General features: G+C 44.3%; 12 protein-coding genes across 24 annotated transcripts; 8 read left to right on the top strand and 4 right to left on the bottom strand.

The window, feature by feature from the left end:
• Positions 1-5,130: 5,130 nt before the first annotated feature.
• LOC133885048 (ELF3-like protein 2) lies at positions 5,131-9,652 on the bottom strand. The gene is made up of 4 exons (XM_062324678.1): positions 8,950-9,652; positions 6,941-7,881; positions 6,415-6,466; positions 5,131-6,293 (listed from the first exon to the last, which is right to left on the bottom strand). Exons 1-4 carry the CDS (start codon positions 9,193-9,195, stop codon positions 5,292-5,294), a joined length of 2,241 nt encoding a protein of 746 aa, XP_062180662.1. The 5' UTR covers positions 9,196-9,652; the 3' UTR covers positions 5,131-5,291.
• Positions 9,653-12,799: 3,147 nt separating this feature from the next.
• LOC133885050 (casein kinase 1-like protein 2) lies at positions 12,800-20,410 on the top strand. 3 transcript variants are annotated; one of them, XM_062324682.1, is made up of 14 exons: positions 12,800-13,154; positions 13,271-13,311; positions 15,840-15,909; positions 16,004-16,152; positions 16,308-16,403; positions 16,487-16,557; positions 17,810-17,871; positions 18,021-18,084; positions 18,171-18,255; positions 18,336-18,462; positions 18,578-18,660; positions 18,745-18,805; positions 19,322-19,464; positions 19,589-19,782. In XM_062324682.1, the coding sequence occupies exons 1-14, from the start codon at positions 13,079-13,081 to the stop codon at positions 19,640-19,642; spliced, it is 1,182 nt and encodes a 393-aa protein (XP_062180666.1). In that variant the 5' UTR covers positions 12,800-13,078; the 3' UTR covers positions 19,643-19,782. The 3 variants fall into 3 exon arrangements, with proteins under 3 accessions (XP_062180666.1, XP_062180664.1, XP_062180665.1); XM_062324680.1 differs by having other exon boundaries at positions 12,808-13,154; positions 19,581-20,410; XM_062324681.1 differs by lacking the exon at positions 12,800-13,154 and adding an exon at positions 13,413-13,478 and having other exon boundaries at positions 19,581-20,410.
• Positions 20,411-21,106: 696 nt separating this feature from the next.
• On the bottom strand, positions 21,107-24,260 carry LOC133885049 (IQ domain-containing protein IQM1-like). The gene is made up of 8 exons (XM_062324679.1): positions 23,828-24,260; positions 22,912-23,693; positions 22,750-22,838; positions 22,554-22,641; positions 22,311-22,448; positions 22,104-22,196; positions 21,900-22,001; positions 21,107-21,790 (listed from the first exon to the last, which is right to left on the bottom strand). The coding sequence occupies exons 2-8, from the start codon at positions 23,632-23,634 to the stop codon at positions 21,311-21,313; spliced, it is 1,713 nt and encodes a 570-aa protein (XP_062180663.1). The 5' UTR covers positions 23,635-23,693; positions 23,828-24,260; the 3' UTR covers positions 21,107-21,310.
• An 8,461-nt stretch (positions 24,261-32,721) lies between these two features.
• Positions 32,722-47,299, top strand: LOC133885035 (TATA-binding protein-associated factor BTAF1-like). Of its 4 annotated transcripts, none has more exons than XM_062324658.1 (29): positions 32,722-32,912; positions 33,420-33,595; positions 33,919-34,013; positions 34,942-35,162; positions 35,278-35,335; positions 35,969-36,050; positions 37,182-37,528; positions 37,953-38,061; positions 38,156-38,711; positions 38,811-38,943; positions 39,048-39,116; positions 39,398-39,609; positions 39,864-40,104; positions 40,311-40,484; positions 40,586-41,011; positions 41,091-41,528; positions 41,708-41,827; positions 41,908-42,396; positions 42,604-43,142; positions 43,370-43,859; positions 44,031-44,099; positions 44,323-44,427; positions 44,511-44,729; positions 44,821-45,075; positions 45,207-45,256; positions 45,469-45,578; positions 45,659-45,741; positions 46,531-46,743; positions 46,833-47,299. In XM_062324658.1, the coding sequence occupies exons 2-29, from the start codon at positions 33,547-33,549 to the stop codon at positions 47,001-47,003; spliced, it is 6,123 nt and encodes a 2,040-aa protein (XP_062180642.1). In that variant the 5' UTR covers positions 32,722-32,912; positions 33,420-33,546; the 3' UTR covers positions 47,004-47,299. The 4 variants fall into 4 exon arrangements, with proteins under 4 accessions (XP_062180642.1, XP_062180641.1, XP_062180644.1 ...); XM_062324657.1 differs by having other exon boundaries at positions 33,415-33,595; XM_062324660.1 differs by lacking the exon at positions 32,722-32,912 and adding an exon at positions 32,951-33,124.
• Positions 47,300-47,836: 537 nt separating this feature from the next.
• LOC133885036 (chromatin modification-related protein EAF1 B-like) lies at positions 47,837-68,802 on the top strand. 6 transcript variants are annotated; one of them, XM_062324662.1, is made up of 25 exons: positions 47,837-48,096; positions 48,547-48,752; positions 48,824-48,878; positions 48,954-49,051; positions 49,141-50,533; positions 50,612-50,731; positions 50,880-51,137; positions 51,411-51,596; positions 51,782-51,862; positions 52,300-52,360; positions 52,445-53,019; positions 53,095-53,154; positions 53,268-53,325; positions 53,418-53,590; positions 53,690-53,728; positions 53,807-53,887; positions 54,182-54,319; positions 54,549-54,665; positions 55,350-55,450; positions 55,587-55,805; positions 55,895-56,285; positions 56,936-58,366; positions 60,327-60,411; positions 60,921-61,145; positions 68,667-68,802. In XM_062324662.1, the coding sequence occupies exons 2-22, from the start codon at positions 48,646-48,648 to the stop codon at positions 58,295-58,297; spliced, it is 5,673 nt and encodes a 1,890-aa protein (XP_062180646.1). In that variant the 5' UTR covers positions 47,837-48,096; positions 48,547-48,645; the 3' UTR covers positions 58,298-58,366; positions 60,327-60,411; positions 60,921-61,145; positions 68,667-68,802. The 6 variants fall into 6 exon arrangements, with proteins under 6 accessions (XP_062180646.1, XP_062180647.1, XP_062180650.1 ...); XM_062324663.1 differs by lacking the exon at positions 60,327-60,411; XM_062324666.1 differs by lacking the exons at positions 60,921-61,145; positions 68,667-68,802 and having other exon boundaries at positions 53,101-53,154; positions 53,268-53,322; positions 60,327-60,780.
• Positions 68,803-68,979: 177 nt separating this feature from the next.
• On the top strand, positions 68,980-72,534 carry LOC133885038 (uncharacterized). Of its 2 annotated transcripts, none has more exons than XM_062324668.1 (10): positions 68,980-69,654; positions 69,786-69,824; positions 69,917-69,971; positions 70,171-70,244; positions 70,322-70,452; positions 70,569-70,635; positions 71,077-71,375; positions 71,504-72,022; positions 72,126-72,206; positions 72,317-72,534. In XM_062324668.1, the coding sequence occupies exons 1-10, from the start codon at positions 69,630-69,632 to the stop codon at positions 72,374-72,376; spliced, it is 1,350 nt and encodes a 449-aa protein (XP_062180652.1). In that variant the 5' UTR covers positions 68,980-69,629; the 3' UTR covers positions 72,377-72,534. The 2 variants fall into 2 exon arrangements, with proteins under 2 accessions (XP_062180652.1, XP_062180651.1); XM_062324667.1 differs by having other exon boundaries at positions 72,123-72,206.
• Positions 72,535-76,815: 4,281 nt separating this feature from the next.
• Positions 76,816-81,349, top strand: LOC133885034 (V-type proton ATPase subunit C-like). The gene is made up of 11 exons (XM_062324656.1): positions 76,816-77,054; positions 77,130-77,198; positions 77,296-77,423; positions 77,498-77,597; positions 78,287-78,354; positions 78,500-78,641; positions 78,842-78,958; positions 79,135-79,260; positions 80,546-80,629; positions 80,720-80,799; positions 80,886-81,349. Exons 1-11 carry the CDS (start codon positions 76,932-76,934, stop codon positions 80,980-80,982), a joined length of 1,134 nt encoding a protein of 377 aa, XP_062180640.1. The 5' UTR covers positions 76,816-76,931; the 3' UTR covers positions 80,983-81,349.
• A 411-nt stretch (positions 81,350-81,760) lies between these two features.
• LOC133885032 (protein ALP1-like) lies at positions 81,761-87,622 on the top strand. The gene is made up of 2 exons (XM_062324655.1): positions 81,761-83,338; positions 87,545-87,622. The coding sequence occupies exon 1, from the start codon at positions 82,033-82,035 to the stop codon at positions 83,326-83,328; it is 1,296 nt and encodes a 431-aa protein (XP_062180639.1). The 5' UTR covers positions 81,761-82,032; the 3' UTR covers positions 83,329-83,338; positions 87,545-87,622.
• A 12-nt stretch (positions 87,623-87,634) lies between these two features.
• LOC133885031 (protein phosphatase 2C 53-like) lies at positions 87,635-91,225 on the top strand. Its single transcript, XM_062324654.1, has 4 exons — positions 87,635-88,510; positions 88,649-88,975; positions 89,087-89,192; positions 90,529-91,225. The coding sequence occupies exons 1-4, from the start codon at positions 87,953-87,955 to the stop codon at positions 90,870-90,872; spliced, it is 1,335 nt and encodes a 444-aa protein (XP_062180638.1). The 5' UTR covers positions 87,635-87,952; the 3' UTR covers positions 90,873-91,225.
• A 4,892-nt stretch (positions 91,226-96,117) lies between these two features.
• On the top strand, positions 96,118-102,159 carry LOC133885030 (eukaryotic translation initiation factor 5B-like). Its single transcript, XM_062324653.1, has 11 exons — positions 96,118-98,767; positions 98,863-98,970; positions 99,064-99,164; positions 99,263-99,353; positions 99,434-99,544; positions 99,634-99,699; positions 100,340-100,399; positions 100,463-101,020; positions 101,378-101,497; positions 101,582-101,701; positions 101,778-102,159. The coding sequence occupies exons 1-11, from the start codon at positions 96,266-96,268 to the stop codon at positions 101,841-101,843; spliced, it is 3,903 nt and encodes a 1,300-aa protein (XP_062180637.1). The 5' UTR covers positions 96,118-96,265; the 3' UTR covers positions 101,844-102,159.
• Positions 102,160-102,944: 785 nt separating this feature from the next.
• On the bottom strand, positions 102,945-110,458 carry LOC133885027 (uncharacterized). 2 transcript variants are annotated; one of them, XM_062324651.1, is made up of 19 exons: positions 110,266-110,458; positions 109,304-109,407; positions 108,405-108,491; positions 108,238-108,313; positions 108,057-108,131; positions 107,828-107,881; positions 107,250-107,309; positions 107,061-107,177; positions 106,751-106,845; positions 106,421-106,623; positions 106,139-106,236; positions 105,665-105,768; positions 105,418-105,583; positions 105,202-105,324; positions 105,011-105,093; positions 104,733-104,874; positions 104,436-104,465; positions 104,152-104,222; positions 102,945-104,075 (listed from the first exon to the last, which is right to left on the bottom strand). In XM_062324651.1, exons 1-19 carry the CDS (start codon positions 110,302-110,304, stop codon positions 103,490-103,492), a joined length of 2,313 nt encoding a protein of 770 aa, XP_062180635.1. In that variant the 5' UTR covers positions 110,305-110,458; the 3' UTR covers positions 102,945-103,489. The 2 variants fall into 2 exon arrangements, with proteins under 2 accessions (XP_062180635.1, XP_062180636.1); XM_062324652.1 differs by having other exon boundaries at positions 102,945-104,072.
• Positions 110,459-113,271: 2,813 nt separating this feature from the next.
• Positions 113,272-121,596, bottom strand: LOC133885026 (DNA damage-binding protein 1). The gene is made up of 19 exons (XM_062324650.1): positions 121,381-121,596; positions 120,626-120,674; positions 120,471-120,530; positions 120,286-120,377; positions 120,124-120,175; positions 119,855-119,917; positions 119,636-119,685; positions 119,000-119,075; positions 118,637-118,849; positions 118,429-118,535; positions 118,233-118,341; positions 117,909-118,109; positions 117,613-117,828; positions 117,216-117,326; positions 115,979-116,254; positions 115,631-115,905; positions 114,654-115,005; positions 114,214-114,498; positions 113,272-114,116 (listed from the first exon to the last, which is right to left on the bottom strand). Exons 1-19 carry the CDS (start codon positions 121,482-121,484, stop codon positions 113,535-113,537), a joined length of 3,273 nt encoding a protein of 1,090 aa, XP_062180634.1. The 5' UTR covers positions 121,485-121,596; the 3' UTR covers positions 113,272-113,534.
• Between the last annotated feature and the right edge of the window lie 483 nt (positions 121,597-122,079).

The following is a 122,079-nucleotide window of genomic DNA, read 5'->3' as shown; positions in this document are numbered from 1 at the left end:
CCTTCCACAGCATGTGCTCGTCTAATGCCCGTGAAGAACCCGTTCAGGCACAGTTGCGAGAGGCACCTTCGGCTGTGTAGTATCATGTGTCACGTTCCGGTGCTGTCGGAGGATGAACTCCTCAAGCGGGGATCCTGAGGGACCCTCTTTGAGATTCGGCCGGGGGGTGATTCTGAATCTACCTCATACGTGAATTTAATGCGAGTATATGAGATGTAGGTGGGACGGATGATCGGATGCTAGTGGGAGTAAATGCTCAGGGGATTTTAGACAGGTTCGGGCCGCGCGGAGCGTAATACCCTACTCCTGTGTGTATGCTATTATTGCTCTGGAAATACCTTTCTCTGGATCTCTTGTGTTATAAGGATTTTTGTCTAAGTCAAGAGCTTCGGTCTTCAAGCGCTGATCTCTCTAAGCTTCTACTCGACTTGGTGCTTCGTATGCCGTGACCTTGTTGCCTGTCTGAGCCTCTCAAGCCTTCTATCTTGTCAACTTGTTTTTCTCCGGGGTTCACCCCCCTCTTATACTGTTGGGGAGGCTTGGCGTGCCCAGAAAGGAGGGCACGAGTTCCCATGAACCATAAATAGAAAGCAACCATCATGTTGCTGCAGCTTGATGTTACAGGGGTGAAAAAGTGGGTCCCCGGCCAGTCCCGTCGCACATTACGCACAGCTTTAGTAGTTGCAGGAGGGGGGCCCACCGGGCAGCCGCCGAACCACCCCGCATGCCCGCTCGGTCGGCGCGAGTCTGATATAGCAGGGGGGCAGGCGATAAGCCTCGAGCCCAGGGACGACATCCCCCAGCCGCGCAGGGTGACGTGCGATGGGACCCGCCATATTAAATGCCCCCACGCCTCCCTGCCAGGAGGTGGTAGGGACTGACAACAGGCGTGGGGGGAGTGATTGGAAGTGACAGGCTACGCTCCCTCTTAAATGCAGCATCAGGCCTCTCACTAATTGACACCTCACCGCTGAGCCCTTGTGAGGTCCACCAGCAAGGGGCTTTTTAGGTCCTCGGGGAACTCTGGGTGCTCGGGGACTACTGTTCATAATCCCAAGCGCCCTCTCCCGGATATGTCTTTTCTCGATCCTCGGGGAATTCCGGGTACTCAGGGGACCACTAACTCTTGGTACTCGGGGGACCACTGTTCATGGCCCCGAGCACCCCTCCCGGAACTGGCTCTCCTCGGGTCCTCAGGGAACTCCGGGTACTCGGGGACCACTGTTCATGGCCCCGAGCGCCCTCTCCCGGAACTGTGTCTTCTCGGGTACTCGAGGACCACTATCTATGGCCTCGAGCGTCATCTCCCGGAACCCTGCCTTCTCGGATCCTTGGGGAACACGGGTACTCGGGGACCACTGTTCATGGCATCGAGCGCCCTCTCCCAGAACTGTGTCTTCTAAGGCCTCGGGGAGATAGTCCTCGAGGGAAGGCGCCACGTGGCATTCTGCTGTCCTGGCCTCGGGACTCAGGGACCCCTGGTTCCCATGTCACCGACAGGTGCTAAAGCTGAGGAGTGCACTCCTGAGTTCAAGCAGTATGCACTGGGTTCGCAGCTCCCGCAATGGATACAGCCTCCTTAGACTACAATGACACATTCACTTGTAATATCAACTCCTCACGAGGACGTCATTGACTCCACGCAGTAGACGTCTAACTAGAGAGGCCCATATGATTTTGACTGGATTCCTGCAATGCAGCCTGATAACTTTGCCAATCTTCTAAGCGACCAGTACCCCCAATATCCTGATGTACCTAGGGGTTCACAATGGTATCAGCCGGTGAGACTTCGGCTCACCGAACTCTATCGAAGCACGTACTACATGTGTCCACATTTTCGCATGAAGATACTTCGTCATGATACATGCAGGTCCGAGTTAACAGGTCTAGATACACGTTCGGTGGGGGTCTAACAGGGTAGGACGATGGCGATGAAGAGTAAGGGTACACATGGCAGGGGCCAGCGCATGCGGCTGGGATGAGGGCCACACTCCCACCAGACGCTTACACTCATGGGGATTGCGTGCGGGTCGTTGTCGTTGAGTACATAGTGCACTTTTATTTGTTCATGACTGTCGGTGTATCAGGAACCGGGGGTCCCTGAGTCCCGAGGCCCGGCCAGCCATCCGCCACATGGCGCCATTCCACGAGGTCCCTTCTAAGGGATGAGAAAAGCTCAAGTCCCGGGAGAAGGTGCTCGGGGTCACAGTCAGTGGTTCCCGAGCACCCCAGTTCCCCGATGATCCACGGAGTCTAAGTACCAGGAAGAAAGTGCTCGGGGAGGTGTCTGGTCACCCCCGAGCACCCCAGTTCCCCGATGATCCACGGAGTCTAAGTTCCGGGAAGAAAGTGCTCGGGGAGGTGTCTGTTCGCCCCCGAGCACCCTAGTCCCCCGATGATCCGAAGAATTGAGTTCCGGGAGAGAGTGCTCGGGGCTGCGAGCGGCGGCCCCCGAGCACTTGGTTCCCCGATGATCCATACAAAGAGTGCTCGGAAGAGAGTGCTCGGGGCTGCACGTGGCAGCCTCCGATCACTCGGTTCCCCGAAGGTCTATATAAGAGTGCTCGGGAAAGAGTGCTCGGGGAGGTGAACAGTACCCCCGAGCACCCGGCACCCCGAAGACAAAGCTGGGCATTCTCGAGAGAGAGTGCTCGGGGATGTGAACAGTACCCCCGAGCACTCGGTACCCCGACGACTCAGAGAGGCCCCCGAGGGGCCTGTCGATGAGGTGACCACCTGTCAGAGGTCCGAGGTCGCATTTAATGAGCGCGCGTGGCCTGGCACATCCAACTGCTCCTGCCGCAGCGTCCTGCCATGTTTTGGCAGAGAGGCGTGGGGTCATTAATTGCACGGGTCTCGTCCCGTATCATCCGGCCTGTCTCGGGATAACATCGCGAGGATCAAGGCGTTCCGTCTGCCGCCCTGCTGTGGCAGAGGAACAAGACAGGGCGGGCATGCCGGGCTGTTCTGAGGCTACCCGGTGGGCCCTCTCCACGGCGCCCGTTGCCAGGACGTTTATGATGACAGGTGACCGTGCGTGCGGCGTTTTTTCCACCCTCGGTCACTTCACCCAGAAGAAATGATGACGCCTTTCCCAGTCACAACGTCTTGGAACTTGTGCCCCCTCCTTCCCGTTCGGGGCATGACTCGGCCGGCAGGTACTTAAAAGAGCCGGCGGCACAGAAGAGAAAGAACGGCCCCAAGCAATCGAATAGGCGAACAAGAGATCGCAAGCACACAAGAACCAAGAACCGACACAAGGCATAAGGCACAGTCCCTGCCGAAGAACAAGGAGCCTCAAGCTCTTAGTTAGGCCAGTGTTCTTGTAATCAGCAACATCCTTGAGGGACTTCCTCATGACAGTTATTACATCCATACATGAGTAGGGTATTACGCCCCCGTGCGGCCCGAACCTGTCTAAATTCCGGTGCATTTACTTCTTCTTGCACTAGGTCGTCATCCCCCTCCACCGGCCGTTGCATTTACATTCACTTCCATTTATTTCTCCGACGAACTTATTCAAGATCATCCCCCCGGCCGAATCTCTAAAAAGGGGTCTCTCGGGATCCCTGCAATAGGAGTTAATCCTCCGACAATGACATATGTATTATTCACTTTATTTTCGTTGTTATCTCTATTATATTTTATTCACTGTATCGTTAATGTAATTAATTTTACTTTATTTAATATTTGTCAAATAATTATGACACATAATTTTATTTATTAAGCATCGTTACATATTAATTATGATATTTAATAATTATTTAATGTTCCTTAAATAACGAGGGATTTATGCTTAGGTGCATAGCCAGAAAGTTGTAGTTAAGGAGCAATACATCTATGACGGGAACTTCTAATACATGGTTTTATGGACACCTATAACGATTGATATAGCATTAAAGGCATGATTACAGGTTGTGTGTGGAGGGAAGTATGATCCCTTTAAGGAGAACAAACTAATCCAAACCGTATCTAAATTACATACAAGACTCTTCTGTTCCGCATTAACCGCTCTGTTTCACCATGTAACCATCAATGACCTTTGGGTCCTCTTGCATGAGCGATGTCAAATGTATCTCAAGGAGTGCAAACTAGCTGACCATTCTCCTGTGTTAGGTTTCTCTATGAGGCAAATAAGGATGATGATGTTGCCCAACCAGTATGCATTCCACATCCAGGTTCCTTATTTTCTATTTAAGCACCCTGCTTATATTTTTTCCATTGATTCGAATGCTCCTGTTTTGCGTTAGGCGTTCACAGAAGATGCTGAGTTGATCAACAAAGAAATCCTAAACTTCTTGGTTACGTATATGCTCTTCAGAGGGGGAGCGATGCCTGGTTCGTGTAGATAACGACGAAGATTAGCGAACCTAAGAGGTATAAGGGCATCCTCTACTATTCGACCAGAAAATAACGAGGCTAATGAGGCCGATGATTTCATGCCACTAATGTCTCGACGTTCTAGCAGTAATACAGGATAATATTCAAAAAATACTGCAAGAGGACGTTCACGCACAACATCAACATGGGCGTACGACCAACAAGGAAATAGGACTGCCCCTACCGTGATAGCTCAATATGACGACGATGACAAAGATTTCATACCACAACGTCCCTCCCTTCGAGGCCTCCATCTCTGAAGGACACTAAGTACCTTGAAGATTATGGTGAATTTGCTCCTATCCATCCTCATAACTACCAATCACCAACTTGACGATGATAATCATCTTTCCCTGATAGCATGGATTGGCATAACTGACATTCTTTCACTAATTTACGTTATCACTTTTCACCGCTATCTTAAGATGATCTAATTAATCAACAGTTATACACTATACATCTTGAGATCAATGACAAAGGGGGAATATTGTCACTACTACATTTTAAATGGTGCATCTTTAAACATAGCTAAGTGTTAAGCTGTTCACAGCCTTTGAGACTACATGGTAAATTATGAATTTTAAAATGTATATATAAATTAGCAAATATTTTCTAATTTTATCGAAAGTTGGTAATTGCTAATATTAATATGCTTAGGCTCAAACCACGATATATTTCTATTTTTTTTTTGGCGGGAGAAGAGAGAACTTTATTGATTACACCGATTGAGCGACAGATACAAGGCCATCATTCTGACAGACACCCGAGTGCGTATATTCACAGTGAACAAAACATCAGTCTGCCAATTTATGGTCAACAATAATACAGAAGCTAGCACCAATTGTCTAAGCTCTCAGCTAAACATGTATAGAACCCTACCAATCAAGTAAGATACAGTACGCAATTGCGACCTATGCGTCATTTTGTTGCCTCTCCATCTGTATTGACTGGAAAATCCGCGCTGCTGATTCTGAAGCAGTACGGGCAGTGTGTGGAACAACCCTAATGACGCTGCCAGTATTGTCCCTGCTCCCAGAGGAGGGTTGAGGTTGCCCAATTCCAGCTGAAGATGCAGGAAAGGGTGGTGCAGGACCCCTCCCTTCACCTTGCTGCCTGTCAAATGGGCTGCTAGCGCTACTGCCTTGCAGCTCACCGTCTCTTTGTGCATGGAATCTCCAGGTGCCAGCTGACAGAGCTTCGCTCCTCAAGTGAGACATGTTACACGAGCTTCGTGAATTCTGTTCTTTGTGTCCATTTGGCTGCGATGCAGCAACATGGCTCACTTGCTCAACTGCAGAGGCTGAGGCTGCAGTGTTCATCACCGGCATGCTAAAAGGTGGGAAGTACATCGGTGGCATGGTTGGAGGACCAGGAACACCCATCTGTTGTTGTTGTTGAAGCATAGGAATACTGTATGCCGAATTCATGAAATCTCCAGCTGCGGATGGGAGGCTTACTGGAGTACAGCTGGCGTAAAATGGCGCCAAGAAGCTTCCAGCCGGAGGGCAGGGCCCGGTATAAGGTTTGTAGACAAGCCCTTCAGACGGAGACATGACAGGAACAAGCCGCTGATTCGGAGGTGGAGGAGTGCACCAACTGTTCTGCTTGTTGTCAGAAGCAGTAAGCATTGTGGGAGGATTACTGCCAACGGCACCATTTGTTGCAGCATGATTCTCATGTTGGACTCCAACTACATCATCTTGAGATGGTGAAGGCTGGCTCCCTTCAGTGTTATCCTTTGAGTACTCTAGCTGCTGCGGCGTTGGTTGTACATCATCTTTGTTTTTAGAAGATGGAAGCTGCTTTTCCACATTTCGTCCAGCCAGCCTTTTCTTGCTAGCCACCAAGGCTTTGCCAAGGCATGGATCTCCTTCAATAAGTAGATGCGGAGATGCCGCGATCAACTTCTGCACCTGTTTGCAAGTCGATTTAAACAATGATTAAATCAAATTTCCAGCACAAAATTGCATCCATAAGTTAAACTGCCCGTAAGGATGGGCCAGAACAAAATTAATTTATTTGCCATTGACTCACTTTGATCAGCCTATGGAGCTCGAATACTTGGACAGCAAAAACCCTTTGTTGGCTGTATGAGTTTAAAGAAAAGCAAGTTTAAAGAAAAGCAAGTGTAAACAACATAATAAGAAATTCATACAGTGATTAAGAAATTAATATTCCAAACACCCATCTGACAAGATGGAAGGGAGAAGCATTCGTCATATGACATTACATAAAGTAGGACAACTGGCATAATCTTTTCTTGTATCCCTTTTTATTGTCTTGGTTCATGAATGTGTGTTGGGAGTGCTTTGAAGTGAAACGGGGTGTAGAAGAAGGGGAGGTCTAATCTGTACAGCTTCATGAGTGGTTGAAAACTATGACAAATTAAGCGATAGTCGCAACTGAAGAGCCTTGAGTAGACGTGATGTACATAAACTATTTGGCCCAGTCAGCAAAACACAAACTGGTATAGGGGTCATCAAGATAGTATGTGCTTACAGAGTAGATATTTCAAGAATACTAAAATGTAAGAACATGGACTCAAGTTTTGTATACTTACTTGACAATAGCTCTTCTGGCTTTCCAAAAATGTTTTGGACCAATAATACTGACAACATCATCTGAAGAAATCTCCATTTCAGGTAGAGATTCCACTGAGGAATTAGACAAATCATCCTTTTGCTCCACATCCTGATGTGACCTTTTCCTCTTCCCACCTGTCTCTCTTAAGCCATGTTCCAACAGATTAGAGTTACTATTCTGTTCCATATCAGTATATGCTTTAGACGATGGCAAAGCTCCATTTTTTGGAGGGTTATGGGTCTTGACAGTATTCTCCTTCCTGCTTCTTGCCTGACAACCCTCAATTTCAGAATGTTGTTTATGAGCAACATTAAAATTGCTCAACCTGTCCCTATATGAAGATACCTTTGGATCTGCTCTCCCCAACTTCTCTTTAGATGTTTGAAATGATGAAGTTCTCTCTTCGATTTCCATACCTCTCATCGTCTCTGTTGGTTCTTTATCCTTAATACTTGGAGACTCCCTTGATTTCGCATCAGAAACATTCATTCCCTCCAAGTCCCTCTTGTCAGTATTAGAACACTTTGTGGATGATTTAGACATTGCAGGCTCACTCTTATATGGACTTGTGGTAGGGAAGGGTGTGAACTTTTCTTGGGTTGTCACTTTTTCTTGAGTGGAATGTGGAGGCATTCCAGAATATAAGACCGAAGGAACTGTAAAATCATCATCATTAGTCAACTTCTTCCCTGAAGAATTCTTATCGTTGTTCTGTCTATGTTGTGAGCTACACTCCGCAGTTGGTCCTGCAACATAGGTATCCTTGCTCTTAAGCTGTGTGGATTGCCTCCCAGATTCTGCTCTTGAAGCGTTGCCAGCCCGCCCATTGGAGTTGGTATTCATATGATCTAGCGAACAAACAGGTTCAGTTGAAGGCACACAAAATGATGGGAAGAGAGGTCTATTGTTCCCGCCAAGCTACAAGCAAAGGTTCATGTCAGCACTTCATAAGATATAGCAGAAAATATGAACCCCCTCAATGCAAGCACCACAAATTATCCAAGAAAGCACTTCAGGCCAAAAAGGGGAAAAGAGGATCATAATACTGTAATAGGTAAGGGGTATCCTATTCCGATCCTACCACCATCTCCAAGTTCTACGTTAAATGCAGGTGTTCGCATGAAGTGAGAGAGTACAAACCACCCTAAAAGAGAAGCTCAGGATAGTAACTGGATTCCTGAAGATGCTTACTTCATTCCATGTTCACTTTTCTGTGGGTAGAAGTTGTTATTCGTTCAAGCCAGCGTGGAAAATAAACAAGAAATTAGCTAAATCGTTACTTTCTATTTATTGATCTAATCATCTTATAAAATAAGTTTTCCACTCACCACTTTCTGTAACTGCTTAAAGCTTGATCCAACTGTGGCCTGTGTCAAATGGTAACCCAGCTACTTACCAAAGAAAAAGGTCTAGTGCCATTACTTGAGGCAGCTGTAACCATAACTACATTTTGCACAAGGAATAACCCTTGATTTTTAGTGTGTAAAGATAAAAATGTCTAATGACTGAAATAACAAGTATCCATCTTCACTTGCCTCTGCTCAAGTCCCACACCCCACACTCTGAAGTTAACAGTATCTAAGCATCTGGCAGCACTTGTAGAAAACCGACGAATGGAGAACATTTTCAGCAATAATTCACTCTAAACATTTCGTTTGTGAAACAGTTCCTGCTTCAACCAGAAGCGGAACATCGAGCCAGTCAATAAAACGATAATCAATCCTACTGGCCATAATAAGAGGTCTTACACTTGCTGTGGCGATTTCCTACAAACTGGAACAGCCCTGGAAAAAGCTGTGCACATCATGGTGTATATGTACAAGATCACCCTCTCCCGGCCAAATTCGTATCCTAAGCATGCTATATTGTACTCCCTAATTCATCATGTTGGTTGGAACCATCTAATCGACCTAACAAACAAGCTAGACTGCTAGAGCCAAGCAACCGCGCATATAGTACAAACCGAAATGAATTCAACGGGCTCACCTGGCTCGCCGACGTGGAGGGCACGGCGTAGGTCAGTCCGCCGGCGGACCACGGCGTCGCTGTCGCGGGCGCCGGCGCGGTGGCGGCGAAGCGGTTGGAGGGGATGCTGAATTGTTCGTAGAGCGCCATCTTGTTCCTGGGCGGCGCGCGGGGGCCGCCCTTGACGGTGTCGTTGACGTGGAGGCGAGGGAAGAGAGGACCCATGACCTTGTCCGGCGCCTCATCCTTGCCGCTTCCCTGCCTCATCTCGTTGTGGCTAGTACTCCCACTCAAGCATCAGCACGGCAGAGCCCATGGGCATGGCCAAGCTTAGAAGACGACGACGGGGGCTGAGGCTCGCGGAGAAGATCCACCACGAATTCCGATGGAGCTCCAAGTTGAAGCCCCTAGCTTCGCGGCAAAAATCCGATCTTTGCGCGAAAACCGGGGCCTGGGGCGAGGCCGACTGCACAGCGAGACAGGAGGGGATTCGAATTGGAAAAGAAAGAAATATCTGAGCGCGGCTGCCTGATTCGGTGAAGAGAAGAGAGGAGGGGGAAAGGAGGCGGAGGAAAGGGAGAGCAGCAGCAGCAGCTGGAGTTGTGGGGAAATCTTGTTGGTTTCTTTTTCTGGGGACCTGGGGTCGCCTGCCACATGGGATCGTCATCCACAAAACAGCAAGAGCAGAGAGCGCCATGAAACGGACCGGGATAGCATTTTCTAAATTAAACTGGATAGGCCGGTAATTGTTTGTGCTGATTTTATTTATATACCAGCAAGAAACGAAACGGAATTGCGTCATTAGTTGCGAACTACTACGTAATTAGACAGTGACATACACCATAGGCGCAAAGAGTAATTTTTACGTGAAGGGAAACACCAAGAATCAACTGCGCTGCTCCCACGATTAAGAAACGGGCAAAGAAAGATACTCCATAATAAGGCTAGCTTTGCATTAACAGATGACGAGGAAGCAGCAGGAAGAAGAAAGCAAATCAGCAAGATCACGTGCTGCAGATGAGATGAAAGGTTTGTATTGATTGTATGGCCAGCGAGTGAGCCACGTACCGATCGAGGTGGCTGTGCAAGGAGAGGACACGAACAAGCTCCAGTCAGTATACAGAATCGGCAACTATACAATATCCTGCCTGTCTTAGCGTCGCAGGATATTTTTATCTCAAATTTAGCAGCCCCGTCGATGTAGATTATTTATTGAGTTGTCACATTTTATCTCAAATGTGCACGCATTCTTCTCTTCGCTCTGACTGGATTGGACTGAATGGCCTTCGCTCGATCTCATGTCCTTAAGTTTCTTGCTGCTTATTCTCATGACACTACACCGGCTTGTTGCTGCTTATCTGTCCATCTTCCAAAGACCGCTCTCCTTTTCCGAGTCTCCATCCATGGTAGCAACACCTATCATCTTGCCGATGCAAGCCCCGTATCACTCACTCTCTGTCTCGCCATAATAAACCCTATTCCTAAACTTACCAAAGAACAAATTGTTATTGTCAGAGAAGAATCCACTGTAAACGGATACATGGGACAACTCAAATGGTGAATAATCTTTAATCTAACCTAAATGTTCAAGCTAATTTCTACTGATATTCATAAAATAACTCAAAACTATATTATCATTTTGTAAAGACCAGTGCAGATCAAACAGTGAAAGTAGGAAGATTTGTGTGACATCAATATTTTAACCATGACTTCTAAACCCTTTCCAGAACAATCAAACTTTCCTATCAGATTATCATATCTATCTTGTCGTCTTTATTATTCCCGAGATTCTCTATACAATAAAGTCCGAGAGATTTTTAGAAGAACATTTAAAGCTACAAATAGTACATAAGTCCGCCATTTAGCACTTAGAGGACAAGTGTATGCTATCTTTGATGTAACGCCACTTGGAGCCTTGCAAAGTATTATGTCTCATATTATTTCTGTAAGTCAGGCTCTATATAGAAACGTGTTGCCCTTTCTTACTCGTGCATGATAAGTCCGTCATTGTCTTAGTTCTTTTGTCACTTTTTTCTATCACCAATAATCCTAATTAGCTACGTGCTAGAACAACGACACTATATATCAAAAGATGTATACCACCTCATTGACAATTATCATAAGTTGTCCATCTCTTCTTCTGTATTCATAACTCTTACATTACTATTGTATTTCACCATTGTCATCCCTATTTATCATGTTTATGTCTACTTATTTTTACCCCTTTGATGTTACCTTAGGTAGCTTTAGCAAACTACTATACGGTACATTTCTCACTCATAGCACCACAATATGTACTATGTCAAGACAGAATTGTTTGATGGTATGGATGGACTTTGAAATATCATAACATATGGACTCAAAAAACTCCTATCAACAATATCCTGCCAGTCTTGGCGTCGCAGGATATTTTTATCTCAAATTTAGCAGCCCGGTCGATGTAGATTATTTATTGAGTTGTCACATTTTATCTCAAATGTGCACATGTTATTCTCTTCGCTCTGACTGGACTAAACTGAACGGCCTCCCGCTCGGTCTCATGTCCTTAAGCTTCTTGCTGCTTATTCTCACGACACTACGCCGGCTTGTTGCTGCTTATCCGTCCATCTTCCAAAGATCGCTCTCATTTCTGAGTCTGCATCCATGATAGCAACACTTTCTATCATCTTGCCAATGCAAGCCCCCTATCACTCATCCTATGTCTCACCATAATTATCCCTATTCCTAGACTCACCAGAGAACAAATCGTCATTATCAGAGAAGAACCCACTATGAACGGATACATTGGACAACTCAAATGGTGAATAATCTTCAATCTAACCTAAAGGTTCAAGCTAATTTCCATTGATATTCCTAAAATAACTTAAAACTACGTAGTCATTTTGCAAAGACCAATGCAGATCAAATAGTGAAAGTAGGAAGATTTGTGTGACATCAATATTTCAACCATGCTTTCTAAACCCTTTCAAGAACAATCAAACTTTCCTACAAGGTTGTTATATTTATCTTGTCGTCTTCATTATTCTTGAGATCCTCTGTACAATAAAGTTGGAGAGATTTTTAGAAGAACATTTAAAGCTACAAATAATACATAAGTCCGTCATTTAGCATGCTAAAGGACAAGTGTATGCTATCTTTGGACATAACGCCACTTGAAGTCTTGCAAAGTATTATATCTCATATTATTCCCATAAGTCAAACTCTGTATAAAAACATGTTGCCCTTACTTACTCGTACATAATAAGTCTGCCATTATCTTGGTTCTCTCGTCACTTTTTTCCACCACCAATAGTCCTAATTGGCTATGTGCCAGAGCAACCAACTTTTGACACTATACATCAAAAGATCGATACCATCTCATCGACAATCATCATAGGTTGTCCATTTCTTCTTCCGTATTCATAACTCTTCTACTACTATTGTATTTAACTATTGTCACCCATAATTATCATGTTTATATCTGTTTGTTTCTACCCCTTTTGATGTTACCTTGGGTAGCTTTGGCGAACTACTATACGATATATTTCTCACTCTTAGCATCACAATATGTGCTATGTTAAGATAGAATTGTTTGATGGTATGGATGGACTTTAGAATATCATAACATATGGACTCAAGAAACTTCTATCAACAAAGTGAGTAGTATGTATAATAGTCTACCGTGTATCTAAAATTCACTTGGTTATTCAAATCGCTTATCACTAAAATAAATCTCCTAATTTAGTAATGCAAACATGAAGAAGAGAGTGCCATGGAAGAAATAAACCAGGTTAGGTCAGGTCAGGTCAGGTTGTCAAGAAGGGAAAAGGAAATGGGAAAACGAGGGGCACCAAACCGCGACGCCATTGCGTTAGCTATCCGCCCCATCTTACTGTCCGACACCTCGATTTGTCAGCAATTTCTCCGTTTAGCCGATCAGCGGGACCGTGCTCCGGAAATAAGAACACCAGCAGCACGAAAAGAGAAAGAGGAGGGGTGAAAAGAGAAAAGAAATCCCTAACCCCCCCCCCCCCCCACTTCGATCCAGTCAAGCCCTAGCCCCGAATCCCCCTCGGAGCAGCAAACTGAATCGATTCGATTCCTGCATGGCAGGTTCTGTCTGCTTCTTGTGATTGCAGGCATCGTCTTGACCTACGCGGTGCGCGCAGCCATGGAGCCGCGCATCGGCAACAAGTTCCGCGTCGGCCGCAAGCTGGGGAGCGGCTCCTTCGGGGAGATCTACCTCGGTTCGTGCGCAATTCTGCTCAAAGGTCTCCTTTTGATTCCAAAGTTCCCATCTTTACGAGCTGCTGATAAGTTTTTCCCCTCCCCTCGGCCCGGGTCTCTCTGTGTGGATGTGCAGGCACCAACGTGCAGACCAACGAGGAGGTCGCGATTAAGCTCGTGAGTTGCTCAGTATTTTTCCTTATTCTGCGATTTAAGTTGTGATTTGTGATGTCCTGGTTGCCTCAACGATTAAGAATCACAAAACTGTCGGGATCTAGGATGTGCAGGCCGAATTATATGTTCGGGATAGGGAATTATGATATTTTACGGATCCGGTAATGCAGGTGATTAAGAACTGGCCCCTCTGGTTTTATTGCTTGTTTCATTTTTGTGGAAATAATTGCTGGGCTTGGGCTTACTGGCAGCTATGCCAGCTTAACTCACTTGTCAATGTATTTCGCTAACATGCTCAGTTTGGTAATATATAACAAAAAAACAGCTTGTGAATGTGTTATGTGGAGGGTATGTTGCTGGAAAAACATTTGTTTAGCTGTTAGAGTTAAATTCTTTCTGCCTAAATATCAGATTTGTTGACAACGTAGAGAAGTACAAGGTGGCGAAGAAGACCGCAAAGCGAGCAGTGAGTGAAACAAGAGGTCGGGCGTATGAGGACCTCTACCAGCGGTTAAACACGAAGGAAGGGGAAAGGGACATCTATAAGATGGCCAAGATCCGTGAGAGGAAGACGAGGGATGTCAACCAAGTCAAATGCATCAAGGATGAGACAGATCGACTTCTGGTGAAGGAAGATGAGATTAAGAATAGATGGCAAGAGTACTTCGACCAGCTGTTCAATGGAGGAGGTGAGAGCTCTTCCATTGAGCTGGACGACTCCTTTGATGATGCCAACAGGCGTTTTGTACGAAGGATTCAGGAGTCTGAGGTCAAGGAGGCTTTAAAAAGGATGAAAGGAGGCAAGGCAATGGGCCCTGATGGTATCCCTATTGAGGTGTGGAGATGCCTTTGAGACATAGCAATTGTATGGCTAACTAAGCTTTTCAACCTCATTTTTTGGGCAAACAAGATGCCCGAAGAATGGAGGCGGAGTATATTAGTACCAATCTTCAAGAATAAGGGGGATATTCAAAGTTGTACTAATTACCGTGGGATTAAGCTGATGAGCCATACGATGAAGCTATGGGAGAGAGTCATTGAACACCGCTTACGAAGAATGACAAGCGTGACCAAAAATCAGTTTGGTTTCATGCCTGGGAGGTCGACCATGGAAGCTATCTTCTTGGTACGACAACTTATGGAGAGATACAGGGAGCAAAAGAAGGATTTGCATATGGTGTTCATTGACCTAGAGAAGGCCTACGATAAGATATCGCTGAATGTTATGTGGTGGGCCTTGGAGAAGCACAAAGTCCCAACAAAGTATATTACCCTTATCAAGGATATGTACGATAATGTTGTGACAAGTGTTCGGACAAGCGATGGTGACACCAATGATTTTCCAATTAGAATAGGACTGCACCAAGGGTCAGCTTTGAGCCCTTATCTTTTTGCTTTGGTGATGGATGAGGTCACAAGGGATATACAAGGTGATATCCCATGGTGTATGCTCTTTGCAGACGATGTGGTGCTAGTCGACGATAGTCGGACGGGGGTAAATGGAAAGTTGGAGCTGTGGAGACAGACCTTAGAGTCGAAGGGTTTTAGGCTTAGTAGAACTAAAACTGAGTACATGAGGTGCGATTTTAGTACTACTAGGCACGAGGAGGATGAGGTTTGCCTTGACGGGCAGGTGATACCTCAGAAGGATACCTTTCGATATTTGGGGTCGATGCTGCAGAAGGATGGTGAAATCGATGAAGATGTGAGCCATCGAATCAAAGCCGGATGGATGAAGTGGCGCCAAGCTTCCGGCGTCCTCTGCGACAAGAGAGTACCACAGAAGCTAAAAGGCAGGTTCTATAGGACGACAATTAGACCTGCGATGTTGTATGGCGCAGAATGTTGGCCAACTAAAAGGCGACATGTCCAACAGTTGAGTGTAGCAGAGATGCGCATGCTGAGATGGATGTGTGGCCACACAAGAAAGGATCGGGTTCGGAATGATGACATACGTGATAGAGTTGGTGTAGCACCAATTGAAGAGAAGCTTGTCCAACATCGTTTGAGATGGTTTGGGCATATACAACGCAGGCCTTCAGAAGCGACTGTACATAGCGGAAGAATAAAGCGTGCGGATAATGTCAAGAGAGGTCGAGGTAGACCAAACTTGACATGGGAGGAGTCTGTAAAGAGAGATCTAAAAGACTGGAATATCACCAAAGAACTAGCCATGGACAGGGGTGCGTGGAAGTTAGCTATCCAAGTGCCAGAGCCATGACTAGACTTGTAAGATCTTATGGGTTTCATCTCTAGCCTACCCCAACTTGTTTGGGACTGAAAGGCTTTGTTGTTGTTGGTGGTGGTGATGAGTTTAGAGACATGGAACATATGATATGAATGGTGTTCAAGATGAAATTTATTGCTTGACTTCTAATTATAACTTGTCAACTGCACTGTGGTTATGAACTTTATGTGACGCGATGCTATGAATTCGTGTTAGGCTCTTTTTGGTATCTTTGCAATTTTTCCATCTGTTGGCTTCATGCGTGGATGGATAACAACTTTGTTGTTTCTATTGCTTCATCCAGGAAAATGTCAAGACAAAGCATCCTCAATTGCTGTATGAGTCAAAATTATACAGAATACTTCAAGGAGGAAGTAATGCACACACTTTGTTATATTTTCCTTGTCACTTTATTCACTCTCTTTGTTTGGACAGAGGCATCGACTCATATTTTCTTTGCTTCTGCAGCTGGAATTCCAAATGTTAAGTGGTTTGGTGTTGAGGGGGATTACAATGTTTTGGTAATGGACTTACTGGGACCAAGCCTTGAAGATCTTTTCAGTTTTTGTAACAGAAAGCTGTCCCTCAAAACTGTTTTGATGCTTGCTGATCAAATGGTATGCTGAATCATTAAGACAGGACTAATTCATTATTCTGTTAGCTTAACTTCCGTATTTATGCGCAAGTTTCCATGAAGCATTATTGCTTTCCAACATAATATCACCTTCTTTCATTTAATTGTGTGTGGTATTAACATCCTCTATTTTCTTAGATCAACCGAGTTGAGTTTGTTCATTCCAAGTCTTTCTTGCATAGAGATATCAAGCCAGACAATTTTCTCATGGGTCTTGGAAAAAGAGCAAATCAGGTTATTAGTTATGTACTCTCAATCTGCTTTTACTCATGGGATTAATAGTAGGTGTGCTTATTAATTTATTTTAATCTCTGTAGGTTTACATTATAGATTTTGGACTCGCAAAGAAGTACAGAGATACATCGACACACCAGCACATTCCATACAGGTTAACGTGCTACAACTGATTTACTATAAGGTGGTGTTTGGTTCATGAATGGTGACGCAAATGTAATTAGAAAGCACTGGTATCATAAACATAGTAATGAAAGACTGGCATTGTTTGGTTCACACGGTGTAATGGAAATGGAAAGCTGGGAGCTGCAGAGAAAGAGGGAGGGAGGGAGAAGAGTGTGGGAGGGAGTGCAGTGATTCGTCATCGGAGGACAGAGGTCGTGTAGCTGGGTGATGGAGCAGCAACAGCAGCGTCCATTGTCTGACACGCCGCCGGAGATGCTGGCCATCATCATTGGTGGCCTCTCATGCGCTGCAGATCACTTCCGCTTCGACGCCTTGCCGGTGGCAAGCTGTCGAATGCAAACGCAGCTCCTGCCGCCCAAGCAGCTACCCTGGCTGGCCCTCCCCATCCTCATGGCTCACGTACCCTTACTGTGCCCCTGTCATCCTACCCGTCGACGCCTGCATCTACGAGCTCCCCTTCCCCCTCCCCTTCTCCGCACCTGGTGGCTGGCTCGTCGTCACGCATCACGAGCCAGAGGACATGCTATACAATCCATTCACCGGCGGTGGCGCCACGCTCCTGCTCCCGCACCATGCCTCCATCCCGGACAATGGCCACCAGATCTGGCTGGTGGCAGCTCTGCGATGGTGGTCAGATCGGGAGGTAAATTCGGTGTAGAACACGTTGGCGGCTGGGAGGGACCCGCGTCAACGACCTGATTTGTGAGGTCTTGTATTGGTAACTAATCCTTGGATGTCTGGGCAATGGATCAGCATCGAGTTCCTGCCGCGGGGTGATGAGCGAAGCGGAGACAACGAATGAATTGTGGCCTCATTAGAAGCGATGGGATCCCATTCCCGTCAACATCGGGTGTAATGGGATTTGTACAGTAATGGGATCCAATTACACGGTATCAGATTACAGAAAGCCCAATCCAAACAGAAATTACCGAAATCGATTTGTAGTGTAATCTGATTACATTACAAAATCCCGAATCAAACCCTACCTAAGTAGCTGTACAGTTTTTTACCTCTTACTGCATTTAAAGAATTGTATTCACCCACAATATTCCCTGAAATATATTTTGCTGCTGTAGTTCTGATGCTACCACACTGGGTCCATGGTTGTTTTATGCTCATGTAGTTATGTTTGAGACTTGCTACATGTAACACTAGAAATCCAAATAACTGGAAATCTTCTCTCCATTTGAAACATATGAACCTTATCTATTTAATTGCAGAGAGAACAAGAACTTGACTGGAACAGCAAGATATGCAAGTGTGAATACCCATCTTGGAATTGGTAAGTTTTATTTTAATGTTTGATGTGGACTCCTTTATTTGGTGGTACCTAGATTCGAGGCATGTGGTTTCTGGATTCCTAGCAAACTTCTGTTACCGTCCTGTTACCTTCTTGTTTCGATATCATAATTGATGTTTTGCTTCTCATAGAACAAAGCCGGAGGGATGACATGGAATCTCTTGGATATGTACTGATGTACTTCTTGAGAGGAAGGTTGTTTAACATAACCTGATTGATAGTTGTTGTATCTCAGACTTTATGGTATTCTGTGGATTGATACATGTTTTTGCTGTGGCCAGCCTTCCGTGGCAGGGTCTAAAAGCTGGGAACAAGAAACAAAAGTATGAGAAAATCAGTGAAAGGAAAATTGCTACTTCAACTGAGGTAACACATAGTTCTCTGATAAGTGATAACTGCATACTACCATTGGCATATTGGTTTTTACTGTGTTTCATCAATTGTAGGCCCTCTGCCGTGGATATCCTACTGAATTTGCTTCTTACTTCCATTACTGCCGCTCACTACGTTTTGAAGATGCACCAGACTATCAGTATCTGAAAAGATTATTCAGAGACCTTTTTATTCGAGAAGGTTAGTTTACCATTTTAATTTTGTTAAAATGCTCGAGATTTGATTTGATGACTAAACAGAGTTTATACTTCTCAGTGTTGCAAAATGCTAACGAGTTATGTTTTCTGCTATGTAGGCTTTCAGTTCGATTATGTTTTCGACTGGACCATTCTAAAGTATCAACAGTCACAGATGACCAGTGCTCCTCCCCGTGCAATTGTCAGTTCAATGAATACTCACCTTTCTTCAACAGCGCTCACATGGTGGTTTTGCCTGACTATTTGCTCATGCCCTCTTATTTAGGCTCCAGCTGTAGGACAAAGCTCTGGGATGGCTCCTGTGGCAAACAATAATAGACATTCAGGTCCGACACTAGAAAATTCTCACTTAGGCAGTCTGTACCGTCCATACGTAGTGCTATACAAGTGTATCCATCTTATGGTGGATGCTATCTTGCTGCATGTTTCTTTTGTGATAAGATGAATCTCAAGCAGCCTTTCAATAATTTATCATTTTTTACGGTAGAAACATTCAGTGAATTAACCTGTAGGCAGATTGAGCATCGTACTGCTTGAGAAAGCTGAGTATGTTTCTTGGTAAAAATAAGAAGTTTTTCAATTTACAAAATTACTGTAATCACAGGAGGTAGAAATATAGCATGTTGCCTGGTCCTTCTTTAATTCCGAGTTACATAACTGCAATACCCTTACGTGTGTAAAACATTTAAGTGGTAATCAAATAAAAAGAAAATACCGGTGGGTGTCCATTCTATTGTATTATCAACCTATGAGATTGTTTGATTCCATGTACTTTTTTCTGCTATCAACTTTCAAGTTGGCCTGGTCACTTTTTTGCCTGTCTATCTGTTGAACTTTCGCAGCGACTGAAGAGGGAAGGAGAAGTGGCTGGTCAGACATGGACCCAATGCGACGTCAGGTTCCACCACCAGCTATCAATGCAGGCAGCCTAGCCAAGCAGAAGTCTCCTGTTCGGCATGAGCAATCCACATCAAAAGATGCTGTGGTGAGTTTTTGAGATTTGTTGTTTGATGTTGCTAATGTGATGACAAGAAGTGGATCCCCGGAGTGTTTCTGTATATACAGTTGCTATGTATTATCTGACCCTTAATTGACATGTAGTTCTCCAGTTCGACTTTTTTGGGACGTTCAAGCGGATCCTCAAGGCGACCTGCTGTCTCTAGCAGCCGAGAACCAAGCACTGAAGCGGACCAAGCGCGTAGTCGTACAACTGATGCAAGCCCAGGGGCATTCCAGAGATCTGGAGCTCCACGGTGGAGCCCACGGATGCCTGACTCCACGGACGGCAGGCGTTCGGCATCTGGCAGGCACCACTCATCTAACGCTAAGAATTATGAATCCACGATCAGGGGCATCCAGAGCCTAAATTTCGACGGTGATGACAGGGTTCACTACTAGCATCTCTCAGAACCTGACAGGGTGTATCATCGGTGTGCGGCCCCCATGATGCTCCCATGTACCACCGCCTGCTGAAGTGGAAGTACGAAAGACTGGCAAATAAAATGTTTGGCTGGGTGAGTCTAAGCTGCCGTGGCTCCTAGGAACCAAGGCGATGGCTATGCTTAGCCCCGTTGTACAGGTTCCCATTTGTTTTATTGCGTGGGCAGAGTCCCTTGAATCATGCTGTATTTAGACAAAAAATTCTGCAGGTTCGCATTGATGTGCTTATTTGGTTCAAATGCCGCTTGGGGAAGTTGGGGATGCTTTAAACATTTGGGAGAGGTTTATGCTGCCTGCTCTCATGTAACTCTAGTTTCCACAACTGTTATGTCGGTTCGTCTCTGAGAAGTTATGCCGCCTGTGACAAATCTGAAAAAATGTGTCCTTGTGATGTTAGCATAGAGGAGTGCAGTGTAATGTGATCATAGTTTTGAACTTTGAATGGCAACCGGCGGGTCTGCTAATAATATTTTCTTTGCTGAATGCGTAAATGACAATGTACATATTTTAGACTGAATCTGTTGTTTTCTTTGAAAATGATATATGTAGCTTTTAGACTGAATCGTAGGTTCATCTTTGACATGGATTACCATGTGCCCGAGATGCATTGTAACCAGGAACTTCCCTGGATTTCCGGAGAGGCATGCTACGTTGGCAATGACCAAGGCCAGCCAACCAACCGATGAAAAGAGTCCGTAAAGAAGGGAGACCAAGTATTTTTAGTTGCAGTGAAAAGTCTGTGCTTAGCTAATGCTTATATTTTGTTTGGCGTCACAGCAAGAAGTCGAGAATTCAAAGATTAGTTACGCACGGCCTGCTTCCAAAAACAACAGGTGTTTGACCGCAGCAGCACGTGCCTTGAGATTTGCCTCCGGGGAGAGAGGATGAAGACCCAGCTGTTCCTTTCACATTCTGATGCGTTGCCGTCTCTAGCTTGGTCAGAGCTGAAATTTTCTCAGGTCGCCTCGCCTTGGTGTACAAAAGGACAGAAATGCAACGCGGTCCAACATGACAGCGCCATCACTCTGCCTCCTGCCTCCCAGAGATCAACAACTTCATTCATTCTGTCAGACTGCGAAGACTGGAGGCGAGGCTTATACTCATTCAGGAAGCATGCTTTGAATTAGACTGTCAGAGAAGATACTCTGCTTTTTCATTGCTTATGAACTGGAACTCGCTCGTCACAATTTAGTCTGTAGAAATCGCACTTTTCACATGTGCATGCATGTTTACATTTGTACACGCAAGTTTACAGGGCAGGCACTTTGAGGTCAAATTAGGAACCAAAAAAAAAAACTTTAAAACAAACAGATCAGTGTAAACGCTAGCTAGGACAAACAAAACTGTTGTTATGCCTCTGTGGTGTAAGAGAAGGACAGTATGAGACAGATTCAGTTGCCCTTGCTGTTGTTGGTGGGCAGCGTGAGGTGCACCGTGGGCGTCCGGATGCCAAGGCACTGCTGCTTGAGCGGCCGCACGCTGGGGCTCGCCACGCCCACGCCCACGCCCATGTACTGCACCCGCGGCGACAGCCTGATCCGCGGGCTCGGCCGTGGCGACGGGATCGGCACCCTGCTCGTCGACGCCGCCACTCTGGGTGACAGGTTCACCTGCTCCAGCGCCCTGCTCTGGAGCTGGGCCGGGTAGTCCCGGACGCAGCCGATGCGCGCGCCGGCGCCGCTCGTCCACTTGAGCGAAGCGCGGCTCACGGTGTCCACCTCGGGAGCCTCAGTTTCTTGTGCCATTGCGTCCGGAGCATCGCCCTGCGCTGCCGCCTCTGTGGCCTTCTCATGAGCTGCTTCTTCTGGCCACGGCTCGTCCGAGGTCTGCTTCTTGAACGACGGGTACTCGTCGTCATCAACCGAGCATCTCTGAGGGATGAAGATACACGAGGCAAAGCATTCGTCTGTCAGACCAATATCCCACGCGAGTTCTCGACGCATATGTGATCATGCGATGAGAAGTAATTAATAAGTTTACTTTGACGTTGGTGAGATCGACGTTGTTCTCCCGCAGGAAGCTGATGAACTCGTTGAAGTTCTCTTCGGTTGGGAGGTAATGGCCACTGTATGGCCAGATGGCCTGACACAAACAGGATACAAGAATCAAGGCGATTGCAAATTTGCAAGACTGAAGCGACATGCTTGCTGTTCAGGCAAGTGCTTGCGATTGCAATGCCTATACCTTCAGAACGCCTTCCTTGGCAACCAGTCTTCCAGCAGCTGATGTTGCTCCACCAGCTAGGAAACTGGAATGCTGGAATCGCCCCTTCTTCTTCTGCTCAATGCAGATGAAAAAAACCAAGTTAGGCGATGAAGAACTAAGCCATCATAGCCAGGTTCATGATACTTGCAAAACTGACGAGCGTTTGGCAACACTGGACATACATACCTGACCCACGTAGAGGGACCTGCTTGTGCTGAGCACAAATATCCACTTGGAGTCGTCAGTGGTGTTCACGAGAGCCCCGCTCTGCATGTACGTTAGCCTCCCGTCTTCCACGATCACTTCGTAGGCAGCCCTCTCGTTCTGCCATCAAAAGCATCACCATTAGATTATAAGAATATAAGATAGATGTACGTCTATCCGATTAATTTTCACAGCTCTGCTCTTCAGACAGAGAGATACGCTCACCATTTCGAGGTACATGATCAATTGTGAGTTCAGCTTGCTTCTTGGACAGTTTGGGTGATGGACCTCCCTTCCGGCTCCAATGTCCAACCTGAAACATCATAGTGATAATTGCTCCCAGTTAAAAAAAGGACATACAGAATGACAGAACCAAATGGTGATAGCTATGGCACATTGCTGAATACGAGCAATCAAGTACCAGTAGAAGAATGGCTCGGTGCTGGAGCTCTGGAACCAGATGTCGTAATACAGGTGCAAGTTGTGGCCGTACCGATGCCGTGGGTCGATCTGAGAAGCTTCAGGATCAATGACACCAACCTTTGAAGCATAGAGATGGAGATGGAGTAGCAGTAAAGCTTACAGCTTCGAGCCAATGTCGGAGAGCGAGCTGCTGTGCCTTGTCGTCCTTGCAGAGGCCCTTGCCGACCTTTGCGATCCGCTTGGCAGCCCTGACCCACCGGGATGCCGCAGTCTCCTGCTTCTCCCCCGTGAAGAAGGAGATGGACTTGCGGTCGAGCAACGCGGAGTCGTAGAGCTTCCACCAGAGCTCCTCGATGACGATGGCGCAGTCGGCCAGGCTCCGCCGCGTGCGGTGGCCCTTGAACACCTTCTGCACCTTGGTGGCCGCCTCGTCCAGGAGAAGCTCGCTGCGGGGCCGTGGCGAGCACGACGAGGATGTCATCTCCATCTCCAGCTCGGAGGGCCTTGGGTTTGGGGCCGCAAGGGGTGCGACGACGTTAGCGGCGGCAGCCATGGTCATGGTCTGCTTGGTGTTGGGGCTATGGAGCGCGAGGCGTCCCGGCCTGGCGCCGTGGATGCGCCGGACGGGCGACGACGGGACGCCGGCGCGAGCATCCGGGGCATGGACACCGCCGCAAGCCGCGTCCGCCTCATAGGTCTTGAAGCTGAGTAGCGCCCTCTCGAGATTGCTCGCCGCTGCAACCTTCTTGGACGAGTTGCTCCTGAGCAACTTGGGCGAGCGCACGGGCATGTCGATGCCGGCGTCCCTCAGGTCCCTGGGGTTTGGGAGCTTCGGCGAGACAGCATTTCGATCGATCCCCCCTGGCGGCGATCGCAGAGTCATAGCTAGGTTCTCTTCTCTTCTCTTTTCTTGGTAGTTGGGATTGGGGTTTGGAGGATTTGCTGCAGTATAAGAAACAAGGAGAAGAGAAGCTGAGACAAATCGAAACCAAAAAAAAAAATCCGAACTTTTTCATCGGGGGCAGAGCAAAAATAAAAGTGCCGGAGGAGGAAGGAGGAGGTGCGATTGCTCGTACCTGAACGCGACGAGAGGAAATTACAGTGTGTGCTTTGTGATTGATGTGGGCAATGGAGAGCTGAATCCTGAATATATTTATATATATGGATTAGGGAGGGAGGGAGCGAGCGAGCAAGGAGGCGGGGAAGATGAGATGGATACGGCGGAGCGGGCGGGCGGAGTCCAAGAAGCACCGCTCGCACGCAGACGCATGCGTCCAGACCCCGAAGTCCATGTGAGTGGTGATGGCAGCTGAGGGAGGGAGGGAGGTCGTTGCGCGCGAGTCGTGGACGGGATCCGACCTTGCCTGTTTTCTTCCCGCTAAAACCGCGTCGCGTCCTCGTACACCTGCCCTCCGCGTACTCCTAGCTGAGAAATTTCAGAAAAGAAGGTGTGTTCATCGGCACCGGCACCGGCACGGCGGCGCTACGACGACGGTGTCCATATCCATTCTCCACGATCCTGGCCTGGGCACGTCAAATAAAATCCTGTGTGTCGGCGTCAGGGCGGCTGCTAGGCTTAGAGGGCGTTCCATCCATTTGCATCTTTACTTTCTGGTACTGATATAATAGCAGGTTGATCCCGATCCCAGCTGGTGTACTCCAATTTGTATCTTGACTTTCTGGTTGCGGCCAGCAGCAGCAGCAGCAGTGTTCCTGTTTCAGGTTCAACGCATGCATCTTGTCAGACCCTACGACTGCTGCACTGCAGGGATCCATTTTTATTCAGAGCCCGGTACATCCACATCACATCAGGGCGGTGTTCTCTGGGCCGGTAGCACTGCAACTGTTCTCTCTGTGCAGGTAGTAGAAATTAATAAAGACGATTTTGTCTTCAGTTGATAATGCGTTTGATGAATTTTTTTTCTTCTTTTGGGTTTTTGCAATTTTTCTCTTTCTTAATCTTCATTCATTCATATTCTTACTAGTAGTACTTGTAACTGCAACCAGAAATAGAAGCAATGAATACGAGCCTTACTGGTCAAAGTAGGTGGAACATGACACCAATATTCATGTGTGCTCATCCATACCTGACCTAGGGCGTCTATTTTTTCTTCTGTTCATAATAACAAAACTATCCGTATTTGTGCAAATTGGCTTGACTTTTTGTTGGAAAAACAACGGCCATTGACCACGCATGCTACTATTTGATGTGACCATCAAGTTTTTATTTAGTTCCACCGATGATGCTCTGAAATGTTTAACTATTCAGATGTGTTCTTTTTCTAGTTTTGAGAAGCAATATAAGGAGGGCCAGAACAAACTAGCTGTTAGGCCTTGGCGTAAGAAAATATTTATAGATGTTAATTTGCGTAAAGACCAGAAGCAAGCCAGAAAGGATCACACGGTTTAGATTGGATATACTAGCATATCAACCTGTGCGATTGCACAGGATAAAAATTTAGCTTCCAGCTGAATTGTAGATATTTATGTTAATAATGGTTGTATGCTAAGATACATCAGCTATTTATATTTAAATATTGGAATATAAAATATAAATATAATTTTTGTTCATAATATTGTAATCATGTTTATTATTTGTGAATAGATCTAATTTATAATTTTCATTTTATGTGTTATGCAAATTGATTTTTATTTGTTTCTTGATTTTTTGAAATTATTATTATTTTTAATGTCGCCACCGTATCTCATATATTTTTTGAAATACATTATAAATTTTTTGATATTATTTTTATGTGATAATCCGTAATATATTTGCGTTTTGTTATTTTAATTTTGTAATGTTTGATTACACGTATATTTAATTGGCATATTTTGATTGATTTGGAAAAGTGTGTTGATTGCTAACGTAACCTCATATTTTGATTGATTTGAAAAAGTGTGTTGATTGCTAAAGTAACTTTGTTGGACAAAGGGTATAAAAAAAGGAAGAAAAAGTAAGGCAAGAAGTAGTGTTGGGACTCTATGATTTATTTTTTAATCTTCTATGTTGTTTCATCTAGTTGTTGATCTATGGTTACAGTTAGTCAATCAATCAATTCGACGATTGTATGCTTTGTTTTTTTATGAGAATTTCTAGGATTATTCTAGGATTAACATGGAGGCACTAAAATGAGCCTCCAATTAGTAAATATAAGATAAGATGGCAGTCCGAATTGCAATCTAAATTATTTATTTTGCTTAATTGGATTAATTGTGTGTTTACTGTTGGATTAATCGTGTATTTACTGTTGAGGGCGTCTCCTCCAGGAACCATAAGATGACGCTCCCATCTTGTGCTCTTGTGAGTTGATTTTACCCTTCAAATCGAGTTGGATTGATTGGTGTTGCATGATCAAGCTGTTGGCGTAACCTCGCTGGCATTCCTTGGAGTGCTTCCTCTCTGGATCGTGGCCGTTCTAGGACCCGGGTCAGGGAGCTTTTACCTTGCTGATTTGCATCTACTTCCCCAAGAATTCGCACAGTATTGTGTTCTGATTTGACTAGCCGGAAGAATCAATCTATTATTTCGATTTGCCGTGTCTTGCTTTTTTTAATGGTGTCTTACTAAATTGCACGGTCTTTAGGAGATAAAAGGGACGTGGGACGAAGATCTCGAGCCCCCGCTCGACTCACTCCGTGCAGTCTTACCAACGTTCTCTATGCACTTTCCTTGCTGTGTCTTGCTTGGTGGAGATATTAATAAGATAACTGTTGTTTTTGCTGTTGCTATATTATTACTCAATATCCTACGTTATTCCAGTTGCTAGATGGAAGAGACCACACTATTTTCTACTGATTTAATTGGCAATTAAGAGAAGAGGTTTGATACTCTCATTTTGCACCGTGAAAAGAGGGAACATCCGGGACATCGTAAGCGTGTGCCCATGACTATTGCTAGCTGCAGGACAAATCACACTTTACGTCCTTGAAGGGCTTTTCAGGTTAAGAAATGAAAAAGAAAAATAGTGATGAGGCTTTAAGCTGAATTCTAAGTGGGTCAGTGCGACGAAATGGACAGCGTACTTTGCGGTTGCCCAAAGCCGCGGGCAATCTGGATTTTCTGGGTCAAAGTTTTGATCAGGCGATCGATGTGAAATTAAGGAATTCTGTTCGTCGAGATGCAGACGATCGATCTTCAGTCAACTCAAGATTTAAGAGTACGACCCTTTTTCTTTACTTTTTAAGGGAATTTATGTGAGGTGACAAGGTGTTGTGGGTGATAAAGTTGGAGTCAAATTAATTAATATTGCTTCCTCCCATGGACCTGGTCGTATTCGTATGGACTTGCGAGCTGGAGTAGTAACAACTGTCTAGTCTAGCTGTGGAATTAGCCGGATCGACCTCTAATTTTGGCCATGCAGAGCAGTCGAAACTGATAACGGATGTCGCAAGCACGCGTACCCCATCCGATCCGTCCATCGGACCGCGTCAAGCACCCAGCACCAGCGGGCAGGGCAGGTCACTCGGTCTAGTCAGTCCTCAACTCGCTGTCCGTCGTCCGACAATAGCGAGCGGCAAGGAGAAACCTGAGGACATGCTGTGTAATTGGTCATCGATGACGTAAACAGTGAGCTACGGCTCTGCGCCTCAGCTACCTTGTCACACCCAGTTTTAAAGGAAACAACCAGATGTATTCCACATGTATGCTAGGATCAAGTTTTACATACATGCAGCGATATCATTAGTGATAACATAAACTGTGTCTTAAATAACGTAAACATTCCTTACAAAAGGACCCGAAGGTCTGGAAGAAGATACTAATAAGTCTTCAAATAACAGCGGAACACCCATCCATCCACAGGCGTTGTCCGGGGGAAACACCAGCCTAGGACATGGTCTTCAATCAACGCCTTCTTCCTTCTAGAAATCAGCGTCCTCGCCTGGGACTTCCTCGAAGACTTCACCTTCTTAGCAGCATCCGAGGGTAGGGAAAAGGCAAGCGTGAGTACATAAAGTACTCATCAAGTGGAGGAAAAATATGACATGCAGGCTATTGACAAGGAAGAGTCAACTTGGGGATTACTGCGACTATGCTCAGCTAAACCAGACTCAAACAACTTAGCAATCCTATTTACTAGATTTTTATTCCAACAATTTAAGAACATAACTCATCGGATTTCATCCGACTACCAGACTCACCAGATATCCCATATCCGGCTACCGACTCATCGGGAGTATCACCACCCGACTACCCAAAACCAACCCTTAAAGTTCCCATCTAATCCTGAAGAAGTCCAAGCCGCTCTTGACCGTGAGCACGACTGATCGATCAGTTTCTTTACTCTGCAGAGTTTGCATACTTTACCCACGAGTCGTGATTCCCTTTTTGCCTTACACTTCCGGGGTGTATGGCCGGGGTCTCACTACAAGGCTGTTACAAAGTATCTCCACATCTATAAGCACCCACTGAGGTTTCACCGCTAACAGGGATCCCATCCACTGCAGAGGCCCCCTCTTGTGCCACTGAAACAACCATTGGTGCGTACAGAATGTGAAGAACACTAATTACTTAGCCAGGCCGTACCCATATAGGCCTCATGGTTGTGCTGATTTGCCAGGTTACAGGCTCCAAGAACCGGTTCTTAGGATCCCACACAAGAGCGTACACAAACCCTGCTGTGTAACTCCACCACATACTAGCCATCCAGTTGGGATCCCTAAATTCAAGTTACTACAAGATTATCAATTCTCCCAAGTATTTGTTTCATAGTTATTAATCAAAGTTCATAATGATTCCAAACCCTGACTGCACTAGCATTACTACCCTTTTACATGACCCAAAATCCCCAAAAGAGGCTACAAGGAATGGTCACACAAATTCTAGTAAACCTTATTAATGGGATTTCAAAATTAGACAAGCATGCAACTAAGGAAAAGTAAACTATAATGATCTATTGTTAAATCAAGGTGATCAAGGACACTTGCCTTCGTAAGTTGGCTGCTCGGAATCTTCGAAAATTTGGTCCTGAATGCTGGCACTCTGCTATCCTCCTAAAGCCGAAGCACACACCGGAAAGAAATAACAAAACAGCTAAATACATCACACTAAACAGAAGAAACTAACTCTAAAAAGGCTATGAACGGAAAGTACACGCTGCTACGATCTCGGGAGCGTGAAAATCACCTAAATCGGAGTTCGTATGGAAAAGTTACACTAATTCTACTCTACAGGGGCTTTTCTGAAAGATTGCATGGACTAAAATGTAAAAACAGAAAGTTCTAGGGGCTTAATTGCAATTATCCTAAAGTCCAGGGGCATAATTGCAATTATCCTAAAGTCCAGGGGCCTAATTGCAATTTTCCAGAACTATCTAAGGGCCTTTATGCAAAAACAGTGAAGCCTAGGGGTCTCCTTGCAAATTTTCCTAATTTCAGAGAATAGGTGGAATTCTTTTTATACTGAAAATCCTAATTAATGCGCAAGGCTGACATCACAGGCTAACTGGGCTGCTGACTGGGCATCCAAGGCTGACTTGGCTCTACCACGCAGGACAGGAACGCCCACGTGGCACGCTGACGTGTCTCGGCTGCTGACTGGGTTAAAGAGGGACACGTGGCGATTTTCTACTGATTTGCGAAAGGGTATTTTGCGATCTAATCAGGAGCGTTCAAAGAAGATCCGACGGTTGAGGTTGATTGGGGGGGGGGGGACAGGCCGGCGGCGATCAGCAATCGGCGGTGCCGCCTCGGACTTCGCCGGAAGATCGCCGGAGACTCGCTAACTAACGTTGCCGGCTGCCAAACTCTTCGGGAAAAGGTGCAACTGAAGGGGGAGGGCACGGGGAAACTCACCGGAGGCTTGTCGACGGTCGAGGAGGTCTTGGCGGCGGTCGGCGATGACAATGGCGGACGGCGGCGCTCGGAACTCGACGGATTCGCGAATACGGCGGCAGAGAGATGAAATCGGCGGGCGCAGGAGCTTCCTGGGTAGCATGCGGTGCCGGAAAAAAGGTTAGTTGGCCGCGGCAACCTTCGGGTGCTGCTAGCGATGGTGTAGGGCGGCGACGCTTACTGGCGAGCTGAGAGGACTCGGTCCGGTGGCGGAGAGGCGTCGGTGAGCAGCAAAATGAGTTCCCCACGGCTTGGCGAAGCTGGTGGCGCGCTCGGTCGCGGAGGAGAAGGCTTGACGCGGCGGATTGCTCGGCGACGGCGGCGGAACTGCTCGGGTGTTCTTGCGCGTGTGCAGGGGGGGAGAAAGGAGTCGCTGCTGGGAATATATAGGCGGAGGCAGGCGCGGGTTGTTGCATAGGCGCGGCGCGAAAGGCGGGCGGGCGGCGGACTCGGATTCGGCGCGGCAGCTTCGGAGATCAGTTCGGATACGGCGCGCGGGCGGAGCGGGCGCGGCGGGGACGAAGGTGCTGACGGGCGGGTCCCACTGGACAGCGGCGCGCGGGCGGGCTGGGCTGGGCCGCGGCAATAAAACGGGCGTCACATACCTCTTCCTCTCCGAACCTTCTTCTTCCTCTCGATTCTTCTGATTTCCACCACCTCTTCTCCGATCAGTCGTCGCAAGGTTTGTAACAACTGGTATCAGAGTCATCCACCACGATTCCGCCATCGATCGTCATCATCCAGCGCCGTGGAAGACCCTTACGTTAGACCACGGTGCCAGTCCCGCCAGCAGCAGAAGAAGACGTAGGCCATGGAAGAGCAGCTTACGACGTTCTTTCAATCTTACCACGAGGATCGCCTGTAGCAGCGCCAGGACAACTGAGCGATACAGGAGGGCATAGAGTCCTTGCTCTGGAGGCGCGGGTGACTGATCTGCACCAGGTGGTCGACACCAAGTGGAGCAGATCGAGAAGCGTCCGGCGATCTCAGATTCGACGAATAATCTCGATTTCGACACCGCCACGAAATCACTTCATGAGTCTCTGCTGGGAGCAATTCTGTTGGAACCGTGCCCCAGGCAAGTTGGCCACAGCGAGTTGTATGATCACCGGGGATCGGTGTACGGGAGTGTGAGCACTCCGACGCCAACCTCGGTAACAGGTACGCCTTACTCTATGCCGGAAAGATTTCCCCATTCCAATTCAGATACGAGCACCCTCACGCAAATGAGTAACCATTTCAAGTTGGATTCCCCCTGCTTCGACGGTGACAACCCGCAATTTTGGAGGCGACAGTGCGAGGATTGCTTCGACGGGTAGCGACGTACCAATTCAACGGGAACGTGCCCATCTGGCTACAAGCTCAGAAACACACCAGCGGTTGGGAGGAGTGATGTTTACGACTCTGCAATTGTTTCGGGCGAGAGTAATGCCAAGAGTTGATCAGACAATTGTTCTACATGAAGCAGTCAGGTTCGGTTAATGACTACATGGGGAAATTTGAGCCTATCATGCACTCGATTTTAGCACACAAGTCGGCACTGGATTCAGTGTTCTGCACCATCAGGTTTGTTGATGGGCTCGGAGAGGATTTCAGATCTATGATTGTTCTTCACCGTCGCAAAGATTTGGATACTGCATATGCATTGGCTTCCTTACAAGAAAGTGTGTGCATGCTAATGAGAACATGAGGAGACCGAAATGGAGATCATCTCTCTGGTGCTCGAGGTAATCTCCGAATGCCTAGGACTATCTGCTCATCTACTCGGGTAGTAGTAGAGAGCGCTGTAGTGAATCGTCAAGGAGTGGACAGTGCTCAGGCCCTAGATAAGCGTCAATCTGATGACAAATTGGTCACTCTTCGATCATATCGCCGAGCGCGTGGTTTATGCTTCAAATGTGGGGAAAAGTGGAGTCAGCAGAACCATTGTGACACCACTGTTCAAATTCATGTAGCAGCGGAGTTGTTGGAGCTATTGCGACATCATGAACCTGCAGAAGTGGATCAACAAGTGCCTGTAATTGGAGAAGATTCAGATGGGTATAGTCTTGTGTACATCTCTCAAATGACTGTAACTAGAGCTAAGTGTGCAAGGACACTAAGATTAGTGGGGATGGTGGACACTCAAGAGGTGTTGATACTGGTGGACTAGGGAAATTCACACAGTTTCATCAACGCCACTGAAGATAGCTCAGAAGAAAGTGGCCATTGAGGAAATGAGAGTAAAGATAACTAATGAAGGATACATGGATTGTGACAGTATGATCCATCAGTGTGAGTGGTGGGTACAAGGGCAATCATTCAACAGTGATTTCAGGGTTTTGCATCTCGGGTGCTATGACATCATTTTAGGAATAGACTGGTTGTCAACCCAAAAGCCCCATGGTGAGTCAATGGGATCTCAAAAGGTTATCCTTCCAATCAAAGGGGAGAATGGTTACTTTACAAGGAATCACACCCAAATTAGACACATGTCGGTCTCTTTCATCACTACAATTGGAATATTTCCTGAAGAATAATTTAGTGCACACTTGGTTTATCTGACAGAAAGTAGTTTCAGAGATACAGAAAGGTGCCACATCGGCTACAGTGCAAGATCTAGTGCATGAGTTCGTAGACATTTTTGAAGAACCAAAGACCCTTCCACCACATAGACATTGGGATCATCACATTGTGCTCATGCCATGAACTAAACCAGTTAGCATCAGGTCTTATCGACACACACCTGAGCAGAAGAGAGAGATCGAGAAACAAGTCCCTGAGATGTTGTCGGCCGATCTAATCAAGCCCCTTGTCATCTTTTTTTTTTTAGAACACGCCAGAACGCATTATTTCGTTAAGAGGGTGGACAGAAAACTTTATAACATACACATAAGAAGAACTGTAGCTGTCTGATAACCGGATCAAACTAAAGAGAGGAGGGATGGCAATGTTTCTGAAGAAGGTCGAGTCCCTTGTCATCTCTGGACTGTGCATGGGAATTAACCTCAGAAATTACATGGGCCACGACAAAAGCCCATTTTCTGTCTGTCTCTAAAAAAAAAGCCGGAAGCCAATGCAGAGATGGAGAAGAGGCCCATAAAAGCCCAACCCAAATGCCTATATAATAAACGAATCCTGACCCGGTCCCTCCCTCCGTCTTTCCTCTCCTCTTCTCTTCTCTGCTCTTGTTACAGAGGAGACCGTGAGCTCGGCTCGGCTCGGCTCGACTCGAGGGGGCGCGCGCGTGAGCGGATTGGGCTCGCCACCCCCCCGACCCGACCCCACGGCGTCTCTCCCCCCTCCCAGCGCGATCCCCTTCGCCGCCGCTCGCCTTTGTGGCTCCACGAGGTCCTCCACACCCCTCCTCCCCCTCCTCCTCCTCCTCCTCCTCTCTCTCTGGATTTGTTTCATTGAGTTCCACTTTGGATAAGATTGGGTTCGGATTATTGGATCGCCGCGCGGGTGGCGAGCACCGAACTGCCGTGCGCTCGCGAGGGTTCAATCGAGGGCTTCTTCTCTCCCCGTCTCTGCTCCGCGGATGTATGGGGTTTCGTGCACGGGTGATTTCATTACTTAGATTTCAAATCCAATTTCAATTTGACTTCCAGTGACATCTTCGAAAACTTTGGGGACTGTAAGATCTCACGGACAAATTAGTTAGTTCTGCCCCGTGCATGCCGGTTCCGCCTGCCATGTTTCATCATTTTTACCTTTCTTTGGGTGGGTGGGTGGGTGTGTGTGTGTGTGGGGGGGGGGGCGATTCATTCATTTGATTATCACCATGCTATTCTGTTAGCGAGTCGGGCTTCGGTGAGTCTAATTTCTGTTATTTTTCGCCGCTCTTTTGCAGAGCAGGTGTATATGACTGCACTCACATTAACAAGTGGAGGATTTTTTCGACCTACTGCTCACTACAAGTGGTGAAGTATATCGTCCCCGAGTGTACTTCCTCGGATGAAACTTCTGCCACTCCGCATCATTTATGGCTCAGAATTCGTCCCGTCTTCACCGTCTTCTAACATTACTAGACAGTATCCTTGCACCTTCTTCTTTTTTCTTTTCCTCTTCAGAGAATCTATTTCGTTTGCGATATTGCTATCTCTCTTAGCAAATATATTTCTTAATACATTACAGTTTTAAAATGAATTATGGTTCTCTTGACTCCTAGTTTATCCTGATTCTCTAAAAAATTGAAAGAAACTACACCTTTGTTTGGTAAAATATGGAACTTAAATATGCTAAAATATACTAACTCGATGCCTATGGTAAGTGATTCAAATGATCGTGGTGGGAAATCATTTAGGTATTCCTCTTGGCTTATCTATCCATGTGTAATTTCTTTAACACCACCCAGCTGGTTCGACACAAGCCACAAGGTTTGCGGCTGCACGCCAAATTGGAGAAATTGCCAAGTCCCATCCCCAGGAGCTAAATGCGTTGCTAAAAAAGGTACACAGGCGGCACCGCTGCTGTTAGTTTTTCAGCTCTTCAAACTTGGAACCTTTAAGTGTTTGCTTGATATGTTGTGGTGTGTAAGATCTGATTTATGGATAGCTGGAATACCTAACTATTTTAGGTGCTTAAACTCATACCTGTATGATAGTGCAAAGATTGCACTGAGTAGTTATGTTCTGCACTTCTGCTACATTTGCAATTATGTACAAGTTGTCAGATTAAATAGCAAAATTTTAGGACTGTTTGGTTCATGCATTTTCTGTTTGAAGTATTGATTGTTTGAAGAATAATTGGGGACTTGTCCACGTCACTGGTTCTTTTTCTTCCTTCCATTTACAAAATGTGGTTCCCAAAGGGCTGAATATACACGAGGGACATTTTCACAAAGCTCCCCTACACTAGATGAGAATACAATATGAAAAAAATACACTCTAACACGCACTAGTTCCCCCTCTCAAACTCATGGGCAAGTGCCGTGTGGAAGAATGAGAATATGTTGTGACTGGTGGAGGCTCACTGGTGGCAGCCCGGTGGTGGCATGGGTTGGGATCAAGAGCAACTATGCTCTGATGCTATGTTCTGAAATGAACTTCCCAAATTTAATACAGCTCAAAAGACTGAATGTACATGAGGGATATTTGCACAAAACACCCTACACTGGATGAGAATACAATATGCACAATACTGTGACACTGTTGATATGTGATGTCATGTCATGTATTGAATTGAGGTATTGATTGAAGGACAAGTAACAACAGTTTTCTCTTCTATATCTATGATATAAAACATGCTGTCAAGTGATATCTGCTGTAAATATTCTGCCAGGAAATCAGTGATATCTGCTATAAAACATGCTGTAAAGTTATATGCGTTCTGCGCATATTGGTTGGCTGAACTTTATGTTGTTGCATGTCAATTGTAGGTTTCTCAATACACTCGTAGTAAGAATTGGGACACAAGGGTTGCGGCAGCCCATGCAATTGGTGCGATAGCAGAGAATGTCAAGCACACATCGTTAAATGATCTGTTTGCATCTGTGGAAGCAGAAAAACTTGCTTCTGGGATGTCTGATGGAACCGATGAAGCTGGGTCAGCATTGCCACGTGCTGATGCTACAGCAACATCTGATCTTGCTTTTGGAAGGTTTAACTGGCATTTCATTTGAATGCTCCATAATGTTTAGTAGACTTTCCTCTCTTTTTCTGTCCCCTCACTAAAATGGACAATCTAATACTGTTTTCTTTCTATTTTATTACAGCTTTGACATAAATAGGGTATTGGAATTTGGATCTCCTTTATTGGCATCGGGTGGACAGGTTTATTCTTTGTGCCATTAGTTTTTACCCTCGAGATTTTATGAGTACATAGTTCAAGTCCCTAGCCTACCCCAACTTGCTTGGGACAAAGGCTGTTGTTGTTGTATAGTTCAAGTTTCTTTAGGGAACCAGCTATTTTAATATTCAATTCAATTTTCCGTTTTGGGCGAGCTATACTCTTAATTCGTTCTTCCCTAATGTATCACCACCGTTTAATATTGATTTCCCCCAAATTTTTGATGTAATATTGTAAATAGAAAGCAACTGACTTTAATTGCTAAAATCGATTTGATCTCTTTCCCAGCAGTTTTCATTAGGTTGTACGGTTATTTATTGGTAATGTTAATGGTGGGAAAAAAGAGAGTGGACGATGGATAAATGTGGCAACATGATCTGCTGCTCTTCATAATAATAATAATAATATTTTTAGTATAATATGTTTAGTATGTCAATTGGTGCTATACACAAAAGAAGCTCAAATTTCCTCACATGATCTGTACCAGCATGCATTTTGTCAAGTTTCTTGTAAGGGTAAAATTGACTGTTCCAATTCAAATCTTGTCTGTTTCTAATTTTTCTGTTACCGGAACATGTGAAATTTCTAACATATGTGCTGCTTTTTTCGACTGCTAGGAATATGACGTTGCAAATGACAATGGCAAGAATCCAGCGGAGCGTCTAGCTCGCCAAAAGCGAAATCTTCGGCGTCGTTTAGGTTAGTTTTTTCCTTTAGTGAGGCAAAAGTTTACTTGAAGATTTTGAGCATGTTTCATTATGGTTGTTCAGAATCTCGAGACTTATGTTACATATTTCCTAAAAGATTTACTAGATTTAGGGCAATTATTGTGATCTGAATCTCGCAATTTACTTTTATGTATTACTCCCTCTGTCACAAAATTTGACATGCCTACCCCTGTTAAAGAGAAGGTTGGAATAGGTAGTAGTACTTTCACAAGTGGTATAAGGTGGGGAAAAGCTTGATTATTATTGGGCCTGTTATTTTGAAACAATCAAACAAGTCTAGAGGGAAGGGGCCCCTATATTATAAAATGGAGGTTGTAATTTCCACCGATCCCTTTGAAAGTATGTCTTACTTTCAGCCCCAAGCAAGTAGAGGGGTAGGCTAGAGATGAAACCCAACAAGATCCACAAAAGAGGGTGAAAAAGGTAAAAAATAGTAACAGTAAAAGGCGATTGATAGCCTATATCATGGTTCAGGCTTGCGGATTGCTGATTTCCATGCGCTTCTATCCATGGATAATTCTTTGGGGGTATTTTATTCCCTCAAGTCTCTCTTTACTGCCTCCTCCCATGTGGTTTGGTAGATCCCTGCCTCCCTTATATTATTGGCATGCCTTAGTATTCTGCTATGCACCGGTGCCTCTGGAGGCCTCTGTTGGATATATCCAAAGCATATCAATTCTCAACCAATGTTGGACAAACTTTTCTTCAATTGGTGCCACCCCTACCCTATCACGGAGGTTGAAAATATATCTTACTGAAAATCTAGTAGCATAACTTTTAAGCGAGTATCTTGCACCACTGTCATCTTTTGGATTTGCTGAGATTGTGTCTGGGGTTTATATTGAAATGCTAGTTGAGAAAAAGGTAGTAGATGACTACTTGCCCAATGCCTCTTCAATTTTGGATTAGCACTACTGTAGTCAATATAGTTTGCCAGTTCTTTTCTTTTTGCTGAATTATGTCATGCAAAGTATGAATTGTTCCCATATTGGATTTGATGTGCTGTTTCCATCATGCTTTGATGATTATGCAAGGCTAAACATCTTTGCATATACCCAATAGTGTTTGGGAATGCTTATGTTTTTTTTTTGTTCTACCGCAGGACTGGATGTATGTGAGCAGTTTATGGATGTTAATGATGTTATCAAAGATGAGGATCTTCTGGCCCAAAAAAATTATTGGGGTTCAAATGTACAGAATAATGGATTTCATTCGTACAATACTGGCCATAATATTCAGCAGTTGGTTGCCACCATGGTTCCTAGGTATCCCAGGCAGTCTAATTTTCGTTCTAGGCGATTAAGTGCCAGGGAGCTCAATATGCTGAAGCGTAAAGCAAAGAGTAATGCAAAAGATCATACGAAGGCTGTATCCGAGGATGATGAGGCTGCACTAAAAAGTTCTGCATCGTCCAATGGAGCTTCTTCTGACCAAGTTGGTGCACATAATGTATGTGTTATTAGTTATACCGTTTTGTATCTAAGATCTTGTGAAACTCCTATGAAGTGCTTTCTTATATAGTAGTTATGTTCACGAGATATTGTTATTTATTGTTTAAAAAAAATCCTGAAATAATCCAAAGGCTCAATGAAGCTATTTTCTGCTAACTCTTTGACATTTCTAAGCTTATAGATGTAAAAGCTGTAAACCTTCTGGTCCTCAACTTCTCATTATGCAATTGTTAGCCCAAACTTGTATGCCTACTCATGTGGTAGTGTGCATGTGCATGCGTGGGTGGGTGTGTGCCGCCAAGCATGCTCTAGTGTGCTGGCTGTTGTTTTGTTTGGGAATTCATATTAGGCCAGAGCATTCTTTGATGGAGTGATTTGTCTTCGTCTGTGCTTATTTAATCATTTCCGTTCCCTGATTTTAGGATGCATTTGATGCAACTGTGGATGAAGACAATCTTGAGTATAGTGAAAATGGGAGATGGCCTTTTCAACAATTTGTGGATCAGCTTATTCATGATATGTTTGACCCTAGTAAGCTTATCCAACCCCCAAATATGTCCGATACATTATTGCTTTGTCTCATACTGTCTTTCTTACAATCTTTTAACTGGGTGTTGCACATTAGTTTGGGAAGTTCGCCATGGCAGCGTTATGGCCTTAAGGGAAATTTTGACACATCAAGGTGCTTGTGCTGGAGTATATTTTCCTGATCCAAGCTTGCCTTCTGCTGATTTGGATGATAAAACCAACTCTGACTCCCTTAAAAGGCCACATGGTATTGATCTAAATGAAGACGTTCATGTGGAACATCTCGAACCCGTTTTGAAGAGGCATAAGAGCGAGCCAAATCCTTCTGAAATTATGTCCATGGACTATGATAAAGAACTGGTTAATGGTGATTATTCAAAAACAGAGGCAGGTCTGAGCATCGCGCCTACTGTATCGAGTGGTGAGCCAAATTCTGGTTACATAAAAGTTGAGCCGGAGTTCTGTGTTGATGGTTCAGTTGATCCCTCTAAAGGGGGTACAACACATGCATCATTACCGAGTTCTCTTATACATGCTCCAGAAAATTCAAAATTTTCGAAACTGATGAAATTGGCCAAGTACTCATATATGAAGAATTGGGAATTTCTTCAAGATTGTGCAATTCGCTTCCTTTGTGTTCTTTCGTTGGATCGGTATGTTTTCTGGAATTCCAGATAGGTGCTTATATATTTATATATATTTTCTTCTCTTGGTTATTAGTCTTATTTCTTCCTATCTTGTTCTGTTTTTAGCTTTGGTGATTATGTATCTGATCAAGTGGTTGCCCCTGTTCGTGAAACTTGTGCTCAAGCTCTTGGTGCTGTGATGAAGTACATGCACCCTTCTTTAGTATGTCATACACTAAATACCTTGCTGCAAATGCAGGTGTGTATTGTAGTAATCATTTGTGTCATGCTCCCATTTTTCAAAACAATGCACTCAATTTCATCATCTCTCTCTCTCTCTCTCTCTGCTCTTTGTTTTTTCAGCGCAGACAAGAGTGGGAAGTTCGTCATGGGAGCCTCCTTGGAATTAAGTACTTAGTCGCTGTTCGCCAGGTAATTGCTAATCAAATCCAGTGAACTGATAACCTAGTGCAACAATTTGATTCTGTTGTTGTAATCCCTTGTGCATATACCCTGTTAACCATGATAGATAATATGAGAGTGGCTTTACCAGTTGAGCTTGTTGCGAAGCCAAACATTTCTTTGATGTCATTAAAAATTCTGAAGAATATTTTTTTTTTTGTCTCTTATGCTTTTCATGGCTCAAGAGTTAATATCGTTGAACAAATTTGTCCAGTTTGTGAACATAACAATACTGTTTCTTTCCTGACCAGGAAATGCTTAAAGATTTGTTTGACTATGTCCTTCATGCTTGTAAAGCTGGTCTGGAGGATCCGGATGATGATGTCCGAGCAGTGGCTGCAGAAGCCCTGATCCCAGCTGCCACCTCTTTAGTTAGACTAAATGATCAAATGCTGCATTCAATTGTGATGTTGCTTTGGGATATATTGCTTGACCTTGATGATCTAAGCCCATCTACAAGCAGGTATTACGTCAGTCATGTTTTCCTCATGTGGCAAGTATAGATGTTTGCAGAAAGTTGAGGACAGGCTAAAGATCATGTGGTCCATTCACAACTGTTGTTTTGTCTTCTGAAATTGACCTCCTATTACAATTATTGCTGTTACGGGAAAAAATTCTTAGTTGTTTGTTGCCGTTTTATTCCTTTTAAATGGACGTTATTCATATCACAGTAAATGTTTTGTTTAGCTCATGTCCAAATTTCTTTATCCTTTTCAGTGTAATGAACTTGCTAGCAGAGATATATTCTCAAACAGAGATGGTACCAAAGATGCTTGGCACAGCAGCCTTAGGGGAAAGGGGAGAATCTGATCTAAACAAAGTGACTCAAATTGCTGAGCAAGAAGACAGATTAACATCTAGTGAGAACCCTTATGGTCTAGCCACACTGACACCCCGACTGTGGCCCTTTATGAGACATAGTATTACTTCAGTCCGGCGTTCTGCCATACGCACACTGGTATGAGTTACTAGGATTCAATTTGGTTTAAATGTGCTGTTGTATCACGCATTCACCCAACTTACAAATTAATTGAATAATCAGCAAGCCTCAAGAACGGAAAACTGCAGTTTTGCTGTCAGCTTGAGTAATGATGTGTTTATTACAGGCTTCTCCATGTATCTTATTGTGCTTTCTTAGTTAATGTGAAGTTCCATTTTTTTTAGGAGAGGCTTCTTGAGGTTGGCAACAGTAGGAGCTCAGCTGGGGTGACCCCATCTAAATTCTGGACTACATCTATATTAGGTGATGCACTGCAGGTTGTCTTCCAGAACCTACTTCTGGAGTCAAATGATGAGATTCTTCAGTCTTCTGAAAGGGCTTGGAAACTTCTACTTCAGGTTATTGATGTTCTATTGCTAATTTACTAAATGCACATCAACTTAACAATCTGGTCTAGCATACAATGCATTAACTAACAAAATCATCTCAATTATTGTAGTGCCCTGAGAAGGACCTTGAGTCTGCTGCGAAGTCATATTTTAGTAATTGGGTGCAACTTGCCACCACTCCATATGGTTCAACGTTGGATTCCACAAAAATGTTTTTACCAGTTGCCCTTCCACGAGGAAGTCGTTCTAGAGCTGCTGCAAAGATCAGATCTGCAAGGCTAGAAAATGAAAGTACAAGAATGATATCTTTTGGTTCTACAGGTGGAAGTACTTCACATGAAAAGCATTTCGATGTCCCCTCAAGTGTTTCAAAGATCATTGTTGGGGCCGATTCTGACAAATCTGTTACTCATACACGGGTGCTTACGTCAATGGCCCTTGGGCTTTTTGCCTCTAAGTTGCCAGTAGGCTCTTGGCAAGTTGTTCTTAGTCCACTAGCGAATAATCTCATGTCTCTCTCAGGTGTCCAGAGACAGGTACGAGATGGCTCAATAGGGCAAGCATATTGATGTGTTCAATTACTTGTGTTGTAATATTATGTTTCTGTTGTTCCAGGTGGCTTCTATGGTTATTGTTTCTTGGTTCAAAGATCTGAGAAGCAGCGATCCTGTCTTGGTGGGTACATTGTTAGCTTTCTTATCTTCTGTGAAAGAGTGGCTGCTGGACTTATTGACTTGCTCTGACCCTGCATTTCCTACAAAAGATTCTATGCTTCCATATACTGAACTTGCAAGAACATACACAAAGATGCGCAATGAAGCCTATAGTTTGCTCCAGTCGATTGATTCTTGTGCTGCTTTCAAAGATTATATTAACAGCTTAAACCTTAATGTTGACGTGCTTAGTGTGGATGATGCTATTAACTTTGCTTCAAAGCTTTTGTTACCTTCTGATTCTGATCTTCCTTCCGAAAGTGAGAAAAGTGTCCTGAATAACATAGAATCAGCAAAACAAGGCCTGTTGTCCACATCAGGCTATTTGAAATGCGTTCAGGTATGTGGTATTTTCTAAGTATTGTGTCTCTCAAATTTCTGTTGCAATGCTAAAATGCTTAGTGTTGCATTTTTCTAACCATGATATTAGTTTCCTGATCAATTTATTAGCAATAAGTTCACCTAAGCTTTGTTTTTTTATGTTCTTTTGAAATAGTTGTTTCTTATGTTATTGTGCAGAACAATTTGCATGTGACAGTTTCTTCTTTAGTGGCCTCTGCTGTAGTCTGGATGTCAGGTTTGCCTGGCAAGTTGAACCCAGTCATTTTACCTTTGATGGCTGCCATAAAAAGAGAACAGGTAAATCAATTTGCTTTCTCTTGTGATCATTATATATTTCTACCTTAGCCTTAATGCTCAGATGATTCCTTTTCATCCAGGAGGAAATACTTCAAGATAAAGCTGCTGATGCACTTGCTGAGCTCATCTTTAGTTGTGTTGGCCGCAAGCCTGGTCCCAATGATAAGCTAACAAAGAATATCTGCACATTGACATGCACTGATGCCAGTGAGACGCCTAATGCTGCAGTTATCAACTCAATGCAGGTTATTGAGGACCAGAATTTGTTGTCAATTGGAAAGCGTTTTAGCAGTCACAAATCCAGGGGTCATATGACTTCTGGTAGTGAAGATAGGTCAAAAATGGAAGGATTTATAAGCCGACGAGGATCAGAGTTAGCTTTCAAGCATCTTTGCGAGAAATTTGGATCATCATTGTTTCAAAAACTTCCCAAGCTATGGGATTGCCTTACTGAGTTTCTTAAACCTGTGAAAACTGAAGATGGGACTCTTAAAGATGATCTAAGTATTGCACAGCTAGGCAGATCGTGTGAGGATAAGGACCCGCAGTCGCTCATAAATAATATCCAGGTTTGTTCCATTTGGAATTAGTTTGAATTAATTGTCTTGGGTAATTTGGATTGAACCACTATGGTTTCTACGCTTATATTGTCATGTCAAAGTCAAACCAATGTGCTACACTAACTTGTATCTCGCTATCAATAACTGTAAGCTGGATTAGTTGCCCTTTCAGTTTTCTGCCTACCTTTTTAATGCCATTTCTGGTTCTTCTTGCAGGTTGTTCGTTCAATTACACCTCACTTGACTGAGCCGTTAAGGCCTCAACTGCTAAGTCTCCTTCCCTGCATTCTCGGGTGTGTGCGTCATCCTCATGTGGCTGTTAGATTAGCTGCTGCAAGGTGCATCACATCAATGGCAAAGTCATTGACTGATGATGTGATGGTAGTCGTGATAGAAAATGTCATTCCGATGCTGTCTGATTTATCTTCTGTCTGTGCAAGACAAGGAGCTGGGATGCTTTTGAGCCTTCTTGTTCAGGGTTTGGCTGTGGAGTTGGTTCCTTATGCTCCTTTCCTTGTTGTTCCTCTTCTGAGGTGTATGAGCGACCCTGATGGTTCTGTTAGGCAGACTGTGACTCACAGTTTTGCTGCTCTGGTTCCTTTGCTGCCATTATCGAAGGGTGTTTCATTACCAGGTGGACTAAATGAACGGTTATCTAGCAGTGCTGAAGATGTGCAGTTTCTGGAACAGCTCCTTGACAACTCCCAGATTGATGATTTCAATCTCAACATTGATCTCAGTGTTGTATTGCGAAGGTTCATATCTGATATAAAAAGTTTTTTCATCATATTATGGCTCTGTGATGCAATTGTTTATTCGATATAGACAATAGTATGTTAATATCGTAATATGTGTAAAGAAAATTATTATAATGAATATAAAATTTTGTTTGTTTCATATGTTGAAATATACTGTGCTCCATTGTGCAATCTCTCAGTTGTTGGGTTGATGCTTATTTAATAATGTATGGTTGGCCATGCAGGTATCAGCAAGAAGGGATCAACTGGCTAGCATTCCTGAGACGTTTCAAGTTACACGGAATTTTATGTGATGACATGGGACTCGGTAAGACGCTCCAAGCGTCTGCTATTGTAGCAAGTGACATTGCTGAATCACGTGCACGGAATGATGACAAAGATCCAACATCTTTGATTATCTGCCCTTCTACATTAGTGGCCCACTGGGAATACGAAATAGAAAAGTATATAGACAGCTCAATCATGAAACCTCTTCAGTACATTGGTTCATCACAGGACAGATTCATGCTCCGTAGTCAATTTGATAAGTTTAACGTAATTATAACATCATATGACATTATACGCAAGGATATTGATTTTCTTGGGAATATGTCTTGGAACTATTGTGTTCTGGATGAAGGGCACATAATAAAAAACTCAAGATCTAAAATAACGTCTGCTGTGAAACAGCTGAAAGCACAACACCGCCTTATCTTGAGTGGCACTCCTATTCAGGTAAACTTTACCTGCAATTGCAACTCTTGTTGATATGCCTTTTTCACCATTTCATTCCTTTTTACATTCCTGTCTTGATTTTACTTTCTGTGTTCTCTATGAATAAGAGTATAAGACCGTTGAATTTATAGTACCTTGTCTTGACTTTGACACATTACACTGTAATTGCAGAATAATGTATTGGAGTTATGGTCTTTATTTGACTTCCTTATGCCTGGGTTTCTCGGGACAGAAAAACAAGTAAGTTGTGTTTTGGATACAAGTTGCAACATGAATTCATTCTTCCTCACAAAACTGAAAGCTAAAACTTGTACCTTAGGCGAAAATAAACTGATTTGCACTTTCCTGAAGAGATAAATGCCTACTTTTGGCTAAAGTACATGTTCTCTCTTTGCATCTACCTTGGTCTATTATGGTCTGAAGTATTTTATGATGAAGCCTAAACTAAAGTTGTTCTGGACAGTTCCAAGCTACATATGGAAAACCATTGCTAGCAGCTAAAGATTCAAAATGTTCAGCAAAGGATGCTGAAGCTGGTATTCTTGCAATGGAGGCGCTGCATAAGCAGGTTTTTACTATTTAAAATTGATTTCAGAAATAACCATATGATGTCACCTTTATTTATAAATAAAGTTAACCCTGCTATACCAGGTCATGCCATTTCTACTCAGAAGAACAAAGGATGAAGTTCTATCTGATCTTCCAGAGAAGATTATCCAGGATAGATATTGCAATCTCAGTCTATTGCAGCTAAAACTCTACGACAAATTCTCCAGCTCCAATGCAAAAGAAGAGATTTCAACTATAGTAAAAGCAAATGAATCAGAGGTTTCTGCTTCTCAACCAAAGGCAACTCGTCACGTGTTTCAGGTGCCTTAGTTGAATATCACTTTCTTGTTTATTCATTTCCAATTTTTAGTTCATGGCATTGCCTTCTAACTAATTTGCTTTTGTAATGCAGGCATTGCAGTACCTTTTAAAACTTTGCAGCCATCCTTTACTTGTAACTGGGGAGAATCCCCCTGATCATCTTGTTGATCTTCTGAAAGAAATAGGTGTGGGGTCCGGTGTCGAGCTTCATGAGCTTCAGCACTCGCCTAAGCTTGTTGCTCTTCAAGAAATACTTCAGGAGTGTGGTATAGGGTCAGAAATATCAAGTCCTGATTCTTCGGCAGCTTTTGGGCAACATAGAGTTTTGATTTTTGCTCAACATAAGGTATTGAGTTTATCAAAATTGTTGACCTCCATCTTTTTATGCTTGGCCTTTCACTCTTTCTTTCGCTCTTTCATCCTTGTATGAATTAATTTTTTTTTTCTTGTCTTACGAACCAAGTTCCTTTCCTTCAGGCTTTTCTTGACATTATTGAGAAGGACCTGTTTCACTCTCATATGAGAAGGTAGTTCTACGATATTTTATTTCATATGTTGGATGCGCACTTAGAATTCATTTTTTTCAATCAACACTCCAATTCGGCTACATTTGTTCTGTGCTTATGTATCATAATATTCTCTTTTGCCACCCATTAGAAGACCACATGCCTGTGGCATTTGTTCTGCTTGTGCTTTTTTGGTCAAATCATCTCATTAAGGAAACCCTGATGTTTTGAAGTGTCACATATTTGCGGCTGGATGGCTCTGTTCAACCAGAGAAGAGATTTGAAATTGTCAAAACGTTCAATTCAGATCCAACCATTGATGTGCTTCTATTAACAACTCATGGTAGGTTTAGAGTACTGGCCTACTGGGGCATTGCTCCTTGATATGTTGGAAAAGCATGTTCTGATTTTGTCTTGTTGCAGTTGGTGGTCTTGGCTTGAATTTGACATCTGCTGACACATTGGTCTTCATGGAGCATGATTGGAATCCAATGAAGGATCTGCAGGTTGGTTTTGCATCTTTTTCATCACGATGAGGTCTTCTATTCGTATTAGATTTTTGCTATGCTATTTGTCTTAATGTTCTTTTGCTGCATTATCCTCCATGAAAATAATACTTCATTTCACAATCTAAGTCCTAGGCAGCACCGATACGGATATGTGTATCGGTATCGGACCTATACAGATACAGGGATACTCCATTTTCCCAAGAAACCCAATACGTGGATACGTTTTACTATTTTTTTTAAAATGTGAGAAGCAAAGGGAAATCAATTTTCTACTTAGGTGTGGCATACTGCTGCGCCTCCAATTCCCACTTGTATCCAGCTAGACGTGGCCACTAGCTAATAGATCGGCACGCGGCGGCGGCATGAGCTTCACCTATCTTCCTCATGCCATTGGGGTTGGGCCCCTATCCTAAATGTATCTCACAAATATCAAAGGTGTATCCATATTTTCAATATTTATTTTTATTCGGATACTCGTCGGATACGTATCCGTATCAGATATGGTATCTGATACTGATATGTGGGCCTTTGCACGTATCGGTGTTTGAAAGTCTAAGTCAATTTTTCTTGGAAATTGTCGTTTGATGACCAAGTGTATTTCCATTCTTCACCCTAGTTTAATGCTGTTAAAGAGGTTGACTTGTAGTAATATGTTATTTGATGGAAGTATGTGCAGTCCAATGTCATTAATCACTGCTCGATTCAGTGCATCCTTGGTCTGTGTGCATGATCTTTTTGGCTTGCGGTAATATCCTGAAATGAAGTAATACCATTCTGCTCTTATAGGCGATGGACAGAGCACATCGTTTGGGTCAAAGGAAAGTGGTGAATGTTCACCGTCTCATCATGCGTGGTACCCTTGAGGAGAAGGTGATGAGTCTGCAGAGGTTCAAGGTGTCAGTTGCCAATGCTGTCATCAATGCTGAGAACTCCAGCTTGAAGACAATGAACACTGACCAGCTACTTGATCTGTTCACATCTACCCCCGCTTCGAGAAAAGTAACCCCTTGGGGCAGTTTATTTTTGCCAGTTAGAGAAACTCGTGCAATGGCTTGTTTTTTTTAATCATTTCTCTCTCCCATATGCAGGCGTCGGTCCTCCCAAGCGTTTCGAGTGATGACCAGAGTAAAGATTCCAAGAGGAAATCTGGTGGCAAGGGCTTGAAGTCCATTATGAACGGGCTGGATGAGCTTTGGGATCAGTCACAGTATGCCGACGAGTATGATCTCAACCAGTTCCTGGCGAAGCTCAACGGCTGAACATAGGATCACCAGCTCGTGTACAGTGTAAAGGAAACTGGGACGTGTGATCTAGGTTCGCTGATTTTGTTGCCAACCTCAGGAATTTCTTTTGTTGTTTCTTAGGGAAGGAAAAGAGAAGATCGCAAGATCAAATGCGACATGGCTAACTTATAGGTGGCTGAGATTACGATCTCAATTTTTGTTTTTGTTTTTTGTTAAGAGGATTAGGGCTGGTAGTCAGAAGCTGTAAAGTTTTTAAGGAGTTGTATACATTCTCGGCTTATCTATAGTCAAAGTTGCAGCTCCTTACATAATTTCCTTCTTTAGTCGTGTTTTCTTCAATGCTTAGCTCAATGTTCTGATGAAGTTCTGATTGATGTTGTATCGTTTCTACGAGACAATAAGAAGGATCATGGAAGACCTTAGCGTTTCACATGTAATGAAGAGAGGAGCTTCCTCGGGTGTGCGTTTGGCATTATCTGCTCTGTACAATGGCATGGGTGTGAAATGTTTGGTCTTTTTCAGCCTGTTAACAACACGTATCACTTTGAACCACATAGTTTGCATTAATCTTTCAATTTGCACTATGTTTAGACAACGAGTCTTATTTTGAGCGTCCTATGGTGCCGATCCATCCGCTGTAGCAGTTGTACAGGATAATTTACTAGTTGTATCACACAAGAATTTCAATTGAAGCTGCTACCACACAAGAATTGCAATTGTTCGCCGGCACAGGATATATATAAAAGGAGCCCGGCGGGGTCGAGTCACTCTACCACGGCGATCGGGTCAGACCGCACCACGTGACGAGACGAGACGAGACGAGACCCGCTCTCGGGCCGCCCCGCCCCGCCCCGCCCGGACAAGAGCGCAACGCACGCACAGGCGTGAACTGCCTCTGCTCCTCTGTCCTCGCGCTCCTTCCTCCTTCCCGCCCCGACTCACCGCCGCCCCGACCACCTCCGGCAGCGGCCTCGAAGACCGCCTCCGCTGCACAATCCTCCGGAGGCCTTCCACGGTGCCCCTCTGACCCCTCTGGCCCCGCTCCGCAGCTGCCCGGCCTCCTCCGCTCCAAACCCTAACCCTAGCTCCGCGCGCCGGGGCCTCCGAGGTACACGTGACATCCTCTTTTCCACGTCCGGTTAGGTCCCATTCGGACCCGGGTAGGTATCCCATGGCTACCTGAGGCGTTGGGTGGTTATAGGGGAGGCTCGGGCCTGGGCACCCAGTGTCAGGGGAAGCTCCGGCGCGGCCCGCCGACGATGACTTCTAATGCATTCTGCGTTGCTTTGATGCTAATGGTTTCAACTGCGGTGCTCTGGTTTCTTGCCACTGATAAATACGCCCAGCGCTTTTATATGCTGCCCACATGCTCAAATGTAGTGTAACATTGATCGAATAGGATAGCTCTGCAGCATTGTCTGTTTTCTGCCTAGATATATAATGGTCGTAAATCACCACCTGTAAATGTCACACCATTGCTATTGTTCTATCATTTTTTCTTCTCTTGGTTTACTTACACTATCTTTTCTATGTTGTCTGTGTGGGATTTTGCTTGTAGTGATTCGTGAGGGGAGGATACATACGTTTCTTGGTGTCGTCAGCAATGAACTAATGCTTTCAGTGATGCACGGGCAATGCCTGCTTTCGCTTTCGTTCAATGGTAAATGCTGAGATGTGCTCTATGGGTGGAATTATTGATTATGGTGTTGGTACCAAATCTTCACCCTGCAGTCTAGCCATTGAGAAAGCTCAGGAGGAGCTCAGGTATGTTCGATCATTTTGTTGTATGATTGGTACGGAACTGGAGGACTTATATTGCGATTCATGAACTTCAGGCAGGAGTGTGATGTTCGTGAAGAACGGAAAAGAGAGTTGGAATTTCTAGAGAAAGTATGCTTGCATCTTGTTATCTTTCAGATTGGATTTTCTTCTTTTGTTCTACCTACTTACTCCTGTTTATCGCAGGGAGGCAACCCATTGGATTTCAAATTTGTCCATGTAGCAACCGTCAGTGTACACTCCACTTCTCTCACAAATCAAATAGGCGAACAAAATGTGATAAGGTAACGATTGCTTCCTGATGTAGCATTTGATTGCAATTTAGCATTAACGTAATTTCACTTAGGAGCCTTTTGTTTGCCTTCAATTGCAGTGAAGCTAAAGGTAGTTTTGCTGCATCTCCTCATGGAGATTCAATTGAGAGTAGCGAGAAACCAGGGAGTTCACTGTGCCGCGAAACCAACACAGCAGACAATCTTATGCTTTTGGGTGGAGATAACAATGGCATATTAGAGGAGAAAGTTGTAAAAAGAGGAACCAAAAGATTAAATGCAGCTCAACCCAAGCAGACCTTGCCTACTGATGGTCACAAAAATTCAAAAAAACCTGAAGATTCTGGTTTGTCACGCCTTGGAGTGAAGAGCCAGGCATATGTTCGGCGCAACAGGTCAAAGCCAAGTAGAGAGAGTGCAAACGTTGCTTCTATTAGATCTTCTGGAACTCCTGCTAAAGGTTCTGAACCAAAAGATGGAAAAGGTTTAGTACAGAAAAAACATGCAGATGATCATGGTGTATTATCCATTTCTAGTATAAAGCAGGCTGGATCAAACTGTGACAATGCACCAAAGAATACAGCTTCTGATGATCAGGTGACAATGGAGTTGGATGAAAGTGACCGTGTGGTGAAGAACAAAGTGAAGCAAGGTGACAATAATAGTAAAGCTACAGAAGTGTCATCAAATGATGCAAATCGCAATTGGCTGCTTGTTGGTTGTGGTGAGATCGCTGCGGAAGTTGCATCTGCAGAAACCCCTGATGCCAATTCAAAAGTTGTTATAAGGCCATGTTATTCTAGTGCATCCACACATGATGAAAGAGAGTCATGTGCTGGTGATGAGAAGGCTGACGATGTTCACTTGGATAGACATATGGCCCATATCCATGTAGGTGAACTGGATAACAGGAGTATAGTTCCTGTCTGTGCTGTAGAAGCTTCTAATATACAAAAAAATGCAGTGGACCTACCTTTTGAAAGCACCATAAATATTGTTTATGATCATGCAGATGGGAACATTAATCTGGTTGCAACGAAGATTGATGGGAAGTCTCATGAAGACCTGCACAGTAGTGCGCATTCTAACAAGGTTCTCAAGGAAAGTGGCCAATCTGAAGCTTTTAGCAGGGCTACTTCTGTGAAGGAGAATTCCAATCCTGTACAACCTGAAGCCAGTAATATTGTTCATGTGAAAGATGAAATGGAAGTTTGTGCACAAGAGGATACAGGGTGCCTGTCTTCTGGCCGCAATATGAACATTGAGGAAAGCCCAGCTTCAGATGGGAAAAACGTTTGTCTTGGGGGTTCTAACTCCGCCCGTCCTATTGCTGTATGCGCTGATTTTCCTAATCATTTGCCTGATGCTATGCCTTCATTGAAAAATGATGATTCTAACGTGGAGAGTGGGATTAAAAAATCTGGGGAGAACCTGAACAAGATGGCAAAGAAGGCATATGAAGATTCTATTCTTAGAAATGCTCGTGTTATAGAGGTATGGTTTGTTTATATATGTTTCTCCTTCTCGGGTATAATCTTGTTTCTGAAATGAAGGAAAAATAATTTTGCTCAGGCAAATGTTAAGAGAGCTGGTGAACGATCTCTATGTAATATTTCTTTAGAGAAGAGGAGAAAGGGTCACTGGGGTTTTGTCCTTGAGGAGATGACTTGGATGGCGAATGATTTCGTGCAGGTACTTGCTCAAGTTATCTCCATGTTTCTTCCTCATGCTCGCATGAGATGTTACATACATTAATCTGATTACTACCCTTGGCTAATGTGCAGTCTTTTTTATAATATGTACGTGGATGCTTCGTAATTTGGTTGTTTCTGTTTAATAGGAGCGTCTTTGGAAAAGTGTGGCTGCAGCTCAAGTGAGCCATTGGATCACCTCTGATGGTCGGGCCAAATTTGAAGAAGCAAGCATTCAGAGAAAGCAGAAAACTATTATGAAAAGCCTTGCAAAGGGTATCATAAGTTTCTGGCGTTCAGCTGAGGCTTTACAAACTGCCGACAGGACTGTCAAAATAATGCAAGAACAGAATTCAACTATGCTGGAGGAGACAAAGCCTTCTGGAATCAAAGCTGAACAAGAACATGTAAGTGAAAGTGTGAAACTAGTCTCACATAACCTTTTCATGTGGGTCGTACTGCATTTGCGTTCATGCCATCATTTATGATCAATTTTTTAGTGCCAATGTATTGAAGGGTTTTGGCACTGAGACTGTTAGGCGTCATTAGAAAATAGAGAATTGAGTAAAATACTCTTCACGAACTATCTAACCCTTCCAAAACCATGCTTTAGCAGTTTAACTGGTACGCACTTTTTTTGTAGCTTTTGATGTGTTATGGTCTCTATTGTATCTGTGTAGGGCAACGAGTCACTGGAAGCGAAAGAGTCCAAGCAGCCTCAGCAGTCAAAGATTCAGGATTATGCAGTTCGATTTCTTGAATATAACAGTAGAGCAGCTGGTTCTCTTGTGTTGGCTGAAGCACCACCTACTCCTGATAGGCTGAATGACTTTGGCATCTTGAAAGTGTCTGATCAACTTGCAGAAGTAAGTCATCGAAACAATGTGTATTTTTATGGTTGATTTCTTTCATTACTTCTATTTTTTGCAAGACAACTCATTCTAAGTGCCCTGATAAACACTCATAGGAACAGTTACTCTGTTTCGGCAGCTGAGAGCATGCATGAATACTAGCTACAGTGTTATTTTCTGATTCTTCTTTTAATTTTCAGGAAAGTCTCTTCTATACTGTACCATCTGGGGCAATGCTGGCATACAGGGAGTCTGTGGAATCTCTTTTCGAGTATCATAAGGTGAAGAGAAGCTTTATGGACACTTCCCAAGATCTACTGATCATAGTTTTGTTTCTTCCTTAAAGTTTTTTCCTTATGTGTAAGCAATTAGTAAAGGACTTTAGGCAGTTTAGCTCACTTTAGTTAATTAGAGGTCTTTAGTTGTGTCTGCTGTTGTATAAAAAATAATCCTGAGCTGCTGCATTTTTTTTGTTTTCTTATCCTATTCCGTGCTTTTCTAGGCATCGTTTGTACGACATGAATGCCGAGAGGAGGATTTCTGGTCATCTTTACTTTTTAGTTTTAGCCAGTGCCTTCATAAGCGTTGGGGCTTTGCTTTACTTTTTAGTTAGTACCTTCAACAACATTGGAGCACTGCTTTACTTTTTTTACTTTTCATATTCACCACTTTGGCATTTTCTTTTGTGAAACATATTTACCAAAGTTACTAATTTCAGAAAATTGGTAACGCTGAACTCAAGGATGACTATGAGGCATCTGTGTGTGATTCTGCTGCAGGTAAATTTTTCAGTACCTTAAAAATGTTGTTATCATACTGTTATGCACTTCAGGCTCTTGCTAACGCCTTTACATTTTGTTCAGATTTCCCTCAGGAGAATATATATGAGGAGGATGACGGCGATACATGCACTTATTTATCGGCTGAAGCATATGATAGTGGTTTCTTATCAAAAATGAGTCACAAGAAGAAAAATATAATGCATCAGAGGATTAGCAGTGCAAGACCCTATGAAATAGGTACCAATGTGCCTTATGGATCATGCTTGGAAAGCAAATCAGGGAACCGACCATTGTTATCGAATGGCAAAAGACCTACTTCTTTCCTTACAATTCCTGCAAAGCGCATTCGTACAGCTGCTAGGCAACGAGTTGTAAGCCCATTTCATGCCGGTGCTAGTGGACCACCCGAAGTCACAAGTAAGACAGATGTTTCAAGTGGAGACACAAACTCCTACCAAGACGATCAAAGTTCATTGCATGGAGGGTCCTTGCCATGGAGAAACTCGGATTTTGAATCCACAGTTGATTTTGACAGACAATTGCCTTATGATGCTGGCGAAGTGTGCACTAAAGCCAACAAGAAGAAAAAACTCAAGAAACCGGGATACAAGACTGCTCAAAATGCAGCCAGTTCCTGTGTGCTAGCTGCTGTAAAGGTAAATTCCTGAAGGTTCCTCGTCCCCACGATTTCTGTTTGCATTATTTCTCAAACTGAAGTTATTCTCTTAAAGTTTCAGGGTCGTATGTATGATCAGAGACTGCACGTTGATTTGATTACCAAATATGACCAGGTCCCCCCCCCCCCCCCCCCAAAAAAAACACCCCTTTGCATTTGTTCACATTGATTGTTCTGTAAATTCAGTTTAGTTTTATCCCTGATATTTTTATTAAATATTTATTTCAGAAGGATTATTTGAAGAAGAGATCTGAGATCCAGCAATATGATTCAAACGGAAGCAGTGGTAGTTTCATCCTCTTTGTTTATATAGAGTGCTCACACAGCTTTGTTTACATAAATAGTTCATAACATCTTATGTATTGATTTTATCTGTAGTTGCAATTGGTGGTCAACATGCTTCTAAGAAGCTTAAAATGATGAAGCAAGGGATAGATATTTCAAATGAAGCTTCTCCTGTTCCATCACAGATGAGCAACATGGCAAATCCTGCTAGATTTATAAAGATAATTGCTAATAGGGATCGTGGGAGAAAATGCAAAGCACTAAAGGTATTATCATTTCTCTACATTACAATCATATGCTGCACAAGTAAGATTTTCGTTCCCATAATTTGCTTAGTTTTCTTAAATGTTTTCTGCTTGCGTCAGATGGCTTCTAGTGGTGGATGGTCAAGCTTCGAGGATCAGGTTCCTCTGTGCTTGAAGTGATATATTTGTTCTCGACTATGATTTGTGGTAATGACTTAAATATCTTGAATATTTCAGGCTCTTGTTGTCCTTGTTCATGATATGGGTCAAAACTGGGAGCTAGTCTGCGATGCAATTAATAGCATTGTGCAGTTCAAGGTAATTTTTATGTCTGATAAAATCTTTTGCTATATAATATGTTATCATATCTTTTAGACTTGCAGTGTGAAACTTTGATTTATTTCCAATGCCTGGGTTCTATATATTTTTTGTTGTAGTCCAATATATAGCATTCTTATTATGTTTGGTTCTGTTTTATGGGCCCTGTTCGCTATTTTTTCCGTACTTCTCCATTGTTTTCCTGTGGTATTAATTTTGTCATAATAATCTGGATCACTGTTTGTCTTTTTTCCCGAACTGAATTTGAGCTTGCTTTGTTTTTTATGTATGCAGTCTGTGCATAGGCAACCTAAAGAATGCAAGGAGCGCCACAAGGCTCTCATGGATAGAAGTTCTGGTGATGGTGCTGACAGTGCAGAAGACTCTGGTTCATCTCAGCATTATCATAGCTCATTGCCAGGCATTCCAAAGGCATGCTCTCCCACTACCTTGTTTTGTGGGTATCTTTTACTGCATGGCATGTATGTGGGGTGCAACTCACACAAATGTGATGTTGACTCTTCCATTTAACCCTTGCTGTTCTTTCCTTTTTAATTGAGTGTTGTTTCATTAATCACCATTGCAATAGGGGAGACTTATTTGGAGAATGCACATTTGCAGACTTTTAGTCTCTGAACATTGGTATTCATATGTCCATCAGGGTAGTGCAAGGCAATTATTCGAGCGACTTCAAGGACCATTCGAGGAAGAGAATCTTAAGGCACATTTTGAAAAAATTATACTACTCATGCAACAAGTGCATTCCAGACGCAGACAGGTTCTTGTTTTCTCTTATTTTGCTAGATCTTTTGTTGACTTGATTTGTTGGTAGTAGTATATAATGTAACTGCTTGCAACTTTCTCCTTATATTCATAATGGAGGATTGGTGAATCTTGCTGCGCATTTGTTTTTTTATGGCCCACTTGCAAGAGGTTTTTTTTTAGGGTGAAATTGGTAAACTTTTAGAGCCATGCATGTTTACGTAACTTGGTGTGTCAAGATTCAAGTAGCTGTGTAGGCATGTACAGTTTTTATGCTATATATTTTTTCAGATCAAGTCTTCTATCTGCCTTTATTGAAGGTGTATAAGGTTTGTTGCCAGTACTTAAAAGTGCTGGGGATACCAACTCGTCGCAGGAGTCAAACACAGTTCTAGCTGTACCACACGGGGCACAACTAAAATTATGACAAACTTCTATAAAGAGTCTGGCTAGGCAAAGTGGGAGAAGTTTGCAGAAAGCCATGAATCCAACTCGTCATCCTTGCAATCACAGCGTCAATCTTCTGTCACTCCTATGCTATATTTGATAATATGATGTGTCAGTGGGCTCTCACTGAGCTATTTTTTCCCTGCATTAGTCCCAAACTAAAAATCACCTTTTTCTTTTGCTCCTTTTAAGTTTTAACTATATTACTACTATATCTTATGGTTATGCATTTTTCTGTCTTCTTATCATGAAGGGTAATAGCCAGGAGCTCAAGCCTATCATACAGACACACAGTTCTCATGTCATCGCACTTTCACAAGCATGCCCGAACAACTTATCTGGGGGCACTTTGACGTATGTAATTACCTCTTTGAACAATTGTTTGAAATGTTTGCCTTCATATATGCTGCTTAATTAGTTTTGTTATAACCCCCTACCCATTAACCAGCATCTAACCCTCGCCTTTATGTTGATGCCTAAACTGTAACAGGCCACTTGATCTTTGTGATGAAATAAGTCCAAACCTGGATGCGATTACACCCGGTAGTGTGTACCCGGGATCTCAGACAAATGGGTTAACGCTACCAAACCATCAGGGTTCTGTTGGTCCTACTACTCCTATTTCAAATCTGAATTCCAGGTTACCAGGGTCTCCTGGCATGGTTCTGGGGAGCAATTTGCCGTCACCTTCAACATTGAATACTCCTAGGTACATCAAGTATTCTTCCTAGAGAGTTTAAATGGAGTGTGTTGTAGCGTTCATCTATAATGTTGTTCTTTGTGTCATTTCTGGTATAGGGATGCTCAGAAATACGGTGTTCCTAGACCTATCTCTTTACAGGGTGATGAGCAACCAAAGATTCAGTATAACCAGATGATCAGTGGCAGAAATCTTCAGCAACCTGGAGGTTCTGTTCCCGGAGCATTTCCTGCTGGGGTTGATCGTGGTGCTCGGAATGTACCTGGTGCCCATGGTACGGGAATGATGGCAGGACATCGAGGTATGCCTGCTTCCAAGGCAGGCTTTCCAAGGATTAGCTCCCCAGGAATGCTAAATGTGGTACCATCTGGAAATCTGTTACCCAACAGTGGACAAGGTATGCCAAGTGCAGTAAATGTCCATCCTGGAGCCATATCTGGTCCTGGAAATTCAATCTTAAGGCCACGTGATCCTATGCAGATACTTCGTGTGAGTTCCCATTTACATTTTGTATACTTCTAAATTGCCTAAAATGCATGAAACTGGTGATACTTTTAATTACTGTCTTCACTACCATCTGCAATCCATGGGTCTGTCATTTTATGTTCAGGTTCATGGGTGTGGCTTGTTATTTATTTTATTGTACAATGTTTACTAGCCATATGTATACAAACCAAAAAGTTGCATAGGTCGTTCTAATATTTTTTGGAGGAAATAAATTTTTGGTAGTGATAAGCAAGATGTAATATGCACTGCAGCCAAAAGGATGTCACAAAGGATGTTGGATTGCAAGCTATGTGGTTTCTATAGCAATTTGCTGCTCCTGTTCTTTTGAGATATCATTGTTATTCACTTTCTCTGTTTGGGATTTTGTTTCCTGATTTTATTTCATTCGGACAATCTTCTAAATACTTTTACGTGTATTAGTCATCAAAGTTTGAAAAGTATGCGGACATTCTGAAATGACATTAACTTAGCTAGAGAGGGATTACTTTTGAAAAGTATGTGCAACTTGACCTCAATGATGGTTCGAGTAACTCTTGTTTCAAATCATAACTAAATAACTATCACGCTTAAAGAGAAGCTGTCCTTAATGAAAAATTAGTGGAGTTGCTGATGGTACATTTTCTTTCTTGTAGCCTGGTCAGAGTATGGAAGAGCGTAGGCAGATGCCAGATTTCAACATGCAGGTTTCACAGGGAAGTAGCCAAACTGTCCATTTCAGCAGTATGAATCCATCATTCTCCAACGTTGCAGCTTCTTCACCTGTTCAGCTACCCCAGCAGCCAAATCAGATGTCACAACCATTGCACATGTTAGAAAATCCAGACCATTCTCAGATTCAAGGAACTAATTCAAGCCCACAACAGCGGGCATATGCTATGCGCTTGGCTAAAGAAAGACCAATGCAACAACGAATGTTGCCTCAACAGCATAGCGATCTTTCTGGAGCAAGTGCAGTACCCAGTGTGCAGAGTGGTTCACAGATTCTGCAGCAGAATCAAGCCTCTGCAGTCAATCTAGTTCCTTGTTCACAACCACAGCATCAGCGCCAGCAAGCTGCACAAAATCTGCCAGATGGCTCTTCATCTCCCAATCAACCTTCTGGTACTACACTACAGAAGCAGAAGAAACAACAAGGTCAACAGCAATCTAGACAAAATCAACAGCAAAGGAATCAAGGTAGTCAGCAAGCTAAGCTTATGAAGAGCTTAGGACGAGGAAACATGCTAGTACCTCAGACTCCTCCAGTTGACAGCATGCCAGCCGATGCTGTTTTGACACCTTCAAAAAAACACATGCCTGACAAAAAATTGATGCAACATGGCCAACGATTTTTCCCTGCTAATACTTCACCAACTCCATCAATGCCTCAACCTGTGAATCAACCTAAACAATACACTTCATTGCCTCAGTCACCAAAGCAGCTGCCAGATATTGGTAGCCAAGGCTCGATGCAGGGTTCTTCGAATCAGCCCCTGTTAGCTTCGCAGCAACCTCTACTTCATTCTAATTTGACATTGACCACACATCAGCAGCAACGGCAGATCAATCCATCACAGAATGGCATCCAAAGAACAATGATGCAACAAAACCGCCAACTGAACTCTGAATGTAGGACAGACTCACATATCGACCAAGTCCAACACAATCAGATGGTTCCAACAACATCTATTCCACAGAGTACAGATTCCGGTAGCCCTATACTTTCATCTGTGGACCAGCAGAAGCATGAATCATCAAATAATCCGTCTTTAGTTACCTCATCATCTAAACTGCTTAGCTCTCCTAAAGATACTTCTTTTGGAAATGAAACATTATTGCCATCATCTAGCCAAGATGTGCTGCAAACGCAAATTTCAGGTGGTTTTCCTATGCGTGGCCAAGGTGTTGGTGGCCAGTGGAACCAGCAAGCTAGGCAGCAACTGCAGTCTCAACATCAGCAGAGACCAGTTATTCAAGGCAGTATCTATGCTCCCTCAAATTCTGGGCCAGGCTGATCCTTAATTAACCTGGGTTGGTCCTTTTCGGATAGGAACCCTTCGTTCCAGTGTAAAGTTACTGTACAGGTATGCGCTTTCCTGACTTTTTTACTCTTTGACTTGTTGGCAACAGTTTATACTTTTTACCTATAATTTTGGTATGCCCACTTAGAGAAAGGATTCCAAGATATAGGATAAATTTTGTTGAGATCATTTGGTTTTTCTGTCTGTTTACTTGGGCATCAAGACACTGTTCTCCATTACTTAGAAGTAGAGGGTCATATTACGGTTCAGAGATATAAGTTAAATTTTGAAACCATCAAGACATTGTATATGAAGTGTGATTTCGGTGCTACTAGGCATGAGGGAGAAGCTATTAGTCTTAGTGGAGAGGTGGTTCCTAAGAAGGATACCTACCTTTTGATATTTGGGATCGATGCTACAAAAGGATGGTGATATTGATGAAGATGTTAGTCATAGAATCAAAGCTGGATGGATGAAATGGCGTCAAGCTTCTGGCATCCTCTGTGACAAGAAGGTGCACAAAAGCTGAAAGTTAAGTTCTATAGGGCGGTGATTTGACCTGTGATGTTGTATGACGCCGAATGTTGGCCAACTAAAATACGACATGTCCAATAGTTAAGTATTAGATAACTAGGTCCCTAGCTTCCGGGCTCTGACCAAACTTTAGATTAATTTATGCTTGCCGATTACACTATAAGGCTCTCTTTATAGAGATCCAAATCTAAACCTATGCTGAAACCAACTCTAAACCTATTCCAAATCCAACTCTAAACCTACTCCAATTTATACTGGCTTACCTATAGAATAGGACTCTAATAGTCCTGAAATCAATTATTCTGGATCTTACAAGGAAACTAATTATGCTGAAGCCTAATAGGACACTAATTCTTTTCTTCCCTTAATGCTTTTCTACGCCTTTGGTAGGTGATCCCAAATCTGGAATCCCTATCATAAGTGTAGCAGAGATGCGTGTGTTGCGATGGATTTGTGGTCATACAAGAAAGGATCGATCCGAAATGATGATACATGTGATAGGGTAGGGGTAGCGCCAATTGAAGAAAAGTTTGTCCAACATCGGTTGAGATGGTTTGGACATATCCATCGGAGCAGGGGCAAAGCTAAATTGTGCTACGGTGGTGCACATGCATCACAGTGGAGCAAAAAAATGCTACTAACATACTCATAATTACCATATATTACTTCAAAATTATATTTGTTGCTTGATGTACAATGGAGTGGTGCACCACCATCATTTTGGCCCTACCTTCGCTATTGCATATGAGATCTCCAGAGTTACCTGTGCATAGCGGGATACTGAGATACGCTGATAATATGAAGAGGCAAGGGTTGACTAAACCTAACATGGGAGGAGTTTGTAAAGAGAGACTTGAAAGAATAGAATATCTTTAAAGAACTATTCACGGATAGAAGCGTGTGGAAGTTAGCAATCCACGTGCCAGAATCATAACTTATACATCAGTCTCCTTATACCGTTATTTCTTTTATTTTGTTACTATTATTAGTACCTTTATTATCATTATTGTTTTTACATATCTTGTGGTTTTCAGCTCTAGCCTACCCCAACTTGCTTGGGACAAAGGCTATTGCTGTTGTTTGATTTTCCATTCATCTACGTGCATTAAGGCACTATTGTTGCTCATCACGTAGAGGGGCATGTTTGGATTTAGAGCTATAAGTTTAAAATATTGAAACCATTTGGAGCTTTCCATCCATCTGCTCAGACATCAAGGTAATGTTGTTTTCTGTTGTGTAGGGGGGGGGGGGGGGGGCATCTAGTATTCAAATTCAAGGGCTGGGTCTAATAGGTCAGATGGGCAAAAAAACGGTGGTGCTTCTGCCATGCAAGTAGTTGATCCTGCTTGAAAACATATTTGTTTGGAACTTGACGAGTATATAGGAACTAGGAACATGGGTGTGTCATTAGCTATTACATTCTTCACAGCAAGAGCCAATGCGAGTGGAATTTTGTTTGCTGATCTTTTGATCTTTCATCTCTTTCTAGGTGTCGGTGTGTCCGTGCTATGGAAGCTGTGGACGATAGTGCTCTTAATTTAACTTGGAGCTGATTGTTCTCACCTTAATGTCAGGTAGATATTTGTTTGCTGTGCCATTTTTTAAGCTAGGATATGTTGCAGTCTAGAATCTAGATAGCTGGAGGTGGTTCTTGCAACGTCAAACTTGTTTTCTTGTTGTATTGTAACCCAAAAATCTGGGCCCAGCTGTATATTTTTTATACGAGTTCTATGCTTCTAGAGTCAGGAACTTAGGGTTATTTATCTTTTGTACAGCCGTGTATGTTTAACTTTGAATGCAAAAGCGCTTCTTTGCATTTTAGTACTTTGTTAACTTCATATCAAACTCCTCGGTGCTTTCCTTCTTGGATGCAAGTGCTGTCATGTCTGGGACAGCGAAGCAAAAGCAAATATTGGTACTTGATTAATATATTTGTTCATTTTGCTTGTGCGTGACTAAAAGAAAAAAAAACGTCACTTGTGGTGTCCAAATCCATGTCCTTTACAGCAAAATCTGGTTAATATTAAAGATTGAAGCATGTGAAAAGTAAGATTAATTTATTTTTTGGTTCTGGATTTTGCAGCCAACCTATGGTAGTGGAACTGGCAACAATGTAATGTTTGACGATGGTTGATCGTCTAGTCGTGTATGTGGGATGAGAGTTTTATCTCGTTGAAATGAAATTGGGCTTGGGCTCTGAACATCCTGGTTTTCTTCTTTCTTCTTTGGTGGAGTAAATTTGACAAAGCTACGCTGGCTGTAACATGCAACATCCAATTTGGGGCTGCAATTTCGTTTACACGACAAGGTTGGAAGCATTTTTCTTTGATGCTCTTGTCTTGGTGTATACAGTTACGTTTAAGAGCATGAAGTGTTGGATCACTTTCTTCTATTCAGAGGCTCCTGACAACATCCAGAATTGAAGGTCAATAACCATTACAGCTTGGTCACAGAATTAAAGTTGGAGGCTTATTTGGATAGCAGGGTTTATTTTTGGGGGTAATCCTTTGGGCTGGTCGTCCGATGGATACACAGCCTAGGCTTAAGTTTAGTTTTTTTAGAGCACAACAAAATAGAGGTTTGGTAAACCTGCAAGCAAGATAATTTCGTAATGAAAATGCAATTGCTCTTCATATGGGATAATTGTTCTCAGTTGTCACTTTAAGAAAGTGACAATTACTATTGAATGTAACATACAAGTCGTTCTGAATTTATGTATGTGGAACAGAGTGAAAAATGAGTAATCGTTACTTTGTCACAGTGAAAAAAGCGAATGCCTCCTTGGTACAAAAGTTTCCAAAACATTTTCACGGAACAACCCACATCGACCAGTGTCAAGATCAACGAACGGCCAAGATGGATCGAAACCCAGAGCTGTTGTAGGTAGGTAGAAAGAGGGAGAGGAGGACACTTTTCCCACCTCGACACGGCAGAGGAGAGAATGGCCGCCCACGGCAAGCCCAAGCCAGCCGGTACGGCACCGCCGCCGCCGCCCCCGCCCCAGGCGAGGAAGGGCTTCATGCGCCGCGTGTTCCCCTTTCTCCTCGCCGCCAACCTCTTCGTCGGAGGTCAGGCCACCTCGATTTCCCGCTTCTCCCTTTCCCCGCACACATTCTCTCTCATCGGTTCGATTTGTGCGGGACCTTGCGTCCTGCGATTTTGCTCATAAACCTCAGTTACTTTGCCATCAGGTGCCGTGTTTGGTATTTGCCCGTGCCACTCTAACTAGGTTTAGCGATGTTGCTTTATTGTACTCGCAACGGAGTTGGTACTAAAAGATCCGCTTGCGAAATCTTATTATGCTTCCAACAAAAAGCTCAAGAACTGGATACAGTTACGTTTAAGTGACAAAAGCGGCAAGCTTTTTTGTTTCAAGTTCATGTATGATGCCATTTCAAAAAAATAAATAAATCATGTATGATGCACTGCTGTCTTAGTACTTGCCACCTGCCAGTAGTAGTGTCTGCTTCTAGGTTTTAGGGCATTATGTTTCTGCTAAGGATTTGGATTTTGGTATGAGGTGGCTACTCTACAGAATTACTTATGCTTGTAAATGGTATGCAGGACTCGTTTTTCAAGTTGTTGGCTTCAGAAATGGTAGCTCGTTACTGGCTGAATTATGAGATATGGTTTAGCCTGGGTATTATGAGATAAGAGAACAAAGCTGTAAAATGAGTTGGAAACAAAATTGTAGATGTCATCTTTAATGTGATGGGATAAGTCCTTGTGCAGCATATGGTCTTTGTGGGGCTGCCACATGGTGGTCTTGCTGCCCATATGCTTTAGGACAGCATCTAGGACATTAGGACAGCATCTAGGACAGCATCTTAGACTAGAGGACAGCATCTAGGACAGCATCTTAGACTAGCATCTTAGACTAGCATCTTGGCATATGTTTGGCTGGCCATGGGCCTATAAATATGTATCCCCAACCCCTCAGGTTGACATGGCATTTGTGTGAGAAATAAAAAAAAAATTGCCCCAACTCCTAGTGTCATCCTCTCTCGATGAGAGTAAGAATTCAGCTACTACCAAGAGAAAGAATTCAGCGACTAACAACTGGTATCAGAGCCTGTTTATCCTGTAGCCTGAGCATCTCCTGCTCATCTCCCCCCTCAGCCTCGCAGCAGCCCCAGCTAAGAGCAGCAGCAGCCCCGGTTGCTCCTGCTCACCCCTCTCCCTCTGCGCAGAGCAGCAGTAGCTCGTCTGAAGCAGCCCTCTCCCCACGCAGCAGCCCTCCCCCGGTAGCGCGTCATGTCCGCAGGGCAGTCTCAGCGCTCGGTCGCCTCGAGCACGCGGCGTCGGCAGGAGGCCGAACTTGCCGCGGCAGAGGAACGCGAGCGAGCGGCGGCAGAGACCGCTGCGGCGGCGGCAAGGGCGTCGAGGCTGGCAGCGGCGGAGCTAGCAGCAGCCAGAGCGGAGGCAGAAGCAGCGGCGGCGGCGGTTGCAGCGCGTGCGGCGGCAGCGGAGGTCGAGGCTCTGCGCGGCAGCACCGGCAGCTCCATTTCTGCTAACGACAGCGCCGACGCGGACCTCGAGCTGCCGGAGGCAGAGGCAGCGCGAGAGCGGGCGGCACAGTGGGCAGCGGCGCACGCCCACGAGCGGGGCGGCAGCCCAGACAGGCGCGGACGCGCCGGCGGCGCTCCTGGAGGAGGCGCGCACGCCGGCGGCGCTCCTGGAGGAGGCGCGCACGCCGGCGGCGCTCCTGGAGGAGGCGCGCACGGCAACGGTGGCGGACGGGTCGATGGAGAGCGCGGCCTTTACAGGCGGCGTGGCTCTCTCTCCCCGGATCGGTACCGTGGTCACCACGGGTTCCAGGCTGTTGTCAGGGACGTCGGCCCCGGCGGTGGGTGGCCTACCCTCACTAAGACCAACTACGTCGAGTGGGCTGCGGTGATGAGGGTAAAGCTCCAGGTGCGGCACATGTGGGAGGCAGTCCGGTACGGCGACGTCGACTACGACCAGGATCGACGGGCGCTGGATGCCCTCATCGCAGCAGTCCCGTCCGAGATGCAGTTCTCGCTTACCAATAAGCGGACTGCCAAGGAGGCTTGGGACGCCATCGCTGCGGCACGCATCGGCAGCGACCGCGCCCGCAAGTCCACACTGCAGGCACTTCGCAAGGAGTGGGAGAACCTGGCCTTCAAGCCAGGTGAGGACGTTGATGACTTTGCTCTCCGTCTCAACACTCTGTTGCAGAAGATGGTGCAGTTCGGCGATGACACCTACGGCGAGGAGAGAGCTGTCGAAAAGCTCTTCCGTTGCGTCCCCGAGAAGTACAAGCAGATGGCTCGCTCGATCGAGTCTCTGCTGGATCTCTCCACGATGTCGATCGAGGAGGCGATAGGTCGCCTCAAGGTCGTCGACAGCGATGAGCCACAATCTCTCTCGGGGCCCATCACCACTGGCGGGAAGCTCCTTCTCACTCGGGAGCAGTGGGATGCCTGCCAGGGTGACCGGAGGAAGGGGGAGCCTTCTTCCACGACAGGCGGCCGCAAGCGTGGCAAGCCGCGCAAGGCGCGCAGAGACGCCCAGGCCGGGGCGCGAGGACGTGCCGAGGGTGATGCCCGCGGAGGCGCCCAGGGCGGCGCTGCCGGCAAGCACAAGCCGGCACGAGACGACACCTGCCGCAACTGCGGCCGGCTTGGCCATTGGGCCAAGGACTGTCGTCAGCCACGACGCGGCCAGGCCCACGTCGCACAGGCGGAGGAGGAGGAGCCGGCTCTGTTCATGGCTCATGCGAGCATAGAGCTACCTCCAGCGGCACCGGCCGCAGCGGCTCTCCTCCACCTTGACGAGCCAAAAGCACACGCCCTCCTCGGCGACGGCTCCGGCAACGACAAGACTGACGGGTGGTGCCTCGACACCGGTGCCACCCATCACATGACAGGTCGACGGGAGTTCTTCACCGAGCTTGACTCTAGCGTCCGAGGCTCCGTCAAATTTGGGGATGCCTCCGGCGTGGAGATCAAGGGCGTCGGTTCCGTCATCTTCACCGCCGTGTCTGGTGAGCACAGGCTGCTCACCGGAGTCTACTACATTCTCGCGTTGAGGAACTCTATCATCAGCTTGGGACAGCTGGATGAGAACGGTTCGCGCGTGGTTGTTGAGGATGGAGTCATGAGGATTTGGGATCGCCGTCGTCGCCTTCTTGCCAAGGTAACCAGAGGCACAAATCGACTCTACGTCCTTAACGTGCAGGTGGCACAACCCCTCTGTCTCGCCGCTCGTCGGGACGACGAGGCGTGGCAGTGGCACGAGCGCTTCGGGCACCTTCACTTCGAGGCCCTGAAGCGGCTCAGTGCCGCAGAGATGGTGCGAGGCCTGCCGTGCCTCGACCATGTGGAGCAGCTCTGCGACGTCTGCGTGTTGACGAAGCAGAGGCGACTCCTCTTTCCCCAGCGGGCGAGCTTCCGAGCCAAGGAGAGGCTCGAGCTTGTGCACGGGGACTTGTGTGGCCCGGTGACACCGGCCACACCGGGAGGACGACGCTACTTCCTGCTACTCGTCGACGACCTCTCCCGCTACATGTGGGTGATGGTCCTCGGCAGCAAGGGAGAGGCTGCGGACGCCATCAGGCGCGCGCAGGCTGCTGCGGAGGCGGAGTGCGGCCGCAAGCTGCGCGTGCTGCGCATCGACAACGGCGGCGAATTCACGGCGGCTGAATTCGCGTCGTACTGCGCTGATAAGGGCATTCAGCGCCACTACTCCGCGCCGTACAGCCCGCAGCAGAACGGCGTCGTCGAGCGGCGCAACCAGACGGTTGTGGGGATGGCTCGGGCCCTCCTCAAGCAGAGGGGGATGCCGGCTGTCTTCTGGGGAGAGGCGGTGGTGACGGCCGTCTACATCCTCAACCGCTCGCCTACCAAGGCGCTCGACGGCAGGACGCCGTACGAGGCTTGGCACGGGCGCAAGCCGGCGGTCTCCCACTTGCGGGTCTTCGGCTGCCTCGCGTTCGCCAAGGAGCTTGGCCACATCAGCAAGCTCGACGACAGAAGCACTCCGAGAGTGTTCATCGGCTACGCGGAGGGCTCGAAGGCCTACCGCATCCTCGACCCGAAGACACAGCGTGTGCACACGGCGCGCGACGTTGTGTTCAACGAAGGGCGAGGATGGGCGTGGGATAAGGCGATGGACGACAGATCGGCTCCGACGTACGACGACTTCACTGTCGAGTACGTCCACTTCGAGGGAGCTGGGGGAGTAGGCAGCTCTTCTTCGACGAGCGTGTCTACCCCAGTCCCCGAGCCTCCACCGACCCCGGCGCCTGCTACTTCGACAGCACCACGTTCTCCAGCCAGGACCTCGGCTGTGATGAGTTCTTCGCCGGCTCCACCACAGCCGGCAACGCCACGCACTCCAGCACCGACAGGCACCTCTCCGGGCACGTCTACTCCAACACCAGCTCGTGTCGAGCACAGCCCGGTTGAGCTCGCTACTCCGCTCTCTCACGACGAGGAGCGCATCGACGCGTACCACGACGGCGAGCCGTTGCGGTACCGTACGATGGAGAACCTTCTCGGCGACCAGTCGGTGCCGGGACTGGTGCCTCACGATCTGGAGGCGCAGTTGCACCTTGCGTGTGACGACGGCGAGCCTCGGTCGTTTGCAGAGGCCGAGAGACACGCGGCATGGCGCGCCGCGATGCAGTTGGAGATGGATGCGGTTGAGAAGAACCGCACCTGGGAGCTTGCTGACCTCCCTCGTGGTCACCGAGCGATCACCCTTAAGTGGGTGTTCAAGCTGAAGAGGGATGAAGCCGGCGCCATCGTCAAGCACAAGGCTCGCTTGGTGGCACGAGGTTTCGTGCAGCAGGAGGGGGTCGACTTCGACGACGCCTTCGCTCCCGTGGCACGGATGGAGTCCGTGCGACTCCTCCTTGCGCTAGCTGCCCAGGAGGGCTGACGTGTTTATCACATGGACGTCAAGTCGGCGTTCCTTAACGGCGACTTGAAGGAGGAGGTCTACGTGCACCAGCCGCCAGGATTTACGATCCCTGGCAAGGAGGGCAAGGTGCTCCGCCTGCGCAAGGCCCTCTATGGCTTGCGGCAGGCACCGAGGGCGTGGAATGCCAAGTTGGATTCCACGCTAAAAGGGATGGGCTTCGAGCAAAGCCCGCACGAGGCGGCCATCTACCGACGGGGCAGTGGAGGAACTGCTCTGCTGGTGGGTGTCTACGTCGACGACTTGGTGATCACCGGCACCAAGGATGCGGAGGTGGCGGCATTCAAGGAAGAGATGAAGGCCACCTTCCAGATGAGTGACCTGGGACCTCTCTCCTTCTACCTGGGGATCGAGGTGCACCAGGATGACTCCGGGATCACGCTTCGACAGACCGCCTACGCCAAGCGCGTCGTTGAGCTAGCTGGGCTCACCGACTGCAACCCAGCTCTCACTCCGATGGAGGAGAGGCTGAAGCTGAGCCGCGACAGCACGACGGAGGAGGTGGACGCTACGCAGTACCGGCGTCTTGTGGGGAGCCTTCGCTACCTCGCCCACACACGGCCGGACTTGGCATTCTCCGTCGGCTACGTTAGTCGGTTCATGCAGCGACCGACGACGGAGCACCAGCAGGCTGTGAAGAGGATCATCCGCTACGTTGCGGGGACTCTCGACCACGGCCTCTACTACCCTAGGTGCCCTGGGGCGGCACACTTCGTCGGGTACAGCGACAGCGACCACGCCGGCGACATCGACACCAGCAAGAGCACGAGCGGGATCCTCTTCTTCCTCGGCAAGTGCCTCGTTAGCTGGCAGTCGGTCAAGCAGCAGGTGGTGGCCCTGTCCAGCTGCGAGGCCGAGTACATAGCGGCCTCCACCGCTTCGACTCAGGCGCTCTGGCTCGCTCGACTGCTTGGTGATCTCCTCGGCAGAGACACTAGAGCGGTGGAGCTCAGGGTGGACAGCAAGTCCGCTCTAGCCCTGGCAAAGAACCCTGTTTTTCATGAACGGAGCAAGCACATCCGGGTGAGGTACCACTTCATCCGAGGCTGTTTGGAGGAAGGGAGCATCAAGGCGAGCTACATCAACACCAAGGATCAGCTTGCGGACCTGCTCACCAAGCCTCTTGGGAGGCTCAAGTTCCTTGAGCTCTGCTCCAGGACCGGGATGGTTCAATCTTCCCACAAGACGACGCACAAGACTTAGGGGGAGAATGATGGGATAAGTCCTTGTGCAGCACATGGTCTTTGTGGGGCTGCCACATGGTGGTCTTGCTGCCCATATGCTTTAGGACAGCATCTAGGACACTAGGACAGCATCTAGGACAGCATCTTAGACTAGAGGACAGCATCTAGGACAGCATCTTAGACTAGCATCTTGGCATATGCTTGGCTGGCCATGGGCCTATAAATATGTATCCTCAACCCCTCAGGTTGGCATGGCATTTGTGTGAGAAATAAAGAAAAAATTGTCCCAACTCCTAGTATCATCCTCTCTCGATGAGAGTAAGAATTCAGCTACTACCAAGAGAAAGAATTCAGCGACTAACAACATAATGTAGCAATCTAGACAGTGAGCTCGTCACACTCGTGATATCCTGTGGCTCAGTAGCTATGTCACACTGTTAGTAACTCTGCAAAGGATGTGACAAAACACACTCAGTTCTTGGAGTACACTTGCAAATTATGGATGTACACATGCATCTGTTTATTATTGCCTTGACATGTTTGCTGCGTTAAAGAGATAACTGTACACGGGGTGTAAGTGCTGATCTCTCCAGTTCTGAAAGCTGTTGGGTGTTACTCCTTGGGACTTCTGCATACCCCTTCTGCTTACACAAGTTAAATCTTTAGATGGGTTCAATAATTCTCCTTTCTGTTACATGCAGTTTATGTTCTAGTGCGGACCTACCAAAAGGACTTGGGTAAGAAGGATGCTGCAACTGATCCTGCTGCTGCTACCACGTCGAACTCATCTGCTGCAACTGCTGAAAAGCCTACCGAACCAATCGCTGTGCCCAGAAAGGAGCTCCCACCAATCCCTGAAGACGAGCAGCGCCAACTCTACAAATGGATGTTGGAAGAGAAGCGGAAGATCAAGCCTCGCGATGCTGCAGAGAAGAAGAAACTCGACGAGGAGAAGGCCCTTCTCAAGGAATTCATCCGAGCAGGATCCCTCCCGAGCTTATGAGCTCACCGGTTTTCATTTGGATCTCTAATGTCGTGCCTGGTGTGTCACCAACAGGATGTGGTTTGAGCCTGATTGTACCGTACTATCTTGTAAAGTGATGTTTCGATGATTTGACCTCTGAAGTCCAAAGATTGTGGATGCAAACTAGTCTTGGCTGCATTGGTTTTTTACATTCTTCAAGACCAAAAAGAAAAGAAAAGAAGGAAATTCCTGTGTGCAAACTTCTTCAGTTCCATCCACGAGTTGCTCTGTTGATGATTTCTGTTATGTGGCTTTCTAATGATGTTAGACCCCATCAGTTGCCGTGTCAACAAAATGTAGATATCACTTCTTATCTGCTTAGCAACTAAGGAATTGTTGAGACTGCATCTGGGGCCTGACGCTATTCAGAATATTCTTTCAGCCATCATGTCCTTAATCACTTGACACACAGTCCCAATGATTTTCTCTTCACAATTTGTCGGTGTATTTCTGTGATAGCAACAGTAGGAGCCAAACTTAAACAATTCCAGTGGTCCCAGGAGACCCAGTGGTTACAGATAGCCACAAGTCCAGCTAGCCCAAATAACATCCACTATCTGGTGTACCGTGTTCTTCTCTATGCTCCAGAAGATCAGAATTGGTGGGCTTGTATGCAGCACCAAGCAGGAACTCAAGAAGGATGCCTGGCAGCATCCAAATCTCAGGCAAAATTTGCTATCTTATGATCCGTATTATGTTTCACTCGAATATCTGAAGAAAATTATCATACTGTTCTGTTGGAAACAAGAACTGATTATGCTCTTTTTCTTTTCTTTTCTCTCTTTTTACTATGCAGCCACTCAACCACCAGCCACCACTCCGTTGTTCTTGCAAGGTCTGGATCTCCTTATAGTACTTACTTTCCTCCTTTTCTCTTTCCATTTGCTAATATTGTCGATTGTATGCAAATCTCATTTGAGGGTGCAGTTGCTGTGGGCAAAAGAGAATACAGTGGAAACGTAGAACAAGATGATTTATCTTTGTAAGCTCATTTTCATATTGCCTTGATTGGTACTCGATTATTATGTCGTTCTCTCAATATAAGCGGGACCAAGGGTTGGCCTTTGGTCTCAAAATACTCAATTACTGTTCCCCCTTTAACTTCCACATACGTGTTGAAATTGCCTTTATTGCATGCAAAGGAAAATTTCTAAGTTATCTCACACCAAACATGTGTGCAGCCCAGTTACATCACTTCGAGAGAGCATGGTAATAATGCTGTACAATGCAGACAGGGAATTGATATCAAAAGCAGGTTTTTTTGCCGGCTCACTGTTCTTTTCTTGTACTTATCAGCACCCATTAATTAATATGTACTGTAAATTACCACAGAGCTGAAGACTAAAGAGATTGTTGAGTCAGGAACTATGGATGTAGTATTTACTCTTGATAGTGGAGGAAAAGTCATTCTTCAGTTGCAGTTCTTACTCAATGATGATGACCGCAAGCGGATCCAAGAAATGGTAAGATGGCTCCTTTTATGATGCATTCATGAAAATTCCAGGCGCGAATCTCTCGATAATTTGAACAATACAAAGTATGTATATGACTTGTGTTTGTTCTATTTCTGTCTATTTAGAGAAACTCTGCAATGAAAAGAAAACAGCAAGAGCTGCTTGGGGATGGCTATGAACTCAATTTTCCAGGTACTGTTGTAATGTGTACTTGTTCAAATTCTGTCTTATGTTAATTGCAAGCACCCATTTGGAGATCTGTTGAACATACCGTATGCTTTGATGTTGTAGGATAATCATAGTATGTTGTCATGATGTTCATTTGTCTCCTAATAGGCTAATATACTAGATCCATCTGTTAGTATTTCTTCAAATTCCCTTTGATGTTATACAGAGTTTCAAGCAGAAGCAGTGGCCCACATATCTGAGGTGTGCAGTGTAGATTCCATTAGAAACTTACCGGTTTAATCATTTAATTTTTTGCATATGACCTATCAATATCTTAGCACATGCCTTGGTCTGTAAGTAACCAGAATGTAAAATAGTAATCACTGATGAAGTGTGTAATTGATATGAAGAATATTTGGGAATTTTGTTTCTTAATTCTTATAGATGACTTCCATACTTTTTCAGACAGCCCATTGTCTAAACAGCTTATAGAGAAGATCTCCAACATTCAAAACAAAGGAGATCAACCTAAGCTTCGGAAGAGTATGTCGCTGGATGATTTGCAAGAGAGAGCGGTCTACTCTGGAATAAGTGTGGATCCACGCATGAAGGCCTCAAGAGACTTGTTACTGCAAAGTGGTGGTAGAAACACTTCAAGGTTTGAAGATCCCAATGGCTCCAAGAAAGGGCACGGTAAACCCGAGAGTAGATCAAGCAGTTCAGTGAAGAAGATGATAAGCTCCTTCGAAGGCACCTCTTCTCAGGTTTTTTTCCCGTCCAAACATTGCAAAACAAATTGCTTTGTTTATCAGGAAAACCAATCACTTTAGAGTTAACCAGATAAGTTTTATATAATACACATACACTAACACTGTCTTCCCTCGGCCTGCAGGGTAATTTGAGCTCAGAGACTGGTGCATCATCACTGACCGCTTCAGGCCTTACAGAGGCAGGCAAAGCAATCGTCCCTTTTGATGATAAAGGATCAAATTACAGGTCAGGAAAGCATGTTTTGTTGCACCATAAAAAACAAAATGCACCTGGACAAACTGGGGTGGCAAATGCATATGAAAGCAGGAGCCGTAGGTCCAGTAGCCGTGGTGGTGCAAGCAAGCAGAACATGAGAGAAAATGACTTGAGCCGAAGCAAGAGGAGATCATCCCAAGCAAAGCATCGCCGCTCCATCGGTCCCTATTCCCTTGCGCAGTTGCATTCGATGGGTCCCTCCAGAACCAGAAGCTATCTTGAGTGTCCGTTGAACTATTTGGTTGCAAGCTCAAGCACCTGGATACACCCACATGTTTGTGTAACTACTGCAAGCAGGCAGCTGAAGGACCTCCTTGAGCTTGAGCATTTGAAGTCACTAGAGCATGTCGATAAGAGTCCGAGTGTCGGGGAAGACATCGGAGAGGTATGAATTTCCTAATGATGCTGATCTTTTTGGCGCGCATTTACTACTTTGAGCTTTACTTTTTAGTTTTGTGACACTGCTATATATGGGACTTGTGAAGCAGAGCACAAGCGACGATGGATCGACTGCCTCTGCTCAAAGTGGTGGTGGTTTCCTCGTGCTGAATGGGTGGTTGATAAATCAGGCGAGCCTCTCTCTCTCTCTCTCTCTCTCTCTCTCTCTGGGTGTGTTTGACTCTCGAAAAAAAATGGTGTCATCAACTAACTGCTGTGCTTGGTGGATGTAACTATGCAGGGAGTGCGTGCTGCGATCGTGATAATAGCTTGCGGGGTTATGTTCCTGAACAACAGGTGAAGATCCGCGGCAGTGTCAGTGTTATTGGTTTTTTGCTGTACAACCTGCTGTAGTGTAGTTGCTGGTGGAACGTCTGATCTACTTACTGCTGACTTGTGTGCTTGATATATATAGTATGTATAATATATCTGGTGCTCCTGCTCTTTGATGTTTGTTACCGGAGCCATCCATCCAGATCCAGTGGTGAACGTGAGGCTTCACCTCAGATTTGGTGAGGATGTGGATGTGCTAGCATCCTACCTGTACCAGAGTCGGAAGGCGAGAATTCATCCGATGAAGAAGGTGGAAAGAGAACCATAAGTGATGGACCTGGATCTGCCCAGCTAAAAGGATCAAATGATCCACGAGAAGGATGAATTGGACATAAAATTAGAACTTCTACTGATTTTTAAAATTAGAAGCTTGCAAGTATGGAAATATTCAAAATAAATACGGGAATATAAAAGAGTTAGGCAAGAGGATATCGAATTTTTTTCGAGGTATCAAGAGTTGGCACTCCTTATAGTCCTCGTTGGACCATCCACTAAGAATATAGCTCATCTTAAGCCACCAAGACCCAAGCACTTCTTTATCTTTGAATTGACGGATATCAAACCAAGCACAAACCTTCTCTTAGAGTCCCCATAAGATCTCCAAGAACTCACCAAGGCACCTCTAATCAGTAAGACCGACTAGGTGTTAACAATCACATAGAGTAACAAGCTATAAGCTTCACTTAATCAAGATCAAGTCTAAACTACAGCTAGATGCACAATTGCTACTCTCCAAGCATAAATGAAATCTTTAATCTTCAATTAAGACTTTGTTAATCACCCAAATATTCTCTCTTACCTTTAGATGACACACTAAGTGTATTGGTTTCTCTACGGTCGCAAGAGATCACAGTGAGATAAGGTGGGGGATATTTATAGGCTAGAGGTCTAAAACTAGCCATTGCCCAACAACCCCTATTTTCTGTGAACGTCGGAAGGTCTGGTGTGCTCTGTCTCCCCTTCACTGGAACATCCGATGCTAACTGTTCCGAAATTTAGTCGTTAACTAACCATTGGAATCTGTCATTAGCCGTTGGAAAATACTCCAGCAAAGCATAAGTTCCTACGCTGGATCATCCGGCGAGCAGAACTCCATCAACCACAACTGATGCAATCTTCTCCGGCGAGCAGAACTCCATCAACCACAACTGATGCAATCTTCTCTGCAAGATTTACTCCGGCAATATACTCCGGTGTCACAACACCAACCGCCGGACTATTCGTTGAATATAACCACGGCGAGTGAGCTGCTGCAACCCTCTCTGGAAAAAAATACTCTGGCGTGTACTACACCTCAACGTCGGACTATCCGATGAGTATAACTCGTCAAATCGGCTAATGCAAGTAATACTCTGGCGATATCCAAACCGATTGCCGGACCATTCGGCACAAACTTTGAAAAAAATTCAGTTCCAAAACGCATAGGAAAAGCTCCAGCGATAATGAATCGTAAGCAACGGAACATCATGCGATCTCACTGATTTTGTAACTTGAATACTCCAGCGAGTTCAACTAGAAGGTCACCGGATATTCCATTCGAAGATAATTTCCTTGAGCTCAACCAATTCAACCTTTCTTTAGCTCTACCTTCACAACACTTCAACTATGGGCTTCTATTAGCTACCTAGTGCTATAAATTCATAAGTGTGCATCTAATAAGTCTAGACACAACTAGATCAAGTTACTACTCATAGCCCATCTTTATAGTATGGTCAAAAGACTAAAAAAAAAGAGACCTATACTACTCTAAGTATCCTTCATCTACTTATGACACTTAGAACTAAAAGATCCTTAATCTTGATACACCTGTTATTTGATCATCCATTGAATCGACATAGGGACCAAGATTACCCGTATATTGGGGACTCAAATGGATGGTCATTCCTTATCAAGGCAGTATTGTCATGTTACACGGCTTACTGTCTGAACTACCAGGATGAGCTATGGTTCGTGTTCTCCGATTGTCTCAATTTGCAACTACTGATCCTACAACAAATCGAGACTTGCCACCTGAGATTCAAGCCTTGTTAGAGCAATTTGCATCTGTATTTGCTGATCCTTCTGGTTTACCACCACCCAGAGAATTAAACCACACTATTCCTCTAATTAAGGGTGCCAAACCTATCAACCTGAGGCCCTACAGATACCCTCCTACGCTCAAGGATGAAATAGAGAAATATGTATAGGAAATGCTATATAAAAGATTCGTTTAGCCTAGCTTCATTCCTTTTTCGTCTTCTGTCCTTTTGATTAAAAAGAAGGACAAAACATGGAGATTCTATGTTGATTACAGACATCTCAACATCTCAGTGCTTTGACAAAGAAAGGCAAGTACCCTATTGCCAAGAAACAATAGCTAAAATTTTCCTTGGATATGTAACAACTCCTTATCCACTGATAATGTAACCTAGATATGCTATTTCCCTATGTGCAAAGGTGCATTTAGACAACTGCACATACCATTGATATTGTTGTAGCTCCTGATAAGAACTGCTATAGATAAGTATATCATCAAAAAAAAGACCAGAACATATTTTCTCAATAAAGCTGACAAAGTCTTGTTCATGGCTGCTTGAAATCTAGCAAGGGCACCAGTCAGTCCAACTGTCATCACTCTAAATTCATAATGACCTCCATGAGTCTGAAATGCAGTCTTATACTTTTCATCCTTCTGTAATAGAATTTGATTAAATCCAGCTCTGAGGTCCAAACTTGTGAACCAAGAAGCATTGGAGAGCTCATCCAAGAATTCATCAAGGAATTGAGATGATTCCTAGGCCTGGTTGGGTACTACAGGAAATTCATCAAACATTTTGGCATCATTAGAAGACCTCTTACTAATCTCCTGAAGAAGCACTCCTTGTTTGTGTGGACTCATGAGCATGATGTAGCATTCCAGACCCTCAAGACTGCCTTGAGTCAAACTCATGTGGTGTCATTGCCCAATTTCTCCAAGCCCTTTTGCATATAAACTAATGCTAGCAACAGTGGAGTAGATGATGTTCTATTACATGAAGGTCACCCACTAGCATTTATCAGTAAAACCTTAGAACCTAAACTACAAGGTCTCTCCACATATGAGAAAGAATATCTTGCGATCCTTACAACTATACAGCAGTGGAGGTATTATTTGCACTTGAGGGAGTTCCTTATTTTCACTGACCAATATAGTCCATCACATCTTACTGAGCAGCGTCTTCATACAAATTAGCAACAAAAAGTTTTCACTAAACTGCTAGGTTTGCAGTACATAATCATATACAAGAAAGATGCATATAACAGAGTGGTCGATGCTTTATCTCGTGTTCCTCACTCTAACTCTTCTTGTGCTGCTATGTCTATGTGTACTCCTCATTGGCTTCAAGAGGTGATTCTCAACTATCAACAAGATGAGCAAGCTTAACAGCTACTTCAAAAGTTGGCATTGTCTCCAGATGCAATTCCACACTTCACTTGGCAAGGTATTCTAAGGTATAAAAATAGAATATGGATTGGCAAGGATGATAGTCTGAAAATCAAAATTATACAAGCATTGCATGATAGTCCAGTTAGTGATCATTCTAGCATCCATGTTACCTATCGAAGACTTAAGCAAATCTTTGCTTGGCAAGGCATGAAAACTACAGTGCATTAGTTTGTCAGACAATGCTCTATCTGTCAATAGGCCAAAGTAGATAGATCTCGTTTGCCTGGTCTATTACAATCTCTCTCTGTCCCTCATCAAGCTTGGCAAATTGTCTCCATAGACTTTGTAGAAGGTTTGCATCGTTCCTCTAATACCAATTATGTTCTTGTGGTAGTCGATCTGTTCACTAAATATGCTTATTTTACATTGCTGAACCATCCTTACACTGCTATTTTGGTCGCCAAACAATTCTTGCTACATGTCTACAAGCTCCATGGGCTACCTGAGTCCATTATGCCAGATAGAGATCTTGTTTTCACCAGCCATTTTTTGTGCGAGCTATTTCGGCTGGTTGGTGTACAACTACGTCTCAGTTCCGCATATCACCCCTAGTTTGACAGGCAAATAGAGCACGTCAATCAATACATGAAGACTTCTCTACGTTATTTTATGCATTCCTGTCCAGCTAAATGGAGCCATTGGATTCATTTGAGTAAAAATACCATCGAATAATCCAGTAATCGGGTAAAAATATCATCCCTAGTCCTAACCTCACCTGGCCCTACACAATTTTGAGAGTGGCCCCAATTCTTATCTAGCGTGCTCAGTATTTGCTTTGATCCAATATCAGTCCTAACATAATCCATTCTGGGCCTCTGCAGAAACTTGATGACACAGAGAGGGGTGAAAGTGAATGATGATGATGTGGCACGATTTCAGTCTTCGACATGACTTGGCTGAGGTGAAGAATTGCACTCTCACCGACACATGGGCCCCACCTGACAGAACCCGACCGGCCCTCCTCCTCCTCCCCCTTTCTGGATCCTGATCCGTGCAGGCATCTCCCCGATCAGATCAGCGTCTCCTCTCCTCCCCCCGCATCAGACCGCCGGCGGCCATGGCGACACGGTACTGGATCGCGTCGCTGCCCGTGCAGTCCCCCGGCGCCACCACCAGCTCGCTCTGGTCGCGCCTGCAGGACAGCATCTCCCGCCACTCCTTCGATACCCCGCTCTACCGCGTAAGCCCTTCTCCTCTCCTCTTTCCCTTGCCTCCACAAGGATCGCCTCACCTCCTCCGCCTCTTCCCCGCGCAGTTCAACGTCCCGGATCTCCGCGTCGGCACCCTCGACTCCCTCCTCGCCCTCAGCGACGACCTTGTCAAGGTGCCCCTTAACCCCAGTCCCGATCCCCATCTCCTTTTGCTCCTGCCCCGACCATTAAAATTCGACGTGATGCGATGCTTCCTTGCTACCTCCGCAGTCCAACGTGTTCGTGGAGGGCGTGTCACACAAGATCCGGAGGCAGATCGAGGACCTCGAGCGAGCCGGAGGGGTCGAGAGCGGGGCGCTAACCGTCGACGGCGTGCCCGTTGACACCTACCTCACCAGGTATGCCTGCTAACTGTGCTGTCCAGTCCGCCGACCCGATGGATGGTTTGTTGAAGCTTGGATTGTGCGTGTAGGTTCGTGTGGGATGAAGGCAAGTACCCCACAATGTCTCCACTCAAGGAGATCGTCGGCAGCATCCAGTCACAGGTCGCCAAGATTGAGGATGACATGAAGGTTATACACAACTCTGCTTCTCTTTGCTCACCAGCTTCTTCTGGCCTAATTCGTTGCCCGGTCAGAATATCATTATTTAGCGACATCAACACTATGCACAGTCATTAATTATCTAGTCTGGTGGATACTATATTGGGCACCCTGTTGGTTAGGAACTAAAGTTGCTCTTCGGGCTTCACCGATGAATTGGGTAAATTTGCATTTTAACATAGTTGCTTCAATGTGTAAAGTTCAAAGGAACTCAGTACTGTTGCCAGTGCACTACGGAGATGTTGTTTGCTTTGGTGTCTGTTTTGCTGTTTTGGTGTGTTTGTTCCCAATAGGTAGCTACATGCACCACGACTTGTGTGACTATTAGATCTGCAGCTCCTTCTCTAGCATTGAGTTTTTATGTGCTTTTTGTGTAAATTTAAGAAACCACAAGGATGCAAGGTAACGAGAAACTATTGATGCCAAATTTTGTCAGGATAAATTAAAATTATGTGTTTCAAGCTAAAATACCATATGAATCCATGCCTTTGAGTTTTTGCTGTCCAGGTAACTCTCCGTAATTCTTTTCTTCTTCAATTGTATTTCCATATGGGGTTTGGTCCCTAGTTTGAGTTTCATTTCGTTGTAGTAATACATGAAAATGGTTTTGTAATATTTTTGGTTGGAAGCTGAGTTTACAAAGATGTTTTATTCTCCAGGTTCGAGCAGCGGAATATAATAATGTAAGGAGCCAGCTTAGTGCAATCAACAGAAAGCAAAGTGGGAGGTAAATTGTCTTATCGTACTTGTGTGATAAGACTCTAGAGGAAATATTTTTTGCTAACCATTATTCAATTCCTTTCTTGTTTTACTTGAAAGGAATAGGACAGCAGCATGAGGTTCTCATTCGTTTGTTTCCTTTTGTGTGACAGCTTAGCAGTTCGTGATCTATCCAACCTGGTAAAACCAGAGGATATGGTAACCTCAGAACATCTAGTAACACTTCTTGCTATTGTTCCAAAGTACTCCCAAAAAGACTGGTTGTCGAGCTATGAGTCACTTGACACATTTGTGGTACGTTTTAAGTTCTTACCAATACACTGTTGCCCAACTCTTTATGTATAGTACTTCTTTTCGGCATGTCGTTTAACCCAGCAATGTTTAAATTGATTTATTTTTGGCATGTTGGTTCGAATTGTATCCTTAATTTCCTGTTATTTTATTTTCAGCATGTTCTATCAAACTTTCTTTTGAGCTAATTAATGATTCTATAGGTACCGAGATCATCTAAAAAGCTTTACGAGGACAATGAGTATGCTCTCTACACTGTAACTTTATTTGCAAAGGTTGTTGACAACTTCAAGGTCCGTGCTCGTGAAAAAGGTTTCCAGGTAAGGTCTCCTCTGATGGCTTATGGTTACACTTTACATTAATGAGGCAAGATAGCCTCAGTCCCAAGAGCCTTCTGTGTGGCTCCAAATAATCTGAGCAGAAGTTTAATCTTGTTATTCTGTCATTCTTCGTAGTCTTTTGTCATCCACGAACTTATATTTCATTTGAATTTTAGGTCCGCGATTTTGAGTATAGTCCTGAAGCACAGGAAAGTCGGAAGCAAGAGATGGAAAAGCTACTGCAAGACCAGGAAACTATGAGGACCTCTCTCCTGCAATGGTGCTATGCCAGCTACAGCGAGGTACTTGTATTTTACAACATATTTACTATTTAGTGATCCTATCCACAACAGCATTTTATTTCCTTAAAAAGCTGATTTGTTATGCTTCCGCTGTTAGTGTCAGTTAGGCTGTATAGTAATTTTAAGCCATGTTTTTATGGAACACCATGATGCCGTTACTGTCTGGTGCCATTACTTTTTTTTCATTTGCATTAGAATTGGTAAACTTTATCAATAAACTTATAAGATGCCACCAGGTGCTGACTTAAACCTCATATGTAGCAGATACTCAGCAATTAAGCTGGTCTGTAATTTTCATTTGATGCCATCCATGTTCTTCATTTTGCACTTAAATTGTATAAGTTTATTTTCATCGATCAAGTTATAAAGTGCCCAGGTGACGAGTTCACCCACTATGAACAATAACTAATATCCATTCCTGGTTGCATCTGCCCATTCTTGTTTTCTCTTCTGTTCATTTTGTTATCCTCCATAAGTTTTGGATTTTTTGCCAGGTTGTTTCATCTACTTTAGTAGTCTGAAGAACTTAATGATCTTGACACGAGTACATGATTAGTCATCATGAATCTAAATTAGTAATCTGATAATGCTTGATGTTGGTTGCCAACCTTACGTAGATTTCACCTTGATAGTTTTCTCTTATTTTAACCTTAAATAAGGATATTAGTGTGAGTTCTGACTTCCTGGCATAGTGGAAATGTTTTTGCTGTTATCTCACTGGCACGATCTTGTTATTAAGGGAAAATCCACATTGTGATAACTCACTGAGCATAACTTTTAGTTAGATGGGATGCATCACATTTTGTTAATTTGAACTACGAGTGATGAGCATTATTATATTATGCTCTTAAAAACAGAATATGCAACTCTAATTCTCAGAAGGTCATAACAAGACCCCCACCCCCCAAAAAAAAAAAAAAACTGATCTTCTCTAGCCATGGAAAACTGATGTTCTTCTCTTGTGGGTTTCATCTCTAGCCTACCCCAACTTGCTTGGGACAAAGGCTTCTAACCATGGAAAACTCTGCTGTTATTTGTTGGCTTAGGGGAGTGAAACTCCTAATTGTCATCATGGAAGAGGTGTATTTTACTGAAATGAGTCTCTTGGCTAGGTTTAGATATTTCTAGTCCACATGATTGTTGATGGTTGCTTTGGTAAACATGACCAGAATATTTGGGTTTTGTTGCTTATCATTGTGATATTATGGTTTTCTAGGCTTGTTTTGCTTTCTTTCTCATGCATATCGATTTTCTTTCTTGCTCAGTTGTGATTATTATTGTACAGGTGTTCAGTTCCTGGATGCACTTTTGTGCTGTGCGTGTCTTTGTAGAGAGCATTCTTAGATATGGTCTGCCACCGTCATTCCTGGTAACTTGCCCAACTCTGTTCTTTTTGATGGTCAACTTTATCCTTTCACGCCTTGACTGATATATAAGAATGCTCTTTCTCTTGCATCAGTCTGTTGTTCTAGCACCAACTGCGAAGAGTGAGAAGAAAGTAAGGGGCATCTTAGAGGAGCTTTGTGGCAATGCCAATAGGTAATTCAGTGTTTTAGGTTGCAATCCATTGCATTGTTAGTCACATCTTGGCCTTGGTTTTCACTAATTCAACATTTGAAATGCAGTATTTATTGGAAATCCGAAGACGAAGTCGGCGTTGCAGGTCTGGGAGGTGAAACAGAAGCCCATCCTTACGTCTCCTTCACCATAAATTTTGTCTGAACGCAGTGTGTTCCTTGCTGTCTGTGGTCAGGCAATATTTACAAGCAATTTGAGTAATCTAAAACCAATGAATGGTTCGTGTATATTACCTGTGATACGCCAATTCTTTGTTGATTTATCGGTTTATTTGATCCTGTAACTTATATCCTAGAGATCAGCCGATCAATAATGTAGCTTTCTGGAACCTAAAATATGCTGTGGCAAAAGAAGGGACTCCCCGGACCTATTTCCCTACGATATTGCACCTGTTAGCTCTCTGGCAATATTGGAGCTTGAGAGAGAGCACCTTGTAAGCTTTTGTGGATACCTGTTTTTGTAACATTGAACTACCCGGTTTACAATAAAGGCATGGCAAATAATTCAGATCGGTCGCCGAGTTTTGGATTGTAAACTCTGTTGCCCAGTTGAGATTTTACATCACTAGCTTTACCTTGGTGATTTTTTTGTCGAGCCGGAAGAACTATAGCATCGAACTAAATGGTGGCAGAATATATGCCCAAGGTTGTCATGTTTTGATGACGCAAAGCTCTCTTTTGAGAAACCTCAGTACATGTAGATACACGTACATACTCGTATCCCTACACTCAGCTTTAACTCTTATAGCGAAAAACGTGTCTGCTAATTTTTTTCCTCATAATCTCCGAAGATGTCACGAGCTGGCAACAATACTGCTATTACAGTATGGGCCGAAATGAGAAATGAAATCTTACCAAAACATGAAGGAAAATAAATGAGATATTAGTTACGAGATCGGCTAACGCGCCCATCAAAATTGGAAAGTAGTAAGACAGGGCCAGCCAGCCATCGTCTCCAGCCGTCCTGCCGGACGGCCGTTTACACCCACCCTCTCGCCGTCGTCGCGCGGCGTCGTCGCGCTCACACCCACCTAACCCAACCCCCGCCCCCTGCTCCTCCTACTCCTCCTACTACTTACCACGCCATGCGGCGACGACGACGACTTCCCCCTCCAAATCCAATGCATCCCGTAGTAGGAGTAATAGTATAGCACCTTCTTCTCTTCTCTTCCTCCAGCCTCCGGAACAGGACGCGATGCCCAAGCCCAACCGCCGACGGAAGCGCGGCGCTGACGACGAGGATGCCGCCGATGGCAAGATCAACGAGAGGTCCGTCGCCACAGTGCTCACCTCCCTCGATGTCAACGACGCCCCGCACCTCGAGCTCCCCCTCCTCCAGCTCAACGGCGACCGGCGCCACTCGGCGGACGAGGAGGTGACTGGAGGACGGTCGTCCACGGCGGCGGCCAGCGGTCAAAGCCCGCACCAGCAGCGCCGGCTCTGGGTCAAGGACCGGTCACGCGCCTGGTGGGAGCAGTGCAGCAGCGCCGACTACCCGGAGGCCGACTTCCGCGCCGCCTTCCGCATGGGCCGCGCCACCTTCGCCATGCTCTGCGAAGCGCTCGGCTCCGCCGTAGCCAAGGAGGACACCGCGCTCCGCCAAGCCATCCCCGTCCGCCAGCGCGTCGCCGTCTGCGTCTGGCGCCTCGCCACGGGAGAGCCACTCCGCCTCGTCTCCAAGCGATTCGGCCTCGGCATCTCCACCTGCCACAAGCTCGTCCTCGAGGTCTGCGCCGCCATCCGCAACCTCCTCATGCCGCGATTCATCAGCTGGCCCGACGCCGGCGCCAGTGCCGAGTTCAAAGCCCGCTTCGAGGCAGACTCGGGCATCCCCGGCGTCGTCGGCGCCATCTACACCACCCACATCCCCATCATCGCGCCCAAGGTCTCCGTCACATCATACTTCAACCGCCGCCACACCGAGCGCAACCACAAGACCTCCTACTCCATCACCCTCCAGGGGGTCGTCGGCCCCGACGGCGCCTTCACCGACGTCTGCATCGGCTGGCCGGGCTCCATGCCGGACGACCAGGTCCTCGACAGGTCCGCCCTGCAGCAGCGCGCCTCCGCCGGCATGATGGCTGGGTCCTGGGTCGTCGGCGGCGCCAGCTTCCCGCTCACCGACTGGGTGCTCGTCCCCTACGCGCACCAGAACCTGACGTGGGCGCAGCACGCGTTGAACGAGAAGGTCGCGGACCTCCGGCGCGTGGCCGTGGACGCCTTCGCGCGGCTCAAGGGGCGGTGGGCATGCCTGCAGAAGCGCACCGAGGTGAAGCTGCAGGACCTCCCCGTCGTGCTCGGCGCCTGCTGCGTGCTGCACAACATCTGCGAGTCCCGCGGGGAGGAGATGGAGCCGGGCCTCCGGTGCGAGCTCGACGACGACGAGACGGTGCCGGAGAGCCCCGTGCGGTCCGAGAGCGCGAGCAAGGCCAGGGACGACATCGCACACAACCTCCTCCATAGCGGCCTCGCCGGCACCAAATTCTTGTGAATTCTGATTGGTGCGTTCGTTCGTTCCTGCGTCGTCTTCCTGGATTCGTCGGTTCGATCGATTCACTGATCCCGTTACTTATAATTATGTTCGTTTCCATTGGAACCATCGATCAAAAGGAATTCTTTATTTAGGGAGATCATCCTCATAGAACACACGCACACATACAAACAGTGAGTGAGTTTTTGACAGGATTAATGTAGATACCCAAGACCAAGAAGAAAGACAAGTGATTTCCTTGTGTTTATGGCTCAAAAGGAAAATGTGAAAAATTCGGTTCAGTTCTTCAAAGAAAACATTAACACTAGCAAACTAGCTTATTGTTATTGTTTGTGTCGGTAGTCAGCTCATAGAAGATCGATTTGGTTGGAGAAATGCCAATAGCTTCTTCATTCAGTTTTTTTTATTGTAGTATAGATAGTAATTAAGAGAGACAATAGAATAGCAAATCAACTCTTATATTTATTGATCATGGTGTTTATATATTTATACACGGTGAAAAGATATAATGATAGGATATGTTTATTTAGAAGATATCTCTTCTCAATAGATACAACTCTTGTTAATTGATCACATGGTTATATCTAGAAGTGTCTATTCATAACATGTCGGACCCCTCCTTTGGGGTCACCTCGTGTAGCTCATACCAGTCTCTGGATCAGTAGTTGGTACGCACGAACTCCAACAGAAATATACATCACAGTCATACGTCGAATAAATACGATAATAGAGTACAACATAGAGTTCATTACAACAGAAGCTTGTATGCATAAATTTAACAAACCCTCAAAGCACAGCGGAAACACACAAAAGCGATCCAAGCCCTACAGGCAGCTTGAGTGCAAATGAAACCGGCTTCTCTAATCTTCATCTTCTCTCTCGACGAAGTCAGCCTCTGGATCCACAATTAGCAAGTGTGAGTACATAAGGTACTCAGCAAGTCCTACCTCAAGAGGAAAAATTAGATGCTTAAAGGTAGATCAAGGATAAGGCTGTAGAGTCTTTTAGGTTTGGCGGAAAGCTAATTTTATTGATGCAGGGTTCATTTTGCAAGAACTAACTTTAATAAAAACATTTCCGAAGAGAACACATAAGTTGAGCTTATGGGGGTTGACGGCCCTGGGGGAGATACATCCGTCCCGCCAGTTCCCACAAGACTTTGCCAGCGGACACACAGTCCAGGAGGCTTAGGGCACAAAGCTAAAATCCTTCTTTTCGAAAACACGGGCACACAACCCACTCACACACCAAGGAGATACTCACGCCGAAAAGCTAATCATTGTGACCAAACCATAGCATGTCCTTGACCGAGGACACGGCTATCCGGATAGGTTTAACACTCTGCAGAGGTTGTACACTTTACCCATAAGATATGCACAGGCTCCCACCTTAGTAACTGGTGAAGCTGTCATAACGAGACGCAACGACCTCACAACGAAGCCACAATATCCACCTATGGGGCACTAAGATACCAGGGGCTTTAGAAGATTCACGGGAAAGACCACTTAGCAATCCCAAGGTTTTGACATAGCCTCAACAATATCACTAGCCGGACCTTGGGCTACACACTACCCAAGTCTTCTCCTGGTCCCTATTGCCACTACCGGCCTCCGGGTGGGTACCACACTAAGTCAGAGGGGTTATGTTAAGTCCTGCCCATACAGGCTATATGGTTGTACGAGTGGATACTATGTGAGATATCACAGCGAACCGGTCCTTATACGATCGAGGCAAGAGTCTCCCAGCAAGAACACCACAAAGGCAAACCTTGCTCCAAGGTAGTTCCCACCTTCGTAGGGCACCTTACTCACCCTTGTCAACACTACTCTAGAGTTTTCACAAGAACACAAGTTTTACACGCACACGTACCAAGCACACATCACTTCACATTGTAAAGCATGATTATCGCATGTAAATAATCTAGTTCTTTCTTTTGAGCAAAGCAATCCTAAGTATACTAGTAAACAAGCATTCATCTAAACAATCATTATAGTTGATATTAGGATCCTTCTAAGGTTTCAGCGGAATAAAGGTAACAATGACAAGGCATGGGATAAATAAGCTGGGTCATAACTATTCTAGCATTTCTTTAAGAATCATAACTATTAATCTAATCATGCATACTCCTATTATTTGAAACAATGGCTCTATGGGTTGTATTTAAAAACATAGGATCAACATGATCAACGGTTGTAGGACTTGCCTTCGTTGAAGTCCTCGTCTGCTCCTTCTTCAAACTCTGGGTCCTCGGGGTCATCCTCGAATGCTCCTTCCTCTAATAATCGCAACAACGACAAAGGCACAATCAATCAAACAATTAAAACAATGACCAAACAATTTACAAAAATTATGAAATTGACATGATTGGGTAGATCTCGAATTTAGATGAATATCGGTGGAAGAATCGACGAAGACGGAGTTAGGACGGAGGAGAAACAGGCTTCGGAAGTTTTGCCGGGAGGGAAATTCAGAAAAAAGAAAAAGGGAGAATATTCCCGGAATATTCTGCTGAGTCGGCTCGGGATTGGACTCGGCTCAGACTCGGCGGCTCGGTTTCTCGGCTCGGCTCAGACTTGGCTCGGTTTCTCAGCTCGGCTCAGACTGTCGGTGGGCTCGGCTCGGCTTAGTAACCAGGGGGCCCACACGACAGCCACACAGGGAGAGAGGGAGATATAAGAGAGAGAGAGAGAGAGAGAGAGAGAGCAGAGAGAGAGAGAGAGAGAGAGCAGAGGAGGGGAGTGGCTCGGGTAGCAGAGAGAACGGGAGGGATAGAGAGGAAGGGGCGCGGCGGCGGCGGAGGGCAGCGACGGGGCGCCAGCGGCGGAGAACGGCAGCAGGCCTCGCCGGCCGGGTCTGGCTGGCGGGCGACCGGCGGCGGGGAGCGGCTTCGGCCCGGCGCGGAGAAGCGGCGGCGGTCGGGCGACGGAGAGCGGCGCGCCGGTGATGGGAAGGACCAGGTACGTCTACGGGGAAGGGATAGGAGGGAGAGGGAGAGGAGAAGGGGCCGGGGAGCTCACCGGCGGCGGGGTTCTCGGAGTGAGGCGGCGAGGTGCGGAGGGGCTCGGGGAGAGAGAGAGAGAGAGAGAGAGAGAGAGAGAGAGAGAGAGAGTGCGAGGAAGGGGATGGGGGAGAGCTCGCATTGTTCACCACCTTTTATAGGGGTCGGCGATGGAGCGGCGTGCGGGACGAGGCGAGGTGCGAGGTCTGCCGACGCGCGGCGACGGGACAGCGCGGCGCGGCAGCGGCGGTGGCAGTCGGGTCATGGGGAGGGAACGGGAGAGAGAGAGAGAGAAGAGAGAGAGAGAGAGGGAGAAAATGGATAAATTTAGGGATTTGACATAACACTCCCCCTTGATTAATTATCTTAAATATAATTTTTTTTTTGTTAGAATTCCTCTAAAAATCATGTTAAAAAAATATGAGGAGAAAATAATATATTGATATGTCATTAAAACTCCTTTTAAATCCAATGAAAAAATATAAGGAGAAAATGATATGTAGATCGTCAGTCTGTGATGAACGGTGAAGATACGCACGGGGGCACCTGAGGATTGGTCGCAACAGAAGATGATGGAGTTCATAAAGAGAGTGGAATCGCAGCCCACCTCGTTATCCATCTCTATTTTTGCCGTCGGTGTTCTTCTATTGTGGCAGATATCTCAGTGGAGAACATTCGTGCTGATAACGTGTTGTAGTATAGATAGTAATTGAGAGAGACAATAGAGTAGCAAATGAACTCTTGTATTTATTGATCATGGTATTTATATATTTATATATGGTGAAAACATATAATGATAGGACATGTTTATTTAGAAGATATATATTCTCAATAGACATAATTTTTGATAATTAATCATATGATTATATCTAGAAGTGTCTATTCATAACATTTTTTACTTCAATTTTGTCAAAGTGTTCTTTGTGTGTTCCACCTTCCACGGCACGGCGTCGTCAGAAGCTTGGATTTAGTCCATTCCGGAGCAAGAGACGGTGTGAATTTATGGATAAATTTCACAAGCGGAAACGTCCGTAAAAGGTACTAGTACTAGGAAAGGAATTCGCCATCAGGAAAGGGTGCATGACTCGGTTGTTTTGCCTTTTCCGGCTTCATCTGATCGAGGACATCTTTCGGAGGGAGGAGTGAAGAAAGAAAGAAAGATTGCATTTTTGTACGAATTCCAAACAAAATTCAATGCTGAATCCCAAAATGATTCAGGTGGGCCCTCTACCCGATTGCGATTGGATCCCTCCTCGCTCTGGAATGGATCGACACCTGGAGCTGGAGCTGGAGCTGTCTGCTGGAGTGAGTGACCGACCGGCCATTCCAATCTCCACCTCTCCTCTCCGACCATTCCGCTAGCTCCTGCATGCTTGCGTCGTCCCCAGGGCACCGCCCGTGAGCCGCGATCTCCCCTCACCAACCCCCCCTGGATTCAATCCCACCCAACCCCGCCGTGCCTCCCCCTTCAGATCTGCCTCACTCTCACCCCATGACCAGTAGGTCCCGACGCTCACCCGGAGTGAGGAACACCACCACCGCTGCTCTTCCACCCTGCGGCTGCACCACCGCCCATGGCTCCACCCCCGTTCACTGAGACTGACACGCGCTCCCGCCCACGCGCCTATGGAGGAGGTGCCCGTTAGTTCCGCGGCCGCGGGGCTCACGCTCTTCGCCGCCGCCGCCGCGGCTGTTGCTGAGGTCATGGAGGAGACCGCCGCTGCGATCGGGATCGGCGCCGCGCTGCCCCCTCCGCCGGTCAGGACGGCGGGAGGGGATGGGGGCGCCTCCGCGGCCGGGAGCCCGTGCTCCGTTGCCAGCGACTGCAGCAGCGTCGCCACCGCAGACTTCGAGGGATTCGCCGAGGTCGGCTCAGCGCTGTTGCTCGACGACCTCACCGCCGCAACGGCGGCGTCCGTCTCCGTGGCGGACCCCTCTGAGCCGAGGATCTCGGGGCCGACCGCCAGGAGCGTCTTCGCCGTGGACTGCGTCCCGCTCTGGGGGCTCGAGTCCATACGCGGCCGGCGCCCCGAGATGGAGGACGCGGCCATCGTGGTGCCGCGCTTCTTCGACGTCCCGCTCTGGATGGTCGCCGGCGTCGCGCCAATCGACGGCCTCGACCGAGCGTCCTTCCGCCTCCCCGCGCACTTCTTCGGCGTCTACGATGGCCATGGTGGTGTTCAGGTGCTCGTCTCATCGTTCCCGATGCCTCGTTGCGTGTCTCAAGTCTCAACACAACAAATGAGTTCAGCACCGCCCAAACGCGGTCTGCATATCATGTCAGTCGTATCCAATGCCTGAGTCTTGGGGTATCCGTGTCAGGTTGCCAATTACTGTCGGGAGAGAATCCATTCGGCACTGGTAGAGGAGCTGGGTAGAGCAAAGGAGGCGGTGTGCGGTACCGACCTAAGCGCCCTGGAGTCCAAGAAGCAGTGGGAGAAAGCCTTTGTCGACTGCTTCAGTCGTGTTGATGCAGAGGTGGGAGGAAATGCAGGAGCTGCAACCCAGCCTGTGGCTCCAGACACGGTGGGTTCAACAGCGATTGTCGCAGTCGTTTGCTCATCGCATATCATCATTGCCAACTGCGGGGACTCACGGGCAGTGCTATGCCGGGGCAAGCAGCCCATGGCGCTATCAGTGGACCATAAAGTAAGCCACGAACTCTCGTCGGGCCTACTATGATATTTGTTTCATCTAACTGTGTAATGGATCGTGAATTCCTGAGTTAAGTCGATGCAGCATTGGTTTGCCTTTATACAGCCAAATAGGGAAGATGAGTATGCAAGGATCGAGGCACTAGGTGGCAAGGTCATCCAGTGGAATGGCTATCGAGTTCTCGGTGTTCTTGCCATGTCGCGATCAATTGGTACGCATCCTTGTCCACCTTATATTGTGTGGTTTACGATTCTCCACACAAATGTGTACGTTTCTTCAATTTCTGAAAAATGCTGAAGTAGGTTGTCTGAATGTTAACCAATGGGTGTACTTTATATAGCTGAAGTAGGTTGTCTGAATGTTCACTGGTCCTTTATATTCTTGGCCAAATAAATGGCGTTTCCTGGTAACATGACTCAGGACTCGGGAGTCTGGTCTTTCATCTTCTGGAGTCAAGAGTCTGAGCGTCTGTGATGGCTTGATGAGTTCTCCTGGATTATACATATAACTTGATTGCACCACCTGATGAACTGAAAAAATCGAAATAGAAATTTCTGTTGGAAACACATGTTTTCTTGGAGTGTAGCAATAGTTATGCAGCACAGACTGGTTGGCTCTGTGTGCATTTGTGGTTAGAAATAACTGTACTGTATCCAGGCTTGTGAGGAATTAAGTTATGTGCATCTGTTGACCTTTGCTTGTTTTCTTTTACCCGTGGGAGTGCATGAATTCAGTCAGCATTCGTCATTACTTTGACCAATTGGTCTTTTGTTCTTATCATTGGTTCTTATAGGAGAGGATCAGCTCCCGACCATCTTTATGTTATTGACTTTTAAGGCATCATGTTACGCTTTTCTGGTGTGTGGCGTGCCTTTGTTTCTGTCTGCCAGTCAACCCCGCTTAAATTAGACCACCACATGGTAGATATGTGGTATGAAAAATGGTCATCGCCAACCTGCTCTTTCAATTGTTCATTGCTCTCAACACTAGATTGAAAATAGAGAGAAAAAAACTTGATTGTGCCACAGGACGAAATGGCAGAAGTTCAAATGGAGATTTATGTTGGATGATGAACAGCTGTTTGCTTTGGAATGTTTCACTAACCATGCAGCACCAGACTGTAAGCCTCTTTGTGCATCTGTTGTCACAAAGGAACAGTTGTAGTGTATCCAGGCTTGTGAAGAACTTAAGTTGTGTTGATCTGTTGAGTTTGCACGTTTCTTTCACCCATGGAAGTGCACAAATTTAGTTAGCCTTTTTCATTACTTAAGTTATGTTGTTCTTGTCATTGGCCCTTACAGGAGATGGTTAGGCCCAACCGTCCATTTTGCTTTATTGAACTTCTAGAGCGTCATGTAATGTTTTGGCGTATTGTGGGCCTTTGTTTCTGTGTTATTGTCTACCCCAGTTAAATTTGACCATGACCTGATAGATATGTGGTATGACCACGAAAAAGTTGGTCATCAATGGATAAGTAAATGATGTTATGCTTTTTTGTTCATGAGTATGTGCTTGTACCTGATGATGTGGTGTTGATCTGTTTGCAGGGGACAGATACCTGAAGCCATATATAATCCCAGTCCCTGAGGTCTCAATTGTCTCTCGTGCAAAAGATGACGAGTGCCTTATTCTCGCAAGCGATGGCCTCTGGGATGTAATGTCAAATGAAGAGGTATGCGATGCTGCTCGCAAGCGGATACTACTATGGCACAAGAAGAATGCAGAAGCCTCATCTTCAGCCCAAAGAAGAAGCGGTGATTCGCCGGATCAAGCAGCTCAAGCGGCTGCTGAATATTTGTCGAAGCTGGCTCTCCAGAAGGGGAGCAAGGACAACATAACCGTCATTGTAGTTGACCTCAAGGCACATAGGAAGTTCAAGAACAAAACATAACCATGGCTTCATGAACAATAACAGTAGTTTCTAGGAAGCTAGAAATGTGGTACATCCAAACATAATCTGTTTAGTCTGCTGCACAGGTATATTCGTTAGCCCAGCACTTCTTCTTTTTTTCCCTCGCCATATATGCTACGCTGCCAAGAGATGTAGTTATCTACAGAGTACAGACAGATTCCCAAATCTAGTTTGGGGGTTAGCCCGGGGCTGATCCGGTAACATCTTAGAGGTAGCTATTACAGATTGGGTTTCTGGCATTATTTTTGTTAATGCGTAGGGGTACTCTGCGATATACGTACTGGCACTACAGTATTAAACTAGTTGCGAATTTCATGGCCGTCGTGTCTCTACTGGGTTGTGTACTCTTCTTTGCGGTCGCCCACCTCCAGCTCCGAGAGCTGCTTCGCCGTCGCCGACAGGTTGTTCTTGTTCCCGAATAAATGCGTGGCTCATTTTCTCTGTCCAACCAGACGAATATTCGCTAATCATCGTTGTTTCGTTCCTGCTCCTTGTACTTGAAGGGGGAAAAAAGGAATTTTCGTGTATATGACTACTGAGAGTTTGAATTCATAAACGCAGATGTCTCTTTTGGTATTCAGTAAATTTACATTCAGACGAGTTGGGACTGAACAATCACGAACGGGTTATTTCAGACAGTGCATTCGATTTTTCAGTCTTTCAGACCCATTCTGGAATCAACCATGCTTTTTTTGGCACAACAGGCAGCACCCTGCTTCTATTGAAAGGGAAATTCTGTCACTGCGAGTCAAGGAGTCCAAAAGCTTCCTTGACGCAGGTGCATACAAACCAGAGACGTAATAATCAAACTAGATATGCAGATTCAGATTTGCCACAAAAGGTGCAAGACCTACAACAACAGGGAAATCAACCGTACTTTTTTCTGGTTTCAAAATGGAAACCATAGCTCTGTTGACTGCGGACGCAGAACACAAGTTACGCTTCCTAGTCCGGTGCAAATTGCTAGCTGGAAAATATCTAGCTGTCCGGTGGCCTTCCACTGGAGCAGATCACGTCCTCCAGCAGCATAGTCGTCGTCGACGTCAGCTTCAATCGCCTCGAGGAAGGGCTACGCGAGCTGCCATCTTCAGTCACCTCGCGTTAGAGGATGACTGGGATATGAACAAACCCAGTGGGGAATCCATCTGCTGCTCTGCACGGCTGAGCACGACCGGGAAATGGAAATTCGCCATCTCGACTAATCGGAAATGCGGCACCGCACAGCTGCTGACCTGGGAGAAGCGGTTGAGCTTCTCCGGAGAAGAGAGTCCAACCCCTCGGCCCTGCCGCCGCCGCCACTGCCTCGCCTTTCCCGCTCTTCAGTCTGGTGGTGGCGCCGCGGGAAGAGGAAGAGGAGCGACGAGTGTAATAGGAAGCAGCTTCAGGGGCCGGCTTGTCTGCAGGTGTATGATTCTTTCCCTTCAGATTGGTTTTCGCCAAAAGATTGTCTGCAGGTGTACATTCTCTCTTCCAACCTGTGTATGTACTATTAATCATAGGGAAACTAATTAAACCAACCTGCGCATCCATCCTTTTAGCTGGTGCTGCTAAATTTAAAATCTTTTTTTAGCAAAGCTTCTAGATCAATTTCTCGGTTAAAATTAGATAGCTCTGTTAAATAGTAGCTTTTAGCTCACTAAGTTGAATTCGTGAGAGTGATTCTCTAAAATGAACTAAAAGTTGGGGATCTGAAAAAAAAAACAGCTTCACCTGATTCACTTACTGTACAGAATCACTTTCTCTGTATAGTTTAGTCTACAGAATCACTTTCAGCCACAAAATCACTGTCCTCAAAGAATCATTCTCCATAGAGAATTTAAATCAGAGATAGCTCTATCAAATTAACCCTTAGACTAGGAGGCAACAGTGGTAATTATTAAAGTCGGTCCCCATGGTGGCTCAAGAGTCCAAGCAACTACGGTGAGACGACGACGCGAAAAGTGTCGATCCCAATAGCAGCAGTGGCGACGCCAAAGGTGTTAATCCTGACAATGGTGTGGTGCATAACGTGTAAATTATGTATGATCGATAATTACGATAAGATGGGTAAATATGTGTCTTACCAAAAAAAAAATTAAAATAGATGGTTTTTTCTTTTTTATCACTTAATACATCTCAAAACTCAATAGTAAAAGAAAAATCGGAGATAATGCTAGTAACTTGAGTCACATACAAAAGTTACTATAAAAATCTCCAGAAAAACTCACGGCTCTTATTGATGTATATGAACCACATGTTGCATTAAAGCTCATCTCACAAGTCATCGCTATAATACAAGCAATTTGAGAAAAGAATCATTCGAATCAAAGAAAAGAATACCGGTAGAAGAACGTCTATAAGTTAATAATCTAGAGGCAAGAAAAATCAAGATCTACCAGTATATATTTGTATGTAAATTTTATACATCTAGCAATAAGATCTACTAGTATTTATTAGTTAGCCGGATAGTCCGGTGAAGATGGTATGTACACCGGACCAATTCTTGTAGAAAATAGTTTCTGGTGGCAGAAGAAACTTCAATCACCGGATGGTCCAGTGAAGGCAAGAATGAATCACCGGAGTAATATTTTCAGAGAGGGTTGTTTCGGTTGGATTGAAGGAGTTCTACTCACCAGATAGTTCGGTGATAGACACATTTGCACACTGGAGCTTTTTTACTAGAAAAGATTTTGAGGATAAAAGAAGTTTAACCCACCGGATAGTTCAGTAATAGCAATGAAATTATCACCAGAGCATATTTTCTAAAGAGTGTTGCAACGGAAAAATTTAGCTAGTTTGAACTCACAGGATGGTCCGGTGTTGGGTTGATGTTCACCGGATGATGTCATCAAACTATTTCTCAGCAGTAATAGCTAATGACAGCTGTTACAGTGAAAATGAAAGTTTGTACTCACCGGATTGTCCGGTGTGAGTAAGGAGATACTCACCGGAACATCCGGTGCTAACGAAAAAATAGGTGGTTCGGCAAAGGCTATAATTTGGATCTTTGGCCTATAAATACCCCTCCATTTGGTTTTATTTCTCTCTCTTGCATCCCAGATGAGCTCGTACATTGTGTGTGTCATCAAAAAGCAAGAGAGAGCACTTAAATTGATTTTCAAGTCCATAATTGAAAATTAAGGACACAATTAGTGTTTAAAGAGTAGCAAATGTGCATCTAGCTGTAGTCTAGATTTGATTTTGGTCAAGTAAAACTATTAGCTTATTACACTTGGTGGTTGGCAACACCTAGCCAGTCTTTAATGATTGGCGGTGTCTCAATGAGCTTTTGAAGTTCTTGTGTGAGCCCCATAAAGAGCTATATACTTAGTTTGATACCCGTCAATCCAGAGATAGAGAAGTAACAATCATGAGGGAGTACTTGAGTCTTGGTGACTCGAAAGGGGCAATATCCTTGGTGGATGCTCCAACGAGAATTAGTAGGGAGTGCAACTCTTCGATACATTGGAAAAAAATCTGGTGTTCTATTGTCCGTTTCTTTACCATTCTACAAATTATTTTGAGCATTTACATTCTTGCAAGCTTTAAATTTCATATTTTTTAGTGTCTTTGCTTGCTTGTTTAGTTATCTTCTCCTAACTTGTTCGTGTAGTCGCATTTCTTTTCATCTAGGCTAAGGTTATTATTTATTTTAATTTTCTGTAGGAATTTTTAAATTGCCCAATTCATCCCCCTTGAATCATTCGATCCTTTTAATAGGCTAAGCTCTCCTCTCTCATTTCCTCTAAAACTCTAGCATACAAACTCAAATAACTAGCTCACTCTCTCCTACGGTCCTACCCTTCTATTTATAGGTCTAGAGAGATAGTTTAGCCTTTAAGTTTCCTTGTCCTCAAAATACTCATCTATTCCAATAGTCTCTTACCTACCACTAGGGTATTTTGGTATATTTTTCGTTTCGTCCATCGAACGACCATAGTTTTTTCATGACTTAGCTTTGCTTCGACACAAGCTTCATGATAATGCCACATGCGCTCTATCTTTCCACAGTTTGAGGCCTAACCGCAAAACCGTCTCGCATGCTCCTCAAAGCGTGACTCACTGCCACTTGCATTCACCTTAAGCAAAGATCCCAATGTGGACGTGTATACTCCATCTTGTGATCTTAATCGCCGACAAGTCTCTCTCGCTCTTGGTCCATCGGATCGTCTTTTCACTTGCACCGGTATCCCCTTCGCTTGACTTTGTCAACATACCATCTTCATCATTACTTCTATGCTCTGTTCACATCCATGTCCACAGTTATGATCACCCTTGAATCTACCTGACATCCTCGATCGTCCGGCACCAAGCACCCCTCTTGCCCTTGATCATCTTATCATCGACCATCAGGTTGTTCCATCACCTACACAACATGAGACAAGTAAACATACATATTCAACTCCATCATAGATCAGCCCATAATTGAATCCTCAGTTTAAAGCACATCTTAGAAGCTTCGTGAATGTTGGAAGTTCCGACGTCCGCATCTCATGAGCACCAGACCCTCCGATGTGTTTAACTCGCTAGATAACTATTTTGCAATCTCTCTGCAATAACAGAACCATGTGACGCCAAAGTGTCAATCCCAATGGCAGCGGCGGCGACACCAAAGGTGTTAATCCTGACAACGGCGTGGTGCAAAGGGTGTCGATTTTGATGGCAGTAGCTCAAATCCGAGCAACGATAGCGCGGAAGGGTTGCGGAAGGCAACAATTTTTATCGTGGAAGGCATCGATCCCAATGGAGGAAGGGTTGTGGGCTGACAGGAGGAGGAATATGATGCGACCTCCTATGCAAGACTCGCAAGTGCGCGGATGGCGACTGAGACGTACGGGAACGGCAATCCATACAAGAACTGTAAGCACATCGCCACCGGTGACCATCATCGAGGTCAAGCAAAACGTGGTTGCTGCTACCCTAAATAAGAAGACTTGGTGCTCTCACATTAAAAGATGTCGATGCTGCAATCTTTAGTCAATATGGTTATTTTAGGAGCTGCAAACATGGCAAGCATTGTAACTGGATGAAAAAAGAAAAGTCCATAAGATCCAAGATGACAATCGTGTCGATGAACCAAAACCATATCAAAAGATGCAATAATGTTCCCCAAACAAACTCCAGAACAGATATTGGCTGCTCCTCATTGTTTTCTTTAAAAAAAAAACAAACTCGCTTAACGAATAGAGCTCCCGATCTAACAAAAAAAAAATCTCATGGAAAGGTAAAAAGGAGAGAGAAGAAGAGCCTTTTCCTGCTCTCTCGTCCCCTCGCAATCCCGACCCACCCCAGGTAGGGTTTCTCTCTCTTCTTCCACCTCGCGTCGGCTCCTCTCGATCTCCGACCGCCACATTACACCCTGTCTCAGACCCTAGGTTCCAACCACATCGGCGATGGGGCGCAAGAAGAGCGTCGCCATCGACGACGACGAGTACTCCTTCCCGCAGGACGCCGACGCCGACCCTGCGCTGCCGCCGACCGCCGCGGAGAAGGAGAAGCCCAAGAAGGGCGCCAAGAAGGGCAAGAAAGGGGGCAAGGCCGCCGTACCCGACGACGACGACTACGAGCCCCCTCCGCCCGCCGCCGCTGAGAACGACGACGACGAGCCGATCAACCTCGTCTTCACCGGCAAGAAGAAGAAGAAGAAGGGCGCCGCCGCCGCCCCCGTGAGCTCCTTCATCGCCTTCAACGCCCTCGAGGAGGCCGACGACGACCGGGACGAGGAGGAGCCCTCCCCCGCCCCCGCCCCGGAGCCGGAGGCCAACAACGATCCCGCCGACGCCGAGGACGACGACCTCGATTTCGACTTCAGCAAGGCCAAGAAGAAGAAAAAGAAGAAGGACAAGGGAGCTCGCCCAGCACCCGACAAAGACGAGGACCTCGACCTTGATGAGCCTGCCCCGCCGCCACCAGCCGTGGCTGACGGGGAAGAGGAGGATGCGGCGCCCGCTGCCGCCACAGCTGCAAATAAGTCGCAGAAAAAGAAGAAAAAGAAGGGTGCGTTTACCGTGGACGATGAGGACATCGACAAGCTCATCGCTGAGATCGAGGAACCTCCTCAGCCTGCAGACGAAGCTGAGCCGGAGGAGGTGACAGGTGAGGATTCTGTGGCTGCCCCTGATGTGGATGATGCCGCAGGAAAGAAATCAAAGAAGAAGAAGAAGGGAGGGTTTACCGTGGATGATGAGGATATAGGCAAGCTCATTGCTGAGATTGAGGACCGTCCGCTTCCTGCTGGGGAGTCTGAGCCCAAGGTGCTGAAGGATGAGGGTTCCGTGGTTGCTGCACCCACTGTGGATGATGCTGAAGGGAAGAAATCAAAGAAGAAAAAGAAGAAGAGTGGAAGAACAGCCCAGGAAGAGGAGGAGTTGGATAAGCTTCTTGCTGAGCTTGGTGGAGCCCCACCTGCAGAGAAGGAGAAGGAGAAGCCAGCACAGGCAACACATTCTGCTGCAGTGGCTAAGGAGGACTTGGAAGCTGCAGAGGATGCTAATGCAGAGGAGAAGGTTGGGGAAGGAGAGGTGGAATCCACTGCAGCCAAGAAGAAGAAGAAAAAGAAGGAAAAGGAGAAGGAGAAGAAGGCGGCAGCAAAGGAGGCGGAGGCTAAGAAAGAGGAGAAGGAACAAGAGGTGCCTAAAGGGAAGATTGACATGAAGAAGCTCCCAAAGCATGTTCGGGAGATGCAGGAGGCACTCGCGAAGAGGAAGGAAGCTGAGGAGCGGCAGAAGAAGGAGGAGGAAGAACGATTGAGGAAGGAGGAGGAAGAGCGGTTGCGGCGGGAGGAGGAAGAGAGGAAAGCAGAGGAAGCAAAGAGGAGGAAGAAGGAGAGGGAAAAGGAGAAGCTGCTGAAGAAGAAGCAGGAGGGGAAGCTCTTGACTGGGAAGCAGAAGGAGGAAGCAAAGAGGTTAGAAGCCATGAGGAGACAGTTCCTTGAGCAGAGTGAACTCCAAAAAGCTGAGGGTGCTGCCCCTGAGACAAAGAAGAGGCCTATATATGATTCCAAGAAAAAGAAAGCTCAACCAAAGACCACAGAGACTGCAAAAGTAGTTGAAGAACAACAGAAAGAGGTCAATGGAACTAACATTGAGGAGGAAGAATATGTGCTGCTGGTGGATCAGGAATCTCAGTCGCAGGCGGAGGAATCTGAGGAGAAGACCGAACCTGATCAAGAGATTGAAGAGCCAAAACCAGAAGAAGAGGAAGAAGAGGAAGATGAGGATGAATGGGATGCAAAGAGCTGGGATGATATTGATGTAACTTTACCTAAGACAAGTGCTTTTGATGAGGAAGAGTCAAAGCCCGTTGTCAAGAAGGCTGCTGAGCCTGCCCAGAAGCAGGAAAATTCGAAAACACAACCTGCGGTACCTTCTGTCCAAAAGGTCGTTCCTCCTGTTGCAAACTCTAAGAAGAGTGAAATGGATGACGGGAGTTCCAGTAATAATATTAGGAGGAGCAGAGGTGCTGCCTCAAAGAAAGGATCTGTTAAAGAGGATAGCGCTAAGAATGGTAGTGACCTCAGATCACCAATATGTTGCATCCTTGGTCATGTCGATACTGGCAAGACAAAGCTGCTAGATTGTATTAGACGAACTAACGTACAAGAAGGAGAAGCTGGGGGTATTACCCAACAAATTGGGGCAACATACTTCCCTACTGAAAACATTAGAGAGAGAACCAAGGAGTTGAAAGCTGATGCCACACTTAAGGTTCCAGGCCTGCTTGTTATTGATACCCCTGGGCACGAGTCCTTTAGTAATCTGCGTTCTAGGGGTTCAAGTTTGTGTGATATTGCTATTTTGGTTGTTGACATCATGCATGGGCTTGAACCTCAGACAATTGAATCCCTGAATCTTTTGAAGAGTCGTGATGCAGTGTTTATTGTTGCTTTAAATAAGGTATATGTTCTGGAGTTCTATCCTTTGAACTTTGGCTTCATTACTGTTTTGTTATTTATCCATTACTTTAATTTGTTTGTTTTCACTCTATGAAGGTTGATCGTCTTTATGGTTGGAAGAGATGTCCAAATGCTCCTATTTTGAAGACTTTGAAACAACAAAATGAAGATGTTAAGAGGGAGTTCAACATGAGAGTTACCGATGTGTGTGGTCATCTTACTTCCCTTGTTTTCCCTAAAAAAAACTATTATATACTGGCATTTCCGTGATACAAAAAATGCTTGATTGTCCAACAGATTGTGACACAATTCAAGATGCAAGGAGTCAATACTGCTTTGTACTACAAGAACAAGGAGATGGAAGATACCTTTAACATAGTGCCTACAAGTGCAATAAGGTTTGATGTACCATTGAACTTACTGCTTCACGCATTTAGAATTGTGACAGTAGCTATTGGCATCTTTTTCTTGACGTTGAATGCACTGCTCTTGTTAGTGGTGAAGGCATTCCTGATTTGCTTCTACTATTGGTTCAATGGGCACAAAAGACGTTGGAAGAAAAGCTTACCTTTGTTGATGAAGTCCAGGTAATGTACATTTATTTTCATGCCATTACAGAAAAATGCATTATTAAATTTTTCTTATCAGCTATCTTGTTGTTTTTCAGTGCACTGTGTTGGAAGTCAAGGTCGTGGAAGGTCATGGCACCACAATTGATGTTGTGTTGGTCAATGGTATACTACACGAAGGAGATCAAATAGTTGTTTGTGGCATGCAGGTACAAATCCTTTTGCATTATATTTCTATTGCTGCAATAAGCGCAGCATGTTTAAGATGCCTAATGTTCTCGTTGTGTTTTTTATTTAGGGGCCCATTGTGACAACTATCAGAGCTTTGTTGACACCACACCCGATGAGAGAGCTTCGAGTTAAGGTGAGTAGCTGATAATGTTGCGCTATGTTGCGCTTTGTTTTAATTGCTTAATTCACACCCAGCAAGGTACTCTTAGATAAAGAAGCAATCTAGATTGTTATTCACTTTCTGTGATTTGATTAATGGGGATTATTTGTTCACACTGATCATAGAATCATTTTATTCTGGGAGGATTAGAATGGGTTACACTTTGGTCAATAGATGCAGGTTTGGTCATTCAGATGTTACTGCTCTTGTCTATGGAAAATAACCATTACCTGGTGTCATCTTACCATTTTAGTTCTACCAAGAAAGCTTAAACATTTGCCAGCTATTCTTTTTTTTTTGTGGGTGCTAAGATGGTTTTGTTCAGATTTATGTCACTCAATGCCATTCTTTCATCAGTGTGAAATTGTTTACCTCAGTATGTTACGCATGCCTACTGCAGTATTAGTATATTAGTCTCATTTCACATTGCCATGCATAGTCCTACCGATAAGCTTAAACAGTTGCTACTTGTAATTTGATCTTTTTTATTTTCTTTTGCACTGGATCGTTGTGGTTCAAGTTTATGTCGTTTGCATGCCATCCATTTCTTTCTCCAGTGTCAAATTGTTCTTAGTACAAGTTGAAGTAAAATACCCAAAACTCCTATTTTCAGGGCTCCTACCTACATCATAAGGAGATCAGAGCTGCACAAGGAGTAAAAATATCGGCACAGGTGGGTACAACTTCAATAAGACATTTCAGAATTCTGTAGCTGTGTATTAATTTCTTTCTTCAGGGTCTTGAACACGCAATCGCAGGGACCGCTCTTTATGTTTTAGGACCTGAGGATGATCTAGACAAACTGAAGGACGCTGTTATGGAAGAGATGACACGAGTTAGGAGCCGAATTGATAAGAGTGGTGAGGGTGTCTATGTGCAGGCATCTACCCTTGGGTCTTTGGAAGCTCTCACTGAGTTCTTGAAGAGCCCTGCTGTGAATATTCCCTTTTGTGATTTCAGTATAGGCCCAGTCCACAAGAAGGATGTTATGAAGGCTAGCGTTATGCTTGAGAGAAAGAAAGAATATGCAACTATCTTGGCCTTTGATGTCAAAGTGATGCCTGATGCCCGCGATCTTGCAGAAGAGTCCGGTGTGAGGATCTTTGTGGCAGATATAATATATCACCTTTTTGATCAATTTACAGCATACATTAAGAATCTCAAGGAAGAAAAGAAGAAGGAAAGCGCTGAAGAAGCTGTGTTCCCTTGTGTTCTTAAGATCATGCCGAACTGTGTCTTTAACAAGAAGGATCCAATTGTTTTGGGTGTTGATGTCCTTGAAGGAATAGCCAAGGTATTTTGGTTGATCACTGGCATTTTATTCTCCCTCTTTTTTTAATCCATTGCTGTGTGTTTCCATGTTGTCTTATTCAGTAGTTAGAGACCTAACTAGCAACCTCTACATAAACAAATACCAATAGGATTATCATCTAGTAACTATCATATAAAGATTCAGAGGCTTGAATGTTATGTTCACTGTTTTTTTTTAAAAAAAAATTGGCCGCCTAGACCGTCCGGTCACCCACCTACCGCTTAGTGCTTTTGTAACCACTAGTTATGTTACGGCTATCCTATATCAAGTTATGGCTTCTGACCATGTTCTTTCAGATATGTATCTTGTTCTGATTTCTTGTTTTCCCTTGTCATCTAGGTGGGAACACCTCTCTGCATACCCACTAAAGAATTTATTGATATTGGGAAGATTGCCTCCATTGAAATTAATCACAAGCAAGTTGATATGGCCACAAAAGGGCAAAAGGTGGCCATAAAGGTTTGCACTATCAGCTGCCGCTCTATCCCATACGCTTATTATTCTGGGCTCTGTTTACTAGATGTTATGTTGGTTTGTGAACAGATTATAGCGAACAATTCTGATGAGCAGCAGAGGAGTTTCGGCAGACACTTTGATATGGAAGATGAGCTTGTCAGTCGCATCTCAAGGCGATCTATTGATATTCTGAAACAAAACTACAGGGCAAGTCCTATATTTCTCTTTCTTCTTTTTCATGTACGAGTTACTGAATTTTTTCCCTTAAAAATTACGAATGCAGGAGGATTTGTCTATGGATGACTGGAAACTTGTCCTTAAGTTGAAGACCATCTTTAAGGTACAATGAGGTCACAGCGGTTCCTAGTTCAGTGAGGACCCCTTGAAACGTGTCCATGGATTGGCATGGCACAATTGTTTGTGGGAACGAGAAGTCTACTGACAATGGTGGCATTTGTGCCGCTGGTCAGTCTGAATATGATTGCTTGCTGCAATACTAAAATCAGGAGTTGCAAGGTTGAGAAGTTTTGTCGCACCGCATTCAATTTTGGTACTGTTTAATTCTTTTTAATTTGCTCGGGATGCGCTTAGTTTTACAAATACATTCTGTTAACACGAGATTTTGGGCTGTTCCTTGGAACTCGGCAATGTGCTGCCATTTTTCATCGCTTGAACTGTGTCATGGCCGTTCTAGAATTTTATATTAGTTATCGTGGCCCTCGCTGCTCCGTAATTCGGATGCTTTGGACTCGACGACTTGTCACACCGACCACAAATCAAACCTTAATGGGCCACCATTACGACCGTAAATGGTTCGTATCGACACGCCTCAGTTGACGTTGTTGGGCTTTTAATGGGCTTTATTTCGTGGCCCTTTGACTCTTTTGGGCATTATGTTGTTGGCCCATCTGTGGGCAAACTTTCGGCGTTGCTGGGCCGTAAATGGGCATTATGTTGTTGGCCCATCTATGTGCAAACTTTTGTCGTTGCTGGGCCGTAAATGGGCCTAAGTTGAGCGTAATTGGGCCTTTTATTTCACTGTTGGATTGTAAATGGCCCGATTGTACATTGATGGGCCGTCAATGGGTCTCGAGTTCGACAATGTTGGGCCTTTCAATGGGTCTTTTTGCAGTTGTTGGGCCGGAAATGTCCTTTTGACATTATTGCAGTCGTCGTTGACTTTGTGGTCCTGCGTTCCGTCTACTGGGCCGAAAATGGACCTCTTGTGCGTCTTTTTGGGGCACAATTGATACCTTTGAGCCGCTCATGGGCCTTTTGTCCATAGCTCTTCACGGCCTGTAAACCTTTTCCCAAAAAGAGTCGTATCTTCGCAGCCCTTTGACTGGGTGGAGTAGTGTATATCGTGGACATCCATTGCCCCGTTCAACCTATCGATCGATAATGACGAACATTTTGCGTCCAATTTTTGCAGCCGACTTGAAATATAACATTTGATCGCACAAAACGAGGCCAGATATTTCACTTGATGAGGTAAAAATTACAAAAACAGTTGCTCTAAAGGGATAAGAAAACCAGGGGGAAAAACTCACTGCCGAAGTTACAGTGAGTACCCTAGCGAAAGAAATAACCACCGTACCCAACATCATGAACCACCTGAAGAATTTATCTGCTCATTGCATGCATCAACCAGTAAGGCAGTGCTGCCACCAAATGACATCGTAAAATAATTAATTTTCCCACCATTACGGGGCAAAAAGTCCATGTGAATCGAGGAAAAGCTTCTGTGGTTGAGTCGAGAGAGTCCCGTGATAAACAGGGCGTGCACAGCTGTACCTATGTGCTCGTTCATACGGTACCAATCAACTGCACATAGCAAAAGCAGCACCTTTCTAATTGTGCAGCATCCTTTGCTTCTGAATGATCGTCCGCGGTTCCTGAGCATGGGATGCAAGACAAATTGGCATTGCTCGCCTGCGAAAGAATCTGGCCGGCAAAAACTGCCCTGGTCTGTGGTACAATTCCAGCCCATATACTTCACTCATTTGCTGTAGCAAACACAGATTTCTTTTCATTATCAACCTCCACAGGTGAATCTCCCTCCAACTGTGACCCTGAGCCTGAATCATGGGCAAGTTCATTAGAGCCTGCAGAGTCTGTCGAGCCTCCAGGCGAGTCTTTGTCAGGCTCAGATGAGCTGGCAAGTTCTTCGACTGTTCTCTCTGTACCCATCTCTCCACGTGATGCTTCAGCCACATCTCCCGCTTGTGTGTCAGCCTGGACATCTTGAACATCCACAGGTCGGTCAGATGCTTCAGCTTCTTTGAACGCATTTTCCTCTTCTGTGGACAACATTTTATCATCATATGTACTGGCATCTGTGTTTTTTGCAACTTCTGCTAATTCCTCGGTCTCCTCAACAGAGCCATTTTCAAGAGATACACTTTCCATTTGTGACTCGGTGCCAGTGGCTTCACCAGTTAGCACCTCATCGCCTTCTTCCATGTTAAGGGGAGTCTCTTCAGAATTGGGAGATGATGAAGGAATAGAGGCAGCTAGCCGGTCATTGATTCTTCTATCACCATCAAATGTAAACCAGTTTGAATTCGTAAAGAGGGAGCTGCTGTAGAATACAGAGTCTATAAGCAACTTCACTTATACTGAGAATGATGTAGGTTACTAAAAACATCACAAATTACCCGTCCTGATCATCACCCAAACGCAAGGAAGATATTACCACTTCAGCTGATTCATCATCAAAGTAGACATCCTGAGACAGACGCACACATTTCAGGCTGCAGAAAATCCATTTCTCTGCTAGCAGAACCCGGTATTTCTTAATTGTCAAATCGAAAGTACTGACCGTGTACTGACCTTACGTTATTATAAAGGACAATCTATGAGACTGTACTGAAGCATTCAGCAGACAATCTAATGACAAAAATAACAAACAAACTTAACATAAATAGCACTACTAACATACCTCATCATCTCGTTCATGTGATCCTTGAGCCTGCAATCATTGAACATGAAATACATTAGACATAGGTAGCAGCAGACTGTAGCATTGAAGATAATACAAGTATACAACAGTTATCTGTGAGAATCTTTAGGTTTTACTTTTACATTAAATTACATGTTTGAAATGTTAAATTGTAAAACAGTACCAATGACGATATTACAACAGTTTCAGGAATTCAATTTCCATTCCTTTAAAATACCAGTGAAATAATTTATAGCTACTGCCAGAGCTCACAATGTTGCAAATCCAGAAAATCACCTCTTCAATGTCATCATTGCTGTATATCCCGTACCGAAATGCCTGGCTCAGATTATTAGCAAGAGCTGCCACATCATAGTCCCTGTCTCGGAAGTCGTCATCATCACTATCCCTACCACGATCATGAAGAGAAGTTGGGCGCCTGCAGCATAAAACAAGGATAGCCAATAGTCAGGATAGAAATATTCGATCTACCACAATGAGAAATCACCATGAGTGTTTCAGCAATGTACAAAACAATCAGACAGAGAAGAAAACAGGATGGGAAAAGAACCTACCCACATGCCCAATGATAAACGTTCTCCACCTCATTGTGTTTGACCAGGACATCTGTTTGCCATTCAGCCCACTCGCTATTCTCCTATGAAGACAAATTTCATCAATGTGAATGAGTGCATAACATACAATAACGCTAACACAAAACAGTTTCAAATTGCTGGGCTAAAAAAATAACAGAAACACGAATTACCTGCAAGTGACTCTGGATTACACTGTTACTACTTCCCAATTGAATGAGCTTATTTGCTATTCGAGTTATATGCCCAATGTTCCCAATTCTTGGGGGTTCTTTCCCTTCTGACGGTAATGTCGGCTGTAAATAGAAGATAAATCATGATACAGGATCCTATGTCAATGTAGTGTGGAAAGGAGAATACGAGGTGACAAGAATCCAGTAATAGATTACCCCATTGAAGTCTGCTGACAGAGAAGAATTTTTTTCTGCGGCAAGAACTTTACCAACAAGGTCACAATCATTAAGGACATGGTCAATCAGGTGATTTCTTTGAACTTCGAGGCAAGAAATGATAATGTTCTCAACATGATGATGCAAAAAGTTATTATAAGGGTATCTGCAGTACCAACCAATGTGTGAAGATTTTCCTTTAACAATGATAATTGATAAGCACATAAACACACAATAGCCCACTTACTGAAAAAATGAATTGATGGAGTGCTTTATTGCTGATTGTCTTATTAGCTCCTTTTCAGCAATTTCACTACCGATTGTCAGCAAAACAGAGATGAACTCAACAATCTGAAAGAAACAGAAATATCATCTATTAGAACCAAAACAGAATATGAAAGAACTCTGAAGCGGGCATGTTGAAAGCAAAAGATTAATTGGACCTTCCAAGCCTGGCCTAACTGCAGAGTTACGCAATGTGAACAGTAGTTGAGGCCATCAAGACTCATACCATATGCATATCTCCCAGAAATTACCCCATCAGATGGCCCAATGCAAGATCAATAATAGTAAAGCCTAGATAGCCCTAAGCAGCATTAAATATTAATGTTTCCATCAAATAACTAAAGCTTAAGATCAATCTATTCAGGGAAAAAATAGATTGCTTAAGCTATGGCATATACTCAAACTAATTAAGATCATTCTCATCATCAGAGCGTACCTTCAAACGGTGTTTCCCAAGAGGGGGGCGCAAACATCCATATGTTGTAGGCAAAACACTTTCTGAAGAAGTAATGTCCAATAACTTCAGCAGATCACCTAAGATGTGATTTCAGGTATATTGATAAGTTACCTCAAACAGGCAATCATGCAACAACAACAACAACAAAAATGCCTAGTGTATCAAGGATAATGCATGTGATAGAAAGAATCAAGATCACAAGTGAACATATCAAAAATGCAAGTAGCATTAACTCTATAGAATCAAATACAGGGCACTCACCTAGACTCTCCAGCATACCATCAACTGTCTCTGGACTGGCAGTGACCAGTGTCCCATGACTTAAGTTGCTTCTAAATGCTTGGTATGAGGCCGATGCTAGTCTTTTGGGGTCCAAAAGAGATATACACACAGACAATGAATGAACCAGGACAGATTTTGGTCTTGATTCTTCAAGAGCATGACGCAACAACCTACCAACAAAACTGAAATACCATGGAACAAGCAAAAACATGAACACAACGATAGTTGACACAGAAAGGGATATAACTATATGAGGCTCAAAATTTATATTGTTCTGGTCACACAACAAGTTATACAAAAAGGACAAACCTTGGGCTGCATATTTTTGCAGCAAGAGCAGGAGGGGCACATCGAGTCACTGTAGATAGGATTTCTGCAGCATTTGCATGTACTTCAGGGGAGTCCTGCTTGGTCATAGTAGCATAGATATATGAGCTATTTGCTAGCAAATATATAATATTTTTTTAAAGCAGATGAAGATTTATTCTACTGAGAGAATAGAGCAGGAACATCCCTAACCAATGCCAGTCCAATGCAGTGTCAAGCCATGATTTAATATCAAATATTCATGTTGTATAGTGCTAACTATGTTACTTAGTGATCAAGCGTCAGTACTTACAGATGAGCTAAATTTATCCACAATCATTTCCAGGACATCTGTATTCTCTAACCACTGCAATGTGTCGGCAAAATTCAAGTATATGGTTTCATCAGCACCAATCAATCTTATCAACACCTGTTTCATGAACAGCCATCAACCAAATGTACACATCAAAAGAGATGGGAAGTGAATTCAGTAACTGTTTACCTCCATTATTGATGTGATGCCAATGAGGTCGACAAGTTGGACCACAATATATGGATGCTCCTAAAAAAAGGAAACAAAGATGAGCAAAACATAAATTGGAATATGCACAAAAGACTCCAGGTTTACAGTGTGTACAAGACAGTGCAAATTCAAATCGAATGTATCAAAGGAAAACACAGTGCAGATAATGAGCAGAACTGAGATTTCAATCACACAAAGAACATAAGAACCCAGTATTAATTGACCATAAATCATTTTCCATTCATGCACTTTACAAAGTCAAGAACGGAATGTATCATAGATTTACAGCTTCAGTCAGCGAGGCAAGCACATGCGCATGGATACAGAAGCTTGTAAAGCACAACTAGATTTAAAGCAATAAATCGTACAGAGTGGAGCACACAATCCATCAGCCATTATAGCATTAGACTTCTAATTTAGGTTTCTTTGGTTAGTAAAACAAAATATGAATGTTGACTCAATGCATGCACAAGTCAAGTTCGAGGTTAACTGGTAATTGCCTAAAATAAAGACGTAGTAGCAACAATATGTGTTTTTATAATACAGATCTGAAATACCTGAACATAATTCATAACAGGAGCAGTCTTCCGCAGCATCAAACATATTACCACCTAGCAGAAACAAGTAGCCAGACTGAGCTCCATATTTCATTGTAATGCAACAGAGGTACAGCATGAAACCCAATGTCTAAATTATGCTAATACTCTTAGAAGTTAAACACATTACAGAAGTGTTGAACACAAGTTTAGCGATGATTAAGAGTCCAGGAATAAAAGGGCAAAGTACCTTACTGAAGTAACCAGCTAATAAAGTGCTATGCGGATGGTCAGGTTTTACAAATGAGAACAGCAAATCCATTAACTGCATCATGTAACAAAAGGGATGGGGATGGTTAGCTAGAATGAGGTTTATCAACCTGTGAAGCAGCATGTTCTAGAGAAACGTGTTAACGAACTAATATATTTACCTCATCATCCTCTACCAAGGTCCTCAAGATAATGTCGATTTCACAAGTAAAAATCTCGCAAGCAATAAATGGAAACCTGCCAGAGGTAGACAAGAGAAGTTTGACAAGGCTCATTAGCAAGCTAGTTTTATATATAGCATGGTAGTAAACAAAAATCCATAGCATACTTGAAAGACCGCTTCCTCTCTGAATCCTCTGGAACTTCTTCCACAATGTAACGAAGTAATTGCTCCACTTGGGCCTTATCTCGCAAGCTAGATACAACATTCAAGCATGTTACGCGGGAAAACAAAACTAGAATCAGGTGAAAGAAACAATTTGCAGTGTAATTCCAAAAAAAATGAAGACTAATTGAAAGCTATACAGCATGTTGGCACTAATTACTAAACTATTAACATATAGAGCTACTTCCTCGTTTTGAAATCAAACATTGATAAGTAAAAGCAAGTCAGGCTTGAACTAATAAGCACTCTTAGTTCATTAGAGAGAGGCAATCACAATCCTCGTTTATCAGCATGTGACAACCGAAATAGATGAAAACTGGAAGAAAATTCAAAGAAACGATCATTAAGCACAACCTACGCTGTAGAAGCTTACAAAAATAGGGAAAGAGGATGAGTTCAGATGTTTTTCTTTTAGAAACTCAAGGAACTAGTTCGGCATGTGTTGCTGCTAGCTTAATTACATACCATATGCAAAAAGTAAAATGTAAAGGGATCTTAAGCAGGAGATAGAACAAGTTGTACACACAGATGAATTGCAATTAAAGCTACTTCTCAGTTCTCTATGATAGAACCCAATAGGCAGTGCTGGTGCATAAAACAATGGCAGCAAAGGATGTAGGCGTATAATAAGTATGGCCTTTATCATCTAGTTTATTCATAAAAAAAGATTCCTTTGCCTGTCGACCACAGTGGGAAACACCTATCAGCAATAATATTAGATAATGCAACAGGTCATTAATTACTGTTTCACAAGCGAAGAAGACTCAGAAACTGATAAAGGTTCAATGGTTACTTGGGGATGCATAAAACTGTAATAACTTGAAAACAGGTAGTGGGCTTACAAATTTATGAGTCGAGTATTCAACGCTTTGCACTCCTGAATAATTTCATCCTCATCGAGCAGCTCTTCTAATGTGAAGTTCTCCTTGTCTAGAATTGTATCAACCTGACCAGTAGGATACAAAGTTAGGCAAATGAGGTGGAGATTTCGCAGGGTATAGTAACAAATGGTCACAGGGGCCTTGCGATGGTAGAAAAAAATAATTCAAATAATTAGCACATACTAGTAATCATGCTCAATTAATAGGAACTCAGTTATTAATAAATGAGTATTGAGGATAAAAAACAACAAGTCTAGCGCACAAGATAACCCGACAAAGAAACGGTAGAAAAACCCAGGCCCACAAATACTATTGAAGCTTTCTATAAAGACAGCTGTTTCTATACAGAGCGCTGTTTCAACATAATGAACTTTCCATCACTCTGTTGGTGGAAGGAATTAAGAAATAAAGAGTAGCGTACATGATATAAGTTCAACACTTGCGTAGAAGTCTCGTCAATTGAAACGCACTCTGCCAAGCAGTAATCAGTCTGCAGCCTGTGTTGCGCTACAAATAGTAGGTTTTTTATTCAACAAAATTGTTGTAACTAGGCTGTCCCGATTCTTGAAATGACTGAGTGCGCGTCCAGCAGCTACGTAATTTTTTTTTTTTTTTTGTCCTTTCGTGACACCACTACCAAGATGCGCCGACAGCAGCAGTTAGGTTCCCTAATTCGAAGCGAACCCTAGCACAGCGTGCACGCGGCTGACTAACTCGCAGAGCACACGCGCAGAGGTGTAGTCCCAGGGCAGCGACGAACCCTAAGCGAGACGTATGGGGAATTGGAAGAGCAGCAAGCATGAGTAAACCACCCGCGATCCGATTGGCGACACCACTCGCAGCTAGATTCAGCGACGAAACAATCATTGAAGCGGTCCCGGAAGCAGGAGCAGGAGGGAAGGGGAAGGTCGGAGTGCACTCACGGGCGAGGCCGCGGAGAGGCCGGTCATGCGCCAGAACATGGCGGCGAGGCGCGGGATCCGCACCAGATCTAGGGTTTGGGCGCTTGGGGAGGCCGAATCGGCGGCGAATTGGGGAGGCGTTGGGAGGGAGATGCCGCAGCGAGGCGCCCGTGCGGGGGGAGGGGGCAGCCAAACCAAGCGCGAGGGAAGAGAGAGAGAGTGGTGGGGGGGGGGGGTGCGGGGGTGAGAGCGAAATGAGGTGTGGTTTTGGGGGCTCGATTTGGTCGCGTTGCAGGAGGCGGAGGGAGATGGATGGATGGGTTGCCCTTGCCCAGACGGGAAGGTTTCAATTTCAAACGGTGCAGCTTTCAACTGCTGGCGCGTTTCCCTCATCCGGGCGGTTCCTGTCATCTTTTCCCTTGTCCATTCAGAGCGTATTCAGTGGATCGCAGTGGTCTCGTCCATTTAAAACGAATTTAGTTGTTCATATTAGTATGTATTTGGTTGTTGAGTGAGGTTAGATAGAATAGTGCGGTTCATATTTTTCTAATGAGGTGATCTAATTTTATATTTAGTTAAGTAAATAGTATAAACCGATTTTTATTTAGTTGGTGAGATTAGAGTAGATATGATAATCTATTCATATTTATAGTACATCATATGAGAAGAATATTAGTAAATTTTTCAGATTTTTTGGATTTATTGGAGGCATTAAAAATTGCTAAATATTATAAAAGTAGGTTTTTTTAGAAAAATTTAATTAAATATTGGCTCATATTTTTTTAATCAAACAAATTAAAATGAGTTACTAGTCAGCTTTATATTGTTTTAAAAAATTTAGACCACTTTTATACTTTTAAATAAAATTACGAGTTAAATAAAAAATCATAACACGTATGTACATATCAAGTACGAATAGCCATCCAGCATCTACAGAAATATTCCCCCATGTCCGACCGCCTCATCCGCTCTCTAGTGCCACCAACCAACAAGTGAACGTAGATGGCCATGTCCCGAATGGCTCTGTACAACCATCCGAACAGACCCTTAAAGATATATTAATTCTATTCATGTGTATATTTTTTTTGGAAAAAAGTTATTTAGTTATCTGTGTGCATTATTCGTCTCTGTATATACGGATGCAATTATGTAGTTAGAGCATAATTCAGTGGATAACTGGATATGTTCGAATCGAGCTTCTCTCTGTAGCCTATCCCGTTTGATGCATTGTATCTGCTATAGGGTTGCAATATGCATACTTGTTAATCTTAAGGGCAGGGTGTAGAGTTATTGTATCCACCTGTGCAGACAACAAAAAGCCTTCATATGGTCATTACATTTGCAGGTGTAGAGTTATTGCATCCGTCTATGCAGACAACTAAATAATCTTCTTTTCAGAGTCACAACAAAGATTTATAAATTCGTTTTATAGTTGATCCACCGAATTTTCAAAAATCACGAATATAAAAAAAACCACTCAAAATTTGGTGAGAATTCGACCAAATCGCCCATTTGGTAACCACTCAAATTCAACCGAAAACCGATTGAATTACACCTAAAATCGATCGAATTTTCCGTATTGAACGCATTTCAATTGAGTTCTTCAAAAATTGTTCGGTTTTCCCGATTTACCGAGCGTATTTTCCGAATTGCGGTGAAGTTAAAAAAACCAAAAAATAACTCAACCTTATAAAATTAATAACTAATTCATATAAGGTTCAAATCTAGTGAATTTTTTTAGATTTCCTTGTAACATGATCTACATGATAAAATATTTATACTTATAAAAAAGTTGAATATTTTATTAAAAAAATGTATTTGCTAAACCTAGTTAAATGCATAGTTAATTATTTGCTAATCTAGAAATCATGAAATCAATTTTGTTAGTCTTCTTACATGACCATATGTCTTTTTAAAATATATGAACTTATGAAATATTATTGTAACATGCATGATTGTGTAAATGTGTTGCAACTAGGTTAATTAATAACTCACCCATCACACCTTCAAAATTAGTGAAACCACTTTTATTTGCTTACTTATACTATGCTTTATGTAGGAAAATAATGGTAGACATTGAAAAGTGATTACAATGTTGTTTCTTAACATGTTCACTTTATGCATATGAATTTTGTAAAAATCATGAAGAAATTAATAAAACTCTAAACGAAGTGAAATCAATTTTAAAGATCATCTTAAGATACTCTCTATACAAAAATATGTGTTTGAATGTTAAGTTTTTCCTTAACGTGATGGGCCAAATCATACTGTTCATACAGCCTATTTTAATATTTTTCTTTTTTTTAAAAAAAACTTCCTCTTCATAAAATATGATGCAAACGATATTTTTTTTGAACAAAATCACAGAAAGTCTTAGAATTGTCTCTAGTATTTTTAGATATTTTTTGAATTCAAATTCGAAAACTGATCGAATTCAGAATGAGATGTGGACCAAATTGGTAGAATATCGCGAATACCGAGCGGTTTTCAACAAATTTTGAAACCCCGATCACTACATCCGCTAAGTCTATTTCTACTCATTTAGAATATACGTTGTATCTCTTAAAAAATCCTTACAGTTAACCAAACACATTTCCTCAAGTGATCTAGGAGAATTATGTTGCACCGACTCAGATTTAAATTGCAAAATTCAAGTACCATTCATGTACTCTGCAACTCACTTGTTTTTGTTTGCCATAATCGTTTGCCGTTTTCCCAACATATTATTATTATCTCGATCTCACTGTCAGGAGAAGCAGGGACATTCCACGAACACGGGAGAAAGATTTGCCAGCTTATTGGGCCGGAAACTGATGACGTTCCTTACTCACGGACAGATTAAATAAAAATAAAAATAAAAAGTCAACTTCCGTCTCCATGCGAGAGCTACAGGCTTAATAAAACTGATGACGTTCCTTACTCACGGACAGATTAAACTGATGACGAAAGGTTTAAGACCATCAAGAATACCCCCATTTTTACGGATCCACCATATTTTGCGCACCAGCATCACGAGGCCCATATTCATTGATGTCGCGACATTTTTGTCTCGGCATTAAAAAGAAAACAACCTCATCAAACTGACAGCTGGAATGTTGATGGGGCAACAAAATAAGGTACAACCACGCGTAAACAGTGATAGGGTCAGTCTTGCGACTTGAGCGACCGGCCGGCTGTTTGAACAGCAGGAGGCAGCTCAATGCAATGAAACTACAAGCGACTGCGTCAGCGAAAAATAAGTTACAAAGGATATAGATGCAACAAGTTACAGCAAACTTCTACTTGTTGATCTAGTGAAGTCTCGTCAACTCTTCCACCCTCTTGGACAGCTCCTCAACAGATACGCCCATGACCTTGGCCACCTCCTCCATCTTGCTTCTGCTAAGGTCAAGGAATGACTCGATCAGGTCACCATCCAGAAAGTTTCGAGCCTCCGCCATCTTTTTGTCGTTATGGAATGACCGCCATTGCTCATGGCTCAGGTTCCCGACACCCTTTATGAACTTTACGAGAGTGGACTGGAGCTTTTCCAGAAACACATATTGGTCATGTGGAAGGGAGGCAATAATGCCAATGACCCCATTGATTGTGCCAAAGATCACGGTGGGAATCTGGCCTATCTCTGAGTCTGGAAGGCGCATTACAAGTGAACCATGGTGGAATCTATTCACAAACTCTCCAAGATGGTACTCCCCGACAACCTCAAGCCTTGCCCTTTCGTCATCTGTGGCTGCATCACTGTTCTTGCGCACCGTGAATAGGTTATAGCTATTCTCTGCACCAATATAGATTTCATCATCAAGCATCTCAACTGCAGTCATCCAGTTCGCATTGTAATCCCTAGCACGCTCTTCAATTGCACTTTCCTCATGCTGCCCAAAAGAAAAACAATAGTAATTGGCCCAATGAAGAAACTGCTATAAAAAAACAGAAATACTGCAATGTGTCAAGCAAAGAATTAAAGGCTACCTTGTAGACCAGCAAGGATATTGATTTCATCAGATCTCCAACTACAATGAAGTCACCACGGGTTTGAGTATACAAGGCCAGTATGTGCCCATGGTGGCCACACTCAGATTGCAGCTCATGTGAACCATCCTCACGTAGCATCCATTTATATAATTGAATCTTCTGGTTGATAGCAGCCAATAATTTTCCATTGAATGCATTCAGTGAATAAACAGCTCCTTTGGTTTCTTTCTCTACAATTAATTGCAACCTTCCATCTTCAACTGCAAATACAAGGATTCGGCCCTGCACCAAGACGTATCGATGTATAAGCATTTTGTGCCAGAGAACTCAATAACAACATTCTTACAGAGAAATAAGCTACAAGAGGCAGTAAACTGAGCAAGTACTAAAAAGGTATACACAGCACTAATGAAACATCAAACTCTCCGACAAATTACCTTTGTTGGTTCATTTTCCTCGGGTAAAACATATGCAGTTCCCACACAGTAATAGACGTTATTATCATCTGAGAATGAGCAGCTAATGATGGAGCAGCCACATTCATATTGATCTAAAGGATATGTGGACAGGAACTCAAAAGTTTGGTGATCTAACAAACGAATATAATGTGTCTCACTTTCCTCCATACTAGTCTGGTTGTACTTGAAACTGCAGAATGCTAGTGTCCTTGATTGCTCCTGGTGGCAAATGCGCCGTGCTTGTTCATTAAGGGGGATTGTGCGGATATGAAGCTTTTGGATATCATCAATGGTTCCGATTGAAAGTTCACCTTCTTTAGCAATTGCAAGGCTGTGATATTGAAACGAGAAGGGGTAAACTATAGCAAACTTAAGACAGTGATAACATTTCCAAATAATTACCAAGACGAAATTAACGAAATAGTGGCATAATACAGTGTGAACTAACAGCATCAAGTAGTATGGCACTAGCAACAATCAAGAATCAAATGAACATATTAGGAGGCATAACTAGCAGGTTATAAAGCATCTCTTCTCTAATTTTGTATCCGTGCCACAGGGTAAGGAATGTAAGAAACTAACATGCTAATTTTACTGTTAAAGGTAAGATATACTATTTAAAAGGAGGTTGCTTGACAAAGTCAAAAGAAACATGTATACGAAAAATTGAGAAGGGAGTTATCAACACCTTTGTGTTAAGTACAGGCTGTCAAGTTTCATCAGATTGTAAACAAAGCTGATTCAAATAAATTACTTTCTAGTAGGAAATCTAAAATCTCACTTTTAAAAGAACATATTCCCCAATCCAGGCAATGCACAAACATTTGATGGTTATGCAAATTGACTTGTGACAGCATCTCAACCAAATAGATACAAGCATTCACAACTACATACAGGAGGTAGTGAACTCAAAGATCAAGCAATTTCACAGCACAAAATCCAGAGAGAGAAAGAACCTGTCTGGAAATGCAGCTGTATTAAAAGGACACATATGATTAACTTCTTTCAAATTAACATTGCTATAGAGCAGCTTCTTATTACTGCTGTATATGACAGTCGGTCTATCTGATGAAGCAAACACGTGGGTTGTGCCCTTCGATGAGAATGTACGAAGGCTAATTGGTTGGGTCCCAAGGGACACCCTTTTTCTATCACTCAGTTCACCTGTACTTGCATTCAGCAGAAAACTGAACAGGTTACCATCTCCAAGAGCACAGAGCAAATATGAAACCTGAAAAGAAAAGCAAGTATATGTTACTTGAAATAGCCAAAAAAATTCAAGGAAAGTGAGGTCAAGAACGTACCCCCTCCAAGGTGCACAGCAGAACAGACCGAGGAACAATTTCTCCACCTAAATTGTCCTTCCTTATTAATTCAAGGTCTGGAAGTGAAAATATTCTAACACTTATATCAGTCCACATCCCAACAGCAGCCAGGGAACTATTCTGTGGATTCTCCCCGATTGGGTTCAAATCAAGACAAGAGATCTCATGTTCTAGCTGTGCATGCTTCACTTCAACAAGCTTAGCATCCCTAATTTCTAGGTAAACAAGATGGCCACCACCAGTTGCCAACAGAACCTGCAATGCATAATGAACAATTTAAAAACATTATGGGAAATTCAGTAGCTTAGGGATTCAATCGTTCAAATTCATATGTAGGTATGATTTCCAGGAAAATATTGCTAGACTATACAATGGCTACTGATCATTAATGTCTCCAATAAATGGCAGCCATATATAGTTCTTCACTGTAGGTAGAAAGAAATGACACGGCATAATTTTGGATAAGATACATGAAGTAGCCAAGACAAAGCTCAAGATCCATTTGACATCAGGACGGTGTTTCAATAGCACTTAATTCTTTCTATTTTTGGACGTAGCAATTCTCCGAGCACCATTCCTGGAGCCTTGACAACAAAACCTTACTGGAATTAGTAAAGATTCCCGTAACTAGCTAGATTCGCCAGCATATCAACCGCAAAATGGCTCCTCAGACTCAAGAAAAAGTAGTTAATCAATAAAGTGGGTATAGCAGTATAGCAGTCTATAAGTACAAAGCAAAGGCAAGAATTGAAAGCCATATATGGATCACCATACAATTTTAACTGGACAGGTATTCTTAAATTGGGATTGCATGTGCACAACAAATCTTTTGATAAGTTTTCCTTTCTTGTTTACTATTCTCGTCCCCAAACTTCTTCTCTTGTGGATTTACTTTGGGTAATTGTAGAGTTGCTGCATGTGCATTGACAACAAGGCCATAGGATACTAAAGCAGCAAAGCACCCCCAAAGTCATATTATCACAAATCTAATGATTATATCATATTTGGCAACAGATCATCATCTACTAGAAAAAAGCCAAAAAAAAAAGAAAAAAAGATGAAACTTCCTATGAAAAGAAAACAAGGAGAAAATCAGTTGAATGACACTGCAAAGTTTCAGGTTTTGGAAAAGTGCTCACTGAAATGCATGTTGCACCCCGTATTAGCATATACCCAAATTTTCAAAAAAGACGGGTCAACCCAAAAGGAAAAGCACCTGACTGGCATTAGCTGATGCAACATTGACTGAAAATCCTGCTGGTGCATTCCATTGATCCACTAGCTCCCGAGAGGTACAACTGACTAACCGAACAGAATTTGCAGTAACCTGTCATCGGAAGCAACAGATAAAATATTAATGGTTGATTAAACATAACTTATAAGACATAATAATGTAACTACTAATACGATGAATAACGAAATCATAGGAAACCAAGTAACCAAACGCCTGTAAAAAAACTCTTCTTTTTCTTTCAAATATCCAAAAAAAATCCACAACTTTTTTACTAACTAGTAACTACTCCATGTTTTCCATTTCCATTAATTGTTATGCTAATCTGCTACTGTGCCACATGCAAGAAACAGCAGATGAAAATGGTCATTAGAAAAGGCACCTGTATAAGAAGATCATTGATGGCATTTTGACAAAACAAGGTCTGGGTTTGTGCATCAAACCCCTCTATCTCGGTTTCTTCTAATTCATCTTCCATGTTCATCGCCAAGAACCGTGTCTCACTTATAAAGCTCACAACTAGGTACATATCGTAAGGATCATTGAAGGAAGATTTCAATGACCATAATCCCTTGATACCTTGGAGTTCTACTGAGGCCTAATTAAACAAGAGAAGACAAACAGCTCAACTTCTCCACATTAAAAGTTAGCAATAACAGACAACTCTTAATTGAATACCTGCTCGTTAATCCCTATACCATTCCGAACAACCCGAAGGGAGCCATCTTTAAATGCCCCTGAACAAGTGACCACCTGACCCTGACCCTGCCTGTCAAGGTCGACCACACAGAAGTCCACAATCGGTCCAAGATTCACATACCGCTCAAGAACTTCAACAAATGAACCACTTACATCAGCTTGAAGGTTCAGCTTTACCAGCTGTTAAGAACATTAAATTGTTTAATATGAGTATGAATTCCAAAGAACATAAAAGAGGACATGCAATATTTGCTTTTCATCTAGCATGGAGAAATGAAAGGTACTAAAAAGCATTTGACCCACCTGTGAATCACCAAATCGAGAACCAACATAGACAACACCATTATCAAGATATGAAATTGATGATGCAATTGAAGTCTCTCCCAAGTACTCAACTTTTAAACCAGTGACCCTAAAAAGTAGGCAAAACATGACAACAGAAAATTTGTAAGCAATAGCTTAAGAGCCGTATAGTTCCAAAAAATGCACAAACAGTTACCTTTCTCGTTCATGGGTAAGGACGAGTAAATGCAGAGTTCCTGTATTATCACCGAGTAAATAACGAGAACCATCTGGGTCAATCCGTCCATAAGCTCTTATGATGGACTGAAATATAAAGTGCAAAAAAATTACATAAAAGACATGATACCTACCAACATGTAGTTGGCACCACCAAAAAAAAAGCTATATAAAGAAGAAATTGTTACCTGTTTGATTGGTATAGCTTTAAATGTAGCATTGGCATTGCAGTAAACTATTGTCTCCTCGCCGATAATTATCACACCACCAAGTGGAGCTGGTACAGGTATCAACAGACCAGCACCATTGTCTAAATTATTCTGCGACCAAGGACCCTCAACAAAGTCTTTGTCCTTCAATGCAACTTCATATGTCTTAACATGCCTCGCATCTTTATTGTCCTGAAGTGTAGCATGGAACAGGCATCAATAAACAAAAGAAACTTTCATAACTAACACAGTTTAACTGTTGAAAACTTTGTAGTTTGTACTAATGCCTAATGGATTAACTGCAATCATTGCAATGTAAGAAAATGTGAAGTTTAAACAAACCTGGTAGAGGACAACAATAGTAGGTTTAACACAACCATGCAGAAACTTGATGTCCAATACTTGAAGTTCTTCGAGTCTAACATAAGATAACGCTAACTATTAGAGAGTTTCAATAAGATAATGCTAACTATTAGACAATATATTCAACAAAACAACAACAAAGCCTTTTTAGTCCCAATCAAGTTGGAGTATACAATATACTCAAAACATCTGGACAACATTGATCATCAATAATGAACAATCAAGACCTGACATGAACTTCAAACAATAATTGTGCTACCACATCTTGTGGTTACAATAGCACAGGAAAAAGTGGCAAAACATTAGTATGCTCACGAGATGCCATGAGAAATTGTGGGCTTCAATTTGATCAATAAACATGCGAAGACAGAGTAGAAAATAACCCCAATTATTTTATACTAGCTAATGAATAGAAGAACAAGCAACAGAAAGACAAATTGAGAAACCAATATAAGGCTCACTATGTACATATTACAGTTGTCTCTAACAAAAATAAAGTCTGCAAAGATTTCAAAAAAAAAAATCCACCCAATGACACATCAATATTTCTACTTTCCAGACCACATGAATATTTTATCAGCAAAGGAATTCAATTGTAAAGTGTCATACTCATACCTGATATTGAAAGCTTCCTTCAGCTGTCCTTTGTTGTCAAATGGTATAACCTGCCAAACAAGCATTCCAAAGGAAATAAGGGCTGCATATAATCTTTTCTTTTCAATTAAAAAAAGAGCTACATATAATTTTCCCTCCTTGGAGACGTGAACGTGCAGCTTGATAATAGGGACAAATCTAAAATTCGTAAAAATCTAAAGAAGCAGACAGTGGGCTTACCTTAAATAAGCCGTCGTAGAGGTGAAGACCAATAAGTCTACAGTCTGGGTCGATAATTCCAATCTACATAATAAACAAAAAGGCCACCAAATAGTATCATTGTTACAGGTTAAATATTGATATATCATTGTTACATAATAATTCCAATCTCTCTCTCTCTCTCTCTCTGGGGAATGCTGGGGGAATGAGAAGTTTAAATTGAAGGAAAAGCTTCATAGAATTTCAACAAACCAAAAGAAGGGGTTGAAACTAGACAGAGATGTCCGTACCTGTCCATTGTCTGTAGGGCGGCCAATGCGATCAGAAACATCTCCCATTGCTCTACATATTACAAATAAATTATTCTTTCCGTACAAAATAGGCGGTGTAGGTGCTTCTCAAAAGACATCATTGAGTGACAATATGCTTTTGTTCAGAGTAAGTGTCCAAACCTGGTGAGAAGCTCTGATTTTTCTGCATCCCACTGCAGAACACAGAATTTGTACCTTTCCGTAGCAATGAAAAGGAAATCCTGAGTCTCATTCTGAGAAGAAAAAAATAGCAAATTAATATTACAAAAAATAATTCACAAAGATAAATACAGTATCTCGGGTGAAGGAACAGAAGGTTAACTCACATGAGGCCGAAAGAGCTCAATCGTTGCAAGTCTTCCATATATAGGTACATCAAGCATAGGCTGCTAGCAAAACAAATTTGTTATGGTCTTACGGTAGCAGATTGCACTGCAAACTACTCCATCGCATTTCGTGAGTGTGCAAATAAAGCACTAACCTGAAGGCCCTGAGGAGTAAGCAAATGGATCTCGATGCGGGTGCATTTCCTGAAAGTTTGGTACATGTGTGCCTTAGTGAAGGATTTAACAGTAACAGATACCCAAAGAACGTAGAGAAACTGCAATCCAATTGAACTGCAACGGACGAAAGAGTTTCCTAGACACAATATTACATTAATCACTAGGCGGCAAACTCACGACAGATGTCTCTAGATGTGTTGACATGTAGCTATGGAGCATACAAGGCGTACGCAGCATCTGATTACTGCATCATGTTATCATGTTAGTTGCAGTTTTCCTTTCATCAGTCGGGCTATGATTTGCATATACAAAGAGACTTACAGTTACATCAGAGATTATGTGACATTTTGTTTCAGCTGAACATTGTAGACAATATGAAATCGGGTGCTAGGGTTTTACTGTGATAAGCTCAGATCCCACATAACTAGTGGGCAAAATCAACAAATCTTCCCAATAGAAACAATAGGGAGGGAATCAGACACATTCCCTTTCCCTGTCTCATCCCGCACTGAATAAAGCTGGAACAAGACAAGTGACTTCGAGGAAATCGCGGATCCCACAGCGTTCCAGCTTTAGAGCAAACCCTAGTTTTCGCCCGCACCCGAAGCCAAAACCCTAGAAGACGTCATCAAGCTCCCAATCCCAAGGACATCTCCAATCCGAAGAGGACCCTACGCCGATGCTCGAGAGGGAGAAGACAGGGGAGGGAGTGGGTATTAGTGTGAATACTTACGCGATGATAAGGTTGAGCTGGTTGGGGCTGGTGAAGTTGCCGACGCAGGAGTGGCTGACGCTGGTCGGCTTGTGCGCCGTCACAACGTAGTTCCACACGCTCATCTCCGCCGCCGCCGGGTACGGTGGGTGAGAAGGGTTCTAGGCTCTAGAAGGGGAGGGGGAGGCGAGGGGAGGGGAGGTGGTGGTCTGGTCTGAGAAACGTCACGAGAGGGCGCTCGCGCATCGGTGCTGACGTTGAGAAGCGGACGGGCCTGAGCCCAGTGGCAAACCTCCGAGGTGGAGGGAGCCCGTCCCCGTCCCGCATGGCCTACAGGGCATTAGCCCAGCTGGCCCTTTTCGGGCTGGGCCACCCTTTTTCTTTCTGTTGGCCTTTTTCTATTCTTCGGCCTCCTTGGGATCCTAGGATTTTCATAGCAAATTTTTGGACCTTAGGAATTTTTCCTAGGATCTTTTGGAATCAAGGAATGGATTTGTCAAATTTCTATAAAAATCATATAGAATAGTTTCTTTTATAGGAATTTAGGAGGAATTGTAACATGTCTATCTTGCTCATCTGAGTCATGTGTTTCTACTGCGCTCCATCAAATGATCATTTCTATAAAAAAATTTGTGTGCATTTTCATTCTATAGGATACAGGATTCTAGTATATTCCAAACTTTGATAAGGTTTTTATGGGCAAAATGAAAGGACAATGAT

This window comes from Phragmites australis, chromosome 11, assembly GCF_958298935.1.
Source record: "Phragmites australis chromosome 11, lpPhrAust1.1, whole genome shotgun sequence".
Taxonomy (NCBI): domain Eukaryota; kingdom Viridiplantae; phylum Streptophyta; class Magnoliopsida; order Poales; family Poaceae; genus Phragmites; species Phragmites australis.
Note: the sequence above shows the minus strand (reverse complement) of the source record. Positions and strands in the feature narration are given on the sequence as shown.

Excerpts from the sequence above, each read along its gene's own strand:
- LOC133885048 (XM_062324678.1), bottom strand. The coding sequence starts at position 9,195 with ATGAGGCAGGGAAGCGGCAAGGATGAGGCGCCGGACAAGGTCATGGGT. Across the intron at positions 7,882-8,949 it reads CCTCCACGTCGGCGAGCCAG|CTTGGCGGGAACAATAGACC; the intron begins GTGAGCCCGTTG and ends CTTTGCTTGTAG. Across the intron at positions 6,467-6,940 it reads GCCAGAAGAGCTATTGTCAA|CCAACAAAGGGTTTTTGCTG; the intron begins GTAAGTATACAA and ends AAACTCATACAG.
- LOC133885050 (XM_062324680.1), top strand. The coding sequence starts at position 13,079 with ATGGAGCCGCGCATCGGCAACAAGTTCCGCGTCGGCCGCAAGCTGGGG. Across the intron at positions 18,256-18,335 it reads AAATTGCTACTTCAACTGAG|GCCCTCTGCCGTGGATATCC; the intron begins GTAACACATAGT and ends CATCAATTGTAG. Across the intron at positions 18,806-19,321 it reads AAACAATAATAGACATTCAG|CGACTGAAGAGGGAAGGAGA; the intron begins GTCCGACACTAG and ends GAACTTTCGCAG.
- LOC133885049 (XM_062324679.1), bottom strand. The coding sequence starts at position 23,634 with ATGACTCTGCGATCGCCGCCAGGGGGGATCGATCGAAATGCTGTCTCG. Across the intron at positions 22,197-22,310 it reads GGTCCCTCTACGTGGGTCAG|AAGAAGAAGGGGCGATTCCA; the intron begins GTATGTATGTCC and ends TGCATTGAGCAG. Across the intron at positions 21,791-21,899 it reads TCGATCTCACCAACGTCAAA|AGATGCTCGGTTGATGACGA; the intron begins GTAAACTTATTA and ends TTCATCCCTCAG.
- LOC133885035 (XM_062324658.1), top strand. The coding sequence starts at position 33,547 with ATGGCTCAGAATTCGTCCCGTCTTCACCGTCTTCTAACATTACTAGAC. Across the intron at positions 33,596-33,918 it reads TCTTCTAACATTACTAGACA|CTGGTTCGACACAAGCCACA; the intron begins GTATCCTTGCAC and ends AACACCACCCAG. Across the intron at positions 39,117-39,397 it reads ACTTAGTCGCTGTTCGCCAG|GAAATGCTTAAAGATTTGTT; the intron begins GTAATTGCTAAT and ends TTTCCTGACCAG.
- LOC133885036 (XM_062324663.1), top strand. The coding sequence starts at position 48,646 with ATGGTAAATGCTGAGATGTGCTCTATGGGTGGAATTATTGATTATGGT. Across the intron at positions 53,020-53,094 it reads GTGTGCTAGCTGCTGTAAAG|TTTCAGGGTCGTATGTATGA; the intron begins GTAAATTCCTGA and ends ATTCTCTTAAAG. Across the intron at positions 55,806-55,894 it reads TCAACATTGAATACTCCTAG|GGATGCTCAGAAATACGGTG; the intron begins GTACATCAAGTA and ends TTTCTGGTATAG.
- LOC133885038 (XM_062324667.1), top strand. The coding sequence starts at position 69,630 with ATGCCTGGCAGCATCCAAATCTCAG. Across the intron at positions 71,376-71,503 it reads TCGAAGGCACCTCTTCTCAG|GGTAATTTGAGCTCAGAGAC; the intron begins GTTTTTTTCCCG and ends CTCGGCCTGCAG. Across the intron at positions 72,023-72,122 it reads TCGGGGAAGACATCGGAGAG|CAGAGCACAAGCGACGATGG; the intron begins GTATGAATTTCC and ends GGACTTGTGAAG.
- LOC133885034 (XM_062324656.1), top strand. The coding sequence starts at position 76,932 with ATGGCGACACGGTACTGGATCGCGTCGCTGCCCGTGCAGTCCCCCGGC. Across the intron at positions 77,199-77,295 it reads TCAGCGACGACCTTGTCAAG|TCCAACGTGTTCGTGGAGGG; the intron begins GTGCCCCTTAAC and ends CTACCTCCGCAG. Across the intron at positions 78,355-78,499 it reads AACAGAAAGCAAAGTGGGAG|CTTAGCAGTTCGTGATCTAT; the intron begins GTAAATTGTCTT and ends TTTGTGTGACAG.
- LOC133885032 (XM_062324655.1), top strand. The coding sequence starts at position 82,033 with ATGCCCAAGCCCAACCGCCGACGGAAGCGCGGCGCTGACGACGAGGAT.
- LOC133885031 (XM_062324654.1), top strand. The coding sequence starts at position 87,953 with ATGGAGGAGGTGCCCGTTAGTTCCGCGGCCGCGGGGCTCACGCTCTTC. Across the intron at positions 88,511-88,648 it reads ATGGCCATGGTGGTGTTCAG|GTTGCCAATTACTGTCGGGA; the intron begins GTGCTCGTCTCA and ends TATCCGTGTCAG. Across the intron at positions 88,976-89,086 it reads CGCTATCAGTGGACCATAAA|CCAAATAGGGAAGATGAGTA; the intron begins GTAAGCCACGAA and ends GCCTTTATACAG.
- LOC133885030 (XM_062324653.1), top strand. The coding sequence starts at position 96,266 with ATGGGGCGCAAGAAGAGCGTCGCCATCGACGACGACGAGTACTCCTTC. Across the intron at positions 98,971-99,063 it reads TCAACATGAGAGTTACCGAT|ATTGTGACACAATTCAAGAT; the intron begins GTGTGTGGTCAT and ends ATTGTCCAACAG. Across the intron at positions 101,498-101,581 it reads GGCAAAAGGTGGCCATAAAG|ATTATAGCGAACAATTCTGA; the intron begins GTTTGCACTATC and ends GTTTGTGAACAG.
- LOC133885027 (XM_062324651.1), bottom strand. The coding sequence starts at position 110,304 with ATGTTCTGGCGCATGACCGGCCTCTCCGCGGCCTCGCCC. Across the intron at positions 107,310-107,827 it reads CTGTTATGAATTATGTTCAG|GAGCATCCATATATTGTGGT; the intron begins GTATTTCAGATC and ends TCCTTTTTTTAG. Across the intron at positions 104,076-104,151 it reads TTGGGTGATGATCAGGACGG|CAGCTCCCTCTTTACGAATT; the intron begins GTAATTTGTGAT and ends TGTATTCTACAG.
- LOC133885026 (XM_062324650.1), bottom strand. The coding sequence starts at position 121,484 with ATGAGCGTGTGGAACTACGTTGTGACGGCGCACAAGCCGACCAGCGTC. Across the intron at positions 119,076-119,635 it reads AAGGAAGCTTTCAATATCAG|ACTCGAAGAACTTCAAGTAT; the intron begins GTATGAGTATGA and ends ATCTTATGTTAG. Across the intron at positions 114,499-114,653 it reads AGGAAAATGAACCAACAAAG|GGCCGAATCCTTGTATTTGC; the intron begins GTAATTTGTCGG and ends GTCTTGGTGCAG.